At 36.0% G+C, this 144179-nt stretch overlaps 1 protein-coding gene across 1 annotated transcript; it reads left to right on the forward strand.

The window, feature by feature from the left end:
- Window positions 1–119594: 119594 nt before the first annotated feature.
- Window positions 119595–121035, forward strand: BRINP3 (BMP/retinoic acid inducible neural specific 3; the record flags this gene model as incomplete). The annotated part of the gene is made up of 1 exon (XM_022579221.3): window positions 119595–121035. A coding segment is annotated over one exon (1164 nt), but the record flags the coding sequence as incomplete, so codon positions are not given.
- Window positions 121036–144179: the final 23144 nt, after the last annotated feature.

Genomic DNA, 144179 nt, shown 5'->3' on the forward strand with positions numbered 1-144179 from the left:
GGGGTGAAATGTTCTGGTTTACCAGGCCTGTTCTTCAGGCTCAGCCTTTGTGGTGAATAAGGTAACATTTCAGGATTATTCTTAATTTCATTGTACCCCCAGGGATAATGGAATAAGAGAGAAGAAGATGGATATATAACAGGGGCAACGAGATGCCTGTTTGCTAACATACAATTTATAGTTCTGTTGATTATAACAATGGGCCTATTCTAGGCCTGACACTGCTTGTGTTTGTTTGAAAGAGAAATTGTACAGTGAAGAGCATCCTTGACACTTTCCCAGCAGTTAGTTAGACTCCGTTCATGAGATGGCTTCTTTCAATGAGTTAAGCATTGCCCTAGGAAGACTGATGGCTTAAATTTAATTATTGATTCTGAAATTTAATTATTGATTCTGAAATACAAAGTATAAACATTTTCCTGAAAATTCTCCTAAGTGTTAGAAAAGAAATATACAAATGAACAATGAACTACTATTAAATGTTGCCAACCACTGTGGGTACAGAAAGCAATAACAGCTGAAGTACCTAAGTCCCTAATTATGTTTCTCCATAGCTTCATTTTAATAGTTCAATATCAATACCTAGATGTGTGCTTCTCTGTTGAACTTGTGGTTCAGGAAACTGTTATTCTAACTGTTGACTATGGAATACAAATACATGTTTAAACATTTTGGGAGAAAAGATGTACACAAGAGTTACAAGGCCCTATCAAAGCTCATATAAAATATCCAGAAAATGACTAAATCTCACAATAGCTGAATAGCTATCTGGTGTTAGGCAAGCAATTTGACTATTTGATTTATAGCACATAAGAAGGCTAAATCTATATGCCACATTTGGCGTCATACCTGACTAATGATGGAAGGCTGACTTCAGAGGACAGGGTACTATTGGTAGGTGGGCAGAACTGTAGTGGTTTTCAAGGCACAGAATCTACTATTCAGGGAAGCATGACTGAAACTTGGAAGCCAGGGTCAGAATAATATATTAGTGACTGATGGCGATGTCTGCTTTATAGGGTTAGAAACTGTAATGCTTATAATCTTGGTTAGAGAATGGTAACACAAAAGTTGCCAGAGGAGATTTGAAAGCCTCCATAGGATCTAGAGCAGAAAACTCATGCTGACATCTTCTTGGCCACTGTCAACAATAGTTACTTGACATGAAATGTTTTGGACTGAGAACATATGCCAAATACATAGTTATTAGTGTTGTGTAGCTGAACATGAGCTTAAGAATAATTGAGTGGAAAGAAAGTAGAAACAACAAATACATTTTTTTTTCAAGAAATTTGATTATGAGAAGAGGAAGAAACTTGCAGTGGAGGACTGAGGAAAATACAGAGTCTGGTAAATATTTGATTAGAAAAGTCACAAGACCCATATTCACACCAAAGAGAATGAAACAGTGAAAAGGAAATATTAATTAACCAAAGAAAGGGGATTATGAATCATGTTATAAAGGCTCGTGGCCATGGGTAAATACAGGCAAAGATATATATCCTTGCATGAGGCAGGAAAAAAGGAATTCTTCATAAATATAATATGTAGGAAAATTTGAAGTAAAAGGAAAGAAATTTGTCAATTTTTAAATCTCTTTTCAATAAGAGAAAGAAAAATTAGAGTAATTAACAAGGGATATGTAAAACTTTTAAAAGTATTGTAAAATTATAGGGCTAGTATTTTATTTTCTTAATTGATGGAATGATTTCAGATTTTTATCTATAAAATTAAATAAAATTAGATGAAGGATTAGAAAAAATATTTATAAACTCTAAAATGCTATGCAAAAGTTAGTTTCATTTATTCATTGTTGATTGTTATCAACATTGTTATTAGTTTTACATGTTCACTTACCTACATGTGAGGTGTAAGTGAACATCATTTTAACCTCAACAAAATTTACATTGGAGACCTAGATATATTTAATCATGATTGCACATATAATGCTCTTGTATAATGCATGTCATATCTCTGCCTATATTGATTTTAGAGGACTAACACTTAAATGATTAAAACTTGTGTTTTGTTTTGAAACTGCATGTTGAAAGCAAGCTTGGAATGGACATAGAAATTGTTTGTATGCTTAAAGTTTCAAGTAACCTTGTTTTTACCAAAAGAAGTGACTGTAGAGTGATTTTGAATTATTTATGCTAACCATATGTTCCTTGCATATTATATCTTCCAGAACAGACAAATTTCATGGCCTTCAGACTTTAGCTACTACTACTTCTATCTAGAAGCAGCTGTTTTCTTATCAAAAATCCATACTGAAGCTGTTTATCCTAAATTGGTGAATTTCATTAGTATCTCCAGGGCTCTGGCTGAGTTAATCTATTTAAACAGCATCTTCCTTAAAAACAGGTGCTTAAGTGGCTTATCCTAGTTCTATCATTTTAACAATAGTACTTAGAAAAAAAATACTTCACATTTTCTACTAAAACAAAATAATATGATTGCTTTCATTTACTACTGCTTTTTCTTAGGAAAACAGTGCACAGTTGTCAACATGCACATTATGGCATTGCTTTAATTAAAGAGTGGTCTCCATCTAAAATGTTTCGAATGGAATTAACATTTTTACAATAGTTTAATTATTATAATTTTAAGAAGATAGATTTAAACACAGATGATTTCTGATCAACTCTATTAATGTCCTAGGGTCGCTATAACAAATTACCATATTTGGTGGCTTAAAACTACAGAAATTAATTCTCTCACAGTTCTGGAGGCCAGAGGGACAAAATCAAGGTGTCAGTAGGACCACCCTACCTCTGAATGCTCTCGGGGAGAATACCTCCTTGCTTCCCCCAGATTCAGTTTGCTGCCAGCCCTTCTTGACTATGCCTGTGTCACTCCAATCTCTGCACCTGTGGTCCCATTCCTTCTTCTCCTGCTCTACTTTGTGTGTAATCTCCTTCTGCCTCTCCACCAAAATAACACTTATGATGGCGTTTAGAACACACACCAGTAGTCCAGGTTAATCAGCCCATGTTATCAAAGAAAAAAATCGCAACAGACAAATTAAAAAGGCAAGAACAGTTTTCTTCAAAACTATTACAATAGGAGAGAAAGATGGACCTTAATTCTGCTTTTTTGTGTGTGTGTGGTACGCGGGCCTCTCACTGCTGTTGCCTCTCCCGTTGCGGAGCACAGGCTCCGGACGCACAGGCTCAGCGGCCATGGCTCACGGGTCCAGCCGCTCCGCAGCATGTGGGATCTTCCCGGACCGGGGCACGAACCCGTGTCCCCTGCATCGGCAGGCGGACTCTCAACCACTGCGTCACCAGGGAAGCCCCCTTAATTCTGCTTTGACAAAAGGCAGGAGCATTTATAAACACTGGGGTGAGCTGGTGGAAAAGTACTGGAGGACAAGTCAGGGGAGAGGTTAGCAATGTCAAGAGGCCATCTGTGTTTGCTAATTGGTTATAGTTAGGCTTCTACCTTCCCACAGAGAATGAGAGAGAAGGGCTGTATCTTTCTTAATGGCTATATTTTAAAGGGACGGCTCCCAGGTCCTTGAGAAAGACATGCCTGAGTTGTAAAACTGTCCAGAGGCTGGGATAAGATTTACATCTCAAAGGGTCAGAGACAGAATTTACAATTGCAGTTTTTCTAAAGTAAATGTCCTAAGCCACATGAGGTCAGGGCTGCCTTAGTCCATTGGGGCTGCTATAACAAAAATATCATAAGCTGGTGGCTTATGAACAAAAGAAGTTTATTTCTCACAGCTCTGGAGGCTGAGATTCAGTGTTTGGGGAGAGCCTGCTTGCTCATTTTTCCATCTACCAAAATAATCACCAAATAGTAATCACCAAATATAATCACCAAAATAGTAAATAAGATTGCTAACTCTTTTTATAGTCAAGGTTCTTAAAACCTCTTGGTAATATTAAAAGATCCTTGAAAGTGTAAAAGCATTGGGTAAACTTGCCTAACACTTCCTTATATCTTACAAGACTAAATTGCAGAAATTTCTTCTTGGGCCTCAATGCATTACCTCTTGTCTCTTTTCAAATATTCTTTCACTCTTTTTCAAGATACTTTTGTATATTCCCAAGTTTATTTTATGTTATAACCCCTCCCCTTTCCCCCATATTTATAGTTTTCTTTTCTTTTCTTTTTTTTTAAAGAAGATGTTGGGGGTAGGAGTTTATTAATTTATTTTATTTATTTTTGCTGTGTTGGGTCTTCGTTTCTGTGCGAGGGCTTTCTCTAGTTGTGGCAAGCAGGGGCCACTCTTCATCGCGGTGGCTGGGCCTCTCACTATCGTGGCCTATCTTGTTGCAGAGCACAGGCTCCAGACACGCAGGCTCAGTAGTTGTGGCTCACGGGCCTAGTTGCTCCGCGGCATGCGGGATCCTCCCAGACCAGGGCTCGAACCCGTGTCCCCTGCAGTAGCAGGCAGATTCTCAACCACTGCGCCACCAGGGAAGCCCGATAGTTTTCTTTAAAGGAAGCCCATTCAGTCATCTCTTGTCAGTCATAAGTCAGTCCACTCAGCGTTTCCAGGAAGAGTAGAGAGATTCACAAATTCAAACAATTTGAACACAAAGCACATTAATGATGAGAGCTTCGGAGCTGTCATGGACTCATTCATCTTTACTTTCTGTACAAATGTTGTAAAACTGACTTCAGAGTAAAGCAGATATGTTTTGAGGGTCACAAAGGTTGCTTTATCATCACCCAATGAAAATAAATTTTTTTAAATGTAAGCAAAACATGAAGCAACAAACTCCATAATTATAGCAGAACATTGAAAATCTTGGTTTTCAGCTGTTATAATCATCTTGTTTCAGTTCTTCCTCACACAAGCCAAAACCCAGCCTGTTTTAGTCAGAGTGCCTTCTAGAAATGGACATTTATTTATTTTCCTTAAACTACTTCATTTTTTTAAACATTTTATCTTGTAGAAAATCCACTACTGATTCCATTTATCCTTCTTGTCTATAGGTGCATATTTTTGAGTGTCTTACAAAACCTCCTGCAAACTTAATAGTTCTCCCTCTTGAAAGTCTTTCCTTCCTTTTGGAAGATTATGCTAATGCTAATTGGAATCTTCTAGAGCAGGCTTTAACATCCCTTTCTGACAAGGGAAACCGTCCTGCAGACTGATACCAAATGGAACACTTTGGTAGATGCTGATGCAAAGAACACATACCAAATGAAATAACTGTTCACTTTTCAACTAAATCTTATTTAGGAATATCACTTTAATGTTTCTCCTTTAAGTAACAGCATTTTTAATGTTCTTTCATGAGTCAATACACTAATTAACACTATATAGATTTTTTTTAAAGAGCAAGATTGATTTGTTCTTAAACTATTATTTGAAATCAAACATGAAGCTCAGTAGCGTAAGGATTATTTCCATTTAAAATTTACTTTAAAATGTCTTCTAATATGCTGAAGCCTTTTTTAAGCATAAAGAAAAAATGCTTCTTTGTTATCTAAAACCATGCTTTATAAATATTTCCTGTGAAGTTTTGAATAGTAGGTCAGCTAATAAGAGCATTCAGAGACCACATTTCTAAAACACAGGTTCAGCACAGCTCTGTAACAATTGGTTGTAACTTAATTAGTGAAAAATTAAGTCAATTTGAACAACAAAAACTTATTTTTTTAAAAATCTTGAAAATTGATAAACATTGACTGGAACACTTTATTTAACAAAAATGTTACATATATTTATATCTTTAAATCTATTTTGGGAACTTCCCTGGCGGTCCAGTGGTTTAGACTCTGCATTTCCAACACAGAGGCATGGGTTCCCATGGTTGGGGAACTAAGATCCCACATGCTGCATAGTGTGGCCAAAAAATTAGAGAAAAGAAAAATAAAAAAAAATTTTCTTTTACTCTTAAATAGTGTATTTAACACCAATGTAAAGAAACACTGGTTCCCAAACTTTGCTTCATTTACAAGTCATGGGGATTACTAAAAATATGGATACCTGCATTCCATCCCTAGATATATTGCTTTATATCTAGCAATATAGGATGCAACCTGGATTGGGCTTTTAAAAGACCCCATGCGATGCTAATGTGTACCAAAGCTTGAGAAGAGAACCACTGCTGTAGGGAAATATGTTTTCTTTTTGAAATTAAATGATTGATGATTGATAAGTTCAGGGAGGTTGCATCCTAGAAATTAGCATGCCTATGTTATACATGCAGTTAAATATTTTTAGCTCTGATTTCCAATCCAGTAGAACTTAAAAATATCTCCACCATCACTAGTTCATAATGCCTAACAGATCACTAGCTCATAATGCCTAACATTTTTCCTATTTGCATTTAAAAATTATTTTCCACTAAAGATAATACTTGAAAATTTCCATCCTGTTTCTTTTTAGTGAAAAGAACAGCTTTGTGGAGAGCAAAATATATTTTACTGTAATTAGATGGTGACCAAGTTCTTTTATAAATACAGAAATCATGTCATATTGAACACAAAGTTGATTGTGTAGGGTGATTTTTTAAATTCCAGTGAGCTCAATGTAAGAATTATTTTATTAGTGAAAAACCACTCTGTTTTTCCCCATGTTTCCTAATTCTCCGTATACTTCACTTTCTTTCATGATTAAAATGATATTCTGAATTTTGAAAGACAAGTATTTGTATGCTCTCCAATAGAAGAAATATGTAATCATTTGGGTTGGGGGAGAGGTAGATTTTTTTCCTATCAAGGCTTCACCCAGGAGTTTGAAAAGCCTGTGGTTGAAGAACACTGGAATCTGAGTCTTAACACCATCTGTGCTTTTATCAACTGTCTGAGTTGTTGAGTACACAATTTAACACTAATGGATTATCTGTAAAAATGAAGAAACTTACCTAAAAGCCAAAACGGATCAGACCCTACACTAATCTGAGGAGTCCTTCAAAAATACAGAATTCTAGTTCCCTAGACACATTTAAAACATATCTTTTTCTATTACCATACCACTTCACCAAGCACCATTTCTGAATTTAGAGAAATTACACTGCTAATATAATGTGAAATTCTCCCCAGGCATTTTTTTATAAAGTAAACAAGTTGTAATTATGTATTTTATTTGTGGGAATGTGAGGCCCTAAAGATTAAAATATGAAATAAACATAGTTCGTGTTTTTGAAAGGCGCTCAGGATAGTGCTTGTAAAGATAACAGAGTGAATGAATGCTGTGGCAGTACCAAAGAGAGCCATTTATGGTTACTGAACTTTTGGTCCACAGCCCCAGAGATTTTACTATTGAGGAAGATGTGGCCTTCATTATAGTACTTTATACACACATTTTTTTGGCCTGGGTTTGTGAAAAGAATAGGTGCTCCACAAATGTATTTGAAATAATTTTACTTTTAAATATGTTTTAAAAGAATATTTCTTTCACTTATAGACTAGATATTTATGTTATACTCATTGGGTAGCCCTAATTAACCCCATTCCTTGAATGTTTTTTACAGCTACATTTTTGAGTCCAAATCTGAGTATTATAATCTAATAGATGGCATAATATAAATTCAAAATAGTAAGACAAGTGTAGGAGACAGTGATATGTACACTATTTATATTCATTTTGTACTTTTGCAATCTCTTCAATTAAAACCCCGTAGAATCAAGTAGATAAATAAATTGCTGCACCAGCTCAGTCAATTTTCTACCAGTGTGTAATTTTCAAATAAAGTAATATCTCAGAGATTCAGTTTTTTTTTTCTGTAAGTGTGGTTGTGAGACAATTAATAAAGACAAATATAAAAAGGTTTAGCCATACTTTTCTCTCTTCCTCCTGCTAAAACTCAGAATTCAGCTAAAACGCTGGACATTATGTATGAAACAAACATGAGCCTGTAAAAGATGTGTAAAAGATGGCAGACAGGCTGGGGAACACAGGGCATGAGCAAAACACAGCCATAAGTCCTATGTTTTTGTTATTTTTGTTGTTGTTTTCTACTTTCCTTTTCTTTTTCCTTTTCTATGACCTTATATGTCAAAAACCTTGATGATGTAATCTCCAGAAACATGAAAACATCAATGGGTGGGGGGAAAAGGAAACTCCAAGGAAAGGATGTTCTCTTTAGGGAAAAGGACCAGAAAAGGGGCAACCTGGAAAGATAAAAAACTTTTAGACAATAAATACCCTACTCCTGCCAAACGCCCCAGAAAAACCTGCAGCCCTAACCTATCCCTGCCAGCAGAGGCCAAGTTGTGAACCTTGATTTCTGTGATGAAGTTACCCATGCCCCCTCATGAGCTGGTGTCATAAAAGACCAAGTGGGGAGCCTGGACTTTCAATCCTGCTGAGTGATAGTGTTTACCTTCACCCCCATGGTGTCAGAGGATGCCTAGGGAAGAGTCAGGACTTTACCATCAAAGGAGCAAGAAGACCAAAGCCTTGCAGTGTCAGGGGAGATTAAGTGTAGAGCAGTAATGAGGCCCCATTCCCTCATATTAAGACTTTATCAGCAGAGGCATCATGGGAAACCCAAGATGCACCCCCCTTCTAAGAGTAATGGAAAGCCCTTATTTCCAGGGGGTTCAATGTATGACAAGATTGAAACTTGGACTTTCATCTTGACCTGGCATTAATAAAGTGATGCCCTTCTTCCCTGCTTGAGCAGTGTCAGAAGTGACCTTCTAAAACACATTTAAATAAGAGCTGGTGGTCCCCAACATAATACCCAAAAGGCTCGTGTTCAATTGAAACTACTTATAGGAAGTACCAGAAAATCTTAACTTGAATGAGAAAAGACCATTAATAAATACCAATAGCAGGATGATACAGATTTATCTGACAAGGCTTTTAAAGGAGCCATCACAAAATGCTTCAATGAGCAGATATGAACATGCTTCAAACAAATGAAAAAAATACAAAGTCTCAGCATGAACTTAAGCCAACTGCTGAGGTAGAGGCAACACATTTCTCACAAGACTGCTTTAATTTTTGACACCAATTACAAGTCTGAAAGTTTCCCCAAATCACCCTCACTTTTGATAAAGAAGGACTCACAGATTCACTAAAAGCTACTATACTCTTCATTATACTTCATTACAAGAAAAGGATACATTTTAGTCAACCAGGAAATAAGTGCATAGGACAGAGTCCAAGGAATTACCAGACTTGGATCTTCTTTTGCTCTATTCCGGCAGAGTCAGGGTGTTGGTTTTTGATAATATGTATGGTATATTGCCAGCCAGGGGAGCTCATCTGAGCCTCTGTGTTCAGAGTTTTTACTTGGCTCTGCATCACATAGACACAGTTGATTAATTGATTGCCTGTGTAGTTAATCTCAGTCTCCAGGTCAACTGATATTGTGTGACCCAAAGCCCCACAGTACATTACATTGTTTATCTTTCTGGTGTGTCAGCCCCCTCCCTAAATAACTGGTAGACTATATGACACAACCCAAGTCCCCCCAGGCAAGAAAGACACTCCTAACAGGCATGACAGAGATTACCTCACAAGAGCTAAGAGCAGAGACCAGACTTCTTTTATGGCAAGGATAAATTTTTTTTCTGTTGTTGTTGTTGTTGTACACTCTGAAAAGAAATAAAAGTTATTAAGAGAAGACTGCCTGGGAATTCTAGAAATGAAAACCATTATAACTGAAACAAAACAATAGATAGGTTCAATAACTGAATGTAGAAGACAGAGAAAAGAGCCAATGAACTGCAAGATAAAACAATATAAATTACTGAATCTAAACAAGATAGACAAAATAGACTAAAAAAATTAAATTAAAAAAAATAAACAGAGCTCTAGGGAACTGTGGTACTCTAAAAAAAAGATCTAACTTTCGTGTCATTGGGGTCCTGCCAGGAAAGAGAGAAGGAGAGGGTGAAAATTATTCAAAGACGTTATAGCTGAAAATTTCCCTAGTTTGTCAAAGATATAAAGCTACAAGATCAAGAAGTTGAAAAAATTCCCCAAACAGAATGGACATAAAGAAATCCACACCGAGAACATCAGAGTCAACTTCTGAAAACTAAAGGCAAATAAAATATCTTGAAAACAGTAGGAGAGAAATAACACCTTACCTAAGGGGGAATAAGTTGAATGACTTCTATTGAAAACCATGGAGAACAGAGGAAGTGACACATTTTTCAAGTGTTGATAGAAAAGAAATGTTAACCAGGATTCAATAACCAGGAAAAATATCCTTCAGAAACTAAGGAATTTCAAGACATTCTCAGATGAAGGAAAATTAAGATAATTTGTCACCAACATAGCTACCCAAAATGATAACTAAGGAAATTTATCTAAACAAAAAGGAAATAATAAAAGAAGCAATTGGATCATCTAGGAAAAAGAAAGAACAACAGAATAACATTAAAAATATAAGTAAATAGGGCTTCCCTGGTGGCGCAGTGGTTGAGAGTCCGCCTGCCGATGCAGGGGACACGGGTTCGTGCCCTGGTCTGGGAAGATCCCACAGGCCGCGGAGCGGCTGGGCCCGTGAGCCATGGCCACTGAGCCTGCGCGTCCGGAGCCTGTGCTCCACAACGGCAGAGGCCACAGCAGTGAGAGGCCCGCGTACTGCAAAAAAAAATAATAATTATATATATATAAGTAAATATATATTTACTTATATATATATATATATAAGTAAATACAATAGACTTTCCTTTTCCTCTTGAGTTTTCTAAAGTATGTTTGATAGCCAAAAAAATTATAATGCTGTCTGATGTGGTTCTCCATGTATGTAGAGAAAATACATAAGAGAATTATATTGTAAAAGGAGAAGAGTAAAAGGACTTAAAGGGGAGGTAATGTTCTACACTCCATTCAAACTGGCGAGATCTCCATGCTAATACACTGTAATAAGTTATATGTGTAAAATGTAATACCTAATGCAAGTATTTAAAATCAGCCTATACAAAGAGATACTTCCAATTACTATAGCTAAATCAAAATAAAATTCTAAGAAATGTCCAAGCAATGCACAGTAAGACAGAAAAAAAAAAAAGAAGTAAAAACAGGGAACAAAAAAGAAAATAAAATGGCAGGGTCAAGCCTTCACATCTCATCAATAATTTCCTGAAATGTAAATTGTTCAATTCATTTGTATTAGACAAGCTGTAAATAACTATAACGTCCCTCATTAGGTGACTGGTTAAATAAACTGCAGTGCATTCACACCATGGAATTCTACTCACCATTAACAGGGAATGAGCGATCGTATATGTACACATGATAACTTGGCTAGATCCCAAGGGCATTATGCTGAATGAAAAAAAAAGTTTCAATAGATCATATATCTTCTAATTCCATTTGCATAACATTTTCAAAATGACAAAATTCGAATAAAAAATTGGTTAGTGTCTGTCAGGGTTAGGGATGGTCAGAGGAAGAGAAATTAGTTGACTATAAAGGGGCAGAAGCAGGGATATCTTTGCAGTAAGAGAATTGTTCTGTATCCTGATTGTGGTGGTAATTAATATAGCTACTCTTATGAGAAAATAGCATAGAACTCTACACCTGCATTATTCCATGTCAGTGTCCTGGTTTTGATACTGTGCCATCTTGATGTAAAATGTCATCAGTAGGAGACACTGAATAAAAGGTGTCTCTCTGTACAAATTTGTAGCTCCCTATGGATTTTTATTATTTTAAAATAAAAACTTAAAGAAAAGGGGTTTAGTATTAAATGACAGTGTGTTAAAGTTTTTCTCATATTTAAATAATATAAGTAATATATTGACTTCTAAAGTCATCAAAAAATCAGTTAGAGCTAGACTCTTTTTTGCTATTTTTGAGTAGCTAATTATAAGTGATTTATTAAGTAATTTCATCACTAACTCACTTAAACCTCACAAATCCTCTCAGGTGGCTAATTATTTCTTGTGAGAATATATACCTTAGCTGGATTTCTTACCTGTCCTGCAACAATTCTTAGACTCCTAAAGACATGTTCACCTACCATGACGGTTAGATCTGTTTCCCTAATGCAGAAGCTGATTGCTCTGATTTCAAAGGATAATAAAACTTCTTTTATCATTTCAAGAGAGCCAAATAGTCACAACCCATGCTAATTTCCTTGCTTAAGCCCCAAAGGGCTAGGAAGACAGCAGCGACTGTCTCCCTGGGTCTGTACTTTTCAAGGAGGGGTGAAGATCCAGAATTTGGAGACACTCTAGGCTGTGAAACAATTATGTAAAATTTGAAACACAAGAGGTTAGCTGGTTCCTGAAGCTATTTCATTCACATACCAAAGAGCTGAAGTTCAGATTCAATCTCATTTGTTTCCAAGGAGACCTTTAGGTCGGGAAGGGGACAGCTGTCTCCTTTCTCTTTCTAGGTGGAACCAGTTCATTTTTCTTGGCCCCTCATCTATGAGGGTATTGGACTACTTGTGGGGGAAAAAAACTGCATTACCTTTCATCATGTCGCCCCGAAGTAAAGACTGGGGCAAGAGGAACGGACACGTTATTTTGTGTTGTGAAGTATTTCATAAGGTGCCTCTCTCTGAACGGTAACACCTAGTGTTCAGGATAAAATTAATGACAATAAATATTGCAAACCCATTACTCCACTTTATAGAACAGATGTATCACAGAGAAGGTAAATAACCTTCCCCAAGGTCATAGGATTTCTGGAAGACAGTGTGGGAACCAAAGCCTAGATAGCCTGGATTTAGAATCTATTCATTGAGCTCCCAACCTGTAATAGAAAAGGCAGAAATTTAATTTAACGAGATTACAAACTAATATTAGATAAGGTATCCTGAGTCTTTTTCAAGCAGATCTATTTTTCTAGAAAGGTGATTCACTTTATATGCAAAGTAAATTTTATCTTGCTTTCACTGAAAAATTCCTTGGGGAATTTTTAATTAGATGGATGAAAATTTAGTATTCTTTTCAGTAATTTGAAAGGAAATATAGTATTAATAATTACCACATTTTGTCAAGGACAGGACCCGGGTTGAAGAATGTAGACGAAAAGAAATGCCAAAATCTGGGTTGCCAGAGCTATTCAGAGACCTGGGAATATCACATTTAAGATTACAAAAAGTCTCAGGGAGTTCTCAATATAATTATGTTTTCCTTATTATTTTGCGAGGCTGTTAATTGCCTACTAGTAATTAACTTCCCATGTGACTGTCAAGAAATGTAATCAATAGTAAGAGCAGAGGGGCCAGGCTGTCATGGTTTCTGTGACCAGTATCCTCTTCTCACCTCTGGCAAGGTGTTTCTGTTTTAATAAAATGAACAGGTGCAAATGTATAAGGTTACTTCAGAAAGCCACGAGCTAAATCAGTGCCTCTCATAGTTCTGAAATTAAAATATAGCCAATCAGAACTTTGTAATATAATTGCCTCATTTTCAAACTTAAATACATTATGAGCCCCCTGCTAGTGCTGCACCTGTCAAATCTGCTTATTAAAGTGGCGAAGGGAAGACTTTGCTGAGACATTTTAAATACTATGCTGACATTGTAATAAAAGAAAGGTAGGTATGATCTTATTCTACTGATGTCTGCTCTATGTAGTAGGTACTGTTATGCCCGCAAAGCTGGTAACCACATTCTATTCATAGAAATACTTCACATAATTTTGTACAAAGTAAAACCTACTGAATTTAAATATATTACTTCTGTTATAGTGCTTAAATTTCTCTTGACTTTTTTATTACTCAGATATTGTTTTATAGGTTAACTCACCCAATTTGTTTAATATTCCTTTTATAGCAAATCTGTTTTCTTTCATCTCTACAGCAGTTGCCAATACATTTATAGATACTTATGTAAGTAATGGGTGGGAGCTGTGAGAAAGATGAAATTCAATCTCTATCACAGTGCTGGCAAAGCAATCATGGATGGTCTGAGATGTGATTAATCTTCATCAGTAAGCAAGGAAGATACAGAACCAGTGTTCAGATTTTTGGCATCAATATTTTTACCTAGTTCCTTAGATATTTTCTCTACTCTTCCCTACATGCCATAAATTATCACAAAGTATTGGATTTTTGATTGACAAAAATGAGTACTTGCAAAGTGGGATATTAACTTATACAAAAGGCAATTATGCTGAATAAATATCTTTATAACCCAGAGGGTTATAACACTAACAATAATAACAACATACATATCAGAAAGAAAATACATAGTGAATGGGGGAAAGGTCACAAATTTAAATATACTAAAAATGGGAAGACATAATGTGTGTCAAAGTACTATGTACAAGCGGTCACACATGATACCCCATTATTCTACATGATTTAGGAATTACAGGTCCATAGTACCATATGCAAAACATATTTGGGGAATATGTGCTACAGAATTTATAATATTTCACCTTTTAGAATGATAACATGATACAAATACTACATATTACACAACACTCCAAATTGTCTGGGAGTATGTAGTAGCCTCATATCGCTTCAGGAAAGATTTGTTTCCAAGAGAAAGTAGATAAGATCGGGCTTGGTTGTCAAATTAATTATAAATTCTTCTTTGGATTTTAGAGCTTCTTGGATTTTAATATTGTAAACACAGGCATATGGAATTTATTAGCAAAACATTATTTTTCTGATTTTGCAATTATTAGGTAAGTAACTTTTAATTTTTGCATAAGCATTATGCATTAAAGAGGTATAGGATTTTTTTTCAAAAAAAGTAGTTTCACATTGAGTCCCAAAATAATGACAAAGACACACAGATTATGTTATCTCTGGATTTGTTGTCACTGTATAACCTTGTCTTCCCTGACTGCCATGGTAGTTGCATGTTAGTAGTGAGATACTTCCATGAGAAACAAACAAAAACAAAGCAGATATTGGCCAACTGACCAATCAATAGGTAGCAAGAAAAGATGTCTACCCATGTTATGCTTTGGTAATGTTGTCTGCAGTTACTTGCAAGGGAAGCCACTTGCCTCATTCAATTATAGCTCTAGTGAAAGAGGTTAAAGAGCAAAGCCTTCATGGTATGTGTTGATAGCTAATAGCTGTGTTTGGCTGTATGATAAAGAAGCAAATGAGCTCTCTGTGGGACATGAAAGGGAAAAAGTCCAAACATTTCAGGCATTCAGACTTAAAAGAACTAACTGCTTCTTGACTCCAAGCACTAAGAAATTAAGAAAGAGAAAGCCTAAGGGATGCGTGTTCAGTAAAAGATCAGAATAAGGATGTGGCCTCCCTTTAGAATCTTTACAGCTTCCAGGTCATCAGTCCCCTTTAGATCTAAGAGAGAGAGAAAGGCAAAAATGTAATGAGATGTAGCAGATCTAAGAACTATCTCTGGAAAAGAACTGTGGATGCAGTTACTGGTAAAGGGGAATCGTGAAAGGAAGAACCTCCCAGACAGTAAAGCCAGGCCTAATCAAGAAACCCTCTCCTCCCCTAGGGTAAAGAGCCCTTACAGTGTCTGCCTTGGTGGGTTCCAGGATGGCTGCTCACAGCAGCCTCTTTGTGTCTCCTGTTCACATCTTTTACAAATAGTAGCGTTTAGTGTAGTTATTTTTCCCACCATTTATATTAGGTATGGGAGGCAAATAACTCATCTCTTTAATTTGTTGTCCTGTAAACAAATGGGAGCCATATCTGAACTTGATTTACAAACTAGTCCACACCTCTCAGATAACCTGGGCTTTGCCCTTGATACAGTGATGGAATATTTGTGTTATCTTCCCTGGAGGAGAGGAGAGTATGTTCTACACATGGGAAGAACAGAGAAGGATGTTTGATGATTAGGAGGGCAGACTGCAGAGAGAGGAGTACTTACCAGATATTCTACTTACTCCCCTTTTTTTTTTCTAGTCCTCTTGCAGTTACATAGGGCCATATGACAAATTCTGACAAATAAAGAATAAGTGCAAGTAAAAGGTGTCATTTATGGGCTAAGGCAGTAAAAAACAAAAACAAAAACACACGTCACTTTCTCTCTCCTTACTGTGAAGATCAGGGAGGCTTTATGTTCCAGGGTGTGCAGTTCCAGGTAGAGCCTCTGTGAGCCTGGGACCCAGCAGAGCCCACCACTGCTCCATGGTGCATGTGATGTTAACAAGAAATACATTGTTGTTGTTTTAAGCATCTGGGATTTGGGAGCAGTTTGTTATAGCAGCAAAATGTGGCCTTTCCTGAGAATTACAAGACATGTAAGAGATGATAGATAGATGATTGATAGATAGATAGATAGATGATAGATAGATATTGATGATAAATAAATACAGAGATAAGTTTCTGTTTATATGTTTAGTGACCTGTAAAGGTAAAAATTTATAGTAATCTTTTTTTATGTTTCCTTAATATCCAGTAGAGAAAAGAAACCTGTAATTTGTTTGTAATATATAAAGAATTGTTCCTATGCACAACAAATGCACTGAGTGCATTTGTTCATACAGAGAAGCAACAACATTTCTGGCTAAGGTCTAAGGTTTCCATTATTTCCAATACAAAGAATTATTTCTTGAAATTGGGAGTCTAGTTTTTTTAGGATGAGTTAAGTAATGTGTTGTGAACAACTAAAATCCAATGCAACATAAAAATAAATGTACTTTCATTTTAGTTCTTCATTTGAAAGACTGCAAGATATTTTGAAGTCATATATCTTTGGTAAATCACTACCATAATGCTTGCACAATAGTGAAGCATCATTTTACTGAACATTTATTTGAGAGCTTGAAATATTGGTTCTATTATAGATCAATCCCTCTGATAACAAGTTCATTAGCTTTGCAATTTGCTTTTTCAATTTAATATTGCCAGTGGTGTTAGACCTGCTATTATTTTTATTGCTTAGATTACTATTGAAAATATTGTTGTGAGAAAGAAGTAATATTGCCATGATTTTATTATTAGACCACTTGTACATAATGCCAAGCGCCTACAAAAGCATCAGGCTCTCAGGCCGTTTGGTATCATTTATATCTTTTATGACTGTCACTCAGAGTTCTCCACTAAGAATTGTAATGGTGGTTTTCAGAGCTCTGGTCATAGCAGCTCACCACTGCAGCAGACCAAATAAATATGATGCTTCAATATTGAAATCTGGCAGCACATTTCAGGAAAAAATCAAATGATAACTGTTTTCATTCGGTTTCTCTGCCCCATGAAATTCCAAGATAATCTATGATGAAAAAGGTTAAGATTATTGAAAGCATACAGCAGCTGTTAACTTTCAACTAACATATGATTTTTATCTTTGATTATTATGTTTAGATGATTTGAAAAATGAAACACTGTATGTTAAATTCTTGGGAAATAAATATCACAGATTCCCTTTTCTTCAAACAAGAAACATACCATCTTCTGTTGATAAGCACATAAAAGGTGATATTGCCTCTTACTGTGAAATTTATCCTGTTTATTATTATTTCTATTATAGTATTAATGTTTATTACCTGTAAAACTATATAGCTATCTTATATCTTAACTACATGATATATATATATTTGCTACCTAATATATAAACTCTGAATACTGCAGTTTATATTATAATTTTCTTTAGAACAGAGGTTCTCAATGTATCCTCAGGGGAAACCAGGGATACTTTTAGAAGGTCCATGAGATCATGCCCCTTGTTATAATATTTTGAGATTTCATTGCTTTTTTTCCAATTTCATTGTCTCTTGAGTGTACAGTGAAGGTGTCTAGAAATCACAGGGTGTGTGATATGGCAGTAAGTCTAGTGCCGAAGCAGGTATGAGAATCAGGTGTTTTCTCTTAAGCTAGACATTAAAGAAGTTTGCAAAAATGTAAAACAATGCCAATCTCTCCCAAATTATTATTTTTTGTTTTAGAAAATATAGTTAGTTTTATTAAAATATGTTGTTTATATGTAGAGGGTTAATTACTGTTATTTTACAAGAAAAAGTAAATATATTTTGGGGGGTCACACTCCACAACTTGTGGGATCTTTGTTCCCTGACCAGGGATCAAACCCAGGCCCTTGACAGTGAAAGCATGGACTCCTAACCACTGGACTGCCAGGGAATTCCCTAGATATTTAATTTAACATGGTAAATACCTATAAAATACACCACAGAAACAAAAGCTCTTTGGAGTCTTCAGTAATTTCTAAGAATGTAAGGGGCTCTCAAGATAAGACATCAAGGAACTATTGCTTTAAAGATTTGCATTTCCCGCTCTTTCTTTTTCATCCTCAGTTAAAACAATCTGCATATTACAGAAGTGAGGTAGTAAGGCCAGGACTGCTTCAAGGGCTTAAGAAGATGAAGACCAAAATGTCTCCCTTGCCGTTGGCTTTTCCCCCCATGGTTACAATATGGCTGCTGCAGCTTCCGGTCAGCAGTTCACTCAGAAGGATGCAGCAAAGGCTGAGAAAAAAGAGGGCAGTACCTAAATCTGAAAAGCAAAACTTTATCCACACAGAAGTTCCCCCTTGCCCCGCAAAACACACAGACACAGATTGTTGCTTTTGTCACTTTGGCCAGACGTTGTCATATATCCACCAGAGGCTGCAAGGAGTTTTATATTTGGACCCATCGCAGTCAGCACTAAAATCAATGTTCTGTAAGAAGACAATGGATGTAGTAGGAAATCAGCCACAGCTGCCTCACCTGCTTTCTTCCTCTGAGCTTAGGAAAATAAAGCCACAAAAAGTATTATGGGAATAAAGGGGCTTGAAATGGAAAATAGTGTTTTACATGAGGGAGGAACTTGGAAAGTGAAGGAATGAAAGGGGTAGACAGGGAATTAGAGAAACATCTATAATCCACTTAATCTCAAAGCCATGGAATGGATGGAAAAGGCAGAGTCTGTGAACACGTCCAAGAGGCTGCGAGCATCTGGCCACTGTGAAGTGGGAGCCCAGGGAGAGGTATTTGGAAGTTGCTACTTCTGGGCAAGTTGCCACTTCTGTGGAACCTGGTCTAGCTGTAGAAGCCACCATGTCACTGAATTTTGGAAAGAACTGTATGTGACTGTCTCATGTTCATCATCATAAACTTCTGAGAATAATGGCTTCCATTTCATGTCCACCTTCCACACCTCACAAGTTTCTCTCATTGACAGACTCTAACACAGAATTGTCCAAGTACGGAGCTTTAGGGAAAGAGTTCTCAGCCTTGGATTGGTGATGATGGTGCCAGGTTCATGATAAACAACTGAGCACGACTGCCAGCAGTGTGAAAGTGTAAACGCCACAGTCTGAGATGTTTTCATTTGGAATAAATAGACTAAGCATGAACAATTGGAAGCATCACATATTGTCTTTATTCAAAAAGCCAAGTTCCTGACAAATTTGAGTAATATGAAAAATCTATTGGAGGAACACAACACACAGTGTATTTGGTTAATTGAATTCAGAGAAAAAGGCTTTCAACAAGAAATACGAGGAATCAGTTTCAATCATGGCATGATAAAAATAGAGATTATAACATCTCTTAATTCTACATTAAAGCTAATATGTAAATATTTGAGGGTGGAATTAAGGATATTTATCTATATACACACATATATAGGTTTATATAGGTTAGGGATTTATTTGCTACCACAGGTACTGATGCTGTTTTACTGAATATTTTATCAAATTTTTTTCTTCTAGTATATACTTCAATTGTATGTAGGACTTGTGAAAAAGGAAGGAAAAAAAACAGATTTCAGTTGAATATCATGGAGCCAATAACCGCCTGGTTTCCCATCCTGCCTAGCTGTGTGTAGAGACACACCCTGTGGCTGGTGGAGAGGCCTTTTTTCTCTTGATACACTCTCCCTGTCCTTTCTGTGCAGGATCTGGGGTGCTTTTTTCTCAGAGGTTTCACTATTTGAAAGGTGTGTCTACTCTTTGTTAAAGTTCGGTTTTCCAAAGTTCTAAGATAATTTATTAAGATTCCATCAAGCGAGAAGCGACTAAGATAATTTTTCTATAGTGTATTGAGAGTCCTAACTATACTTGGAACTATACCTGGAATAAACCATATAAGAATAACTTAAGATAAAAACCTTAATGCTTGTATTTAATTATAAATTTGCCAATTTGAACATTATAAAAAATCGTGATTTTATTTACATAGTTTTTAAAATTGTCCTGTTTGGAAATAGTTTCTAATAGTTAAACAACATGTGAATTAGTATTATTTAAATACTGATTATATATTTTCATGTAAGTTTATGACATCTAAGATGGTCACATAGTATAAAAGACAGATTATGGGCTAAAGGTCTTAGTTTAAGTATTAATTCAACTTTTCTGTAGACCTGTGTTCATATGGATATCACTAAACTTCTTTGGCCTCCATTTTTCATTATTGATGAAAAATAAAAACTGCTGCAAAAATTGACAATTTGTGTATAAGGGGCAGGGGGTGGTGACTGGCATGCTTTTTCTGTTTCAAGAGAAAAGATATATCCTTTAATATTACTTCCTATTTAGAGAGTATGAGGTAAATTCTATTCTCACCAGCATCACCATGGCTCTGGATTCTCTGATGGTGGGTACAAGGTTTCAGATGGATTTGATCTCATGGCAGATACTGCTTCTGTGTTCAGCAGTTTTTCTCTAGGCATTACTTACAAGGCTTCCCACCTGACAAAATTTACTCAGCATCTCTAAGCCATAGGTATGGTTTTAATACAGTGGATCTAACAGCAATAAGTACTATGTAGAATTAAGAGAATTAAGTGCCTAGAAGAGTGCTTGATACTTAAAAGATACCAGATGTAAAAATCCTTATGTAATCCTGAGTACGTACTTACAGTTTTGTTTATAACTAATGATCACATGTCATTGCAGGATATTTTGATTATTTATCACTACTCTGAAATTCACATACACTGTAACTTTACCATCTGAACCCCATTTGTCAGTTTCTTATCCATAAAACTAAGACATTTATCTATGCCTTTATCTCATAATGTTTCCTTCAACCTGAAATCCTTTTTCCATAGTAATATTAAGGCTTAGAACTGTACTACACATCTTATTTCAACTTTATTTTCCCACATGAGTCACTCATGGCTTCATATTTTATATGACTAAACTCAAACTCTGCTTTTCCAAATGAATTATTCTATACATGTTTATAGTTAGCTGCAACTGTTTCTTTCTGGATCTTGTCAATTGGTTAAGCCACTTAAGAAACATTCTTAATTCATACTATCTGTAATGTGCTGTCTTAGGCTTTTGTAAAGGGAGACTACAAAGAAAAATAAAACATTGTCCTGCCCCTCAGAAAAAATATAAACTGGTCTCTCCTTTTATATTTCTTTGAGTCCATTGTTTTTCTCATTTTTCTCTCACAGTTGACTCTGTGTAATGATCTCTTAATTCAAAATTGTTTCACATCAAGTCTCAATAAAACCTGCCAATCCTATTGCAGGGTTATTATGAGATTGGATGTGATAATATTTGTGAAAAGTCTACCAAAGAAAAGCAGTCTTTAAATATAGGGAATAATAATTTTATTTTTCTGTCAACTCCCAAAAGAGTTTATGTTTATTAAGGCAGGAGCCATACTTTTTTCAGACTTCTTTTGTTCTGGGCTCTAATTAATAACTGTGTCACTTTGAACAATTGGCTGAACCTTACTAAGGCACACATCCTCCTCGGTGAAATGCCGAAATAATAGTACCCATCTCCTAGGACTGCTGGAAGGATTAAATGAGATAATTCTCTTAAAGTGCTCCGCCCAGCACACATAGAATCACGGAATAAATTATAAAAAGAAAAATAATAGCTAGCATTAATTTATCACTAATTGTGTAAAAGGTATTCTGTTACATTTTCATAATTACCTAATTTAATCTGCTAAACCTATGAAGAAAGTACTATTATCATAGCTACAAAAATGATTATTAATGTAGCTTTAGCACTTAACTAGTATAGTGATTGGCACACATTAGACACTCAATAAATATTTGTTATACTCTTGTTGAACTCCAGATTCTAATTACATTTGAGGCCCCCATTAGCTGTATCAGTCAGCATTCTTGTGAGAATAGAATCTGACTGCAGCAGAAAAGGAATTTATGTTCAGACATCGGATTGGATTACTCACAGAATCAGCAGGGGAACTGGAGAGCCTGGCCCCGAGGCTGTGCCAGGAACAATTCCTAAATCACACAGCAAGAGTGATTGCTTGAGGATATAAGGAGCAGCAGAATCTGCAGCTGGCATCTCTGACATCCCGAGACAGATCACTGAAGTCATTGTTGTAAGTAATGCGACCAGATGATTCCTCTGCCACTACTTCCAAGATCTGTACACCTTTGTTATTAAGGGGAGCTGGAGGAATAGTTACTTGTTCTTTGCTTTGGACAAGATATCCACTGGACTCTCAGAAAGTTCACTCAGGCATCAGATGCTTGAGTTTTCACAAAATGTATTTGCAGACCTTGCACACAGCTAAAGTATGGGCCAGCAGCCAGGATACCCGCCACTTGTGTGTTTCACATCTTTTCAGTATGATGTCATTAACAGTATATGCCCCGTGATAGGATGAGACGGTGTGCGTTCCTGTGAAGTAAGTTGTCGCACATAGGCTGCGAAATGATTTGATTCTTGAATACAGTAGGAATGTTTCATTCTCGCAGCTGGCATAGGAAAGAAAATTGCTTCTAGTATTCCCTGTTTACAATGATAGAGAAAAGAGTTTGTACCAGAGAAGAAACTTTATCCCTAGTGTGAGGAGTCCTGCCACCAGTAAGCTACCACATCTGGAATGGCAGTTTTAATTAGAGTTACTCTATGATTGAGCTATCACCAACATGTGAGTTAATTAGAGATGGAATATGATTATTCTCAAAATTTTCAGTGTTGAGCTGATCTCTAATTCCTGCAATGGTGTCAAGCATAAAAAACAAGCAACATCACTTTGAATTTAGTCTTTTCATAGGAGAGGGAAGCTTCATTTTATCTTTCCTTTATAGATTTTACTTAATAGGCTAGGGAGCCGATGCTCATTCTAATTCTTTATTCAGAGACGGGGAAAATAAACACGGCATGGGTTAGCGTCCCACTGGACCTTATTTGAGGATTCAAGGAAAACCCAATTTGCTATCTTATTTCTATAAGGCCACTCTCCGATTCATGGAATATTGTGGCATTTAGGAGCCCAAGGAATTAGTTCACAATGCAAAGGAATTATTTGCTCTACTTAAGCTGTGGTGCAGGAGTTCTGAGTCCTTGAAATTATTCAGGACCAGGGACAGCATTCTTCTCGCTCATGAAAACTCAAAGTCAGGCCTTTGTTGCAGACTTAACTTTTTTTTCTATTATACAAATTAAATAGGACCTCACAGCACTGGTTCCACATTTAAATCCTGAGGGACCATGACCTGATTAGCAAACTCTAAAATTCCTACAGGTTAGACCTTTTCTGAGTAATACACGGGACCTATTACAGTACCCATGTCCACTGTGCCTCTGATTGTTAATAGCTGCTTCTAGGCTTCAGTCACAGAGGGGTAATTGTATCCTAATTAAAACCAGAGATCCCATCTGATTTCACACAGATTTTCACGGTAACTGCTGTTCCCATCCTACAGAATACAATGTTCATCAGAGATGCTGGCAGGTATTCTTTTTACCAATGCGTTTAATGTCCTTTCTCCAATAAAAATCAGCAAGTTCTTGATAACCATTGGAAAATTGGAATATTTTCAGTAAACTCCCCTGGGACATGATGGGTGATGAAAGTGGGACATGATGAACCTTGGCTTCCTAGCGAAGGTCATTCCTTCGATTAAGATCATTACAGTGACTGAAAGCAGGACAGGGTTAGTCCATCAGGCAGGACAGAAGGGGCTATTTCGTGGGGACAAAGAAAGTAAGCATCAATGCTTTGGATTATTCTGAGTTCATCCCAGTCGCCCCCCACATCTACCTTCCAGTTCCCAGGTTCCCACCTCTTCCCAGTGTTCTTTCTAACTTTAACAGATCTGGCAGGAATTTAAATTCAATCTTGGGATAAAAGTTTGTTTTGAAGCCCTATAGCTGCAAGAGATAAAAGATCCCTTTAGCACAGTCCTTGAAAGTCTCCAGTACTCAACCAGTACTCATTCTGTGCTTTGAGGAAAAAAAAAAAAGTATAGGATTTTGAGCTCTTTAAGCAAGCTATCTCTATTTGTAGTAACCAAGTCATGCTCAGTCTTTGAATTTTTTATGTTCCTCATTCAGCTCTATGTAGGCACATAATCCCAAATGCCATTTCTACAACAAACTCTTCATTATAGATGAGCACAGGTGGTACTTCTGTTGTCAAACGTCCACCTTTAATACTGCATGGATTTAAAAAGCGTTTTTTTCCAACTAATCCAGAAAACCAAGCACATACTCTCCTTATTGTCCATGGAGACTCTTCCAAACCACTTCTTATACCAGTACCTCTATCACCCAGATTTTTTGCTGCAAGTAAGAAAAACAGGCTCTAGCTGACCCAACCTGATAAGGAATCTATTAAAGGATATTGGGTAGCATATAGAATCATCAAGAAAGCTAGAGAATGTGCTACATAGTTGGGACCAAGTGAAAAATCTTGCAGAAGGCTTATTTAGTGAGGTCACCATTGCTAAATGCAATGAACAGTGGATCGCTGTCGGGCTGCACCCCGCAGGCCTGAAAGGCTTGTACTTGCCTAGCTTCCAGACTGAAGAAAGAGCCCAGAGTCAGTGACAGAGACCTCAATGGCTTAATGGATGGGGGAGCTTACACGTCTGAAGCAAGGTCCTGGAGTGATACTCAGTCGTGTGCTGCAGGCACCAGGACAGGATAGAGTGGCCATCTTTGCTCCCATAGACAGGGGGAGGTTACCAGTTATAGGGGAATTGACATCAAGTTGGCTTATTGGTTGCCAAGGAAACCAGCAGAGGGTCATCCCCCTTTGATAAGCATAGTGGAGAGTTCTGATCTAAAGCTAGAACAATCACTAGCTGAAGCCTGGGGCAAGTACTTAGGAAGGTCAGTTATGTGAGTGGGGTGTAGGTGAAGCAGGCACTGGTTAAGCAGGGGATGGACAGAGAGCAAGAGAACAGCCATCTTGAGTGGCCTGACCATACAACAGCACTACCATTACTGCTGTAACCACTATCTCCTTAGAGAATTGCTCTAGGCATCCTCTTTGTTATTGCATCAACAGCTTAAGATCTAAACTCTGCGTGGGTACACCTGATTTCTATAGCTTAGATGATGCATCCACTCTGTAGCTGCAAGGCCACTGGAAAAGTGAAGACCTGGGTCTTGCCTGTTCTGTAGTTAGGGTTAGTTAGTTATAGTTAGAGAGATAAACTATAACTACAGAAATAACATAGTTATAATTATAGAGATAAAGCTCTGTTTGGGTAAGTTCTCAAACATTTGAAGAGGGGTTCATAAACAGGGCAATCCAATGAAGGACAGATTCATTGTCTTGCTGTATTGAAGTATTTTAATATAAAAATATGATGTATCTTTCAGAGAAAAAGAAAATGGTCAGGGAAAGCACAACTTATTTCTAGGGAGCTACTAAGGAATTAGGTTCAACTTCTGATTTATGCCCGCTTGAACCCCTTTGTAGCCTCAGAAAATTGGCCAGTTCACAAGCTATTAAACAGGCTTGCCATTTACTTTATGCAGCATTGTGGTATTTTGTCAATTTCAACGTAAACTCTATACCCGTGGCTTATAGAACGGTTTGAATAGACTTGCATTGATATGTGACCACTCAAAGTCGTCTCAGTGATTTACTGTAGAAGTTGACAAAATTCTAAACTGGTACAAGTGATTCAAATAGTCCCTGAGAAATGTTTGGAGGAAATAAAATACTTTGTAAAAGTTAAAAATCAACCAGTTCTAGTCAGGATTATGGAATGGGTCAAAATTTGCCTATTCATTGTACTCCGTCAAAGGTTAGATTGTCATTTCAGCCATTGGTAACTTCTGCCATTCAGGACACCCATTACCTAAATTTTCTCTGTCTTGACTTTTTTTTCCCCATCAGCCCTTCTTCCTACGCACTTTTGCATTTGTTTCTCAGTTTTGTGTCTTACCTACTTAAGGCTTGCATTTCTGGAGCATCAAGGTTCACAACTTATTTGCTAGGCAAATCTTTGTCCTTGAAAATCAGAGGAAGATAGAAGAATCCATACTATCTTCTAGGAAACTGTGATTCTCAATAAACAAGAAACAGCTTTATTTGAAGGGATTCTGGTTGAGCAATAACTTTGAGGTCCGGTGGTAGGTAGTTTGATATTTATTTGTCAGCATTGGAGGTAGTACTCCGTATAGGTATAAACCTACTGCAAGCTAAACAAACTGATAAACAAAAATCCATCCATAGAAACAGACTATATTTGCCATGTGTTCATGTATAGATAAGGCCTCGGTACTGCATTCAGTATAAGGAGATAATGTTTGCTTTTTTAACTTACAGATTACAGAAAATTTATGTTACTAGAATATGTTATTAACATGTATTATTTCAAAAAATCCTGTGTTTACAGACATAAGCAGGAGAGAGGAGTTTGAAGACACTAGACAAGTAGTATCACAAAATGAGAAACGATTATCCTTCCTGCTTAAAAACAAATGTTTGCATGGATTCTTCTTATATTCTGACACACATTTTTTTTTTTTTGCCTATTACATCCTTTCATTTAAAGATTGCTCTGTGTCCATGTTCTTTACATACTTTACTATATACTGTACAATATCTTGTTATTGTAGTAAGACCATTGCTATGCTTTCATAATACTTGTAATTATTATCCATATTGCGTTGTCATTTCTACTGAAAAGGTACTTTGAGTGTACCACTATGTTAATTGATACAGGAAAAAAAACATGGAATGTGAGCCAGTACGCTTTTACTTTTATATTAGCAAGTCACTAAATAATAACATTTTATGTAAATGTATGAAACATAAGATATAAACATAGTGTACTGACAATTTAATAGTATTTTTTGGCTATGTTTTTTACTGATTCACAGTATTTATTTAAATTTTAGTAAAATAACACATTCATATGAAATAATAAATACCATAAAAGCGCAAGTTTCCTCCCTGAGTCCTCCCTACCCATAGTCCTACTTTCTAAAGGAAACAGCTTCTGTTTTAGGTATTTTGGTGGATTTATAACTCAAGAAATTGTCTCTAAATAATACAAAAGTATCTGATTACTTTTCTACACTTTTGAGGAAGTAATTTATATGCTCCCAAAGCTCTAGAAAATTTAGAATGCTTTAGAACACCTTTGAAAATATATTCCAAAGCAGTTCTGATCAGAGGTTCTGAATATGTGAAAATGCATTATCAATACATTGGTCAGTGCTTTTCATGCTCATCAATAAAGGCAGAAACACAAATCAGGCTCTATGTATTATGGCTGGTTCTTTTACACCCTGAAAATGTTCCGTTCTCCACTCTTACCTATTTAATTCAACTGTGAAGCATGAGAATAAAGTGCATAAATATATAAATACATAAGATCAGTATACAAATGCAGTAGCATTAATAAAATATTTTTGCTGACATTGAAGTCATGAAACTAAAAATCGTCGGCATTCTACATACATAACAGCTCCAGTAAAATTTACATGAAGGATTATTGGGGGAACTGAGTTAATATTTAAAGCACTTAAAATTGAGTTCCTACCAAAGTAAGAACTTGTGTTAACAGAGAGAGAGAGAGAATTAGTTTCAAAATTAGCTAATTAGATATCAAATGTTAACTAGAGTTTGCATTAGAGAGGGGAAAAACACCAACAAACCTTGCTCAGCTATTTTAGGAAAAACCTCATTTTTAATGGAGGAATAGTTGTAATCTAGAGAATTAACATGGTGCCTGGCTAGTCTTCTATAATTTATTGGAAAGACGTCACCTACCCTAATTCTCTTCACCTCCACAGAATTCATTAATATCATACAACTACCTTCGTATTATTTTTTGCTTCATGTGAATTAGTTTTGCGAAGACGACTGACTGTAAATTCCTTCCAGCATACAGGATGTTTATTACCACTAGTATTATTGTTGTTGTTGTTTTGTTTCTCTATAGTCCTCAAAACTATGCTGAGCAGAAGTACTCAGTTCATACATACTTAGCAAACGGGGATTTCCAGATTAATCTCTCTCTAGTAATTCAGATATTGAATGTATTTCTCCTGGGCTATTTTTATATGACATTAATTTGTTTTCTTTTATAAATTTATCCCCCCAAAAAGTATGGCTAGTCACTGTTTACTTGCCATGTGAAAAGCAACAGCACTTTATCTCCTACATGGGTTTGGAAATTATTGTAGGGTAAAGTGTTATCTGGTGTCCCCTAATCATTACCTTTTCTCTTTGTAGTTATGTAAATCTCTAGATTTATATAATAATTCTAACGTATCATTCAAATTTCATTTTCATATTCTATAAATAAGAACTTTACTAATTGCCAAAAATAAAAGAAAAGATATCCACAGGAATATTTCTGGAGGTTCTATTGACTTCTAAGTAGAATGAATTTTAGATAAGATGTTATTATAACATTTAAAAATATTTAATATTATTTTTCATTTAAAAAATAAGATGAAAGGTTTATTCATATTCTCACTCATAGACTGAAACATCTGTATGTTTTGTACACAACAGGTGTCCAATAAATGTTTCGGGTGACTGTCAGTGGTGACTCTTAATGACTTCATAATGAAGTAATTATTCAAATGTCATGTTAAAACTGTTTCTTAGAAATTACATAGTGCCAGTTTTCAGCGGACATACACTATTACATACACTTTGGTAAAATTAAATAAATTAACATATTCTTTAACGTGAATGAAATTTACTGATTTAGAAACTTTCATAATACTACTATAACAAACAATGAAAATAACTAAAATATGCATACCCATGAAACAATAAAGCCTTATCAAAAGTGTTCAAGTAAAAGATGACAATGAAATGAATGATTAGTTTTCACAGTAGTGGCATCTGCTCTGTGAATAATCCAAGGAATGCTTTCCAGTTTCCATGCACGAACTCCTTTATTCAAAGGAGAGAGTTTCTCAAAAGAGACATATGGGACCAAACAAAATGTAGGGTACTGTGAAATTGGAATTTTAAAATGTATCTCTTATTTATACCCTGCTTACTTAAAAAAATGATTTGAAGCACATCAAATGGATATATCCTCAAAAATCTTTCCCCATAGATTTTGCAATAAAATGTCCTATTTTTTCCTTTTGTTTTATTTTTCCTTGTTCTTCTGGTAAAGTCTATACCTTTAATGTCCAAAAGATGCCAGAACTTTGTATTTATTTCCTCTAGAAAAAATATCAACCCCAAAATTCATGAATATAATTTTCTGTTAATTGTTTAAAAGTTGCATTTTCCATCACTGATGAAATAGTTTGGATCTGATTATTGAAATAGTCCTGATTTATAAAACTATAAATTAGTTGCTTTAAATATGTATATGTATCAGTGTAGTTTATCTTTTCCCATGTTAATGGCATATTTTTTTAAATGTGGATGATAATTTGGAGGTTTTGAAACACTGCAATTGAGCCATTCTCTACTAATAAGGAATCGGTATTAACATACCTTGTCCAAGTTCAGTTAAACATTAACGCCTGTAACTGGCTATTTGAAAACAACTGTTTTTGAATTGGATATTTAAAACTAACAGTCATTTAAAACAACTGTAACATCATAGAATTTTAAAAGAAAATGAGATTATTATTATCGAAAACTTTCTATCTCATTTACAAAGGAGGAAATTAAGGCACAGAAAGACTGAGGTTTAATGCATGCAATATAACACTTTTATGGGTAGAATAGTAACTAAAATGTGGTTTGTATCACTTACTAAATAAAACATCTTCTGCCACTGAAAACATTTTCCAAATCTTGTCCTGTGCTGGAGTTTATATGCTGAGGAAACCCAGCCACTCCAACATGGAACTGGGGGCAATGTGGTATGCTAAACACAATAAATCCTTTAAAGAAATACTAAAATAAATAAAAAGTTTATGTTTTGAGTCCATGATCATAATATTTAAGAAGAAAAGGAGACATGGGGAGAAGGCTCTACTCTCTTTGTTTCTGTTTTTTTAAATATTTTTGTGGTAAAATGTATATAGCATAAAATTTGCCATTTTAAATGTACAAGTTAGTGACATTAATTACACTCACAATGCTGTGCAACCATCACCACTATCTCTTTTCCAAAAAGTTCTCATCACCCCAAACAGAAATTCTATAGCTATTATGCAAAAACTCCCCATCTGCTCTTCCCCCATCCCCTGGTAAACTCTAATCTATTTTCTGTCTCAATGAACTTGAACATTCTAAATATTTTATATAAGTGGAATCATACAATACTTGTCCTTTGTTCTCAGGCTTATTTCACTTTTAGCATGATATTTTGAAGGTTCATCCATGTTGTAGCATGCATCAGAACTTCATTTTTATGGCTCAGTAATATTCTATTTTAGGTATATACCACACTTGGTAGAGCCATTCATCTATTGATGAATAGTTGGGTTGTTTCTATCTTTTGGCTCTTCTGTGTTGAGATAATTAATAGACCTTTTAAATGATTATTTTATTGTAGTGTCAACTTTTGTTCCTACTGTTAGTTACTTAGACATTTGAAAAGAAAATAATTTAGACATAATAATTATTGACACACACAAAAAGCCAATACTGGAGCTTTAAATTCTTTTTTATTTTTTTCTCTTAAGTATACAGTTAGGTTTTAAACTGTTGTTTTAACAAATTGAAATGTGGTCAGTTACTAAGGGAACAACCAGAGTACATCGTTGAATATTATATTTTACACTATAAAAGTTTCCTCTTTTTCCTTAAACAATATAATAATTTAGTAATGATAATATATATATATATACATACTGATTTAAAGAAATTTTCTGAGAATATTTATTTAATGAACAATACTTGGAACAAATTATTAATACTGTTGCCAAAAATGAAAGCTAGATTAATGACCACTACCTATGGGAAAAACTTCAGTATCATCAAATTCAAATACCATCGAAAGGAGAATGTGGAAAAATTAAGTTCACCTTAAACTTTCTGCCCCCATTATTTGCTGTAGCAGATTATTTTAATTATCTTTTTCTGTGAATGTTCTTTCTTGAGGGGAACAAAAAAAGAAAACAATACTAAAGCATAAAAAAATTTCCTTCTTGCCATTAATTTGCTACACAGAAAATAATAGATTGTATTCTTTTTTAACATTAACATACTAAATGTGTTTTGGGGAAAAGGGAAAATAATTATTTTATTATTAAAGTGTTGAATTTTGACATTTTTTCAGATGAATTCAAGTTCTTTATGAAAAGGCTACCCATGAATTATTTCCTCAACACGTCTACCATAATGCATTTGTGGACAATGGACTCTAATTTTCAGCGCCGCCATGAACAACTGGAGAACAGCATGAAGCAACTTTTCCTAAAGGCACAGAAAATTGTACACAAGCTCTTTAGCCTTAGCAAGAGATGTCATAAACAACCCCTCATCAGCTTGCCAAGACAAAGGTAAGACATGTAGCAATGTAGACAACTGAGGACAGCTCTATTGATTTTCTGAATGTAGATGTAGTAATATATATAGCGCAATGTTATTTATATTATTAGAGATAATCAGAAAACAACATGTAGTCTTAAGTCTCATAATAATTAATTGTAGTTATTTTCCAAAGTAATAGTACAATGAGAGCACATACACTATTTTCTTTTTTTTAACTTTTCTTTTACTATCAGAATCAATAAATTTTTCTAACTTGTTGTGCATGGTAGTCAACTGATAATTGTATCACAGTGAACATAAAAACACAAAGACTTACAGTTACATTGTAAGCCTAGGAAGTAAGCAGGAATAAAAAGTGAAATTTCTTAAGATTTTCAAATAAAAGAATTTAAATTTTTAAATTCTTTAAAAGAATTTTAATTTTTTCTTTGACCTGTGTTCAGAAAACCATAAAACTCATTCTACATGAATCTATGAAAATTGCTGGGAAAGTTTCAAACAATTTATATGAATGTTGACAGACTATTAAAATATTTGTTCCTGTGCTGATCTGGGGAAGCACGAGTTTTAGATTTGCTAGTTTAAGATGTGTTGACCAGTCAGTGCAATAAAAATTTGCATGTATTTAGTAGAAGTCAGGTTGAAAATACATAAAATGAAAAGCTAAGGAAAAATTTAGGACAAAATCATAAGAAAGTATGCATTTGTACCAGTATCTCTATTATAAAATACTTGAAGTTTGACCTGATCCTTAAATCATTAAGAAATCTGTAATTACAGATTTCTTTCACAAAAAAAAAACCAAACAACTGAGTCTACACTTTTTTTTAATTCGATTTCAAAATAAATTATTGGAATTTTTTTACACGTCATTGGATTTTAGCATATTCAAATTTATGCAACCATCACCACAATCTAAGGTGAGAACATTGTCACTGTCCCCAAAAAACCTCAGTCTGTCCCCATACTCCACACCCATCCCTGCTATTTGTCTCTATAGATTTGTCTAATCTACTAACTGTCCTCATAGATCTGCCTATTTTGGACATTTCATACAATATGTGGTCTTTCGTTACTGGCTTCTTTCACTTAGCATAGTGCTTTCTGGTTCACCTATGTTGTAGCATGTATCAGTAATATGTGTATAGCACATTTTACTTATCAGTTAATCGTTTGATGGACACGGGTTGTTTCCACGTTTTGGCTAGTATAAATAATGCTGCTGTCAACATTCATGTGCTTTTTTTTAAATGTGGACATACGTTTTCAATTTTCTTGGATATGTATCTATGAGCAGAATTGACTATTCAGAAGATAATCCTATATTTAACATTTTGAGGAACTGCCAAACTGTTTTCCAAAATGGCCGCACTATTTTATATTTCCACCAACCATGAGTGACAGCTCCCATGACTCCATATTCTCACCAACACTTTTTTTTTTTTTTTTTTTTTGCGGTACGCGGGCCTCTCACTGCTGTGGCCTCTCCCGTTGCGGAGCACAGACTCCGGACACGCAGGCTCAGTGGCCATGGCTCATGGGCCCAGCCACTCCGCAGCATGTGGGATGTTCCCGGACCGGGGCACGAACCCGTGTCCCCTGCATCGGCAGGCGGACTCTCAACCACTGTGCCGCCAGGGAAGCCCACCAACAGTTTTTATTATCTGACCTTTTGATTATAGTCATCCAAGTGGATGTGAAGTGGCATCTTCCTGTGATTTTAATTTATATCTCTCCAGCGACCAAAGATGTTAAACATCTTTTCATGTGTTTGTTGCCCATTGTGTATATTCTTTGGAGAGATATCTATTTGAATTTTCTTCACTCATTTTTTGTTTGTTTTTTATTTGCATTATTAAGTTGTAAGAGTAAGTTATATATTTCGATGCCAGTCCCTTATCAGTAGTATGATATATAAATATCTCCTTCCAGTCTTTTCACTTTCTTATCCATCTCTTCTCCCCACCTGTCTGTCTGTCTGGTCAGTCTAGCCCAAAAGTTTGTCAATTTTGTTTCTTTTCAAAACATTAACTTTTAGTTTTCTTTGTATTCTCTATGATTTTTCTCTTTTTTATTTGATTTTTCCACTGTGATTATTATTATTTCTTTTCTTCTATTTCCTTTGTGTGTACTGTAATTTTCTTTTTCTAGTTTCATAGAGAGAAAATGTGGGTTATGGACTTGAGAGCTTTCATTTCTTTTTTAATATAGGCTTTCACTGCTATAAATTTCTCTCCAAGCACTGGTATTAAGATTTGTTATTTTATGCATCCTGTAAGTTTTCTTATTCCTTCCATGCATAGGATATTTTTTATATATCTGCCTGCATACTTCAAGGAAATATTCCTTAACAGAGAATTTATGGCTGGAGAAAGACACTGTTACTTGATGCTCTGTGTGGGTTAAATAGAGTTTGTAAACCACTGAAATAGATGGTTCTACCCTCAAACATAATAGGAAATACAATAGAATGGGATGGAAGCAAATTGATGAGTTTGCTTATAAACTTGTTGACTTTAAGTGTTCTTTCAATCACATTCAACTGGATCTGGATATGTATGTCTGAAGCTCAGGGGAGATTTGAGAGAGTAAGATGGCAAACATCAGTGCACGTGAAACCATAAGATCTGAATGTAATACCATGGGAAATATGTAGACAGAATCTGAGGATACGTTTAAGGAATGAATGGAGAAATGGAAACTGAAAATGAAACAAATAGTGGGGTAAAATATATTAAAAGAGACATTAATTTCTATTAAAAATTAAATATTCAAATATGTCATTAGAGTGCAAGATTTTTAAGAAAAATATGAAATAATTCAAGTTGGATATTACAGAATAAATAAATAGGCAGCATAAAATAAAGATGCATTATTTGGAACAAAGTTCAGTAAATGATAGAAATAAATATTTGTTTTCCAAAACTTTTGAACTAAATAAATCAAAGATCGCCAAAGGCTTTTCTTGACTTTCTTTTTTAAATTTAGCTTAATTCCTATGTTGGCTATTACTTATCACACACAGTAAAAAAAAAATACAGACTTCTTGCTAGATGAAAGATTTTTATTGAATTTGGATTTTTTTCCCCAGCACGTTTACAGGAATGTGAGATTTTTGTTTCTGTTTTGCTTTTTATTTTCCCCATTTTAATAGAATAATATAAAATTACATTAGGACAACAAAAAAATATGTACTAGAGTTTGTTAGTAGAATACAGTGGAAAAGAGGCTGGAAATTTGTAGGGTGTGTTTTCAGAAATTTTTGAAAGAGAAAGTGGATAAGCAATATCAGTGACTCACTTCTAGCAGAAATTCTGGTTTTTTACCCTGTCTTTATTGAATTTTTTTGGCTATTCTCTTGAATTCATCTAACCCTAAGAGCTGGTTTTCAATATCTGATATTTTAAAATCTGGAAAAATAAACAAAAACAAACTAAAATGAAACCTGCAAAGCACGCCTCCATTAACATTGTTTCTTAACACTTCCTGTATAATGCGGGTCAGTTGAAGTTTTTCTTTATAATGTACAGTGTAATTCTTTCTTTCTGGTAAAGCGTGTGGCCCTCTATCCAAATAGCAAGTCTGCACTGCTACCACTATCCCTCTCATGAATTCGCGTGACATCAAAATCCTTTTTCTTACCGAAGTAAATTCCAAAGCCTGTGATAATCTTGTTTCTTTGAGATAGTCAACTTTTGTTGCTATTCTAAAATTTTTGAGATAAGTAAAAATGACATAGTCATTTCATTAGAGAAAAATATTTGTAACAATTATTGAGAAGTAATTAGGTAGTGTTCCTATAAAGTGCCTCAACTATACTATTTTGTGCTGTCATGTCTTATTCACAGAGCAGCCAAGGGTCCATAGAAATATTACATTTAAAGGTCTGTTGGTAAAGGCTTAACAACAAACTCTTTAGGGGAGAAAAACACCTGATTTATAGAATTTACTAGTTCTTGTAGTATAAATATTTCCACCATGGTCAATTTCAAGCTAGCAATGTGCTGTCACGGCACGTGGAGTTGGGCAGGTCTGCACAGTTGGTTCTCCTGAGGCAGTGCATGTGGCTGCAGTAAACCACTAAAAATTTATTAAAACATTTTTACAAAGTTATCTCTTCTTCCTTAACAATGGAAAGTGAGATAGGATGAAATCACTTCTCTAACGTCACAAAGAAGAATGAGTTTAGGTCTATTTCATTCTTTATCTGAGAGCTATGTCATGTACTTCTTATATATGCTCTATGACAGGAGTTAGAAATTGGCATAAAGGCCAAATCCAGCCCTCACCAGTTTTTGTATCAGCCTGTGAGGCAAGGATGTTTTTTTATATTTTAAATTGTTGAAAAAAATCAAAAGGAGAATAATATTTTTGATTGATGAAGATGTATGGAATTCATATTAAAATGTGCATAAATGAAATAGCCATGCTTATATATTTACATATTGTCTGTGGCCACTTTCACACCCTAATGGCAGTTAGTTGCCACAGACAGCACGGTCCTGAAATGCTACAATATTTGTTACCTGGCTCCAACAGAAAAATTTTGTCAACCTGTGCTCTAATATAATATATATTCTCTGTCTTTAAAAATGTTATCAAGTGTTCTAAAGGTATTTAACTCGTATATCGTTGAAATGTTTTATATTATAAATACATTTTATGTTAAAGAATATTATTACTTTACTCTCCATCATATGGAAACCTTATACAACCAGACTGAATCCTGAATCCCGAGTATTTGTGGAGTAATACTATCTTACTAATAATAACATATATAATTATATATATATAAATACATACACATGTGCATACATTATATTATATATTATATGCATACATTATATATAGATCTATACATTATATATAAACTTTAATATATAATATATATATCAACACATATATATGCATATGTATATGTACTTTAACATAACAACCATAGGAATAGTCTAAAACCCTATATATCAAAATGATTTTAGTTGAAGTGCCATTTCAAGCTGATCTCCAAATGCAGATTTGCATTATTTCATGGAGTCAGACAAATTTCCCATCTCTCTCCTCATGATCTCCTCCAATTCTAGTCCAATTCAAAATGATACTATGATCATGAACTAAGAGGAAGAACAAAGAAAATGAACACTTGAGGAAAAGGAAGTTGAAAGACTGAACAGTATCTGTGGGTAGGGGAGGATAAAGTCTGGGGATGCTGAAGTAAACTATGGGAATATTTAACATGTTTGGGAAGGATTGCCCTGCCCACTGGAACTCTGAAAACATGAGACGCAGGCAGAATTTTAAGACATCTGAATGCTTAGTTATCTGCTAGAGCTCCTAGAGTCAACTCTCACATTCACAGACAGCAAGTGCTCAATACATATTTGATGAGTGCTCTGTGATATTTTTCTTAATACTTTAGTTCAACCTCTGAACACACACAGCAATGAATTATTACTTCATGTAAAATGTTTTCCACTCTACATAAAATGGATCACCTGTTACAATACGCATATCATGTTCTATTTTTTTTTTTTTTTTTTTTGTGGTACGCGGGCCTCTCACTGTTGTGGCCTCTCCCGTTGCGGAGCACAGGCTCCGGACGCGCCAGGCTCAGCGGCCATGGCTCACGGGCCCAGCCGCTCCGCGGCATGTGGGATCTTCCCGGACCGGGGCACGAACCCGTGTCCCCTGCATCGGCAGGCGGACTCTCAACCACTGCGCCACCAGGGAAGCCCCATGTTCTATTTTGTTTCTCCATTAAGCAGGTGAATGCCCTCCCCCATTCCTTCAAATGGACCTGAGACAGTGTCTTTGTCTCTTCAGGCTGCTCTTCACAAAAAATGCCACAGACTGGGTGGCTCACAAACAACAGTTCACAATTCTGAAGATTCAAGTCCAAGATCTAGGTGCCATCGTGGTTGGGTTCTGGTGAAGAACACTAATCTCATTCAAGAGGGCTCCATCCTCATGACCTAAGCACCTCCCAAAGACCCCACCTCCTAATAGCATCATCTTTGGGGGTTAGGATTCCAATACCTAAATTTTGGGGGGACACAGCATTCATATCGTAGCAGACAGGGTTGGTCTCTATTAGTAAGACCTTGAGATGTGAGGGTGAGAAGACTAGCCAGCCATTTCTTTTGTGCAGGCATCCTATCCATGGTGGATGACAGTGAAGCTGGCATGTAGACCCAACATGAGACAGCGAATTCAGGTATCATTCAAACCTCTGCTTTCATTTGACTTCTAGATCCAGTGTACTTCTCTTTCTGAGGTTTTGTTATTCAACTTTTCCTTCTCTAACTCAGGCATGACCCTTTTTGTCCCATATGCATCATCAAGCGGTTACCACTCTATTATGCATACAAGAAAAACAGATATTTTCATGGGGAAAAATCTTTGTGAATGATGTTTCCCAATATCTGACATACAGGAATGATGTATAAAAATCCTTTTAAATCATATTTTTCCCTTAGTTCTTTTTCATCCCTTTTCAGCCTATTTTCTTTCTTCCCGTCCTCCTCTGCTGAATATACAAACATTTTCCCTCTTTATTGACCCTCATTCTCTTCAATATGTCCCCTCTTTACTGAAATCTTTCTATAAACTTTTTTATTTATTTCAGATGATTTAGTGCTCCTGGAATCCCAGTTTACAATTTCTCACTAATCTTCTGCAAAATAGTGCCTCTTCACCTTAGTTAAACTTTCCTTTTTAATGCATTCAAACACATGAGATACTGCATCTGATTATCTTTCCAATAAATTCGTTAATTGGAGTTGGTTTCCTTCACTTGTAAAATCTAACATATAAATAGATATCAATCTAGATGATATGAAAAAGCTAATAAAAATCTGTTTCCATTTTGAATATGTCCTGGAAGCAGTAATAATGAAGTATGAACATGTGATTTTCCTGTGGTAATCAAATATCCTCAACATGGCATAAAACTTACTTGAGACAGAGGAGGACTCTCAAAGTCTAGTACGGTAAATACGTTTGCTTTTTTCTTTGTTTTGATAGTTAATTTTATCGAAGTCTGTGTATTATTAGTGTAAACATAATCATCAAATTCACCATTATTACACAATGTTGAGAGAGGCAATTTGGGAGACTATTGGCCTGGGAATGCGAACAATGAAAAAGCATAAGTTGTTGCCAAGTCTTAATGTACATTATATAAACTAATAAAGAACTATAAATACATAACATTAGGGCTTCCCTGGTGGCACGCAGTGGTTGAGAGTCCGCCTACCGATGCAGGAGACACGGGTTCGTGCCCCGGTCAGGTAGGCTCCCACATGCCGCGGAGCAGCTGGGCCCGTGAGCCATGACCTCTGAGCCTGCGCGTCCGGAGCCTGTGCTCCGCAACGGGAGAGGCCACAGCAGTGAGAGGCTCGCGTACCGCCAAAAAAAAATACATAACATTAAAAGCAACAATATAAGGTAAATATAGCTGTTAAACATTGGAAAAGATCACATTTTATTTGGTACATGAACAAAATGGAAATCTGTGAAGATAAATTATAACTTCCTAATTTATAAACAACAGAAATACAGAAATGAGAAGAATTTTAAGTCATTATCAGGATATTTTTAAGTAGTTTTGAGTATTCAAAAAAGTGATCAGGGTTTATAATTCTTATCTTGTATTTATAAAATATATAATCTCAGCAAACAAAAAATATTAATTTTTTTTCTTTAATAATGAACAGAGATAAACTTTGGTTATATTATACATGGTATTACAGTATTTATTCCTAGAAAGAATGGATTAAACATGCTTTAAAGAGGCATTTATACATAAGAAGCATTTTTTAGGCTACTGCTAGCTTGAGCAAGAATAATTATAGGGTTATAGATATTATTCCCTTACCAAAAAAAAGGAAAGTTTGGGGTGGAGGTGTATTTCAACTCTCCCATTTTAATGACCTTAAATTTCATTCTTTAAGAGTCACTCTACAAAGTGAGTTCAGTGTAGTTTTTTCCTGTTATTTTAACAGCAAATCTTCTAGCTGAAATTCTCCATGATGACCTTGACCAGAAGTTATCAACTGTTTGGTCTCAGGACCTTTTCAAACGCATAAAAATTATTGAGAAACCCAAAGAGCTTTTGTGTATGGAAGCTGTAAATCTATATATGTATGTATGTACATGGAAGTCTATATTTGCCATAGTAAAAATTAAAACTAAGAGCTTTAAAAATATGTACTTATTAATACAATTTAAAGAACAATGAACAAGCTCATTACATATTAACATATAGGACATTTAAACTTTAATGAGTTTTTCACATTTCCTTAATATTTGGCTTAAGAGAAGATAATTGAATTTGCATTGCTGTTTCTGCATGTAATCTGTTGCAAACTGTAGTTTTGTAGCTTCACACAGTTTTATTGGAGAAATGAGAATTGCAGTGCCCTTTTTGAACAATTGTGGATATTATTCTTAGATACTACACCAAAATTCAACAAGTGGGAGATTCTTATAAGCCAGTTGTAATACAGAATCTAAAACCCTGCAATGAACATATTAAAATCTATTACATTAAATTATTTAGTCTGATTTGTACCTCAGATGGATCTTCTACCCATGCATAGAAAATCATGTGTTAGTCATTTGAAAAATACTGGTTCACTCAACTATGAAGATCTCCTAAATGTTGATGCATATCATTATATAATAACAAAAAAAAACCTCATTCCTTAATATCATCATTGGATTCACAAGGAAAGTCTTTATATTTTGGGAAGCTGTTAGTCTCTTAGTGGTAGATACAAGTTTTCCAAGTTTCTAATTTTCACTTGAAAGCTAGAATTTTAACATTGCCCTTAAATATATCAGTTTGTCATGAAGTGAGAGATTTATTTTTTTTCAGTTTTGATAACAGATCTGCCAAATATCCAAGTCTGAATAACCAGAGTTGGTCTGTCATCATACTCTCAAGTAAAAATATTTGCCAGAAAAATATTGGTTACCTCAGGTTGCAACTGAGACAATTGCACGAGTGCTGTTGCTCAAGGCAACCACTGTAGTTCAGGGTGCAGCACAAGTGCACTATTCATGTGCCTATTTGGTTTTGACATGACCTGTGCTGAAAATTGAGATACAATAAACTTGTTTTTACTGCCTCACCAGGAACATTTTAAAACCAAATATACTTTCTTTTTGTCCTACAAGCATGTAGCCAAAAGGAATATATATCTACTAGTACATTCTTGATTTGTGCTAAGTTTCTTGCAGTAGCTTACCCACCATTGGTTTTGACACCATCAATGCAAAAGTCAACAGAATGCAAAAAAAAAAAAATAACATCTTGGTATTTCTGTGCAAATACTTCTTTTCACTTTGTACACACCTTACAGGATCTTACTTTGCTTTCCCACTTCCCACTCACCCACACCAAAGGGCTAGTGGACCATTCTTTGAGAAAGCCACTCTAGGTCAATTTCAACTCCTTATAATGTTACTGAACCAAACTTGGGCCTGCTCTCCAATATGCAGTAGAGCCAATCTACTGACACAGGGTAGTGGTGAAGGAAAGTGCAGCGTTTATTGCAGGGCCAATCAAGGAGAACAGGCGCTCGTGCTCAAAAGACCTGAACTTCCCAATGGCTTTCAGAGAAGAGGTTTTAAAGGCAGTGTGAGGGAGGGAGGGGGCTGCAGGGTGCGTGATCAGCTCATGCACAATTCTATGCTTGGTTGGCATCAAAGTGAAGTTTCTAGCATCATCAACCTTCTGGTTTCAACCAGCCTAGGGTCTATGTTTTGCAGTCAGCAGTTTTCATCTCGTGGGGTTCTGCTTCCTATAAAAACAACTTAGGAATGTGTGTCAGGCCTTTATCCGTATCTTTCAGGGAACTGGGAGTTCAGTGATTCTGCTCTGTGGTGGATTTATAGTCTAGATTGTTACAAGTTTCCTGACTCAACAGCTATTCCTTGTTTCTACATCTTCACATTTCCCAATCATTAACTTTTGAGCCAGCCTTTAGAGACTCAAGGGAGGCCTGGGAGACTAAAGCAAAAGCCTTTCACTTCAAAGGGTAGGGACACAGGAGCCTTGTATATGGTTTCATAAGGACCTAATAGACCTAGAAGACAAATTGTGGGGCTATCATAGAGGTTACATCCCTTCTTCCTTTACTTCTCTTTCTTTCATAATGCAACCCCTGGTTTTAGCAAAGCACATGCTGTACCACCCCTCTCAGTCTCCCTTGAACCCAGGATGGATACCGAATGGATGTAAGTGGAAGGAATGCATGAAACTTCTGAATTGGATCCTTAAAAAAAGAATGCATGCCATCTACACTCTCATCTTCTCCCTGGCTAAAATGCAAATGTGATGGCTAGAACTAAAAATTATGACGTGAAAAAACATATTAAGATATGTAAACCCTGATCTCTTTGAAATTAGCATATCAGTCCATGATTGTTTATGTTTGCACTCTTATTTCAGAGAGGATGAAATTGCAGTTTTTCTGAGCCAATATTATTTGGCTTATGTTACTAGCCAAACTTGCATCCCAACTAATAAAAGTACCTTACTGTATGGCCTCCAAAATCCTTTAATATTGCAGAATTTGTGATTTAATTAAAAATAGCACTTATATGTTAATACAAGTGAATATGCTGAGAGCAATTTTATATGAAACTGTATGGAAAAGTCAGCATATTAATTTTCCTTATATTTCTATATTACAAAGTAATTTTTTATTATTTTTTATGTTTCAACCACTCCAATGACTCACAGGCATATGCTAGGTAATAATGAATCAGTAAATTTAAAAAGTTCAATATAATATTTAGATATCTTCAATGTGTTATTGAGAAATGTAAAAAATAGAGGAACTATAAAGTACCCAGCACATGGAAGGTGCTTAAATAATTATTATTTAATATTTACAAAGTAAAAAACATCGTATTTTTAATCTACAGGTCAATTCTAATGTAGTGAATTTTCTGCAAAATGTGTTTTCATGTGTTTCATAGTCAAAATAAAATTTGTCATAAGGATAATGGCATAAATGCTGTAAGAAACACATTGTTCTTTGTACAGGATAACTCATATGTGACTGGATTCTTATTCAAGGGAACCAGAGAGATGAATTCAAGGAGAGAAAAAAAAGAAAAAAAAATAGTTGGTATGCTCCAATCTCCTGGGTACTGGGCCACTTCCAAACAAATTTCACAATAGGCAGATTTGTTCTTTCTATCATGCTATTTCCTTTCACCTAACTCTTGGAGTGACCTGTGTTTCAGTTCTCATGGCTCTAAAATGTCCTTATCTTGTAACTGTAATGTTTCTATTTGACCTTCAGCCCAGAGCTCATTTCATGATTTTTCGGTTTATTAGATCTTGCTAGGTGTTAGTTGAAAATAATTCTTCTAAAGCAAATTCATACTTATGTATAAAAAGCTATTTGTGATTTTTTAAATCAATTATATACTAGTCATAGAAGTCTTCAGCCTTAGGCAGAGTAAAAAAATAATATTAAAACAAAATAAAAACCTGTGGGATTATTGTGTTGTGCTTGCCCTTCCTTTTTTTTTTTTTTTTCCTCTTGGATAAAAGATTATGTGGAGCAATCAGAGGGCTTGTCACCTTGAAATTTTGCCTAGAGAATGCTGTCTACAACCCACAGTCTATACAGGAAAGTGATCCAAATTCTTTTTAGACAGTTGCTTTCAATAATATTAACAGAATCAAAAGGCTCTGCTCCTTTTGGAAATTCTGTGGACTTACATGTATGTGTTTATTTGTATGTGCAAAATGACAGGTCATCAGTTCATTATACGTTTTAAGTAAAAATCTTATAATGTTGTCTTATCCTTCTTTAAAATTTGTTTATTCTCTGACCTGAGGAACAGAAAGCCAAAAGACAAGGGAAATAGTCTTGAGTATACAGATATTCCAAATAAGAGAGATTTGTTCCTTTTTGTTTTCATGTGGTTTACTGTGTAGATGTCATTTCAATACCTCCTACTCCATCTTCATGGCATTAAAACAGTCTTCCAAGAAAGATTGCATGTCACTCCCAAGCACTTTTCCCCCTGTAACTCAGTGGGGTTGCTGGCTTAAATAGTCAGATTTGAGAACAGTAACAATTTGGACGGCTCCAGAGAACTACCATGACACTTCAGTTAACTTTCTTGAAAGAAAAGTCCTATTCATAGAATCTTGGAAATAAAGTCCATAGTGTACAAGATTAGGATGCCCATTTCCCAGGGCTATTTAGAGTGAGTACCACTTCGTTTAAATAATCAGAATCAGCTCCTTATTTGACATTGCCCACAGGTTCATGCCACAGAGGGTACTTGGAAGCCTCTGCTCTTGGAAGCCTTCATTTTCTCCTCACTAAGCAGCTGACGATAATCCTTCATTGTGTTCCACTAAAAACTTGGCATTTTGTGAGATATTAATGTTTGTTTTCTAAAATAAATACATAACACATACTTTTTTTTAAAGAGCCATGGTCAAGCAAATTCGGAGACTGTAATTACTATAAATTTTGTTGGAAATCTACAATGTATATATGCATACAAGTGCTCTACAATGTCTTACAATTAGAAAAAGAAAGTAGATTTGTTTAAACAACGATTTTTCCAGAACAAACTTTTTGCTTCCTAGAATACCTGTTACCTTCTCGAAGTATACACTTGGAAAACACTGTGCCACCATTTTTAATCCAATATTTACAGCTTCTAGAATTGTCCGCAGTTATAATGCAATCACCTTGATAGCCATAAAATATTTGCAATTACCTTGAGCTGAAGATGATTTTAGAAGAGTTTTGTTTTCTTAGCTTCTTCTTTTTTTTTTTTTTTTTTTTTTTGCGGTACCTGGGCCTCTCACTGCTCCGGCCTCTCCCGTTGCGGAGCACAGGCTCCGGACGCGCAGGCTCAGCGGCCATGGCTCACAGGCCCAGCCGCTCCGCAGCATGTGGGATCTTCCCAGACCGGGGCACGAACCCGTGTCCCCTGCATCGGCAGGCGGACTCTCAACCACTGTGCCACCAGGGAAGCCCTTCTCAGCTTCTTAGATGATTTCTGAGTGCTAGGTACCAATGCTTGGCAAATAATTATTGTAATTACTTTCTCGGAAAGACTTGGAGGTTACACTACCTCATTTCTGTAACGGAATTACTTGATCTGGTACTACAAATTAAATGCTAATTTATTTACTAAAACACACATTTGTCACATTTCTTTTTTATAACCTTGAACTCTGCGATTTTCATCCCCATATTTTGCATGAGATGGAAGGTTACATTAAATAAAAACCTTCCTGTGATGACTAATTAGTACATGAAGTTACATCTCAGAGGAAAAAAAATGTTATGGAGAACAAGGAAATAAACTGAATATTTGTTGACAGCATATTAACTATCAATTATTAACCATATATGGACCACAAAGTGGGAATCAATACAGATTTAAGGACACTAATGTCTCTCCAAATCTTACACTGTTATTGACAATAAAATTCTTAGAAGAGATACACATTCAATTTTTTAAAATATTTAAATCAGTGTTGAGGATCAGTCTCATTTCTACTTGAATCACTTCTAAACAATTTTACTTATTTTATGGAAGAAATGGGTATATCTTTACTTGCCAAAATAAATAGGAATCTGAACATCATCCACTACTGGGATGCTGTGGTGGCTTTATTATCTCAAATACGAAACCCATCTTTTAAATCAGAATTATTATGTTATCCATGAAACTCTCCTCCTGAATATTCCCCCATTAAAATATTGTAGCCAGAAGTAAACATAATGATGTAGGTGTGATCTGACTAACTTAGAGCAGAATAGAATTTCCGAACGTCTTATTCTGTAAAAAATATAATAGTATATGCATAAGAGAGGAATAACACTCAGTTTTCTCATATTATATGAAAGTTGGTTTTTATACAAATAATATTGGAGGCTTCAATGTGTGTAGATAAAATAGGTTATGTCAAAACTGTCACTCGTAAATGTATCAATAAGATAGTATTTGTCCTAAATTCTTTCCCATTAATTTGGTAACACCTTGTAGAGGCAGTGTGCAATCTTTAAACTTATAATCTTCATGCTGAGGACAAAAAACCAAAACAAAACAAAAATCAAATAGCTTTCCTTTCATCATTATTTTGTTCCACGTATTCCTCACATGTATATGTATGTATCTGTGTTTATGTATACACACACAGGTATGCATATATATAGCAAGTAATTGTAATGGTATATAACCAAAACCCGGAGTTCCTTTCCTTGAGCATTAAAGTAAGGTACTATTTTCTAAAAACAAATGGCTTTATGAATCAAGGATGGGAAAACTAAATATTACAAAGCTATATTACCAGCTTAAATCCCTTACACTGGAAAAGAAAACAAAAAACAAACAAATAAACAAAAACTTTGAATCACTTCATTTGAGCAGCCACTACAAGTTATAAAGTGAGTGAATAAACCTCAAAAATCAATGCCAGTTAAAATCAAAATCCCCTATCTCACAATTCAGATGCACTTCAGACAGCGACAAATACAACAACACAAAAGAACGCTGGTGTGACAAAAGAACACAGGAGAAAATGAAGATCAGTTTGTTGTGGTTGTTCTATTAAACCCAGCAGGAAGACTTCATGTAGGTTTCTAAAAGGAAACAAAAAAGATCAAGTCTGAGGTAGTATCTTTTATTGAGCTGAAGTAAAATTAGTTCATATAAGCTGTAAAAAAATCTAAAAGCAAAATAGTAAGAATATAAAAGAAAGCTTACCAATTTTAATATATACATACACACATGTATATATATATCCTCATATTATGCTAAACACACATACAAGTTGACAGTGTATTAAAAGCATAAGGAGGAAAATACATGACTATGAGCTAAATACATGACTTTTGTTTCATAACCTCATCAAAATTCCTATTGAAATGAACAGAATATCACTACTTGAAGTTATGGAATCATTCAATTAATATGGAGAGATTTTTGAAAGATATACTGCAGGAAACAAATAGGAATGAGGTTAAAGCTGATCAATTCACAATATACCACATCCAAGTGAAAGAGTGACCTAAGTAGCAAACAAAGGAGACATAGCCTTTATTGCAGGGCCACAGAAATAGCATGATAAAGGGTGATGATTCCAGGGTTGACTTGCTATTGAGAGCTGTCATAATTAGCTAACATGTATTAAGCACAGATTCCTCGTCAAACTCTTTTAAGTGCTTTACCTGTTTTTGCTCATTTAATACAATGTTACAAGGTAGTTAATGTTATTACCCTAAAATTACAATTGAGTAAAACTGAAGTTTAGATAATCTAAACAATTTGCCTAAGATTGCTCAACTGGTATCAAAAAGATTACTCAACTAGTGATGGCAGAGTTAGGATCCAAACTCAGGCACTTTGGCTACAGAGCTTGGGTTCTTAATACCACCGCCATGGTATTTGGTGCTTCCCAAATTTGCCATGTTTGTTAAAAGAAGGCTCCCAGTTCCTGCTCATCCCTCATTGCTAAGGAATTTGAGAGGATATTAAATCCGTGCAGAAGCATAAAGTCATGAAATGGAATCCTCAGAAAATAAGAAAGGTTTTGAAGGATTAAAAAAAATCATTAAATTGAAGACTAAAACAAAGGCAGTGGACTGTTAGAGAAAACTGAGTTGCTTTATTAGAAGAAAATCTTAAGAAACTAATCCATAACAGCAAATAAAGAATGGAGAGATGTAATTTATGGAGGAAAAGAGAAAAGTACATGAAGAGCATGGAGAATGCATAATAGAATTTCCATAAGGAGAAAACTAATAGCTATTTGAGAAGAAAGAGAGAGAGAGAGAGCTTTTCTTGTAAGACCTGAATCTGGATGAGAAAAGGACAGAGCACCAAGCAAAATTTATAAAGAAGGATGGCACTGTGTTGTGATTTCTGAGTTAACATCAGTCATTTTTAGCTAGTCCATTTCAGTTCTTCTTAGTTCATCAAAGCATTTAAAGATTTGACACATTTTAAAAGCCAGCCTATCGTGTGCATGGACTCAAAAGAAAAGACAGAGGTGTGCACTCAGTCATCTTCATCTCACATGCTGTCTTCAAGGATGACCACCACGGCATCTGTCTATCACAGATCAAGGCTTCTTCATCTCTGGATGGGATACCTGAAGGCAGACACAGCTAGTGACTCTTCCTGGATCAGTTTGGCTTCTTGAATTCCTATCATTCTTGCCCTAGAGAGAACCAGAGGAACAGAGCATCTTGACAGGATTCCATGTAGTTTATGCATATAAAGCCGAATGCAGCAAGCCAATCTGTAACCACGAGAGGGAAGCTGATTCCTAGCTTGTCTTCTTTTTCCAAGACTGTGACAGCAAAAGAGTTTTTATTTTTCTTCACTGAAACTAAGTGTGCATGAAAAAAAATTTTAATATACAGTGCTAAATACTAAAGTATGGAAGATCAATCAATGGTGTTTTGCGAGGAAAAATACTGACTCAAGAATTTTAGGCTTTGTCAAGTGATTTCCTATATAAGAGGAAAACAAAAAGACATTGCATTATGCAGTGCCTCAGATATTATAATCTCTAAATATTTCTTCTGAAAATATTACTTTTTAAGTCAAGATATTAATAGAATAATTAATTTTTAAAAGTACATAAACTTGTTCCTAAAAATAAATTATCCTTATTAGATATAATTATATAAAAATTCTCCTTATTAGATATACTACCAAGAAAAGAATGTCTGCTATTGCTTTTATTACTTACTCTTGTTTAGGAACTTCTGCTAGTAAAATAAAACTTGAATATGTAATTAACAAAAATAGAGATATTAGTATTTAAGAAGGTACGATTATTAGTTGTAGGTGGCATAATTATTTATCTGGAAAGCCTCCAGAGACTCAATTAGAGCAGAAAACAAAACAAAACCTAAACAACCTTAAACAAATTAGTTACAAAATAAGAAAATAAAAAAATCAGTAGCCTACTAAATGAGCAAAACCAGTGACAAAATATAATAGAAAAGAAGACTACATTCACAAGAATGTCAAAGTATATAATATAACTAAGGAAATAAGCTAAAACAAAACTATTTAGGATATTAAGGAAAATTATGAATAAATGGAGAGCTTAGTCATGTTTTTGAATAGGAAAAAATCTTATAAAGATATTTTCTCTTCAAATTAATATTATGTAATTTAATGCATATTAATCAAAATTTATCTGAAAAAAACAAGTAAGGGAAAGTGGTAAATTATATTTTAAAGGGGGATAATGATAGTAGACAAGCATCACTAGATATTAAGATCTATTCTAAAGAAATAAGATAGGTTTGAGCATGGGGCGGGGCCTACATGGGGCAACGTTCAAGCGTGGGGCGGCGTCTTTGCTTAGGACCTGCAAGGAAGTGAGAGGCATCAGGTCGAAAGGAGGGCCTCTGGAGTGTGGAGTTCCGGAGTTTGGAGGTAGGACCCTGGATGGGGGTGTAGGTGCCGGGCTTGGGTTCTGCGCCGCAGGAGGGAGGCTCCGAGGATTAGGCCTGGGAGCCCAACAGTCTCCCCGGTGCCTATGTGGACAGGGAAAGCGCTGGCCGCGTTTCCTTCCGTTCCTCCGCGCCCCTCCCCCACCGTCTCCCCCAGGGTCTCCCCTGTCGCCGCTTGACCCCTAGCCGTGGGTGGATCCCGCTGGGTGTAGGAACTCCTCCCCTCCCCCAGCCACCCCTCAGGGGTCCGGGTCCCGGAGGTCCGGCCTTTACTTTTGCTCGCCCTTCCCTCCCTCCCACTCCCTCAGGACCCGCGCGGCTGGAGAGGGCCTAGGTGGGCAGAGGATCAAGCCTGGGATCTCAGCAGGTTCCTTGGGGCCCAAGTGGTCAGGGGAAACCTGGTCATCCTCCCTTTTGATCCTCTTCCCTCCCAGTGGTTCCCCCATTTGCCCCTTCGGGCGTGGGATCCGTTCCCCTCCCCCAGCCGCCCCTCAGGGGCACAAGCCCTGTCCGCCTCCCCTTCTCCTCCCCCTTCACTCCCCCCACGCCCTACCTGGGGTTCCTGCCATCCCCTTAGGTGTCCGTCATCTCCCACCGGTGCCTGGTAGGTGCCCTAGTTGTGAGGAGACGCGAATTCCACGTCCTCCTAGTCCGCCATCTTGACTCCGCCTGATGGATGACTTTTGACCAAATGAATCAGTGTTGGGGAAGATTGATATTGTTCAATTCAAAAGGTGGCAAAGATGCTGTGCTTTACTTAGGGAATATTTTAGAGCAACTGAGGGTCTGACCAGCTGGAGTCTGACAGCACAAGGGGAAGCTGAGAAGGGAAGAGAGGTGTTCTTAACTCTCCCAGGGCCTCGCGGCAAAGCCCTTCACTGTGTCTGTAAGTGCTTGATGCCATTCCTCATCTTGATTTCAAATTGATTCTTTACTTTGCACCAGTTAGACATTGCGTGTTAGCCGCCCAGCACGATACCAGTTGTCTTCCAGGACTTCCCGGAGGTCATATCTTGGCAGCACTTTCAGCTGACTTGCAATTATCTTCACCTGGCTTTTAAAGAGGCATTTGAGAAGGAAATTCACTGTAAAGAGAAGGAAAGGGTCTCTCCATTTTTTCCCATGACTGATGTCAATAAAAATGGTACCTCAAAGTAACTTCGTCCCGCTTTGCAGCCTCAGTTCAATTCAGTATGCATTTATGGAGGTCATTCTCTGTGTGGAACACTGTGATAGAGACTCAGAATCTCAAAGATAAATGAGTACTAAGCCTTGTCTTCCAGATGGAAACACGGGAGCAGACACTAAGACATGTTGCATAGAAAGAGAACACTGGAGTCTCTACTGTCTAATCACTATCCACAGTTAGATCATGTGAAGTTTCATCACTTTGGCCTTAGACACATATCTTACCATCCTCTCATTTTATATGGGTGTAGCCACAGATAAAAAGGTGAAAGGTAGAGTGGTTTGTGCTATAACTATATGCTAAGTCCTCTGAATCCTGCTGTGGTGGCATGAGAAATCATATTAGTGTTTTAGAATACAAGGTTTGAAATATCAGGAACTGTGAATGATGGAGAGCTACAAACACTTTCATTTTGTAAGGTAGGGGTATCCTGATGTTATCTTAGGTCTAAGGGTGCCGTATCTAGAACTCTTAAAGTTTCCCCCTCTTAAAGGATCTTTCAGATCAGCAAACATTTGTGGAACACCTACTATGGTGCTACCTGTTTAGCTGGGTCCAGGGAGTAGGTACTAAGATAATTAATAGACATTTCCCACCTTGAAGGAGTTTTCAACCTTGTGAGGGGTGCAAAAATGTACAGTTTCAATAACTAATGTTGGGAAGTTAGGCAGAGAAGTACACAGTGCACTATCCTAGCAGGAAAGGGCAGTGCATAGCCCAGGCAGAGGGTTTGAAAGGCTCCCTAAAGAAGCAGCTGCTCTTCTAAGCCTTGAAGTTTGTTCAGGTGAAGAAAGGTTTGAAGGGAAGCCCAGGTAGAGGGAGAAGACAAACCATGGAGGATAGAAGTATGCGGTGTTTGGGGGGAATTCCTAGTTTAGTTTTTTAGAATTAAGTGCAAGTCAGGACATGGTGGATGCCACTGGAAAGGTAGACAGGTCAGGCTTAAAAAGGTTTGGGTACCATGGCAAGAAGTTTACGTCCCCTCATAAGGGAGCTGCACTGAAAGTCACTGGGACTGCAACTTAGGGAACAGGGTTAAATGGAGCAAGGCAGGGGCTGGTAAAATGGGGAGCCCAGTTCAGGAGGCTACAGCTGAGAGATTTTGAAGGTGTGAGCTAGGATGTGACACTAAAGGTGAAGGAAAGGGTAAAATTTCAGAGTTGGAAATTGATTGGGTGTGACTGTTGGGGAAGAAGAAGGAGTCTAATGACTGAAATTTGGTGCTTGGATGACAGGGTGGATGGTGGTATCATTTACAGGCACTGGAAAGAGAAGAGAAGAGAAGATTAGGGCAGGGGAAGAGAAGTCCACATCGGGATATGTGTTGAATTTGAGGCACCTATCAGATGACTGAGGGAGATGCCAAACAGGATATTAGACGTACAAGTCTAAAGTTCAGAGGAGAGACTAGGGCTGGAAATACAAGGAGAAAACTTGTCTTCTAATTCTCCTGTCTTAGATCAGAGCTTGGGAAGTAGTAAGGAAGTAAAAATTACGAATTTAAGGCTGACAGCTGGGGGGCCATAGGGTAGAGCTATTTGCTACAGGAAAGAAGAGTAAAGAAAATCTTTTAAGATTTTCTGTGCCTTAGATTCTGCAGTACAGAAAAAAATACTTTAGACCAGGACAAGAGTTGGCTGTTAATCCCAGCCTGAAAGCACTTTTTTTTTCCACTACCTATTTTTGGTGTCATTCAGTTTATTTTTAGACACCATTGGAATTAACTTTGGAGAATCTTCTCTTGAGGTTTACCCAGGGGAAGGTGACCTGGATAGTGAACTATCTAGAAATCGTTTCGTATGAGAATTGATTTAAATACTTGCAGATATCCAGGAGAAACACACACACGCACAGACACACACACACACAGATATGTGCATACATAATAAGGGCATCCTCCAAATATTTAAAGGGCCATCACATAGAAGAAACAATTGATTTATTGAACATATCTCCAGCACATCAATGAATGGAAGCTACACCCAGGTAGGGTTAACGTTTACTCGGTAAATAATTATTAAGGACCTACATTTAGTAGGCACTGTTTCTAGGTACAGGTACAGGGATCTAATGAGAAACATGGTAGATAAAGTCCCTTTTCTCCTGAAGTCCATATTCTAGTGATAAGGAGACAGATAATCAACAAGATAAATGGCTTTAGATGCAGGTTAAGAACTATGAGGAAAGGAGTACATACAAAGAGAGAGTGTGGCCAAGTGGGGGAGCACACGGTGGGGGACACACTCCTTAGATTGGCTGCTGGGGAAGACCTTCCAAGGAAGTGACATACTGAGATCAGAATGACAAGAAGCCAGTCTTAGAAAGAGCTTTCTGGGCAGGGTGAACATCAAGTGAAAGGCTAAAACTCAGGGTTGAGCCTGGGCTCTTGAGGACAAGAAGGTAGGCCAGTGTGGCTGAAGGAAGGTGAATGGGGAATGGGGTATCAGATGAAGTCAGATAGGTAGATAGAGAAAACCCATACAGAGTCTCTTTGGGTTTTTTTTTTTTTTTTTTTTCCAAGTGTGATGGGAGACTATGTATTGTGTAAGTTTGGGACAGGATTTGTTCAGGAAGTAAAATGATTGAAATTATATTTTAAATGATCACTCTGCCCATTAGGCATAGAATGGAGTGTGGGAGAGTTGATGCTATAGCAGAATTCCAGGGGACAAAAGACAGTAGCTTGAAGCAACGTGTTAATACTGTAGAAAGAGAAAAATGGATGGATTCCAGAAATTTAAAATTTCTGTTTCATTTAAAAGTAGAAATGGCAGGAGCTGCAGATGAATTAAATGTTGGGGGGAGGTGTCAGTGAAGAAAAGGGATAATTAGGATGACTCTTGGGTTTTTTGCTAAAATACTCAGTTGGATGGTACTGCCCTTTATTAAGATGGGGAAATACTGGGAGGAGCAAATTGTGGACAATAAACAGGGTTAAGAGTTATGGTTTGGATATATTCTGTTAAAATCCCAGTTTGATGCTCAAGTGGATATATCATATAGGAAGTTAGATACATGAGTCTGGAGCTCACAAGAGAGGCCATGGCTGGAGAAACAAAGATTGGAAGTCATCATCACATAGGTGGGACTTGAGCCGTGGGACTAGGGATAGAAGGAAATAAAAGAGGCCCCCAAACTGAGCTTTGGGGCCTTTCAATATTTAGAGCTCAGTTAGAGAAGGCAGAGTCAGTAAAAAGGGTGGCTAATGAGATAAGAGACAAACCTGGAGAGGGTAGAATAATGAAAATCAACAGAAGAAATATGTGAAGAAAAAGTCATTCCATTTAAGGAAAATTCCATGAAAATCAGATTTTTCCCTACCATGGAAGGAATCTCACAGTCCCCTGTTGAGACCTTACTGTTCCATCTCTCTCCTCCTCTGGATGATGAAAACAACTTAACTTTACCAGCAGGCAAAGATCACCCATGCCAGGACTGATGCTGAAGAAGGGACAGAGAGACATTTATTGGTCGTTCAAGGCTTGGCCTCTGGGCAGTCTTGTTAGAACATTACTGTGCCCTTGGAGACTCTTCCCTAATGCTGGGTCCCTGCCTTGTTCTTAGGTCTCAGGAATATTTTTCTTGTCTATTTCAGGGCTCTACCGTCCAGGTAGATTCTAATTCTTGCTGTCAGACCTCACCACCAGCACCACCTCTATGATGGTCTCAGTTCTCAAGTCCTTCCACCCATGTGGGAAGTTATAACCATGGTAATAATAACTGTGGTAACTTCCTGTTATAGACCAACTCTCAAACTCACTTCCATGTGTCTTGTAAAACCAGAATCTTAACCTTTGCCCAAAAGCACAGATCTTTCTGGATCCCACCACTGAGTTGCATATGGTCTGGGACAACTGAGAACACCAGAACCTGGTTATAATCATCATGAGTGGCCAAGCTTAGGTGGGATGAAGAACGTGGAAAGGGCCCTGCTCTTAGGAGAACGCTTGCCCCACGTGGGAGTGTGATAGGGTTGGCCTTTGAGGACCCTTCCAACACCCAAGATTCTGTGGTATTTTCAGATGCCATGTAAAATAACAAATCCTGGGTTCATTTTTTAGAGAATCATTTTGAAAGCATTTAATGAAATAAAATTACATTTCTTTTCCCCTAGCACAGGACTATTCTCATTCTGAAATCCTGTTTTTCTGTCTTTCTCATATGTTTTGTTCTGGGTTGAGGAAGCTCTTACTTTGCTGGCAGGGTATTTTGCTTTAGGCTGTCATATTGTTACTTAGGCATAATTCCAAATGACAGAATTATACACTAGCGATTTCAGATCCTTCTGGTCAAAACTGACCTCCTACTATTTGCTTGCACATAGTAGGCATTCAGTAAATATTTAATGAGTTGAACAGAAACCTTTTAAAAAGTGGCTTCCTTACTAAAGAAAATGGCTGGTGTTGATGTTCATTACCAGGACCTGGCAGAGGATGGGAAAAGGAGTTTTGTGAAGCACACTTTCTGTTTCTTTCCTCATCTGTCCTCTTATTAATGTGAAGGTGACGTTTTGATGCTTTCTTATTTGTACTAAGAATGTAGACAAGAAATTATAAATTATAGATTTGGGAAATCCCCAAATATTTCTACACTTACCTAGAAAATGACATTAGCTTAGTACAACTGAATGTGAGGTGGGTTCATGTGACATTGCCTTGTCCCCTGTGCCCATCCCATGGCCACATTCATTTCAGTGTAGGCTTGCAATGTCCAGGGTAGGGGAAGAATTGTATCTAATACCTAACATAAAAGTCATCAGTGAGTGGTCTCCATGTTTAGGTCGTTTGACTGACAGAGGGTTTCTAAAACATTTAGAAGCCATGCATTCTCCAGTCTTCATTCTTCTCCGCTGTGTTGCTCTTGGCCTGCCTCATTCATTTTTGCTACCTTCTAGGGTTGGGATGCTTTTCAATGTGCAAACCTGGTCTAAAACATGATAGAACTGGAAATATGGCAGTGCTTATAAATTGTCATACCCAGGTTTTATTTGGACTGCAAGAGTGTAAACATCACAGAGTTTTAAGATAGAAACAAATATAAACTATTATCAGTTTACTGAACAAGCTGGGGAAGGCAAAAAGCGACTTTATTCTCTCTCTCACCAGTGGCCCCATTTTACACCTTGTGGAATTATTCTTCCCAACCACTGGATGACTCCTGGGCCTATCCTTATTTTTTCCGTCATTCTAAGGCATTAATGAAAAACCTGGCTTATAAAGTATTTAGAAAGTACAGGCAGTCGGATATTGACGCTCCAGTTTCTCACCCAATTGAAGTACCCCACTGCTGGGCCCATATATCGGCTGGAGACTCACTAAGGTACAGAAGCTTAGGACGAAGCAGGCTGAGATTGCTTTCTTCACTCTTTGTCCTCTCCTACTTTATTTTTCTTCTCTGCCTCTTTCCAACTCTCTAAATCCTATTTCTGCCCCCTTCTCAGGCTGGACTCAGGAGAATAGTGATCAGAGAAAAGGCCACAATCTTCCTTTGCTCATGTGTTTGTATCATGGCATGAGGGCTCTCTGTGTGTCAGGAACACACATTTAAATCTTTATCTTAGAGATCACTTTTGTGGGTCATTCACGTATCTCCCCACTGGAGGCTTCTTATCAGTGGGAAATATCCTCTCCAATGGGATTTTTTGTTTGTTTTAAAAATAAATAAAAAAGAAATAAGATAGAGTTTTAGGAGTGTCCTGACTATACTGCTGAATAGCCTTGAGAAATTACTTTACCTCTTTTTGTCTCAGTTTCCTAACTATAATGTGTGGATGATAAGAGTACCTACCTTGTAGAAGTATTACGAAAACTAAACTGGCTTATATATGTAAAGTCTCAGCATTTATTAAACACTCAAAAAAATACCTCTTTGATAATGGCACTGATGGTGATGAAGATGATGTAGATGATGCTACAGTAATTAAATAGCAAAGAAAATACTGTAAAGTCTAGAAGTATACTCAAGTATATGTAACAATTTGGTTTATGATTGCAGCAGTCCAGAGGATGTGTCCAGGAGAGAGCATACAAACCCACTTATTGTTAAATCAATATCTTGATCTTAAAAAGTTTAAAAGGTAGAGACTTACTAGGCCATTTTTAAACCGTAGTCTAATAGGGTTAAATATTTTAACTGAAGTTTCTGAAGTGCAATGTTTTAAATGCAATTCTGACCTGGCTAGAAATTAAGAAATCCATCCCTAGATAACCTTTGTATCAAATAAAATCCAAAGGCGAATTTCAAATTCTAGAGAAAGCATTAAAATGAAGACTTTCATAGCAATACCTATTAGAACATAACAAATTCTGGACTCGGAGTAAAATTCATTGTTTTTTTTGTTTGTTTGGGTGGTTGTTTTTTTTCTTGCGGTACGCGGGCCTCTCACTGTTGTGGCCTCTCCCGTTGCGGAGCACAGGCTCCGACGCGCAGGCTCAGCGGCCATGGCTCACGGGCCCAGCAGCTCTGCGGCATGTGGGATCTTCCCTGTCTGGGGCACGAACCCGTGTCCCCTGCATCGGCAGGCAGACGCTCAACCACTGCGCCACCAGGAAAGCCCTTCATTATTTTAAATGCCTTAAATATTAAAGAAAAAATTTTTAATTAATATTACTTAGATCTTGTAACCATTTATTTGTCCATTCAACAAATCTTTAATGTCATTTATAGGCACAGAAGGTGCATCAGCCTACAAAATAAAATGTATTTACTTATTTCCAGGAAACTTGGAGTTAATGTTTTAGTGGGTGAGGAAGAAAATGAACAGGCAAATTATATATTGATTTAGAAGGTGATGAAGGCTATGGAGAAAAATAAACCAGAGAGGAAGATAGAGAGTCTCAAGGATGGTGCATGCTTGCCTGTGTGTGTGTGTGTGTGTGTGTGTGTGTGTGTGTGTGTGTGTGTGTGAGTGTGTACAATTTTAAATTGAATTGACAGCAAAGACTTAAAGGGGGTGAGAGAACAGTAAGCCATATGTATATCTGGGGGAGAAAATTATAGGCAGAGTGAACACGTACTCAGGCAAATACAGCGCCCTGAGCGGCAGTGGAGCCCAGGTTGCCTAATGAATTTTATGAAGCCCCAGTGGCCAGAATAGAGTGAGCCAGAGATACTAATAGGAAATGTGGTCAGAGGTAATCGGGTGGGGTGAGGTGGCAGATATTAGGGAAAGGTGATAAAATAGCCAGTTTGAAAAGTATCAAGATGAGTTATGTTCACAGACAAGATTTCTCCAGCCTTTAAAGGTTAGGAATATTATTTGCTTTTTCCAGGCTACAGGAAGCTCTGGAAGGCAATTTGTTTTATAAAGACAACACAACTTCTTTTTCTTTATTTTTTATTGAAGTGTAGTTGAATTACAATGTTATGTTAATTACTGCTGTACAGCAAAGTGACTCAGTCACACATATATACACATTCTTTTTCACGTTCTTTTCCATTATGGTTCATCACAGGATATTGGATATAGTTCCCTGTGCTATACAGTAGGACCTTGTTGGTTATCCATTCTATATATACCAGTTTGCATCTGCTAATCCCAAACTCCCACTCCTACCCTCTCCCAGGCCCCTCCCCCTTGGCAAACACCAGTCTCTTCTCTAAGTCCCTGATTCTGTTTCTGTTTCGTAAATAGGTTCATTTGTGTCATATTTTAGATTCCCTATATAAGTCATACGATATTGTCTTTGTCTGACTTCACTTAGTATGATACACAACTTTAATGTGAAAAAAAAAAGTAACACAAAAGTGGAAACTATAGATGAATATGCTTAAATGTATAATTTAATTAGATAAAAGATAAAATATCCTACTGGAAATAAAATGACCACCTACAGGAAAGGCTACATAATATTGCATTGCAATTTCCTGAGGGTACCAATTTCTCTGATGGTATCACAGTTGATCACATTATCCTTTCACAGTATTCCAGGCCCAGCCTGTATTTTCATGCCCCAAACTTGAAATTAGCTACTCTCCAAGGACCTTTGCTTTGTTTTAGGACCTTTGCTTTTGTTTGACATCAAAGATGAAATATGGGTGCTACAGATGCCATGTATTCTTTTATATGAGCACAGGGAACAGATACTAGCATGAGCCACTTTAGTGACAGAGGGAGAAAAAAAAAGATCTTGTGTTTCAAAAAGGTGTTGATTCATACTGAAATTTCCTGGGATATACTTGATGCTTCTTCATGGCTTCTGTGGCTGTAAATTAATTGGTGTTTATAGAATCCCATACAATGAATGGGATTCTAAAACCGTCCTATTCATTTTCATGGACAGTTGACACCCAGACCAACCAGACGTCATTTTTCTTGCATGAACTTATGAGGCTCTAAGGCCTTTTGATTCACTCCTAATATCCTTTGGTAAAGTTATAAATGGTTACACCTATATGATTCTCAAGAAATTAACTGTTTCCAATAAGCTATCTGTATAGAGACTGTTAATTCTAAATTTTTGTAGCCCAGTTACCACTTGTTACAGGGATATTCCTTAGCTACCACCTTGACTTTTGACTAAAAGGACTTAAAATAGTCACAAGTATACCTCAGTACTGATACTCAGATACAGCCAGAACACGATGGCATAGTAACTGATTTCCATTATTAGCTGTTGGGGGTTTATTCTGAATGGTTAGTATCCATGCAATGCTCTTCATTAAATATTTCAAATTCAGCCCTAGTACATCTATAAAAGTATGCATTGATCAGGTAGAGAACTTTCTCAGTGTTAGGGAGGTTCCTTGTTGAAGCACCACTCAGGATATTCTACTGTCATTTCCATAACCACAAAGGGCTGCTGGTCCTACAGAGATAAACAGTCAAGAATGCTCCCTCAAGCTACCTTGGGAAAAGAGTTATCTGTTTTCTTATTTTCAGCTGCAAGGCTTGACTAGCCTTCTTCCTTCATTCCTTCATATCTTCCTCCCTCCCTCTCTTCCTGCCTTTCTTCTTTTTTATTAAGGTATAATTGACAAATAAAATTGTAATATATTGGAAGTATACAGTATGATCATTTGATATACATTGGGAAAAGATTCCCATGATCTTTAACATATACTTCCCCTCATACATTTGCCATTTTGTTCCCTTTTTTGGTGAGAACACTTAAATTCTACGCTCTCAGCAAATTTCAATTATACAACACTGTATTACCAACTATGGTCGCCATGTTACACATTAGATCTTTAGACCTTTTTCATCTTATAACTGAAAGTTTGTACCCTTTTTCTAACCTCTTTTTATTTCCCCCTTGCCCTAGTCCATGGCAACCACCATTCCACTCTCTGATACTATGAGTTTTTTATATTATTTATATATATATATATATATATATATATATATACACACACACACACACACACACACACAGAGTAGATTTCACATAAAAGTGGTACCATACAGTATTTGTCTTTCTCTGGCTTATTTCACTTAGTATAATACTCTCCAGGTGCATCCATGTTGCAAATGACAGTATTTCCTTCTTTTTTAAGGCTGAATAATATTCTACTACATATATACATAAATTTTTCTTTATATATTCATTTGTCAACAGACACATGAGTTGTTTCCATAACTTGGCTATTGTGAGTAACGTGGCAGTGAACACTGGAGTACAGATATCTTTGTAGAATGATTTCATTTCTTTTGGCAATATACTCAGAAATGGAATTGCTGGATCAAATGGTAGTTCTCTTTTTAATTTCTTGAGGAACCGCCATACTGTTCACCATAGTGGCTGTACCAGTTTACATTCCCACCAACAGTGTACAAGGGTTCCCTTTTGTCATATCCTTGCCACTATTTGTTGTCTCTGGTCTTTTTGGTAATAGATATCCTGACAAGTGTGAGATGTAGCTCTTTGTGGTTTTGATATGCATTTTCCAGATGATTAGTTATGTAGAGTACCTTTTCATGTACCTGTTAGTCATTTGAGTATTTTCTTTGGTTAAATGTCTATTCAGGTTCTTTGCCCATTTTCCAATTGAGTTATTTATTTTTTGGCTATTGAGGTTGAAGTGTTTCTTGTGTATTTTGAAAATTAACTCCTTATTACACATACTATTTGCAAATATTTCCTCCCATTCCATATGTTACCTTTAATTTTGTTGATGGTTTCCTTTGCTATACAGAAGCTTTTTAGTCAATAGAGTCACACTTGTTTGATTTACTTTTTTTGCCTTTATTTTTGGTGTCAAATCCAAAAATCATTGCCAAGACCAATGTCAAGGAGCCTAATCCCTATGTTATCTTCTAGGAGTTTTAGGGTTTCAGGTCTTACAATCAAGTCCTTAATCTATTTTGAGTTAATTTTTGTGAGTAGTGTAAGTTAGGGCTCCAGTTTCAGTCGTCATTTTGCATGTGGATATCCAGTTTTCCCATTGCCATTAATTGAAAAGGCTTTTTTCTTTCCCAACTGGGTGTTCCTGGTGCTCTTATCAATGCTCAGTTGAATGTAGATGAGTAGATTTATTTCTGGAGTTTCTATTCTGTTCCATTGATCTATGTGTCTGTTTGTTTTGTGCCAATACCATACTATCTTGATTACATAGCTTTGTATACATTTAACCCTTGGACAACGTAGCGGTTAGGAGGGCCAACCATCCACACAGTCGAATACTTTACAGTCAGTTCTCTGTTCCATGGTTCCCCATCCATGGATTAAAGCAACTATGGATCACGTAGTGCGCTTTTAGTGAAAAAGATCAGCATGTAAGTGGACTCATGCTGTCCCAACCTGTGTATTTCAAGGATCAACTATAGTTTGAGATCAGGAAATGTGATGCCTCCAGCATTGTTCATCATTCCCAAGATTGTTTTTTGACTATTCAGGTCTTTTATTGTTCCATAAACATTTTAGGATTTTTTTTCTTTTTCTGTAAAAAATGCCATTGGAATTTTAATAAGGACTGCATTGCATCTGTAGATCACTTTGGGTGGTATAGACATTTTAACAATATTAATTTTTCTGATCTGTGAACATGGAATATCTTTACATTTATTTGTGTCTAATTTATTTTATCAATGTTTTATAGTTTTCAGTGTACATATCTTTCACCTCCTTGGTGAAATTTATTCCTAAGTATTTTATTCTTTTTGATGCTTTTGTAAATAGGATTGTTCTCTCCATATCTCTCTCCAATAGTATGTTGTTAGTGTACAGAAGTGAAACATATTGAATTAATTTGTTAGTTCCAACAGGGTTTTTTTTCTGTATATAATGTAATGGCATCTGCAAATAGAGAATATTTTGCTTCTTCCTTTCCAATTTAGTAGCCTTCCATTTCTTTTTCTTACCTAATTGTTCTGACTAGGACTTCTGGTACTGTGCTGAATAAAAGGGGCAAGAGGTGAGATTATTGTTTTGTTCCTTATCTTAGAGGAAAAGATTTCAGTTTTTCACCATTGAGTGTGATGCTATGTTTGGACTTGTCATATATGGTCTTTATTATGTTGAACTACACTCCTTTTATACTGAATTTGTTTAGTTCTACCATGAAAGGATGTTGAATTTTGTCAATTTTTTTATCCATTGGAATAATCACATGATTTTTATATATGAAAATATATACCCTCCCAAAGGGGAGGGTAGCAGTCAGCATCCAGATGCATGTAAATTAGAAGCCAGACCCTCAGGCAGTGGCTGTAAAATATACAATCAAACCCCTTCTAGGAAAGCCTGGGAGGTGGGTGTTTCTACCTGTTCCCTCTGCACTGAGCCCTGGGGACATAGCTGCAGTGAGTGCTTGCACACCCGTTAGCAGCTGCTTCTTTCTTTGCTATGGTCCTGTGGAACTCATAAAGCAAGCCCTGTTGCTTTTCAGAGCTAGGTGATTTGGGAGCCCATCCCTCAGCGGCTGAAAGATTTGACTTCTGAGTAGGCCATTGGTGAGCCAGTTTCCCTTTTTTTCGATGTTGGGGAGCGTCACATTTTCTTCATCTGGCTTCCTTTGTTTTATTACCTGTCATGGCTTAATTAAATTGAACTGAGTGGATGTAAGGTCTAGAGGGACAGCAATCCCAGGGTGCTAGATGTAGTCTGACATGGAGCTGAGAGTCTTGCTGTGCTCCAAGAGCCAACCATCTCTATAAAGATAACCAGATGAACCTATAGACTCACAGTCTTTCATCTTCTTCCGCTCCATGCTGATTATAATTCTGTGAGATTTTCAGATTTGAAAATATTTTCAATTTTTTATTAAAAATTATTTGCAAATCACCTTTATTTTAAACAATAGAATGGATTTCTAGCCTCTTTTCCCTTCTATTCTTTGCTCAGAAACCATAGATCTCTCAAGCAAAAACTCTAAATCTCCAGAAGGAAAAATAAAATTACTTCCAGACTTTGAGGAAATCTTTTTTCATAATAATTATTCAGATATATTTCCAGTCTTTCCTTTTATCTCAGGTCTCTTCAGTACACCATGGTCATTCTTTTTTTATTTTTTCTAATAAAATTTATTCCTGAAATAAGTGAGCTTTTTAATAAATCGTCTCAAGAATACTTCAATTCCATATTATAAAATTTCCATTTGTAAGTTGCATTTTCCTAAGTACAAAAATATTTTTGAGAGGCTGTTAAACACTGTTAAAACAAAAACCAAAACCCACTGAAATTTGCATTCAAGATCATTGTAGTTTTTCAGATGGCATATTCCATGAAAACAAAAAACAGTAAGATGAATTCTATCATTTCTTTCCCAAAGCCAACTATATAAAAATTAAAATATTCTTAGCTCTGTTCTTAGCTACAGCCATGTTTAAATTATCAGTTTTCTTGTTTCTGACTGGAATGCTACCAAATATTTTCTTTCCCCATAACAAATTATGTTAAGTATAATTTCAGATGCTTATTGACTAGTCATATCATGTTCTGTGAAATGTTTGTTCAAATATTTTGTTCATTTTTATCAAGCATTTTATTTTCTATTATTGAATTATAATAGTTCTTTGTATATTCTGATATGTTTTTTCTCATATATAGGAATCACAAATATAGTCACCCAGTATGTGTCTTGCCATTTCATTTTCTTAATGCTGTCCTTTGAAGAGTAGATTTTTAAAATTTTGTTGAAATCTAACTTATCAATTATTTTCTTCTATGGTTAGCACTTTCAAGTCGTAAGAAAGCTTTGTTAAACAAAGGTTGAAAAAATTTTCTCCAAAGTTTTCTTCTGGGAAAAGGGTCTTTTATATTTTATATTTGATTTTCCCTTTTTATATTTGCTTTTTATATTTATTTCTTACATTTTTTAAACTTTATGTACATTTTTCAAGACTGATACTATATTCAGTCCTCCCATTAGCTCTTTGAAATGTACAAGGCTGGATTTATTATTCTGTCTTACAAATAGTGAAAATGAAGATTAAAATATTAAATAATATTCAAAAGATTGTACAGTTAGAAAATTGTGGTGATAGGTCTAGAATAGCCTTAGTCTAGTGCAATTTCCTCCAGATTTCAGACAATCATCTGCAAATTCCAGCCTCAACCAAAAAGGTGTGTATTTAAATTCCAGGCATAAAATTATCTATATTACGGGAAAATAACCAAGAGGTATAGCCATTTAGTATAGATAAAGAAATGGGATTTTTATGTAAGAAACATTAAACCTATAAAATATATTAATCTCTTGATAGCAAAATTTGCACAGGAAACACAAACCAATTGACGTTTGATATTTTCATTAGTAAAATAAGTTAGATACAGTATGGAAGAGTTGATGCATTTAAATTAAGAGACCTGGGAAAAGCTGGCCTCATTTAAAGCGACATGGCATTAAAATGCTAAAGCGAAGGGATCCTTTCAAGAATATTTATAAGAGAGCCAGTGTATCATTCTGCACCTGTTGTTAAGAGGAGGTACAAGTGCTCAAGTTCCAGATTGAATTGGCTTCAAAGATTTTGAAGAATAGCCTCTCTGTTAGTTAATTTTCCCCTCTTGTGAATAGAGATTTGTCTTTTGCAAGGGGGGAGTGGCAGACTACAGGGGCATTCTCCACAGCAGGCACCTGTGAAACTTGGCAGACTTAAGGGTTCTAAGCTGCTGGTATGAATAGCTTTACAGTATGTGGGGAAAGAGGCAACCAGGACTTTCTGATGAATGAATCCATGGAATGCTAATTTTGTGATCCCTGAATTGTGTGACTAACTTGACGTTGAGTGTTGTTTTGAAATACAGTTCACCTCACAAAGTTTGAAAACATACCCTTAGGCTTTAATATCAGCATTTCATTTTGTAAAAGGTTTGTTGTGATGTTGAGAAAATATCAAAATTAAATTAGGTCTGGCCCTAAAGTTTGTCGTTTTAGTAAATAAAATGAACTCCTTTTTTAATCTAAAATTAACTTTTATGTGTGTGATAAGGTCAATAGTTAATAATAGGATTTTAAGCCTAAATATATTCCTGTTCTGGCACATTCTTATACAATGTGGTTAAGTAAACAGGCATCCCACAGAAATTAATTTTTCATGGCAGATTACCCCATGGCCAACAATAAACATACAATATTGATGACAGTATGATATATAGGAGTAGATTTTGTAACTTTTAATCTATATGAGTCTTTATTTTAGACTGATACAGGCGTGTTTTAAAGTACAGATCAATATGGTTTTGAACATTAGTGAAAATGTGTATATAGGGTTACATCAATACAAACAACATTTGAGAGAAATAAAGTTTAAGTGGAGAAATGCTTATGGCCATGTAGAACAAACTACAAAAAACTCAAGTTATCGCACCTTGGATGTTCTCTTGTTAATATGTTTACTCTATTTCTTCTCCTTATTTGCTTGGTAAATTTCTTCATATCTTTCAAGACTCAGTTGAAATATTACTCCTTTCCTGAAAACTTTTCTTAACCACCTTTCTCGCCAAAATGTTAAGAATTGCCTTTCTGTGTTCTCCATTCCTCAGTTAAACTTATGGCATTTTTATTGTATATATTTGCTTCTGTGCCTGTCTTTCCAGTAGACAGTAAGCCCCTCAGAGACAAGGATTGTGTTTTATTTATTGTGTAGCCCTTGTTTAACATAATGAACACTGAATATGCAGTTACAATAGATATAATACTGGGTATAAAAGAGAGATAGATAACGTTATGTGTTCATTGCCTGGAGAAAACCTTAACTGCATGTATTTATTTCACGTACTACGTGGTTGCAGACCTGGCTTAGCTGAACTCTAGGTATCACTTAGCAATTAATTAGCATTTTCTCTCATTTTTTACAGTGATTTGAAAATGTTTACTGTTTCCTCTAGTCATCTACCCACCTTGCCTTCTAATGCTCTTTCCTATGAGAAGATTTGGTATGATTTGCTTCATATTTAAAATATAAATAAGACACAGCATGACTTTGATAGCCACACCCTCAGTTGTGAAAAAAAGGGTATCATTTTTTCCTCTGATGCAGTCTTTTGACATTGATCCATCTCTTTTATTCAATGCAGAAATTTCACCTAAGCATGTATTTTCTTCCTAAATCTAATGGCCAAATCTGGTCTATATTTTCATTGCATTCAATTATAAGATCATCTCTTTAGAATTTTTTTCCCCTCTTTCACCCTTGGGTTGACTCTAAACCTAACAAGGGTTTGCTAAGTCCCACTCTGATGTGAATGTCCTCTTTGTGGAACTCCAGCTTTGTCTATCGCTGTTGCTCCTTTGGAGGTGTATATGATTCAGACTTAGGCTGTGGTTGACAAGTGTACACATTCCCCTCTGCATCTTCCCCTCTGCATCTTTACGTTCAGGTCGTTCAGATATTTTTTCCTCCCTCTGCACCTCTGGACCCAAGGAAGGAATTGGGTATTCCGCCCATCTTTCTCTCTGTTGCTGCTGTTTCCGCAAGGCTGCACATAGCTGCAGTTCTGCAAATATGCAGGTGGACTGCTGGCTCCCTTTGCACTGATCCCTAAGCTTAACAAGGGTCCCATTACAGGCCCCCCACCAATGCCACCCCTTCTCAGGCTCAACGTAGCGGACAGAGCACAGAAAGTGACCAATATCTAACCTATGGGTTTCTCTCCAATTTTCTTCTCTGGGATGGGCTACCAAATCATTTTCTGACTCACACATACAACCTGATAATTCATGTTCAACGTTTGAACTGAAAATTCAAGAATTTGATGCTTTGCTTCTTAATTTCTGCAGTAACTTCTTCTTTGCCTTATTAGTATGGTTAGCTGCCTTCATTGGGAGAGGGATCTCAAAATGCTAATTGGGGAAGAGTAATACCTGCTCATCTAGATATTGTGAGGGTTTAGAATAGCTTAATTTTATTGAGTATTTATTTTATCTCAGTCACTTGTAAGCATTTTTATATAAATATATATTTAATTTATTTGGAGTCAACTTAATGATTTTTAAATGAAAGTGTTTAATAAATGCCTGATGTATAGTAAGTGCTCAGTAATCGATGACCATGATTATCCCATACACACTTCTTTCACTGTTCTAGTCTTAAATCCCATACTAGTGTTTTGGACTAGTCTTTTTAAATTTACTTATCAGTAAAAGTTGAGATAGGAATAATTATTCCTCTCAAATTACAGGACTCATGTAGATTATATGAAAAATGTATATGTATATAAAAATGAATTGGATGATGGAACAGAGCAAAATTAGTAAATATACTGAAATTGTAAGCTCATGTTGATTAAAGTTTCAGTGATGACGATAATGATTGAAGCATTATTTCATGGAGTTAAACATTTTGATGAATGAGATTGTTCAAAGAGGGAAGGCAGGAAGAAGTATTAGAAGCGTATCCCAATAACATGTTAGATAAAGACTGTACCTAGCGCATTGCCAATGGGAAAGAGAAAAGGACTCCATCTGACATGGACTGAGCTGACAAGTTATGGTGGCTGAATATATTTTCAAAAATGGTGATTTTTGTTAAACTATGTATGTTAGACCTTTGAGTACATTGCTAACTAAGTCAACTTTTTCAAAACTCCTCTTGAGTCAGATAAATTGAATTGCATTTTTTAATTTAAACAAAAGCTAGAGGAAATGAAAAAGATGATCATAATATAATATTCTGGAGATTTCAGATAATAATATGATTTTAATAAGATTACACTATACTAGGGTCTCTGTCTTAGAATATATATATATATTTTTTTACCATTAAAAAGACAGGAACCTAAGGCACATGCCTCTTATTGTAATTGAGTGAATAGAAGATGTTCACACAGGCACACATGCACGTGTGTGCATGTGTGTCTTGTCTTATTATTTCCAGACTTAATTTTTAGTACATTCCATGGTAATTTTGTTCTGCAAGAAGTTAGCTATTATAGTAGTGTAGGTATTATTTTATACATTTATAAATTGGTATAGAGATAATAGAATTAGAGAAATATACAGACATTTTAACAAAATAGGCTGCAATGGCATATACTGCTTTTTATCTTACCTTTTTCCACTTACAATATATTGTAAACATTCTACGATATTCAAATGAAATAAAGAATATAAACTAAGGCAGAAACAGTTATTCATTTATTCATACTTTATAACCTGTTCCTTTCTAAAATCATGATTTGAGGTGAATGCATTGATGCTCTTGTTTATCCTGGGGCCATAATCTAAAATCAAAGTGTTAGATGCAAATGTCACCAGTCATTATATTAAATGCAAACATATTTGTAATTGGCATGGCAATTGCTACCTCCACGGAATATGAAGCATATATACTTACGATTTCTGGTTACTCCTTCAATATTACCTTAATTCCCCAAAGTGGGTTCTGTTGCCCATGCATGTATCAATACGTGTACACCACAATAAAGTACAAGCACCGCGTTGAAAATAACATATTTCCAAAAACTTTGAAAGTGTCATCCCCACTGTATTAAAACTAAAGAACTCCAAATTCTACCAACAAATGAAAAAAGCGTCAAAGCATGATTGAAACAGGGAACATTCCCAGAAGCATTTCCATAAATGTATTTTATGGAGAGCCTTAAACAAAATATATATCATTAAAGACATTTTATTTAAATATTTTATAATGGCAACATTACTGATTCTCAATTTAGATTGAGAATTTTTCATAGCAGTTGTTAAGGATTAATTCCCAGATGCATTTCTAATGACAAATGCTATAATGCCTTATGGAGATCAATTCCAGAAAGGCCATGTCAGTCTCTTAGAAAGATTTAAATTTGAACAAGGCCAGAGTAGGCCTTGGCAACCACTTTTCATGCTAATTAAAGTATATTCAGATGTCACATCTTCCCTGAATTCCACGTGGATTAAAGCAGGTGATCCATGTCACTAAACTTGTAGTAAAGAGGAGCTGGGACATATCCCACGTCTGGCTTTTTCATAGCTTCCTCCAGAGAATTGTTGTCCTGCCCTAAAGGCTCATGCTCCAGCTCTCCAGGACCAGTTATCCTAAAGGCTGGCACTTCATCGTTTCTCATTTATGTAATTTGTGAGCATTATGCAAATTAAATACCCGTCCCAAAAAGCAGGGGCTAAGATATATGTTATAATTGTATAAATCAGATCATGTGATTCCATTCCCACCCATTTGCTCTGGGATAACAGGGAGGTCTCCCATCTGGCCAGCTTGGTTTGTATAATCCCTGCCTGTGTCTGGAGCCTCCTCCTGACCACACTGCTCCAGCCCCACAGCAGCCCCGCCTTCCTGGGAGGCTCCTGCCCTACCCTGAGCCTTTGCACAGGCTGTTCCTTAGGCCCATTCATGCCCCTTCCCCTCCTCTGCCCACATAACACAATCTACCTGTACTTTTTGCACCTTTCGCAAAGGCCATGTCATATTGAGTTATGTGATTATTTGATTAACATCTTTCTTTCTTGTTAGATAATAGTGTCCAAATGGTGAGAACCATTCATTATTTGACTCAATATTTGTCCTCAAAGTTTAGCATGCTTTCTGGAACAGAGAAAATGAACATTATCCCAATTTCACCTAGGAAAATAGATCTTTCAGGAAAGGGAAAATAACCTATTTAGTTTTTATGTGTTGTTTCTGAGAGGTACATTACTGAGGAATTTCTGTGTACCAAGCACTGTGTAAAGTTCTTTTCATGCCTCAGCTTGTGTAATCCTCACGGGTAATGTACTTATTATTATCCCCATTGACAGGTGAGGAAATAGAGTCAAAGAGAGGTAATTGCCTTATATACAAGATCTAATAAGAGGCAGAGATGGTGATAACCCAGGGTTTGTAATATTCAAGTTTATAATCTCAAATCCTACATATTGTAACTCTGGGAGGGAGTTGGAGGGATGTCTAACTCTTATAAATGTATTGAGAACTCTATTCAGGTAAACAAAAGAAACTTTTAAGTTATGTTCATTTTACACTTTTTCTTTTTACAGTTAATTCTCAATTATGTTCATGCTTCAGTGTCTGATTTAAGATAAGTGACTCAATAGTCAAAAGGTTAGTTTAAACCCATTATTTACGTAAGACATATTACCAATCTGTACTGCAGTGTCCCCATCCACTTAGTCACTCAAATAAAAAACATAGGAGTCGGACTTCCCTGGTGGCACAGTGGTTGAGAGTCCGCCTGCCGATGCAGGGGACACGGGTTCGTGCCCCGGTCCGGGAAGATCCCACATGCTGCGGAGCAGCTGGGCCCGTGAGCCATGGCCGCTGAGCCTGCGCGTCCAGAGCCTGTGCTCCGCAATGGGAGAGGCCACAACAGTGAGAGGCCCGCGTGCCGCATAAAAAACAAAAAAAAACGTAGGTTTCTCTCTCTCCTTCATACTACAGACACCATCCAGCAATAAGTCTTGTTAGCTTTCTTCTAAACATTTATAATCCATTTATCTAGGTCTTTCTAGCCTTACTTCTCTCACCAATGCCTAAGCGACCATCACGTCTTCCTGAATTACAGCGACAGCTGTGGTATCATAACCGGTCTGCCTCATCACACTTCTGCTTTCATCTTTCTTTAAATTCACTCTCCACATAGCAGTCAGGTTGCTTTTCATTGTAAAACTTGTTTTTCCCTTGCTTCCTTTCTATTCCACCCTAAGGCTGTAATCCAAATCTGCCTCCTAAGATTAACAACGTAATCCTACTTGTTCTGGTCCCTGTTTTATCACTCTGCTAACTCATTAGGTGGCAGCCACAATGATCTTTGTTATCCCTTTCATGCCAAGCCAAAGCATCTGCACTCTGCCTGGAATACGTATCCTTTGCTCAGCTTTGCAAAGATAGCAAATTCTAAACATTCAGCTCTTCAGCTCTCCGTTCAAATATCACCTCCACAGAGAGGCTTTTGCAGGGCTCTCTTCCCGCAGTAGCCCTTGTGCCTTTAACAGGTGGTTAACTTTTCATAGAGCTTATGCTTATTTAATATTTCCTGCTTTTGTTTATTGTTTCACTTATTTATTGAGAATTAAATCCACAATGAGGTAATGTCTCTTTTTCACTATTGTATTCTTAAGCCCCAAATACAAGAAATGGTGTAGGTGGTTTTTGTTTTATCGGTTTAGTTTGTTTTTTATGGAACTTAGGTACAGAGATTTGAGTTAATCATACATACAGGTCATAGTTACAATTTTTGTTCTCTGCTAGGACCTTGTCTCACTTTACTTAGACATGGATTGTATGTTTATTCTTTAATCTCCACTTCCATCCTGATGGTTGCCCCTTCCACTGGGCTTGATATATGTCTTTAAATGTGGAATGTCATTGTAAAATATGTAGAGATGATATTCAGGTATGCATATTTAATTTTCATGAATTGCATTATGCATTTTGTTTCTTACTTTTTTTCATAAAACATTTTTAAGATCCATGCATCTTCCTTTACCTATATTTTGTGACTTCAAATTGTTGCACAGTATTTCATAATTGGCATCCACCATACTTTCCATACATTCCTGAGTGACTTGCACCCAAGCAATTCCTAACCCCTGCCACCATATACTATGCCACAGGGAACATGCAGCTTCATGTTCTGCCTCTGATCTGTGGAGAATTCCTCTGTGATGTATACCCAGCAGTGGGATTGCTGAGCCGTATATTCTTTTTTTCAATAAGACACAGTAATTTTTCTTTTAGTAAACACTTGTAGACTTACTTTTTTTGGCCCTGTGTAGTAAAATGTCTTATCAATACATTATATTTTTGTCATGTGAATACATATAAGCCCCCCACATAAATAAACTGTCACAAGTTCTTGCAGAATACGTTTATTGTCTTACTATAAACTAGAAAATATTAATTATCTATGACTGCATAACAAATCACTCTAAGATTTAGCAGGTTAAATAGTAGATGCTTATATCATAGTTTCAGTGAGTTATAATTTTGGGAGTATCTTAGTTGGATGTTTCTTTCTCAGTCTCTCTTGAAATTGAAGGGGAAGCTGTAGTCATCCGAAGACTTGACTGCAGCCGGAGGAGGTACATTCAAGATGGCTCACAGACCTGCCTGTTGGAAGGAGTTCCTAGTTCCCTGACAGGTGGTGCTGTCAAAGTAACATATCACTGTATGTCCTCCCGATATGCTGGCTTGCTTCCCCCAGAGTTCATGATCCAAGAGAGCAAGAAGGAAACACAAAGCTTTTTATAACTTATTCTCAGAAGCTAAAATCACTTTCTTCATTTTCTATCTGTTATATTCAAATCTAGCCCACAGTCAAGGAGAAGAGAATTCAGCTCCACTTGCTGAAAAAAGGAGTGTCAAAGAACTTGTAGATATCTCAAAAATACCACAACACCAGTAGGTCATAATGGAGCCCTATATCTTGTAAACTCTGAGTAAATATATTTTTATTATGTTCTGGCTTTGATTCTGTAAATATCTAGTTGGTGCTAAACATTTTGTTAAGAAATGGGAAGGCTAAGATTTGTTAAGTCAGGGTTTGTGCTACAATTGGATAAAAGAAAATATGATACAAATGACTTAAAATACAATCCAATGCAGGTGGATTGCATCGAAACACATTCCACTACAACCCAATATGATATAATTTAAATATCTGAGGCCACACAGTGTTATATGACACAATATGATACAATTCTTTGTGTAACAGAAGGGTACTGTTAACATAGGTGAAATTAACCAAATAAAATTTTCACAGTGAAGTTATAATTTGAGTTAAGATGTAAAGAGTGATTGATTAGGCAGCTGCCAGATAAATCACCCATCTTTAGGTGGTTCTAGTCAGAAAGAGCATCATGTACAATGTACAGAAGTGTGGACACTGCAAGTGTGTTCAGAAATCTGTGAGTATTAGCCATTGGCATATTTAATATGTAGATCCTGAGTACTTCTTGAAGTTCACATTAGAGAATGCCGCCATTTAACATGGACAGTTGACAGGCATTCTTTTTAGGCAGGTAATTTGCTTTTAACACATTAGTTGTGATGAGCAGTTCAAACCTTTGTTGAGCATTTTGCATACTTTTGTAGTCATCTCAACAACTCTATGTGTAGGTACCATTACATCTATTAAAAATAACTAACATCTCCAAAGACAATTGTAAATGACCGATACAGAATACTCAATCCAATAGTGCCGAGATATACTGTAGTTTAGAGTTGCCAACTCATACAATTCAAAGGGAAGAAAGAGGGTAAATGAAAATGAACTTGTAGATGGGGCAAGATCATAGACAGCTTTTTAAGCCCACAATGTGGAGCCATTTATTATTTGAGCAGGGCGATGGGACTACCAGATTTGCTTGTTAAATAGTTCACTTTGGTAGTAGTATGAAAGATAGATAAAAGAGATTGACATTAGAGTCGGGATATCCAGACCAAAAGCGACAAAGATTTTCACAGAATAAGGGAATAAACAGGAGACACATTTAAGAAATAGAATAGACAGACCTTGGTGATAGAACAGTTGTTGTGGGGATGTGGGAATTGGAAGCAATTAGGAAGATGTGAGCTGCTAGCTTGGTATCTGGGTTAAAGATACATGATTTACTGACTTAGAATAGTTACAGTAGTTGAAATGGATGGTGTCTTCTGTTTTATTATTATTCCAGGGGTTTTCAGTGAGAAGATCATACTCATTTTCAATCATTAGATTATTTCTAGCTAATCTCAAAATCTGATCTCATAAATCTCCAGTATAGGTTACAGTCAACACAATTCATATCCATTTCACTGTGAGTAAAGGCATTTTGCACAGCTTTTGGTAGCAAAATTTTGGATTTAGACACCTCCCACCTGTTTACTTTGTAAACTTTGGCAAGTAATCTAATATCTTTTGGTCTCATTTTTATCACCTATAAAGTGGGACTAATAATATCCATCTTTATTAGTTAGGGCAAGCTTACTAATAGACCAAATAGACACAAATGTATAATCAAACACAATAGAGATTTGTTGCCCCTCGTTGAAAGAACCCAAGATGGTTCTGGGTTGGTAGGGGATAGAGTGCAGGGTTGTACTGGTGTCGGAAAGTGTGACTTCACAAAGTTCTTCAGGGATCCTGATTTATGGAGGCTTTGCATTTTCTATGAGTGGCTTCCAAGTTTACCCGGGACATCAACATCCAGCCGGTAAAAGGGACTGCAGTGTGTGGAGAAGCACCATTTGCTTCTTAAGGTCCTACATCAGTACTTAAATCTTCCATTCCTACTTCATATCAAGAACCTGTCACATGGTCACAGCATAGCTGGATGCAAACCTGACTGGGAAATATAATCCCAGGCTGTGCAGCCCCTTCCTGGTGACACCTGAAAAATGCCAGGCTAACTTTAGAGTTGTTGAGGAAATTAAGATAATACATGTGGCTCTCTTCAAACAGGATCTCAAATGTAGTAGGTGCTCAACAAATATGAGGTTGAGAGGAAGTTTGTGGGCAGCAATTCTCCTCTTCCTGCTTTGCTCAGAACCTTCACAGAACCTTTTTCCTCTCTTGAGATGATTACAATAATGCTTAGGATAAATGAAAGCAGCTAACAAGGTTTGAGACCACTAGTTAATTAATTAATTACTTTACAAGAAGGAGTCAAAAATGTTTTGATGAAAGATGTAGATTAAGTAAAACAAACTAACAAACCAAAAAGAGAGCAAAGAGTCTGGCCGGTTTAGACTCCTGATTGCTCAAATGGATAGAAAGCTTGATGGCAGCAGTCAAATTGATATCTGGACAAGCTTTCAGAATTCTTTGCTGAAGATATGCTTTGCTACTGCACTATTTCCCTTGCTTGACAACTCCTATTGGTGAGCACAATCACATTGAGATTTTTACTCAGAAATTCAGAAGATAAATCCATGTCTCCAAAATAGATATGTAATTATTTGTAAAGGATTTTTCTCTAAAAGGAATTTTGTGCACCATTTTATTTTTTTCTTTTAGAAGACTTTTATTAGATCATAAATGTACAACAGCATCTTAACTCTATACACGCACTTCAGTTTCTTAAAGGAATATGGTTATGTTTCATTCCACTATGATCCTGGCTAATAGCTTTTCAATACTTTGAGAGAAAAATCTTGAAAAAGGTTTAACAGGTCACCCAATAATTACAAATTTAACATTATCAAAGAAGGAATGCTTCTATACTCTTACAAAGACCACTAGAAAGAAACAATTAAAAAGCTAAGAGGGGCTTCCCTGGTGGCGCAGTGGTTGAGAGTCCGCCTGCCGATGCAGGGGACACGGGTTCGTGCCCCGGTCCGGGAAGATCCCACATGCCGCAGAGCTGCTGGGCCCGTGAGTCATGGCCGCTGAGCCTGCGCGTCCGGAGGCTGTGCTCCGAAACGGGAGAGGCTACAACAGTGAGAGGCCCGCGTACCGGAAAAAAAAAAAAAAAAAAAGCTAAGAGAACTGACTGATTCACATTCTTACTATCATCATTTACCTCTTATTCCTTATTGATTTGAGAAGTATAATGTGCAAGTAGTGTTCTCTATGCTATACATTACAGCATATGGAGTTAATGTAACCACTTCGCTATAAATCCTCTGTGACTTTTGGGACAAAATGCTAGAAGAATGAGACTGCTAACTAGGCAGCTAAAAACAACCTTTTATTTGCTAACATTATCTTCAGTTTAAAAGTCTTCATCATGTCAATTGCATTCTCATTCTTCACATTAGGCATGCTGCTCTAAACACAGATTGGCTTATTGTCCTTACTGTTCAGAAACTGCACCTGTTCTTTTTTAATGGTATTTAAAAGAACATAATGCCCTAATTATCTACTGCACAAATTACAAGTATCCCCAGAACTGATAAATAATATAGCACGACAAACTATAATTATAGTTCAATGCTTATTTGCATGTAGATGACCAAAAATATGTCGCTGAGCACACTACATCTAGGAGACAAAAAAAAAAAAATTACTATCATTTCACTTCCAAAAGATACTTCTGTTTTTAATTATTGGCTGAGCTGGATAAATTTTAGAATTGGTTTCTATAGAGGAGATGATCAGTAAGAATAAAAAGAACGAAGGAGTAGCGTTTGTTTGTTATTAACCTTCTCACAATTCTGTCCCTTATCTTGATCCTTACCTAACAGACAGTAATAGAGTGGTTTTGTGCAGAGGAGAGTATCAAATAAAATTGAATCTGATTTATTTTTGTTTTGACAGAAATTGAAATATGTATAAATGAAAGCCTAGTAAAAATTATATTTGACAGTCCTGTATAAACATGGTAGACTTACCCAATCAAATCAGAACTTTGAAGTGTTTGTTCTTATGAAATAGTAATCAGACACATTTAAAAGATTTTAAAAGTATTTTGTATTTTTATACTTTTTATTGTCTAATTGGTATTGACATAAAGGCCTTCTTCGATCTAGTGCAAGTCAAGCCTTGATAAATAAATGAATTCAGCAAGGACTTGCTAAACACAGGCTGTACGTAAATGTTTTATTCACTATCCATCTTCCCCAAGTATATCAGAAAATTGGTTTGCATAGTTTATTCTTTGTCCTGATTATCCGCTACTTGGGGCATAGGTAAAGCCATTCCAATATTCATTTGTTAAACTGGTAAGCCATGGCAAATGTCAAATGAGAGTTAATGCTGGGAACCTATCTTTTTTTTTTTTTTGCGGTACGCGGGCCTCTCACTGTTGCGGCCTCTCCCGTTTCGGAGCACAGCCTCCGGACATGCAGGCTCAGCGGCCATGGCTCACGGGCCCAGCCGCTCCACGGCATGTGGGATCTTCCCGGACCGGGGCACGAACCCGTGTCCCCTGCATCGGCAGGCGGACTCTCAACCACTGCGCCACCAGGGAAGCCCCTGAGAACCTATCTTATTAACAAATAATGTGTGTTAAGTGTGGCATTGTATCCTGCTTTGGCAGATCTCAGGCAGAATTCTCTTTTAAGAAATTTAATTTTGGGGAATTCCCAGGTGGTCCAGTGGTTAGGATTCAGCACTTTCACTACCAGGCCCCAGGTTCGATCCCTGATCGGGGAACTAAGGTCCTACCACAAGCTGTGTGGCAGGGCCAAAAGAAAAAAAACAGTTTAATTCTGGACCAAGTTGGTATTTAAGTTCTATGAAATGAGTAGATAATGATAACCTTTATCCATTAACCAAGTCTTGTCCATTTGATGTAGATAAATTGATTTATCAATTAGAAGCTTCAAAAAATAGTCTGTGGCAGATAGAATTGAATTGTCAGTTATGTAACACATACTAGTCCCTTGATAACTATTTGCAGGATAAACAAATTGTTACTAAATTACAAAATAATATGGTTAAAAGCCATTTTAAAGTCTAGGAAAGCAGGTAACTACTTTCTGGGGACTACCATGTGATTATCTTTTACATATGTCATCTAATCTAGGCCACTGTGATGGTTACTTTTATGTGTCAGCTTGGCTATGCTGTAGTACCTAGTTATTCAATCAAACAATTTTGGGAGAAACAAAAACAAGATTGTATAGTTTTGAGAGACTCTTTGCAGAGTTTTATAAAGAAAGAAGACAGGATGAAAACCAAATGTGTGTTAGTAGAACATTTGATTACATAACTTAGAAAAAGACTGATCTTATATTTTACAAAATGTTTTATATAACCCAATCTTTTGCATTTTATATGAATGAAAAACTAAAGGTATTTTAAAATATTTTAATACTTCAGATTAAATTATTGACCACATGTATTTTTATTGGGTATTATTTAGGCAGATAAACATAAAATGAATTAATGTTATGCAGTTTCAAAAACAAAATTTGGAATAGCTATTCAGATATATTGTTACCCCTTTAGGTGAGAAAAGAAAAATAAACTCATGTAAAAGGTAAAAAATGTATCAATTTAGATTCCAGTTTATTTGAAAAGACTCATCATACTGCAATTTACTGATTTATGCACATTTGCAGTTTTATTCCATATTGTGTACAATGCTGAGATTCAGTGAGTTTTGATTCATACTTTTAAGAGTTAAATGGGTTCTGTTTCTGATTAAATTCAATACTTTGTTTTCATATGAGCCACATCACCTTCTTCATGATCACCTTAGTCATTATTTGTTCAGTGTTTGTTTTCTTGACTGTACTGTAAATCCAGTGAAGGTAGGAAATGTGTCTATGTTCGTGTTTGCTGAATCCCAGCATTCCTCTTAAGTAAGATGCATCTAGAAGACTGCAAGGAGGCAGACAGGTAATAAATAACTGGCAAATAAATACATAAGATAATTTCAGATAAGATTAAAATCTGTGGAGGAAATAGATGGATTGATATGGTTGATTGTGAAGGAGAGAGCCATTTTGCATAGAAGAGCCTCTGAACAAGTAAAATTTGAGCGAAGGTATGAGGATGAGAAAGAGTTTGGCCAGATAAATCTGGGAAAAGGAAATAACAAATGCAAAGACACTGAATCTGTAAGCTGAGAGTTGAAAGATCTATAATGAGGTATCCTGCCTTCAATGGAGATTAAAGATAAATAAATAAACAATTATAATACCAGGTGGTAAGTCCTACGGTAGAGGTATATTTATGGGATCTACCTCTGGGTTATCCAGAAAAGCACAGAGGAGAGGCAGTCAAAGCAGACTATGGTAGAAGGGGGAATGTGGAATTGACTTCCTTTTATTACAGCAGCTATTCCTCTAAATTCAGGGCGAGCTTATGGAATGTGCAGAAATGCAATTTAATAAAATTATTCTTTTTTTTTAAATCAGTATTTGTTCAATGAATCATTAAATGGTTGATTATATTTTCAAATTCTTCTTAGGATGAAAGAATGCTGTCAGCGTGATATCAGGCAAAGGCCCATTTTTTAAATCTAATTTTGTCTAATATTCTGCACATAAAATTGTCTATTAATGTAAACTTTTAAATTCCCCAGCCAAATGAATCCTGTTTGTATGAGGTCAGATGTAGGATAAGCTGCTGTGAAAGGAAGACTCGAATGATAGTTTACATGGGCTTGAAGTGTCTTTCTCTCTTATGTAAGGAACTGCATAGGACTTTTAGGGCTGGTGTCACGGCTTCACAGTGTTAGAGACCCGGGTTCCTTCCAGCTGTTTGCCATCTTCGACACTCAGCTCTGATCTTAGGGTACAGATGACTGCTTCATCTGTCACCATAGTGACTCCATTCCAGTGACTGTGAGGGAGAAATGGAAAAGAGACCACACTTCTTTCCTTTGAAGGCATGACCCAAAAGTTGAATGTATCATCTCAATTGCAACCCAGAGACCAGAACTTACTCTTAGATCACTTAAGCTTCAAGAAAGGTTAGGAAAGGTGGCCTTTGGCTCAGCTCAGCTAAAAAGTTGATTGCTATGCAAAGAAAGGAAGGATGAATATTAAGAAACAAGTTGTAGTCTCTGCCATACCATCCCATTGTGATTTTAATTTTCAAGTGTTAGATTCATTTCTGGAAATGTAGCAGATTCTTAAGATATAATCAAATGAACTGTGCAGAAAAGCAATTACGTTTCCAGCATAGCTATCTCGTTCACACTGCTTACGCCTTTATCATTATCAACAAAGACCTCATGTGAATAATTGTTAAGATGAAATGTGCAACATATACTTTAAGAAGAACAAGTATATACTTAAGTTTTTTAAAAAGAGGACAGAGGGTCTTCCCTGGTGGCGCAGTGGTTGAGAGTCCACCTGCCGAGGCAGGGGACACGGGTTCGTGCCCCGGTCTGGGAAGATCCCACATGCCACGGAGCGGCTGGGCCTGTGAGCCATGGCCGCTGAGCCTGCACGTCTGGAGGCTGTGCTCCGCAACGAGAGAGGCCACAACAGTGAGAGGCCCACGTACTGCAAAAAAAAAAGGACAGAGACATATGTGCATATCTACGTATCTTTCTATAACATTTTATATTATATATATATTCACTTTTAATCTTTTAGAATGTGCTTGATTGTGGAGCTCTTTATTCTATTTTTAAATGCTTTGGAACAGCATGACCTTTATTCAGTTGAAAGGACCCTAGTTAGGAGTTTGAATACTTATGTTCAAGGTCTTGTTCTGCTACTAATTATCTGTGCGACCTTGGGAAATTATCCTTACCAATATAGTTTCAATTTCCTCATCTGCCAAATGAAGGTGTTGGACAAGGTGATCTCCAAGGTGCTATTCTGCTCTAATTTCCATGATTCTCTGACTCATGGTACACTGTGAATGCTGATCTAATTCATTTTCTTAGTCACCTTCACGACATTCAGTGAAATATATTTGCTCATGATGTTCAAGAGGTTGATTTGTATATCCGTAAAGATTTCAGTTAAATATAAACACTAATTTTGGCTTTCCTGAAAGGCACAGAGTTGAATTTATGGTAATGCACACTAATTGCATGGGACAACTCTTCTCTCCCCTCTTTGTTCTTCTTCTTACATTAATTTTGCACATCTCTGTCTCCTCTGATAAGCTATGACATGGGGTCAAGTTCATTTTTATACCAACAGTGTTGCATGCAATTCTTCATGTTCAAAACTATTTCTTAAATACATAGCATAAACAAATGAGACTTCTAAGTTTTAAACTGTTTAGTTTAGAATGGTTTCTTTAAATCCTATCATGTATCCTTTTCATGTACCATGTTGTTATTTTCATTATAAATAATTATTTCCTGAGAAGCTTCTATAGGTTGTACATTTTGCTGGACTCCAAGAACAAAAACATAAGATATTGCTATTAGCCCCAAAAGCTGAGCACCATTTAGGGGCTCAGTTAGGGCACAGATGGTATGTAAGTATAGAAATCCTTTAAATGACTTCAGAATCACCAAGGGGACAGGAACTGAAGACAGTTTAGAGAATATCTACTGGGTTTGTCATTAATATAAGAGCAGGGCTTAAGCCAAGTTTGATGCAGTCATCTAAACAAAGGAAATAATTTAAGCAAAGGTGTGGAAGTAAGCCTATTTAGCTAATAATTTGAAGGAAAGGCTCAGCGATGGATAGTAAAATACAAATTTCAGGCACTGCATGTGAACAGATGCAAGAGCCCACAATGCTGCATTGGGAGCTTTGCAATGGGGACTCAATTGTTTTTCTCTCCTGCTGAGTGATATGCATGTTCATTTAGAAAATAGTTTAAAAAATGTTTTTAATAATCTAATAGATTTGGTGGCATTATGAGTAGGGCTAAGAGACACTGAAAATGATGAAACAATAACATTTAGTAAATAACTGGATAGTAAGGAAGTGTCAAGAAATGTTCATGATTCTGAGAATTTACCCTACTTGCGAGCTAATCTGTGAGCGTGTTACCTTTCATGGATGTTGACAAAAGACACAAGACTCCTGACTCAGAGACAAAGGACCTTATTGGTCACCACATAGCAAAGCAGTGAACAAAACTGCATATTTTGTATCAGTTCCCTTTGCCTCCAGTGCACACAGGGATGAAGTGATGGGGCCAGGTAGATGCTTTATATATGGTGGGATTTCATCACAGCTGAGAAACCCAGCACCAAGGGCCCAACACCTTTTGAGCAAAAAACTAGTATTATAGTAATCAGTAAACAAGCTAGTTGCCCACCCCTGGGAGGTGCATAGTTACACCGAACTCACCATCAGGCTGAGATTGCCTTGACCTACTTAGCTACCTGTGTGATGAGCTACAGAAACTGCCCAGTATCGGGACAGATAAGGCTTGCCATCTGGCACACTCGGCAAGAATGTGCTGCGAAGCTCAGGGCTCGTGGTGACTCTGTTCCAGCAAAAGGAGACTTCAGAATTGATTCCCATATTTTCTGCACTAGACTCTTAGCTTCTGAAGAGCATGGGATCAAATTTAACTCATCTTCAAAATCTCAGTGGCTGGCACAGTGAAGCCCTATTTACCAATATCTCTACCTATATCAGTATTAGTTCCCTAGAGCTTCTGTAACAAATGACCACAAACTGGGTGGCTTAAAAACAAACAAACAGGCATTTATTCTTATAACATTCAGGAGGCTAGAAATGCAAAATGAAGGTACTGACAGAGCTGACCTCCCTCTGAAAACTCTGGGGGAAGAATCCTTCCTTGCACCTCACTAGCTTCTGGTGATTGCCAACAATTCTTGGTGTTCTTTGGCTTGTAGCTGCATCCCTCCATGATCACATGCCCTTCTTCCCTCTTTGAGTCTGTGCCACTTCCTCTTTTTATAAGGACACTAGTATTTGGATACAGAGGCTACCCTAATCCAACTTGAACTCATGTAAGCTTAACTAATTACGTCTACCAAGACCTTATTTCCACATAAGGTCACATTGTGAGGTTTTGAGTGGACATGAATTGCGGGGGGGGGGGGGACTATGTAGCCCAGTATAATCTCTATATCTATATCTAGCCAGGGATTATGTGAATGAATCAGTATGTGAATTAACAAATAAATAAATCAATGAATTCAAGACCATGTAATGTCTTGACTATATGAATGAACAATGGATCCAAAGGCAGAAAAATAATACTAAAAAATGGAAGAATTCAATATTAGACATGCTGAATTTAAGTTGATAATGAGACTAAAGGTGAAAAAAACCCAGAGGGAGTTGGAAAAAAGTTGGGTGTTGACACTCCATTGCTTACTATGCTATGTAACGTATTATTCTCCACAATAATATCGCTCTAGTGTCTCCCTCCACTTACCCATATTATATTCATTCTGTAATCCTTGGTTGACATGATACCTCCTTTTTGTCTTTTTCTGTCCCCATGGTTTGTATTTTTATAACGTCTACCACACTTATTAGCATAACCCATAACTTGCTTTCGTGTTTACATTATATATTTATTACATATGTTTATGCATTTCTAGTGTAATAGGCATTTGGAATTCACAAAGAAAATCTATTTAATTTTTAATCCTCCCCTTCCCACTTTCCTCATATAATATAATCTAAAATGATGCTAGATACATAAACAGAACTTAAGTACTTACTGGCTATACTTTCACATTTATGCTTATGCAAGTTTTCCATAAGTAAACTAATTCAGATTTTCATCTGCATTTTAGCCTATTTCAAAGAAGGGTAATAAGGTAATTAAAATTTTAGCATTGGCTTATAGAAATATTATCCCCTTTTGTAAATAAATGTATACAAAGACACGTTTCAATAGCATTATCTGTACAAATTGGTTTTAAGCAGCATTGGGTATTCACCCAGCTCTGCTTTTTGACACTCCATATTCTCTTTGCTTTCACGTTCCCTTAATGTGTGCTTTACCCTTTTAATTGTACAACTTTCCTTGTTCTGTGCCTTTGGTTCTACAGTGCTGTAGTTCACTTTTGTTTTATTTCAGTTTTTATCTCTAATATTAATATACCATTTTCATTCTCTTCATATCCCCAAGTAATGAAACACATTTTGTCATATTGTTGGAGATTATACTAGTCACAATCTTCCTCTAACAAAACAAACTACAGTTCCAGCCCAGGACATTGTGTGCCAGATTCAGTAGGAGGTTGTCTTTCAAGACTTTTTTTTTAGATTTGCAAATTTGTCTGATCTATTCATCATTCAGTAGTTTTATTTCATGGCATTTTCATCTTGGTTGACAACATGTTGTGTTATACTAAATGGCCTCTTGTTTGCATTTTCCCTAGTTTAATTTTAATTCCATATGTTATCTCATAGTTTAATTTTGTTTTTTTTGTTTATTTTTTGGTCTACAGACCTAGAAATGCCTTATCTATGGGCAGTGTAGGTACATAATTCAAATGTTATTTTAAAAAGGTATTTTCAGGGCTTCCCTGGTGGCGCAGTGGTTGAGAGTCCGCCTGCCGATGCAGGGGACACGGGTTCGTGCCCCGGTCCGGGAAGATCCCACGTGCCGTGGAGCGGCTGGGCCCGTGAGCCATGGCCGCTGAGTCTGTGCATCCAGAGCCTGTGCTCCGCAACGAGAGAGTCCACAACAGTGACAGGCCCGCGTACCGCAAAAAAAAAAAAGAAAAAAAAAGGTATTTTCTTTTGTGTACAGCCAGTTTTAGGCAAATTCTGCACTTAATAAAACCTAGATTTGTAAAATTTTATTTATATGCTTGCCATTATAAGGAAACATTAGTTATAATGACAATATGTGTCCTAGTTGATAAATCTACCAAGTGTTTTCCTTTTTTATATGTTGTATTTTCTAATACAGATATCCCATATAACAAAATATTTTCTAGTCCCTTTTCATGCAGTGGTCAAATTAAATTGTATTATCAAATACTTCATCGTGTATTGACTGCAATGCAATAAGGTTACAGCAAAGGAAAGATCATCCTAAAGGGAGAAAAGGAAGAACTGGGCTTTTCAGGATCCTGTATTGTTAGAATTCAGAACCACTAGCTTCTTATCACTCGCCTTTGCGTTTTTTTAAACATGACTTTTGTAATGACCAGAGAAAGCAGTTAACCTCCTTTCCCTAAAAGATAAAATAAACTAAAAAATAAAAATATCTCTGATCTAGCAATTTGAAGGAAAGTGATAAGGAAATGCAGCAATGAGATGTTTACGGAAGAAATTTTCCTCTACCCTTCTAAGTTCTTCCGGCTGGTCTGAGAATTATAGGAGAAAAGCAAACAAAATTTAATAACATGTATACACAGGAGAGACCCAGGAAAACTGATAACTTGCAAGAATGACTGAGAACCTCATCTTAAATACCAGCTTCAGCTAAAGACAAAAGAGAATGTTGGGGAGAGTGGTTTGGGACCTCAAAGGGGAGGAGGGCAATTGACCTGAAGATAAAAAAGCAAATGTTTGGTAAATAAATGTTTGCTAGGCCATAAAGAGACAATGGGACACAGATTGGACGGATCTCAGGTCTTGTCCAGTTTTCCCCACCACACCTAGTCAATATTCTTTGCAGATACCTCTGGTAATAGCTCTATTCTGGGAACAGGCCCACTATGTAAATTCTTTTAAGCAGTTAGGTTGAAAAACCAGTGTTTCTTTTTGCATCTTTGGGGCCTTGATTATTTTCAGCTCAAAATAATCTGCACGCCAAAGAAACACTTTGGGTACCAAATTGTGCTCTACTACACTGGAGTCACAAATTGACTCGTTAGTTTATCACAAAATGAGAAGGCAGACAGCACGCTCTGAGGATCAGTAGACCCTGAGTATGATGACACTGGTCCTGCCCACCCCAGTACTGAGGAGTGACCTGCAGGCAGCCCCCACTTGAGTAGTCCACAAGCAGCACAACTGTCCTCCGCCTCGAATGCTATTAATTCCAGATGCTGGGGCTTCCATCTAGAAAATTTTATTACACAAAAAGATGTATGTAAGGCGTTAATAAACTAGTTAAATCTCCTCATTGCTGCTCTCCCTGTCCCTCACATAATTTTACACAGTAAAATGCCTTAATAAAGCACAAGCTAGTTATCTGAAATATATAGACATCTGCATTCAGTATAAGTGAACATTTTGGATAATAAATGGTTAAAAAAAATAGAGAAGATAAAAAATGTTTAGTCTAAAGTAACACCTGAAAATTTACAAACCATCAAGACGTACTGACATGTAAAAGATGTAAACGTTTATATTAATTTTCATAATGGTAGCACAGAAATGAGTCTAACTGAATTTTATATTTTCTGTTTAGCTACAAACCAGAAAATCAGAGAAATATAAATAGCAATTATCCTTTGTTTCTCTTCTTATGTCAAACATGATTTCAACAGATTCTAAAAGTCCAGATTTTAACTGTTATTATTAATGTAGAAACACAGGTAAGCAAACCAGAAAGAACATGAGATGGGCTGTTGGAAGAAGCTTCGAATTGATGAATATGCCAGAAATTTAAAAAAAAAATCTCAGCTCAATAAGTGTTTCTTGAATGAACAAATGAGTAAATAATTTAGGTTTTCTCTACTTCCTAAAAAATTTCCTCTCCAACAGTATGGAGGTTCCTTAAAAAACTAAAAATAGAACTACCATACAACCCAGCAATCCCACTACTGGGCATATACCTGGAGAAAACCGTAATTCAAAAAGAGTCATGTACCACAATTTTCATTGCAGCACTATTTACAATAGCCAGGGCATGGAAGCAACCTAAGTGTCCATCAACAGATGAATGGATAAAGAAGATGTGGCACATATATACAGTGGAATATTACTCAGCCATAAAAAGAAATGAAATTGAGTTATTTGTAGTGAGGTGCATGGACCTAGAGTCTGTCATACAGAATGAAGTAAGTCAGAAAGAGAAAAACAAACACTGTATGCTAACACATATATATGGAATCTACAAAAAAAAATAGTTCTGAAGAACATAGGGGCAGGACAGGAATAAAGATGCAGATGTAGAGAATGGACTTGAGAACACGGGGAGGGGGAAGGGTAAGCTGGGATGAAGTGAGAGAGTGGCATGGACATATATACACTACCAAATGTAAAATAAATAGCTAGTGGGAAGCAGCCACATAGCACAGGGAGATCAGCTCAGTGCTTTGTGACCACCTAGAGGGGTGGGATAGGGAGGATGGGAGGGAGACGTAAGAGGGAGGGGTTATGGGGATATATGTATACGTATAGCTGATTCACTTTGTTATGTACAGCAGAAACTAACACACCATTGTAAAGCAATTATACTCCAATAAAGATGTTAAAAAAAGTTTCCTCTCTATTCCTTCTTCTACACTTACCTCTTAGATAGGTCTTTTATTGTAGAATTGATTGATGTTTTAATTACCTGAAGAGAGTGCCATTCCCTTTTACTGTGCCTTTATAAAGAAGCTAGTTTTATGGAAATGTAGGATTAAGTAGTGCATAAGAGTACCATATTGCCTGTTTGAATCCCAGCTCAGCCATTTCAGTGTTCATGTTCAAAATTACTTCACTCTTTACTGTAATTCACGTTCCTCATCTGCAAAATGGAGACATTAGTACCCATCTCAGGTTCACATGAGTCTTAAATAAGTTAATAAAGGTAAGATGTTCAGAAAAGTATCTGGAACATGGAAGGCAGTCAATATTAACACTATGGCAAAATTAAGTCCTCACTAAAACACTTAACTATTACAAAATTATAAACACTAGTTCATAATAATAATCAATAACCTTGTTTATGCACAAAGTAATTATTTTAAGGCTAAAATTGAAAGGAAAACTTAGCATTAGTCTGTAGCTAAGCTGGGTCTATAACCAAGTACTTTCTATTACAATGTGTAGTCTTGGTGCCATATTTTCATAATTACCTCCTTTGAAGTATAAGCTTTTTTTGTGGATGCAGGGGAATCTATTTTATAATAAAAGATTATAAGCTGTGGAAGAGTCCATTTTGGACAGGGGTTTCTCCTATAATTGTAGCCATCAGTGTATACTTCTGAGGTTGTGCTAGGGAGTAGAAAGGCCTTTGCTTAATCCCTCAGTTGCTGCTTACTCATTACCTATATGACCTTAGAAAAGTTACTCAGCCTGAGTCTCAGTAATCTGCCCTGTAAGAAAATAGTATCAATAACATTTACCTTAGAGTAGTGAGAATTATATGAATGTGTTAGGTAAAGTGCCTGAAACAGCTGCTTAATAAATGTCCCATCCCTTTATCTTCTTACTTAGAGACCTTGTGAAGGCCCTCTGTGAAGGGCTGTGTCTATTATAAACCCATTGCTTTTGTTGTTGTTGTTGTTTGGGGGGGGGTTTTGTTTGTTTTTTAAATGCCAAACAATGTATTTATTTAGTAAGCAGATTCTTTAAGGATTATCCAACTTAGACTTCCCAATGATTTGAGAAAAACATTAGGCTAATGAGTTTATTCAGCAGCTTTAATGGTAATAAAGCCAATTTTATACCCCATACAATCCCTCAGTGGAGTTTTAAAAAAAATTAGATTTTGCTTTTTTAAAAATAGAAAAAAACAAATACTAGATAAGTTGTAAACACATTTCTTAACCTAGTTTCTGTTGTATTTTTTACTATGCAGTGTTTCAGTTTTATTTGCACAGGAGAAAATAGAAGTCTAGGGTTAGATGGAATGACCTGTTTTTTGGCTTAATTACACTATATAGGCCGTTTTTTATGAAATTTTCTTAGTCACACAGCTTGAAAGCTAAGCTGTTTATACTGTGTGTGTGTATGAATGTGTGTGTGTATGCGTGTGTGTGTGCTTATGATTGGAGGGCAGAAAATTAATTTAAATATAAAAATAGTAAAATACCAGCAACACTTATGAAATTCTTTTGTACCCTCTGCCCCAAAACACAATGCACTTGGATCTAATAACATTTTGGCCGCCAACTTTTGCCTACAGGTAATTAATTAGGGATAAGGGAGCAAGTCAAATAGCCCCAGGAGGAATTAATCACTCAAATCCATAGAGTGTGGGATATTTTATAAAACTTAGTCTTATTTCCAAAACACCAATGGCATGGGGAGAAACAAAGAAGAAAATATTGAAAAAGATTTAGGGGACATAACTCCCTAATGAAATCGTAGAACCCTTTTGGATCTTGATTTGTAAGAATTAAAAAGAATTATTTTTAGGCTTTCAGGCAAATTGGAATATGGCTTGGATATTAGTCACTGTCAATGAATTATGGTTAATTTTGTTACGTGATAATGGCAATTGTGATTATGTAAGTTAATATCCTTATAACATTTTAGTTTTTGAGATGCATATATTGATAGAATCGCACACACATGAGGTGGAAGATTTGCTCTGAAACCTTCCAGACCACTCCAACCCCACCAAAAAGTGGAGAGGGAGTAGATAAAATGTGTAAAACAAAATGTTGGTAGTTGCTGAGGCCGGCTAATGAGTACCTGAAACCTCAGGGAAAATTGCTACTGTTTTTGTGTGTTTGAAAATTGCATACTAAACAAGCTGTTAAAAATTAATAGATATTGAATGTAAGCTTAATATTAGCTCTTATGTCTTTTAGGGTTTTAAACAATTATTTGTAGAGCAGGAACTTAAATAAGTATTAAATTGTATGTATTGTTATGTGCACATTTTAGTTTATACTAACAGAAGTCTTTTGTAGAAATTTGTTAAGCAAAACTGTTTAAAGATTGATACTACAACTATAAAACCTTTAACAAGATGTTTCTTCTTAGATTAATTTATCCTGAATGATACTGAGACAGTTACCTCTAACATGGAACAATTGGATTGCAAAAGAATTTAGTCCTTTTTAGTTCCCTATTCTGCAAAGGCATTATGTTGCGAAGGGTCAAGTATATTTTGTGTGGAGTAGCAGTTTAAATACCAAATAGTGGCAATTGCTCCCTTTCATCAACCATAACTTGATTTAAAGAAGTAATAATCTTTTCAAGTTGGAGAATAACTGTGAGGATTATGGTGTCCTATACCCAAAACATTGTTTTTTACAGTCATGTAGAAAAACAGGAAGCTGTGTATAGGAATGTCAAGAAACACAAAACACTCAAATTCATTGGGCAGTAGGAGAACATGATAGAATCAAAAGTGTTTCAAATGCAAATAACCAAATAATTTTATAGCTTCAAATCATCCCTTCAATTTCTCTTCAGGTAACTACTCCATAAACAAATATATATATTTATCTCACTCAATTTTTGAATCAGAAAATCTATTCAGAAAGGGAATGGAAATGTGTCTATTTGAAATTGTTTAGTCCCTTTAGAATGTTAACACCAACCAGTGACCTTGCAAGAACACTTGAGGACACTAACCCTGGGGTGGGTATCCAGTTATATTGTAGTCATGCTACTCTGAATTTAATTTGTCAAACAAATAACAGAAAGGACAGCAGGTGCTTTTGTCTAACACCACTGGTTGTGATTAGAGATATTACAAAACTATGAAAATTAATGTTGACATACCACTTTGAAAGCTAATTTTCTTGTGTGGGGGATATGCCAGAGCATATCTGAAAGGTGTGTATTCCCACTTTCCAGAATAACACATTACTTGTTGAAGTCTTTGGTTCTAAAAGCAGTTGTTGTCTACTTCAATCAATATTCAGCTATTAATGGTAGCATTTAACTATATTTGTGAAAGGCAGAGACATTCAATTAGTATTTTTCAGGAGCAACATGACATTTACTCTGAGGAGAAATTTAAGGCTGCCAGGATCTATTGTAACATAGCATCATGTAGATAAAAATTACCAGTAAAAGCAATTCTGTATGTAGCTTTAGAGAACAACTTCGTTTTTCCTCTGATTTTTATACTCTGTAGGAGACAATGAATGATGATTACCCTTTGTGGTATAGAACGAAAAGAAGAGCAGTAGAGTGAATAGATTAGCAAGGTTAAGATGGACCACAGAACTCCATAATGACCTTTCTTTCTCATAAAGTTGCTTTCTTTCTCAGAGGATTCCTCAGAGAAATATATATATTTACTTGAAATCTAATTTTCCTATTAATATGTAAGAAAACCAAATAGAAAGCTATGTAGAGCATGTTCAGAAAATCAATTTCATCCACCATGTTTTATGTGTAATCAGAGCCATTAAAATAGTCTTAAGTTAAATGTTAAAGCTACAAGAAGAACTTATCTGTCACCTTTGCTTTTCCACAGTTGTCACTGACTATGACCATTCAGGGCCTCTCAGTCTCAGAGATTGTCCCCATCTCTGTCCAAAAAGCACTGAGCATGAGGGCTGGGGATTCCTAAGTTTTATTGTTTTAATTGTTTGACCTTGATTTCTATTGTTAAAATCATGTAAAAGCATAGAAGTTCCTTTCCCATGGTCTTGTTTTTAAGAAACTGTGGAAAATAATGAACTCCAATACTGATGATAGAGCAAGAGGTCTTTCAGTATTGGATGGGAGTGACATTCATTTACTTTTCAGGGGAAAGGCAGCTGGATGCTATTCAGAGCATGTTATGAGAAGCTGGGATCTAGAAATATTTGTCAATGTATAAGGGACAAAGATCTTCAAGGATTGATCCTTCTCTTTGCTCTTCACATTTGCTGTATTCTAAAAATTTCCCCTAACTAAAAATTTTTATTCCAAATATCCCAGTGCTTGATAAAAGAAAATGAAATGGAGTGGAGCTTTGATGGTTGAAATACAAACCCTAAAGGGAGCTAAAGGGAGAAGTAATGGTTAATAATTTTCAAGTAAATGTATTTCTAATTTGCTGAGAAGTATACTATAGGTAAGAGAACCTTCTGTAAATTTAACATAGGCAAATTGAACAGACTTTACTTGTGTCTACTAAATATGCCTCTGCCTTTATAAATTGTTGAAAATGAATTCATTCGTTCTTCAACATAATTTATTGAATGCATACCATGAGCCAGATCGTGTTTCTGGGAAATACAACCATAAGGAAGTGAGATAAAAATTCCTACCTTTCACTAAAGTTAACATTCTGGTGAAGAGAAACGTTTAAAACAATATGAAATATTAGAGCTATAAGAAAGTAAAGCAGAGAAGGGTCTAGGGAAGGCTGAGGTGGCCAGCAATTTTAAATAGGATATCTATGAAAAGACTCAATGAAGAAAATAATGAGTTTACAGATCTGAAAGAGATGAAGCAGGAAACCATACAGACGTTATTATCAAGGGAGTTCTAGGAATAGGAATCAGCAAATGAAAATACCCAGAGGCGGAAGCAAAGTGTGTGTCTGGAATGAGAGAGTGGGAAAGAAGTCCTGGGGAGGGTAGAGAGTAGTGGGGGGTATGATTAGGGTCTTAGAAGTCCCTCTAAGGATTTCCACCTTTATTTTAAATGAGATAACTAGGAGGTTTTGATCTGAGAAGCAATACGACCCTACTTAACTGTTAATGGAATCACAGTGAGTTCAGAAGAGACCAATGTGAGCATAAATACATACAAACACAATGTGACAAACTATTTCTAAAATACTTGTAGAGAACAGAAGATGGTTGCCTTCCTTTGGATAGTACTACTCAGCTCTTATTAACAGACTTTTTATAGGTACTACAGCTTTATGTATAGGTACTAAATTTTTTAGAGTATTATATAAGTATTGTTAGTGAAAATACAGAATTATTGAGTCTTCAGATAGAAAGCACAATGTTCATGCTGGAGCAAAACTTAAAAATAGTCTAGTACAACCTAGTTTGTGTTGTAAACCAAAAAAAAAAAGATTCACAGAGAGGTTAATGATATCCTCAAGTCACGTAGCTTTTAAGTCACCACACCAGGGCTTGGACAGGTCCCATTCCAGATTTCAAATCCAGCCATTGCTGTTCTATTATATTAGCAATATGATAGAGAAATGCACACAATTATATATATATATATATATATATATATATATATATATGTATATGTATATATACACTCTTTATAAATGAGAAAGTGGTTCTACTTGATTCTGATTGATTCTTACCCAACTTTATTTTTCTGGAATTCCAGATGTCTGAAAATGAATTAATGTATAAAAACTTACTAAATGTGTATCCTTAAAAGTAAAATATTTGGTTGACTTAATTAGCACAATTCTGTGAGGCAGATTTTATTTATTTCCTTTGTTTTCCACATATATTTTAAATGGGCTGACTTTTTGGCAATGGAATTGATCCGTTGATTTGGAAATTTATGTTCATGAGCACAGCTTGTGCCCCCTCAACCTATATCCTCTCTAGATAAAAATAAGGTAATCCAAGGTGTTTGCGTAAGTGTTTAAAGATGTTTTAAGAAAAAGAAGAAGTGAGGGGGGAATAAAAGGATGAGCAGGAATGGGAGAGTAGAAGGATTTGACACAGTTTTTTTTAATACTTTTATGAATAAAACATACTCTGTTATTTTCATTTTACATTGAAAAACTATGCTTTGAATACTGAAATGAAAGTTGTAGGTTTGATTTACTCCTAGGTTCTTTCCTGGGAAATGTAATGCTTCAGTACAATTCTCACTAAAACAATTTAAGGCGTTGATATATGGTGACATGTTTCTTTCAATTTAGAGGAATAGGAAGAGGTTGTACTTCAGATCCTTTACAGGAGTGATATATGTGGGAATAAGCTGAAGTAAAAAATAAAACATTTCTTATAAGATCCCAAATACTTGTTAGGAAGACACTAAAAAGACTTTTGGTTCACTGGAGGAGGAAAAGCATACATTGGTTTAAAAAATTCAGTATGTATTCATTGGCCTACTGACTTTGTTTCACAATCTAAAACTGTGAATGGATTCTCTAAAGTTTTCAGTGCAAAACGAAAAAAGCATTGTGAAGTATTTAGATACAGTATTCTACTTGGGTTCTGTGGTGCCATATTCAAGTAATTCATAATATGCTAATACATTGAAATACTCAGTGATTTCAATATCAGCTAAGTTAATGATGTATTATTATTTGAAATTTGAATAAACCCTCATGAACCAAGAAAACAGCATATAATTTCAACATTAGTTTGACTTTGTTTAGAAACAAATGCATTATAGGGTTACAGCTAACTGAGGCTAAAAACACTTAATTTTTAAAAAGGCTTTTATTTTAAACAAGAATTAAAAAGCTTTCAGGCCTATCCAATAATGCTTGAAGACGCCACATTCTTTCCCAAGTTGTTAATACCTTTGTTGATTGTTGTGTTAGGTGTTTTCAGGCTGTGTTCAGTGACATAAAATCACCTGTAGGTGGAACCAATAGACTCAGTTTTCTGTTTCAGGTTGTCAATCTTTACACATTTTAATTCTGCAATTGTTCCAAGGATTTGGCCTGCTTGGCTTTCTTTTTAGAGTTCCTGAAAACAAGTATGGGGTATTTCCTTCGAAAAGCCTTCACAGCTAGGATGCAGATTATTTCAAGTTGCTCCACCTGAGATATCTATCTCTCAGTATCCAAGCACAGCAGGTTTCTTGATGTCTCAGGAGCAAGATCAAGGGACTATTTATCTGTTTTCAAATTTCAAACACTTATCAGAAACTTTAAATGGTTCCTAGTAATCAATATTCTACTACAGGTAAGTGAAAACTTGATTAATTGAAGCCTAAAAACATAAGGATTTTTCTTTTTCAAAGAAAAAAAATTCCGTGGAAAGTAACTTGGCAATGATTCTGCAACTTGATGATTTCAGGACCTGTTATCTCTATTTTTTGGTTTTTTTGTTTTTGCCTTTCCCTCAACATACCTTACATGCTTTTGGGGGGTTTTTCCTCTTGAAATCACAAGATGGCTCCTGTAGCTTCAAGACACCACAGCCATTTTCAGTGTGTTACTGAATGCAAGTCCTTGTGCCCAAAGCACAGTGAGGCCAAACAAACCGCAAGTTGGAGTTTGGAGCAGAGAAAGGTTTATTGCAGGGCCAAGCAAGGAGATGGGTGGCTCATGCCCCCGAGAACCCCAAACTCTCCGAAGGGTTTCAGCAAAGCACTTTTAAAGCAAGGTGAGGGAGGGGGTGAGGCTGGTTGTTACAAACTTCTCGGTGACAGAATCCTTTGTTCTTGCAGCTGCCCCTGTAGGTCAGCTCAGATGTTCCTTTAAGTCTCCAACAAAACAAATGTTTCTGCAACTTTTTGTCTCTACACGAAGGGACTCTTAAAGGTCAGAGCCCTGAGAATAGGCTATCCTGTATATTTCAGGCTATAAGCAACATTCTTTTACAAAAGGTGCAGAGCCAGCATGCCTCAGCCCAGGCAACAGAGCACAAAGGGTAAAGTAAAAGGAACAGATCTAATATGGAGTCAGATTTGTTCTTCTCTATTACATAAGTAGCAAGAAGAGGTGCAGCAAGCCATGGCCTTTGACTTCTTTCAGGAGAAAAAAGCTATCATAGACTCTCCCACAATAGAACTGTGCCATGTAGCCACCTGTAACTTCAATGGAAACTGAGAAAGTGGTTTAATTTGAGCACCTTGCGTTGAACAAAACCAAGGTTCTGTTAGTAGGAATAAGGGACCTGTGGATATTGGAGAGGAAATTAACAGCAAATAAGACACCCATTTTTTTTCTTTAACGTCTTTATTATCCTGAATATAAAAGACAGAAGTCCTTTTAAGATATTAACAGAGCTCTTTATGTAAAACATTTTTTTACAAGTGAAAAAATAAATACCTCTTGGAATAAAGGCTTATATGCTAATATGTGCCATAAAAAGTAGAGCTTTAATATCTGAGAAAATGTCTGTGCAAAGAAATAAATGCATAAATACATTACTGCTACATTAAGGCAATATGAAAAGTATACTCAGAAATGTCAGTAAAGTGACAGTGTAGGTTTCTAGCTTTAACTTAGCTAGTATTGTACCCAGTAAAGTCATCTAGGTCCAAGACATCCTAGAAAACCCACAAGCTGACCAGCGTCCAAAATGCCCAAGTAGGAGTGGAAAACATGATTAAGAATATAGAAAAAAAAAAACCGAAACCCCTCTAAAATATATAGAGGGGCAACAAAAAGTTAATACTTAAGCATTTACTACCCCCCAAAAAAAAAAGAAAAAAGCTTACAATATCTAGGATATCTATGATAAGTCTGTAAAAGGCATGATGGCTCAAGCAAAAGCAACCCCACCAGGTGAAGCTGGAGCAGGGTGCATCGGAGAACTCACGAACTACCCCAGCTTTGCACACCACGAAGCCTCATCTCAGCGAGCAATGCTCTTCCTTCCAAGGAACATGTGCTCCCTTTTCAATCTTAAAATATTCCACCAACTCAAGAGGCCCAAGGAGTGCCGACTACTCCACAGAAATCGTCTAACCAAACTGGTAGCATTTTATAATTGAAAGGCTTCGGGACGGGGTAAGGAGAAGGGGAGGGAGAAAGAATAGGAAACTATCCACGTGGAGTGATCTGTTTTCCACTGGTCAGACTGGTTTAAATCTGACAACTTTGTGTCTACTCTAAAAAAGTCCCAGAATAGATTTTTAAATATGTTTGCCTCCCAGTCTTTCTTGAACAAGTTAGAAAAACAGAAATGACATTAAAATGACGACTATGTCTTTAAGAAAAATTTTCCTATTAAAAATGTCCGGAGCTCCGTGACCCGTACAAAAAGAACCAAGTAAATCCTTAAAACGAATTCTTACAAAATTGGCTGCAAGTAGGAAACTTACCTTGGGATATGTAAAGGAGACTTAAACATCAGTTTCTAAAAGGTACCCACTTTGGGGCTATGCTGCCACTTAACTGACGTCAAAGATCTTCCTGATTTCTTTACTTGATCATAAAAAGTAGAAAAGTCCAAGGAATGTGTCTGGGTCTCAGAGCTCTTCCTGGTCGCCACCTGGGAGGTGCTGATCTACGCATGGTACGTTTTCGTGGTGAGGAGTAGTAGTAGTCTTTCTATTCTTCCTTTTTTGTTTTTTTCTTTCCTTCCCTAAACGTTGCATGGCAGATGGGCATTGGAGGATTTATTCTGTCCACAATCTATCATGTTTATAGTTTACACTAGTGCAGTTCATGGAGACGTGGCATGTCCAGTAAGTGCACAGTGGATCAGATCACAGGTTGAGAAGACTGGTGTGGGTCGGCATGTAGACTTGCTGGACGTGGTCCACCCGCGACCTTCAGACAGGACCCGACTGGAGCTGGGCGGCACAGCCATTGCAGCGCACAGTGTGGCCTCGGGCGGAAGGTTGAGTTGACCTCACCCTCGCAGCATAGAACGCACAGCATGGCCTCCTTGAGCTTGCGCAGCTTCTCCTGGAGGGCCCGGGTCTGCTGGCAGCTGCCGCAGCTCATGCTGCTCTCCGAGGACTTCAGGGGAGAGTTCGGGGGGCTGGGGTCGCTACTCAGCACAAGATCCACCACACCCGCATTGTACAGAGCCCTCCTGGCATGGTCATACTCGTCCTTGGAGATTCTTTTAATATCGAAGACATACTTCTTACCCAGGTTGATGTTTTCGTTCAGAAACAGAACCCAAGTGGTGCTTCTGGTCTCTGCTGTACTGCATCATGAGGGCACTGGTCACCAGAGACACCCATTTTTAACTGACAAATCATATTGTTGTTTCTCATTTACCTCCTCAGCTTCCCTTGGCCCTCACACAACCAGATACTATAACACTCTGATGTATGTTAAGATGACCTCATAAGTAAAAAGAGAATGGGAAGAAGTCTTGAATAAACTACTGCATTTAGAGAAGTATGTGATTATCATAATGTCCAAGCTAATTCCCTTTCCTAGGTTAAACATTTAATGAAACAGTTTATTCCAATTCATGATTATTTTCAGACAGATTTGTCCTATTCTAGAAGAATCAGGAAACGTGATTAAAAGTGCTTGTCCAACCCAAGTTCATGTGCCTGATGCACAGTGAGGCCAAATAAAATGAAACATTAGAGTTTGGAGCACAGAAAGGTTTATTGTGAGGGTCAAGCAAGGAGAATGGACAGCTCAGCTCAAAAGACCCAAACTCCCTGATGGTTTTGGGGGAAGAGCTTTTAATAGGCAAAATTTGTGGGGAGGCCTGCTGGGTGTGTGATCTTCCTCTAACTGGTTGGCGGTGAGGTAACAGAGTGGTGTTCCAGGAATCTCAAAATTCAGCCTTCTCAGGACTTGCCTTGTGGTCCAGTTATTAAGACTCCACACTTCCACTGGAGGGGGCACAGGTTCGATTCCTAGTGTGGGAACTGGGATCCCACATGCCATGTTGCAAGGCAAAAAAAAAAAAAATTCAGCCTTCCGGTTCCAACCAGTCTGGGGTCCACATGCTTGTGCTTAGCCTAAAGTTACCATGCTCAACTTGGGTGAGAGCTTAGTTCCTGCAGAAGACCTCAGAGATATGTATCCGATTGCTATGCATGTCCCTGGATGAGGAACCAGGGCCTTGCCCCATCACTGCACTGTTGTTTCTTGACTGCCTTTCCTTTGTTTCTGCATTCTCTCCTTTCTCTAATTAGTAACTGTTTGAATCTGCCCTTTGGAACTCAGGGAAGGTCTAGGAGGCTGAAAGCCTTTTTCCTACAAACAAGAAAGGAGGAGCACAGAAAGGCTTTTGTGGAGGACTCCACAAAGTCCTGCTCAGTTTCATGTTTACATAATAATAACTTAACTTCCAGAATCAAAGGCAAATTGGTTTTAGCCCTGTAACCACTTAGTTTTTGTTGTTGTTTCTCTTACATGGAAGATCCACGTGACCTAAAAATGTCTTCATTATAGTTGCAAACAGAAGAGGAAGTGGGTTCACTCCTTCTTTGCTTACGTGGATAAAATGATTCTGGGACACTCTGTCCCAAGTCACTTCAGAATTTCATTTATACTGCATGATTCTCACTGTCTCCTGCCTCTAACATGATGTATCAAATATGGGTTTTATTAGAGCACCCTTGGCTAAAGAGTAGAAAGATTATTAAATACCATGATGATAGTAAGATGCCAGCGTGAGTCACATTCTCATCTCACTTTGTGTTGGTTAACCCAGAAACAGGATAGTACTTCACATTTTTTTCCAAAGCTAATCTGGGCTGCCAAAACATTTTAGACAACTGTCACCTTAGAAGGTAGACTGAAATTATAGTTATCTAGAAAAATGTCCTTTCTCAACATTTATTTACTTTGTATGTATTTCTTGGGCCAGTAGTACCATAGATCATACAGAAGGGTGGTAAAGAGCATGGGCTTTGGCTCATTTTAGAGTCTGTGCTGTCACTTAAGGGGCACCCTGTGTACCTTAGTTCCTTCCTCACCTAGAAGTGTGAATAATGATAGTACTCACCTCACAGAGTTGTTACAAGGACTGTTAATATATGTAAAATGTTTAAATAGTCCCTGGCACATAGTAAGTGCTCTTTATGTATTTGTGATTATTACACAATGGCACACCTGAGGACTGGAGAGAATGTGGTTTTGACCTCTAGTACCTACATTCTAATGGATCTGATGAACTATGTCTGGAATGGCCTTTGTTAATCCTTGACTTGCAAATGGCATATGATTTTATTAAGTCAAACCATTTTTATTAGAATAGGTACTTACTTTATGTATCATATGTAAACACATGAAAGAAATTAATCATATCTTTTTACACCATGGTCTCAGCAGTTTTTTTTGTTTTTTTTTAATGTGTCTTTTTCCTTTTATTCCCAAGGAATCATTTTATTATCAAAAGGTGATAAATGACAAAGGTAATAAATTAATAGAAAAGCAAAGTTAATTTAAAGTAAATCTGTAACTAAAAAGTTAATAATGTCTCACTTTCAAATGATTTGAAAGTGGATTTACTGTCCAAAATTAAATTAAGGCTAAACTGGCAACACTAAGGAATGAATTTAGGGATTTTTCCCCTGCCAACAGAACAGATTAAGTTCTTAAAGTGACACAAGTTTCTGTCTTTCTTCCACTTGATAAGAGGCTCCCATTTGTATTGTCGTGGTTCACCCTGCAAATAAAAGAGAACAGTACATTTCGAATACCCATTTGATTTGTGTCACTGCTGATATCATCTGGAGTGACTCATTTTTTTTCTCAATCAGGTACATTATGGTTAATGGAACATCTTGTGCACTGAAAAAAAGGGATGTTCTACATTTCATGTCTGCCTGAGAACCCGCAGATTAAAGTGCTTCCTCTATTATTTGTTTTCTGAATAGATGTGGGACTGTCATTTAAACTAATTCATCATTTTCTGTAGTCTCATCTAGAAAATAATGAGGCCAAAGACTAGACATGCTGGATTGCTTCCGTTTGCTAAAAAAAGAAAAAAATTAGAAGATAATACTTGTCTTAGTATGGGATGCTATACCATAAATACCATAGATTGAGTGGCTCAAATCACGCACATCTATTTCTCACAGTTCTGGAGGCTGGAAGACTGAGATCAAGGCACTGGAAGACTCAGTGTCTGGTAAGAAATCTCTTTCTGGGTCGTAGATAGCCATCTTTTCACTAAGTCTTTGTGTCTGGTAAGAAATCTCTTTCTGGGTCCTAGATAGCCATCTTTTCACTAAGTCTTTGTGTCTGGTAAGAAAACTCTTTCTGGGTCCTAGATAGCCATCTTTTCACTAAGTCTTTGCATGGTGGAAAGATAGAGCTAGCTCTGTAGAAACTTTTATAAGGACACTAATCCCATTCATGAGAGCTTCACCTGCATTATCTAATTACCTCCCAAAGACCTTAACTCCCAATACGGTAGTATACATTGGAGATTAGGATTTTAACATGAATTTTGAGTGAATACAAACATTCCATCTATTGCAATACCTATATTTTTTTTCATCCTGATGAACAATATCATGTGAAATAGGGTCAAAGGTGTTAGCACGCTAAGCAAGCCAACTTTTAGAGATGTAAATTGTCATTCCTTAAAACTTTGTATAAATTTTGCAACATTTAACACATACACAACCACAGTACTTGCTTATTTCCATAAAAGGTGACGTGTAAAGACCATGGACACCCATTCATTTTTTGGTGATACCATGGTGTAACCATTAACCACATTTATAATTCAGAGCACAGGGCCTTGTAGCCAGCACAAGCAGTGTTCATATAGAGCCATTGCATTGAGGGTATGACTTTTGAGATATTTTGATGAACGTTACCTAAGCAGGACCCCTGGAAGATGATGTTTCCCTGGTGTTTTTTTCAATGGTCCAGTTTCTGAAACTATAAAACTCTAGGATCTCCATCCACATTAGGTCCTTAAGGATGACCAATTTAAGGATCATAGCCCAGGCAGTCAAGTTCCTGAAGAAGAATATATAGTTCATATTGTTATTTGGTGACAGAGTTGTCACGTGACTTATAATACTTATATAATTTGGTCAGTCAGATTTATTCTTATAGGAAACTTACATGGGAAACCAAATTATTATCATAAACTTTACATATCATAGAATAAGAGAGAATTTTAATTGGCTTTCATTTGTTAGGGAAGAAGAAATTTTTCTCTACCCTTCTAAGTTCTTCCGGCTGATATAGGAATTAAACTGACATGAGACAGATTAACAGGAGAAAGTCAAACAGAAGTTGAATAATATATATATATATATGGGAGAGACGAAGAAAAGCTGAGTAACTGGCCAAAATGGCCAAAAACCTCACCTAAAATACCATCTTCAGCTAAAGACAAAAGAGGATGTTGGGGGTAGTGGTTTGGGGCTTCAAAGGGGAGCAAGACAGTTCTCATGGAGATAGAAAACTAAATATTTTGTAAACAGATATTTGCTGGGCCATGTAGAAACAATTTTACACAGAGTTGACTCTGCTCTCTCTGATGAAAGCTCTATTCTGGGAACAGTCACTTTATCTAAGTTCTTTAGGCAGCTAAGAACTAAAAAGAAAAACTTCCTGAGTCTTTTGGGCCTTGATTGTTTTCAGCTCAAAATAATCGACATTCCAAAGAGACATTTTGGTGTGTCAAATTTTGCTCCCCTACACATTCCTAATAACATTACGTTTGGATATCTGGATACATTCACAGACACACATATCACTTGCCAAGAGGTCTGAGCCCACTCATCATTTTGTAAGTACAACTTCATCCCTGGATGATGCTAGATAAACATTGCCAAATATCACTTCACTGAATCCCCACTTTTCTTTGTTCTCATGTTACCATTCCCTTTATTTAGATAGTTTTAAATACTTGTTAATACCATTGACTAGTCTGACATTATATTCTTTTGTTCCAGTTTCTGAATTGGCAGATACTTTGTTTTTTTTTTTCAGAATGACATCACATATGTCTTGTCTATAAAGATTAATGATTAAATCAGCACTCTGAGTGCTCCTGTGTACTATCACACTCATAATTCACAAGGTCAATAAAATTACTGCAATTTTCTGGTTAGTGTAGAGCACTGGTATTCTTATTATAGAATAAACATCATTTCTATATTACCCATAGTTCAATAATTTGAATGACAAAATATTCTACATCATACTGATGCTTTATAAATTATAATTTGCACATTTTTAGATTTCCTTGTGTGGCACATAAAAGCATGATTTTACCAGTTTCTTGTCATTTACTATCAAGATAATTTTTTGTTAATATCTAACCTGTGCCAAGTGCTGTACTAGGCACAAATCTTATCTTGAAGAACCTCATTCTCCTAAAGGAGGGCACAAGGTAAACAGATAATCATAATAAATTATGTTATATACAGAGCTTAGAGCAAATACAGGGTACTATGTGTTAACTGAAAAAAAAAAAAGCACAATGTAAGAGCTATGAGTTGAATTTTATTTGTTGTCTTACTGAGGACTCTAGTTTGGGAGACAGTCTCGCAGATAAATCTTGAGGAACTGCTCCAAAGAGGTAGGAGGAATGGCCAGTATATATGATTTTGGCTAGGGAATACATGCAGTCAAGCATACATCTCAATAAAAGGTTACTGCTAGTTGCAAGGATCAGATAGCTCAGTTAATGATTTTAATGCTTTTCTATGTATGGGAAGATGCAAGAATCTAAGTTTGTTGATTTTTTTTCCCTGAAATATCTCCAACTGTCTAAGGGGCCTGTTTTTCTAAAGCACAGAGTACGTTATTCTGTTTTTGTCCTGAGTTTCTTTCAGGGTGTACTGTCAGTCAGTGACTGCAGTGGCTAATGACTTGATCCTTGTAGAACTAGATGGTGGGCAACAGTCTTTGTTTTACAATCCCCCCACTTTTGGTCATTAATTCAACCAAGCTTTGGGAAGCATTTCATGACCAATTTGTTCCACAGTGGTAGGAAGGCTTTTTCCTAGGTCAGGAAAAGTTTTTAATAGGCCACTCAGTGTGCTGTTATTGGTCTGTCCTGTTATTGTTAGCCATAAATGCCTCTGGACCACCTGTCTTACTAGTCTGTTATGCTCTAGGAAATGATTCTCTCTGTGGCTTCTTCCCAAATGTGGAGTTACACTATTACAATCATTTTAATCTTGTATAAAACTGTATATTTAGTCAATGATTTCCAGTTCCTTAGTCATCATTATTTTTGTCAGAGCCTCAGTTATATACTGGGTAATAAAAGAAAGAACAATCTTATAGAATAGGCAGAATTTAAGTAATATAGCTAGTGGCATTAATAAAGCCATAAGTAAGAAATTAAGCCAAGAACTTCCATTAGGTGCAGCCCAGTATATCCCCCGTCATCTGACCCAGTCTCTTCCATACCAATTGCTACCTTTAAGGGCCATGATATATTGGCATTTTTCATAAGGCACTCAGCCCAGTTTCCTAGTGTCATTATGCTGATTACTCTTAGCATGATTCAGTTGTTCCCAGTATAAGGGGAGTTTTAAACTTAAGTGACTGAAGCCTGCTATTACCCATATAAATCTATCCTGTAACTGAGGAAGGGTCCCTCCTAATAAATGAGGCAGTTATGGGTTTTGACTGAAATTTAGCCAATTGCTCTGATTGAGCTTAACTAACTTTTAAAGAAAATTCATCCTTATGGCCATAATCAGAGCAAGTATGATTATTGGCCAAGTGAGGGGACCCACCTAGTAGTATCAATAATGGCTCAGACAGAAGTATAACTTCTTTTTTTTAGAATAAATTTCCTAGGGGTCATCCAATCAGAACCTAGGAGAGGGGAAATTCACCAAGGTAACCAGAAGTACTGGACATAGGTAATTGACCATAAACCCAAGAATTTGAGTTTTAAACTCTGTACAGGATTGTGCACATGATAGAAAAACATTTGATTTATATGCAAAAGGTCTAAGAAATCAAGAAAATGCTATAAATAATCATATGGGTCAGGTTCAGCATCTTGGGATAGCTGTCTACTTCTGATGTCATCATCTTCTTGTCCTGATGTGATTTTTCCTCTGTTTGAGCATTGTTTTTAAGTGAGTTTGAGGTGGTCCTCTCTGTAGACCAGGCTGATGCAGGGGCCTTTTTTAAGTGGGAAATATGAATCCAAAAATCAATTCCCTTCAGTTTTGCTATATATGAACTAGTTAAGAGGACCTGATAAGGGTCCTTCCATCTAGGTAGGAAAATGTCCTTTAAATGATGTATTTCCAGTATGCATAACCTCCTGGTTACAGGTCATGGAGTATCTGATCTTTGTCCAAAGACAGATTATTGTGATAAGCTTCAGAAACAAGCGTAGAGTATCCTTTTAATGATTCAATTAAACCTTACAATAATGCAACATAGTAACAAGGAGCCATCTTGGAAGTGAGTCTTATGCAGTAAATACAGAATCCCAAATAATATTAATGATACTAGAACTTAATATCCACTTAAACATATTTTTTATTTCTAAAGTTACCCTCATTTCTACAAAATATAGCCAAATTTTCTACCAAAATATAGCTTAATTTGCTTGCAAAATGAATCTTGTTTCAGTAAATATGGCCTGATTATTTACATAAGTAGTTGATCACATATGTTATTTTAAATTGCCTTTACTGGAGCTTTTCATAAGGAATCTCAGGTTGAACTTTTAAAAGGCTTCTCAAGGACAGAAAAGCCATGCCAAGGAATTGCCATTGGATTCTGCCTGCAATACCTACAGATTTGGATGGATTCCTCTCTTCTCGAGGTCTGCAAAATATGTTGGGGTTCCTGCACCTGCCAGGAAGTGTCTTTCCTTATTTAGCTGATAAGGCTTCTGGGAACCCTGTGAGCAAAGTACCAGGTTGATTTTCTAAGGGGCTTTATGGCTCCACAAAGTCCATCTTAGTTCTTTAAAGCTGTCTGGTCATATTTGATTCTATACATATTCTCAAATATGACATTGTAGTCAAACTCATGCTAATATAATCAGTGTTTGCAAATTCTGGAGGGATCAGGTAGAGAGAAAAGGTAAATGTTTCAATTCTGTTTACAAAGGTATAATTTATCAAGTTGCTGTAAGTCATAATTAGCTTAAAGGGAAAGGTTTCCTTATATCTGGGAGAAAAAAGATTAAAGCCAGTAATATTTCAGACAAAAAGCAATAAAAATTATTATTCAGCCATATGTAACTAATTATTGTTGACCTATATCTTCTGTTAACAGGTTCATGAAACCATCAGATTTTCCATTAGAATTCTTTGATTTATTATCCAGTTCAGTCTTAGGACCTGAAAGTTATCAGAAACTTATACTTGTCAAAAAGTGGTTTCTGGGGCTTCCCTGGTGGCGCAGTGGTTGAGAGTCTGCCTGCCGATGCAGGGGACACAGGTTCGTGCCCCGGTCCGGGAAGATCCCACATGCCGCGGAGCGGCTGGGCCCGTGAGCCATGGTCGCTGAGCCTGCGCGTCCGGAGGCTGTGCTCCGCCGCAACGGGAGAGACCACAACAGTGAGAGACCCGCGTACCGCAAAAAAAAAAAAAGTGGTTTCTGTGAATCTTCTAGAAGATGAAGCATTTTTGCAAAAGCATCAGGGTAAAACAATAACTATCTGTAAGTGACAAGACTTAACATGGAATGGTTGAATATCTGATTACAATGCAATTGTCAAAGAAATTTGGTTATTTCTGTGACATATAACCTCTTAAAATAATAACTAGAATTATGACTGATAACATTATACCAGGGCATATCCAAATTTTAGAAATTTCAAATAGTTTCTAGAACATTCATATTAGTAACATTTATCCATATAATATAACCTAAGAAGGTTTATTACCACTCATTTGACAATGCTTTCCATCTAATTTAACATGCCAAATGAGGCTACTTAATTTAATATCTCTCTTTGAGATGTTTCAGGGGCCCTGAAACATCCCAGAGTTAGATAGAGGTCAGAAGAACTTTATTTAGAATTTGATTTGGGAAGTTAGTCAAAGATATCAAAAGGTTTTAAAACACTTGGTCAAATAGGATTATAGATCACTGTGAAACAATACTTAGTTATTCACTTAATCAAAATGACAATAAATTATTTCAAAGGCAAATACAGGAAGTTATAACAGATTACTTAAACAGTGAAGAAATTTACAATCTGTTATCAAAAGCAGATAAAGAAGTCTTGTCCTCTTAACAGAGAGAAAACCAAATTCTACTTTTGCACCACCTTACCTTTAATATTAAAATTTATTTACTCAAATTTATTCTAAATTAGCCAGTCCTGACCACACATTAAACTCTTTTCCCATCGTCTCCTTTCCACAAACCTTCTATAACTTCCTTTTTCACCTTCAGATTGTCTCTTTTTGTCATTTTAGCCTCTTTTTAGGACAAAATTTCTTTCTTTTCACTTTACAAAATGCATTTCCATTCCTTATACCTACTTTATTCCTTGCATACAAAGATGTTTTACTTTTTAATTTTTAGTGGTTTTAATTAAATGTTTTAATTAGAAATATTAAGCTCTAAAAGCTTAATATTAAGCTTTTAGAAATATTAGAAATATTAAGCTCTAGTGAAAACTAAGAAGTAAGCAATTATAAACTGTCTTTTACATTAGCATTCTGTAGAATGACAAACTTATAAATACTATTCATAATTTCAAAAACGTACTTTCTTATAGAAAATGACTCAGTGTGGTACCAAACATATTCATTAATAGTCATAAATAACTTTAGTTTCTTTGTAAGAGCCTATGCTCAGTAATTAATGTTTCAGTATCTTATTTTATTTGGGAATCTAGATATTCTATAAACTTCCATCATTTAACTTAATTTAGAAAAACTCTAGTTTCAGGTTACTAAAAGTCTGGAGAAACTATTTTTAAGTAGACGCACCATAAAACATAATTATTCTTAAAGAGCTCACCTAAAAGCTCTTACTCCATTTATGTCTATTTAATTCACTTGTTCCCAACAATTATACTTAGATTACCCATGAAAACTTCATGAGACATTGGACCAAGCCAGCCACCATCCCCCAATTTTTTGCTAACGAATTTTGTAATAGAGATAATGTGAACTTATTTGAGTTTTAGTAAACCTACGTACAATAAAAGTACTATACTTACTGTTGATGACTCTAAAGACATGTCTATATGAATTAAACCAACAAACTTAAACTAACTTTAATACCAAATATTAATTTAATACTGAATAATTCCCAGATCACATGAACCTGAAATTCATTTGGGTTAGTTTCTGTTATGTTTCTGAGAATTTATATAAGCACTTATTTTCTCTTAAGTTATTAAATAGAACTCATTTACAATTAATTTTGGCAATACCACCCAAAGGTAGAAACATATAATATATTGATACATACACAGACATACATACATCCAGATAGACACAAAGAGAGATCTCATAGTTTCCATTTTTAAAACTTAGTTATGAATCAGGTATTACAATATAAAACTCACGAGTTTATGAGTAACAATTAGAATAATTGTTTTCCCTTTTTTGTTTTAACTTAGTCTCAGGAATTGGAGATGGTCTAGGTCAGAGTTCAATGACCTGTACAACATTTACATCTCAAAGGCACAGTGAGGGAAATGCAAGCCTCCTAGAAGGACTTCTGTTCCCTTAGGGTCAGAATTTTGAAAAGATGTTTTATCAAGCTGGCTTTCTTTAACTGCATACACAAAAGCCAGTTTTGGAATGCTAAAAGAGCTCCATCTTGGCCATTTCAAGGCAAAATATTCTTAGTTCCCAATAAACTGAGAACTTGCAAGAATAAGCTCCATACGTATTGTGTTAGTTTGTGATTGGCTATCTGACTTCCCTCTGTCTTGTTCAGAAATCTTTATTCCTCATTTTAAAGTTGGTTTGTCAGGATAAAATTAGTATTGAAAACTGTGTGGTAGGCAGTTGTGCTGTTTGTGAGCTTAACTCCTGTACGTATTACCCTCAAATTGAGTTATTTCAGCAATTTTATGTCTCAGTTTCTGGTTTCTCCCTCTGGCAGTCTAAAACCATCGTGGGTGCTCGGAACAATGGATGGGAAATCCTTATGTGTGCATCCCTAGACAAGAGAGTTTTTTTAAATTAATGAGTGGCTTTCCCTATAAGGGTGCTGCATGGTATGAGGACTTGCCTCCACCACTCCCATAAATTTCTCAGTTGCTTGAGAAAGCTGTACCGACTGGGAAGAGGTGTGGCCCTTATCTTTGGAGCTGAAAGCTCTCATATGGTATCTTCAATTTATTCCAACTAACCCTGTTTAAAATAGCCAGCTCTAACAAAGGCATCAGATCAGCCTCCTACCTAATAACCCAGTCCAAACCTCCTCATTGTCTTTCAACTGAGCAAAATATTGTCAGTGTCTTTCAACTGGGAAATCCTGATACCCCTTCTTGAACTGAAGTCCAAGGGAAACCTTGGCCTTATATCAAGGAGTTTAGCAACCACTGAATAAAGCCCAGGATTGTCAGCCAAGATGGGAGATCCGAGACCAGGAGAGACTCACCCAATTCATCTGGATTCACCAAGGAGGTGGATGGGCATAAGGGGCCCTTGTTGGTACCAAGGATCCAGATCTTTGTAGAGTTCACGTGAAGGATAGCAGTCTGCTCTGTGTCCTTCATGGTTGTCAAAACTGTTGACTGAAAAAAATATAATAAACCACACACACAATAAGAGCTATGAGTTGAGTTTTATTTAGGGTCTTACTGAGGAATATAACCCAGGAGACTGACTCTCAGATAGCCCTGAGGAACTGCTCCAAAGAGATAAGAAGTGGCCAGATATATGCGATTTGGGCTAGGGAAAACAGGCAGTCAAACACACATCTCAATAAAAGGTTACTGCTTGTCATGAAGATTAGATATCTCCATTAATAATTTTAGTGTTTTTCTGTGAATGGAAAGATGCAGGAATCTGCGTTCATTTTTACTTTTCTGAGAGAACTCTAATTATCTAAGGGACCTGTTTTTCCAAAGCACAGAATGCCTTATCCGGTTTTTTGTCCTGAATAATTAGAGGTTTAGGTTTTATTTTAATAGGTAAAATTGCAATTTGAATAAACCCATCTTTGCTGGAGAAATATCTGGCAGTTTCTTTGTTTCAGGTCAACATTTGTCTGTAAATACCGATGATGTAGGCTGTCTCAGGATCTGTTTCCATCAACAGCTTTGTCTCCTTGCTATGAATGACATTTGCTTGCTTGTTCACAATTCTCATAACTACACATTTTTATTGGGTATTGTAGATGATAGTATATATTGACTCTGAAGTATGTTTTTTATTGGAATAATGTTGATTTTTAACTTGGCAGGCAGTTTTATTATTTGTTGACTACATTGTCTTTGCAGATATTCGGTTTAACATTTTATTACAGTGAGTCTGTCCTAGTTCAACACTTAGTTTAGGGCTAATCTTTAGTCTTGTGATGGTCTTAACTACAAAGGCATGGCTTTTCTGGCATTTGAATGTGTTTACCAAACCACTCTACTTTGGAGATATCCAAACTGCGAACACTGTCTCATCTGTGATAGGCAAGAAATACAGCCTTTATTAAACACTGCAGATCTTTCAGCTTTTGCTTTCTGATTGGCTCCTCCAAGTTTGTCTCACAATTGTAGAGTTTAGGAGTCAGTCATGGATTTGAGGGGAATTTGTTCAGGGTTTTCTCTCTCCTTTGCTTCTTTCAGAATTTTTTTCCTCAAGTTACATCTTCTCTGGCAACTCCCCATTTCCATTCTGCACACGTTAAGCCTTTAAGAATGTCGTTTCTGACTGAGTTTCATCCTCCCCGTGTTGCCCAGATTGGGGAGTGTCCTTAGGGCAAAACTAGAGGACTGCAACTCTCAGTTTCTCCATTCATGCTGCTCCCTTCCTTTAGGCTTAAAACTCATTTAGCTTTTGACTGTTTTGGACTTTCTATAACTCCTTTAACTAGTGGTTCTTTCTGTTTTGCTCAAATTTTATAAATTATTATTGGGAGGGTTAATTGAAGACAAACTACTCTAGTATTAACTGATTTTCAACTAAAAAAAAAGATGAAGGAATTTTTATTGGAGTTGCATTAGATATAGAAATACATTTGTGGAGAATTGATATCTTTCCTAACGAGGCTTTCTATTTGTGAATATTGTGAATGCAACTGCATTGATTTACTTATGCTTCAATGTCTTTTAAATTTTTTTTAATACTTTTATGTTTTGTTACCTCTAATTTTTGTTATTTATAACAAAAGTTTGTTACATATAACAAGAACTACATGTTAAGTATGGTATGAATAGGTATGTATTTCTATTTATTTAACTTTCTTGGAATTTTTTGTGCATCATGAATCTCAAGATTTATGTATTTCATCGATTTTGAAGAATTCTCACTTACTATAATTTTATATAGAATCTCCCCTATTTTCTCTGTTTGCTGCCTCTGGAATTCTGATTAGGTATTCGTCAGTTTTTGTAACATAATACTCTAGATATGTTTTATATTTTCAATCTCTTTTCCTCTCTGTGGTGTATATTCTCAGTATTATTATTTCATTTATCTTTAATTCACCAATTTTGTGCTCAGCTTAGCTAATCTGTTTTACATTTTAATAAGGTTTAAATTAAGATCATCATCATTATCATCATGTTAGTTCCTTTTTTTTTTTCAGATTTGTTTTGATAACCCCTGATGCCTCTCTCATATTTTACTTTACCTTGAAATTATTTAAATATGTTCCTGATAATTGACTTTAATATCACATAATTCCAATTTCTGTAGTCTGTGGTGTTAAGATTATGCCTTTTGCACATTTTTAATCTTGGGACCCTGATTCATCTTTCTTTTTTTTTTTTTTTTCTACTATGAGTTCATGGTCAAAATAATTTCATCTGTATTGATTCTTCAAGTCCTTCATAAAATGTAAAGGATGTGCATTCTTTTAGAAAGTATATATTTCATTTTGCCACAATAAAACAATTTGGAGCACTTTAAAATAAGTTATGATTTTCATTGGTGTTTTTGAATTTTTAGATTATGTACTCTGCAAAAAACTTTGAATTTGTAGATTATGTATTTTCTACTAACAGTGAGGTCAGGGCAGGCCCTCATTTTGCTCTCTTCCTTTTCTAGGCCTTTTTGTTTGTTTACTTGTTTGTTTGTTTTGTTTTTAAGCTGACTCTTTCTTTAAGTGCATAGTCTCAGTCTTCCCAGCTTCTTAGAGCAGGTCTCCAATTCAACTTCTTGCCCTTCAGGTGTCCTGGACTTTGTTTCCTATACCCAACACAGCCACCAAAACCTCTAGATCAGGTACACCCACATCTTCCTACATATATATTCTTTTAGTTCAATTTCAGCCTCTGAAATTTACTCCATATTTTTTTCTGCATCATAAATGCATTTAAAAATTTTTTGCCAGAATTATTTGGCATTTTGTGTTGAGTTTTTAAAAGCATTTCCTCTGACATTTTTCCATAAACATAAATCCATAATTCAATTTTGCTTTAGCAATTTGGTTTAGCAGGGTTGCATGGGAAGAAATTTTGCTAGTCTCTAGGGATTCCAATGAAACGACATTCATTTTCTTCTTTCTGAGGAGCCTATATTCCAACTATGAAAACTAACATGTAAAAATTATAGTTATTATAATGAATGGTATACTTTAGTTGAAATAATGAAATAAGAATCTATTAAACAGTAATATATGGCTGTACGTGGCTTAATTACAAATACAGTAATATAGATAAATAATATACTCATTCAAAGAATTAAGTTGTTGTAAGTAGGATTATTAAGAAAAACTATTTACAGTAGAAATGATTCAATTTGCATTGAAGCGGAGGAGAAAGGACATTAAACTCTGTAACAAGAAAATTCATTGTGGTTGAAATTGATCTGGCGTATTTAGGGAGGGGAACAGGGAGAGCCTAAATGGAAAACATACTTTATAGAGTACTGAAAGCTAAGTGTTGTCTGATTGTAAAGGGTTTTAAAAGTTAGGCAAAATATATATTTTATATGAAGGATATTGGGTGCCATGCAATAAGAAATAAATCAATTTTAGGAAGATTAGCTTGGAGGTACACAAATGTAATAAAATGACAAAAAGAGCAGGTACAGGACCTCCAGAAACTAAGTTTTACTTTAGTTGAGACAGGAAGGGATGAGTTAATATCTATCATTGTAGATAACAATCATGGTTGTATTAGGAGAGAAGAAAATGAGTTCAGAGACATTCAATTTGGAGAGATGCTTATCACACAAATGCAGGCATAACATAGACAGTTCATACCATAATTGTGTTCATGGTTATATGACTAGAGGGACACTGAATTTGGACAAATTATATTTTCTTTATTTAATTGAAATATATACTTTAGATATAAATAGGATCACTTTTAGAAACATATTAAAATTTGATTAAATTACTTAAATGATAGTTTAATTTGTTTTCAAGTTTTCAGTGCCCAACAAGAACATTTTATTGTTTTTTTCTAAATTGATGAGAAATTGGTCATGAAATATACTTTAAAGAAAAACAGAAATTATGTAAATGAGACAATTTTTGAAAATGTTTATCACTCACTGGATATCAAGAAAATCATATGAAATACTAAAAATAATAAATACAGCCAAGGAATTAACAATTTAGCCTTGAAGTTGCTTCTTTAGTTTCTCTTTTTTGTTCATTAATTTATTCATTCATGTCAAATTTATATTTAGCTTGAAATATTAGGGTCAGAGATGAACAGATCTGTGAAAGATAAAATGGTCTTTTCATAAATTTTATTTTAACGTATTCTATTTATATTGTTTAGATTTTCAGATTTGGATTCATCATAACATATTTTAAGACTAATAGGTTCAAAAGGTTGTAATAGGAAAACTTAAGCATAAACACTGTAAACTGATTTAGGTATGTTATGATAATAAAATGGTGAAGTAAACAAATATATCTTTTCCCTCACAGCATGTATAATGTAATGAGGGATACAGATGATTGGGTAATAATGACTTGGTATAATGAATATTATGGTGGGTGAAAATCAGGATGTTATAAAAGCACACAGGAGAGACCCGAGTTACTCATATTTGCAGAGTAATTGCATTTGTGTCAATATTCCTCAATTACAATACTTAATAGACTGAACTTGCACATAATAAATACTTTTCAAGTCTTTTTAACTTAACATCTAATGTGATTTAGTGGGCAAAATATTTTGATTTTTGGTAATCTTTGGAGGAAAATTAGACGTGGACTCTATTTTTTTTTTTTGATGATATATTCCCTTTATGTCCAGTAAAGTAATTGTGTTCTTCGTGTGCCTCACATTTCATACCCTGAATGTTGACTTTTTCTTTTCATATTTTATGTTATAAGTAGAAGGAAGACATATCTATTGATTTTTCTTGAACTATAGCATTAAATGCAGCACAGATGTGGACAAAGTGTTTCAGTAGCTCTCTAAGAAGTAAGCAGATTTTTCTGTGTACACCATTCAACCAAATGAATTACAGATTAGTTGGACCGAAGCTTTTTGGTTTGATATAGTTCCACTTATTACTTTTTTGCTCTTATCTTTTGTGCTTTTGGTGTCATACCCCCCAAATTGTTGGGAGTAATAAAGACCAGGATACACTTTCAGTTCTACCACTTACCAGCTATTTGACCTTCTATAAGTTCTAATTATCTAAGCTTTTTACAACTCATGTCCTTAAATATCGATTGGGATAACAAGGGTCCTTACTTCAAGGAGTAGTGAGAATTGGGAGAATTAAATGAAATAATGCCTGTAAAAAGACTGTGCACGTGACAAAACCTTAATGAATGTTACCTTGGCTAATACTATCTTTAAAATACGACCTACATCTTCAACTGCTTCACTCACTTTTTCATTGTCTCCCTGCAAGCCAAAAGTTTTAGTAGATACTTGAACTCAAGTTTATAAAAATAAAATGTGTATGTATATATGCATCTATAGGTTTATAGATGTGTATCTATATACACATGTGATACATATACATACATATGCTTCCTTGGGAGACTCATAACCAAGGGACCTTTGACAATGATATTCTTTTTCTTGGGATGTGATACAGTCTTGGTGGTGTTATCAATAACTAGGTCTATTTGATAAAAGTGAATTGCAGAGATAAAGAGTAAGATTATGCATGTAATACACAAATTGTTGAAGATAAAATGAAAATCTCCATTTCCTGGAAGAAAATAGCATTTGTAATAAAGAAAGTACATATGATGCTATTTCTTTAAAAGATAACAATAGTAATAACAGTGATTATAAGAATAAGCATTTCCATTTATTTACCATTTATTCTGTGCACAGGCATTCTTTAAGGGCTTTTCCAGCAATTGTGCTTTAATTCTTACAACAACCTATATTTTATTCCCATTTTCCATGAGTTAAGAAACAATATTCAAAGTTGATAGTTTAGCTCCCAAAAGTGGATTGAAGCCAATATGGTGGGCCGTCACTCAAGTGCCTAATTTTATTTAATAATTAAGAGTTATTTTACCTTTGATGCTGTCCAGCATGGAAATATTTTTTTCCTAAAGTCATTTGTTAAGCATTTTTCCTCACTATTCAACACACATTATAAAAAAAATAGACTTGCTTCTCTGAGTCTGTCTTCATTGTAATACTTAATAGATACATAACCGAGAAAGTCATTGAAACTCTGAGCCTCAGTATTTTTCAAATTTTAAAATGGGTTTAAGTTTTACAAGTTACTGTGAAGAATTAAAAATAACAAGTACAAAGTGGGTGGCCCATGATATGAGAGAAATTCACTAAATAGCTAATTATTATTACTGTAACACAGTAGAATTTATTAAAGTAGGCTTTAGTGTTTGGTTTATTCTTCTGTGTATGTGTATGCCAAAAATTTCTATTGCAGGGTTTGCAAATTTAGCATACACAGTGGCCACAAGGCCCCAAATGCATGTTAATTCAAAGCCATCTGCTGCTGCCCTCTTCTCTACAGAAATTTTAACTTTTCCCTACCTTCTTCTGGACATATTCTTACAGCTTGAGAGCTAATTGGTATTTAAAGAGCCCCTAATAGTTGTTTTGGTTGTTAATTTTCATACATAGGAAACTTACAGCTTCTGTGTACAAAACATTTCTCCAGGACTGCTTATTTTATTTTATTATTTTATTTTATTTTAGCCCTGAAAAAAAAACATTTTATTAAAAGTACATCAGCTTTACCTGATATTTAAAATACTATTGGTATAATAAAAGGAGAAAGATGGTTGCTAAATTTAATACAATCGACTTCTGGCTAAATCTCTTTACCACTCTTTACTGCACATAGAATAAATTTAAAACCTAAACAGTACTCTGCCTGATCTGGCCACTACTTACTGCACAGTCTAATATTGCACTGATATTCTCTTCACTCCAGCTGTACTGGCTCTCATTTAGTTCCTTAAAACAAAACCTTTCCTAACCTCAAGTCCTTTGCAAATATAGTTCTCTTAGTGCAATGCTCTTTGCTTTGCCAAGACTGGTTTTATCTGTAGGACTGCATATTTTAAAAAGAGCTTCCTGAGCCCTACTCCTAGGGGTTCTTATAGTATGTCTGGGGTGGGGTCCAGGAATCTGTTTTGCCAATCCCATTTAACATTGTCGACTGAAAAAAATGCACAATCTGAGAGCTGTGAATTAAGTTTTATTGGGGGCAAAATGAGGACTGTAGCCTGGGAGACAGCATATCAGATGGCTCTGAGAAATGGCTCTGAAGAGATAGGGGGGAAGGTCAGTGTTCTATATGATTTTAGTGAAGGGGGGGTACATGCAGTCAAGCACACATTGTGGCAGACGCTGTCTGCTAGTCACGAGGAGCAGACGTCACCATGAAGGATTTTAGTGCTTTTCTGGATATGAGGAGATACAAGAATTGGGCTCATAAATTCTTCTCCTGACAGTATCTATCTGAACGCCTTTTCTGCCAGTTTTTCCCAGAGCACAGAGTGCCTCATTCCCGATCTCCACCTTGAACTCCTTTCGGAGGGTGTTGAAGGACAGCAGCTGCAGTGGCTAGTGACTTAATCCTGGTAGAACCAGATGGCAAGTGCCATCTGGGATGGGATTTGTTACATCACCTCATCCTGACAACAGATCAACAGGTGAACTCAGGGTGAGCCATTGAGGTTCAGAAAGCTGTACACATTCCCCAGGGTCATGCAGAATCAAAATCTGAGCCAATGTTTCTTGGAATTCTAAAACTTTCACTCAAAGTTAAAGAGGCTAAGTGACTTGTCCCAGGTCACCAGGTGAAGTCTGACCTAGAAATCCAGTGTTCATTCTCCCAGTCTCGTGCTCTTTTGACACTCACATAACATGTGTCCTGTAGAGAAGAGCAGATTTTAACTACATAGAGAATATTACAGATTAAACAGAGACAACTGAACTTAATGCACGTCTAATCTTCTCAACTTAGTTTGCTACCTGACTTTTCAAATAAAAACAGGCTATCGGCTTTTTAGCTAATTATATTTTTTCCAAAAGTTTAACTTAACTCTGGAAGGTATTTTCCTTTCTGTAACACTATCATCTTAAAGCTTTTTAGAAATTATTTTCAAGTGCACACTTACTTCCTGATGGAAAAGGAGTTCCTATATCCCTTGAATTGTTCCATATCATTGTCATTCTCAAGTCAATGGCTTTAAATACTGTCTTCCCCTAGTTTCTTTCTTCTGTTCTTCTATAATATGTGTAGTTCCTTCACTTTAATTTCTTTCTCTCTCTCTCCCTCCTTCTTCTCTCCGTCCTTTTTCCTTCTTTTCTTATTTCCTTTGTTTAATAAATATTAATTGAAGTGTTATTAAGTAGATGTCAGGGACAAGACCACATGTTTGATTAAAAAGAAACAAACCTACCTGCCTGCCAGGAGCTCATCTCTCAACATTGCATCCTCTGTCCTAGCCCTAGTAGATCCTAAATAGTTTATGTGAATAAAAGTTATATATGAGAATAGAAGATGTAGCATTACTTTGTTTTAATACTTAGGTATAAAAGGAAAGAGTTTGGGCTTTCCTGGTGGCGCAGTGGTTGAGAGTCCGCCTGCCGATGCAGGGGACACGCGTTCGTGCCCCGGTCCGGGAAGATCCCACATGCCGCGGAGCGGCTGGGCCCGTGAGCCATGGCCGCTGAGTCTGCGCGTCCGGAGCCTGTGCTCCACAACGGGAGAGGCCACAACAGTGAGAGGCCTGCGTACCGAAAAAAAAAAAAAAAAAAGGAAAGAGTTAAAAAAAAATACTTGCTACCACCTAATTTTAATGTTGAAGACATTTCTCTTCAAAACAAAATGTTTACATTTAAAAAGAAAAACAGTTAAATTTTACTTTGTCAGGGGGAAAAAAAAGTGATCTTTTGGGTGAGTGAAAAATCCATGTACAGTCCTGAAATTTGCTGTTTTCTATTTTTGACCACTGCCTTCACCAAGATTTTACAAGGAGTAAAGACTAATTATCGAAATTTGTTCCTTTAAAAATCTATTCCCTACTTGCAAAATGCACTAAAACAGTCAAAAGGTAGGTAATGGGGGGAAGGACAAGAAGCAGCAAGGAAGAAAATCCACGTGCTAGCTCTTCTGTCTCAGGGAACAGGAGCTTTGACAGCACACCAAGTTATCAATATTCATACATGACAAACTGAAACCCATGAAGCTGGGACACATTCCTTCAGTAATGCATCTGTGGGAACGTGAAAAGGATTGGAAAAGACTGAAAGCTAGAAAAGCCATTGCTTTTCTAAAGTGTCCAAATGAGTCTTTCTATGGTGCCCTAGTTTTGTGAGCTCTGCCTTCAGTCCTAGGTCTATTATTTTTTTGTTTGTCCTTACGATTTGGAAACATGATGAGAGCTTACAGTGAGAGATGAATTGACTCAGGGAATTTATGCTTTGGTTCCAAGGAAGAAAATATAATTTTCAATCCAATAGCATATATATTTTATATTCCTTATAGTAGATAGATACAAATAGAACTACAGAAAGAGAGAAAGAGGAGAAAAAGGGAGAGAGAAGAGAAAGAAAAAGCAAGCAAGAAAGGAAAGAAGGAAGAAAAAAATGGAAAGAAACGGAGGGAGGAATGAGAAGGAGAAAGAGAAGGAGAGAAAGAGAGAAAGAAGGTAAGAGGGAGAGAGATTAATTCATTGAGAACGTATTGATGAAATAAATATATCAGTAACTGCAGAAGGAACAAGTCAGCAATAATTTCTATATTCTGAGACTGAATACAGAAATAATGAATTAGGCTCTTTCCTCAACCAGAAAAAGGAAACTTTTTGCACATTTATTCTGCATCAAGAAAACAAGGAACAAGAGGAGAGGAGAAGAGATACTCATATAGAGATGTATGGCTCACAAAGTGCCAATCATTCCTATTTCACAACCCCGGGCATCCTCCTGGGAGAGTTTTCCTGAGAACTTATTTTTAAAGTATCTTGAGAAAGTTAGAAATGAATTTTGTAGATGTAGTTTCCCAGTCAGTGTTTTTCAGTGTAAGAAATAATTAAGAGGAAAATGTTTCATGTTTTGGTTGGGTTTGATTTGGTTTTACCTTTTATTCTGGGTCTACAGAAAACAGTTCCATTTAGGGAATCTGGAAAAGAAAGGTTTTTTAAAATATATGTTTACTAAGATTTTTTTATAGATTTAATTGTGTGCAAATGTCAAAGTGTATGTTGTGAAACTGCAAGTTGGGAGTTAGGTCTTTAAAAGTGTATTAAATATGCAGTTTAGGGCTTTAAATTTCACTTAAAAATATGCTTATTGAGAAAATGTTCCTTTAATTCATCTATGCCTTTGATGTAATATTCATTAAGTATGAGAGGCATTCTGCTAGGCATGGGATATAAAGCTATGAGCAAAGCATATATGATTCTGGCAAGCTGAATATTATATTTAATGGGATAAATGGAGTATAAACAAGTAAGTACACAATATAACATTTTAAGTGGAAAAAGGCACTATGAATAAAAATAAGTAAATGTTATGAGAGGGAATTAAGGAGTTATTTAATTTATTTGGAAAAACAGGGAGGAGCTTACTTAAAAAGTGTTATATTGCAAAGGGGAGGGAGCAGAGACCAAAAATGAATGTACAAAAATGAATATCTAGCCCATATGTTGTTCTGAATGTGATAAAAAATTTTTATTGATTATTTACACAGATTAATACCTGTATTTTACCAGCATGTACAAATTCTTTAAAATGGCAGCAGTGTAATAAGTCTAAAGGATTGAGTACAATATATACAATTTGTAGAAAACCTCATATGTACTGAATAATGAACACTGGAAAGGCATAAGAATACCAAAAAGAGATGCAATTTTTAGTGTCTACTGTGACACATGCTCTATACAATCGTCTAAAGACATGCATCCAGTCTGAGCCTATTTCTCACAAGAACTCAATATGGAAGATATCACTAACTTAGGCCATTCAACTTTTCCATGATCATACAGCTAGTATGAGAAAGCAGCAAGATAAAAACAAAGAATTATCTGATTACACGACCACACGCTTTTCCTTCATTATTTTACTGAGATTTTAAACACACTAAAAGAGTTTGAATAATGTGGGAAAACAGGAAAAGTAAGATCTTAAATTTGCATCATGATTAGCCTGATTTCTGGATATAAATAATGATCCAAATCAAACACATTCAACTAACACACTTAACCCTTATTAAGAGAACTTGTAGTTAGTTTTAATGAGATATTTTCAACAATTTTCTTGAGCAGACCATAAGGATAAAAATCAAACATGTTTTAATAATATTTTCCCTCTCAGTGGGTACTTGTTCTTTCAATGTTGATGAAACCCTAGGATTTAAATCCATTGATTGACAATTTAAAGTTTCTTGTTTTTCTCTCATTTTTATTTCACTTTCTATTTAGGCTTCCTGCAGCATTAGTGCTCTGTGAAACTAAGAGTGAATGAATGAACAATCGTCATTCATACACTCTAATTCTACTCTAGATCTTTGATGATAAAACCATTTTTACTTCCCGTTGTTGGATATCATTTCAAAACTATAACCAAGGGCTTCCCTGGTTGCGCAGTGGTTGAGAGTCCGCCTGCCGATTCAGGGGACGCGGGTTCGTGCCCCGGTCCGAGAAGACCCCACATGCCGCGGAGCAGCTGGGCCCGTGAGCCATGGCCGCTGAGCCTGCGTGTCTGGAGCCTGTGCTCCACAGCGGGAGAGGCCACAACAGTGAGAGACCCGTGTACCGCAAAAAAAAAAGAAGAAAAACAAAACTATAACCAACCCAATTATAGTCACAGTCAGCTTCCAAGTACACTAGTGAGATGCCATGCAATGTCTTCAGAAGGTATTTCATGTAGTTTTCCAGTTCAAATCAAGTGTATCCATCGTTAATGTTGTACAATGATGAATGAAAACATATATACATAATTTAAATATACATAATACTTAAATATATGAATATTATATGTGTATATATCTTTTCAATTATGTTTTTTTTTTTTAATATCACAGTTAAATAACTGGGAAGGACCTAAGAACGTGATAGTGAAGGTTTCAAACCTAAGGTAACTTGATTGCAGGACACATAAACACAAACGCCTTTGCATTTATACAGATTCCTTTTGTTTTCTATTCTTAGAACCTCAACCTACTGGCTCACTCGCATCCAGTCTTTTCTCTACTGCAATGAGAATGGGCTCCTGGGCAGTTTTTCAGAAGAGACGCACTCGTGCACGTGTCCCAACGACCAGGTGGTCTGCACGGCCTTCCTGCCCTGCACGGTGGGCGACGCGTCCGCCTGCCTCACCTGTGCCCCTGACAACCGCACCCGCTGCGGCGCCTGCAACATGGGCTACATGCTCAGCCAGGGGCTCTGCAAGCCCGAGGTCGCCGAGTCCACCGATCATTACATTGGCTTCGAGACCGACCTGCAAGATCTCGAGATGAAGTACCTGTTGCAGAAAACGGACAGGCGACTAGAGGTCCATGCCATCTTCATCAGCAACGACATGCGCCTCAACAGCTGGTTCGACCCCTCCTGGCGGAAGCGGATGCTCCTCACTTTGAAGAGCAACAAGTACAAGTCGAGCCTGGTCCACATGATCCTGGGTCTCTCTTTACAGATTTGCTTAACTAAAAACAGCACCCTGGAGCCGGTGTTGGCTGTTTACGTCAATCCCTTCGGAGGCAGCCACTCTGAGAGCTGGTTTATGCCTGTGGATGAAAACAGCTTCCCCGACTGGGAGCGGACTAAGCTGGACCTCCCCCTGCAGTGTTACAACTGGTCGCTGACTCTGGGGAACAAGTGGAAGACATTTTTTGAGACAGTGCACATCTACCTGAGGAGTCGCATCAAGTCAAATGGCCCCAACGGCAACGAGAGCATTTACTACGAACCTCTGGAGTTCATCGACCCTTCCCGGAACCTGGGTTATATGAAAATCAATAACATTCAAGTGTTTGGCTACAGCATGCACTTTGACCCGGAAGCAATTCGGGACCTGATTCTGCAGCTGGACTACCCCTATACTCAGGGATCCCAGGACTCAGCACTTTTGCAACTTCTAGAGATAAGAGACCGTGTAAATAAACTCTCCCCACCCGGTCAGCGTCGTCTAGATCTTTTCTCTTGCTTGCTTCGTCATAGACTCAAGCTGTCTACAAGTGAGGTGGTGAGGATCCAATCTGCTCTGCAGGCGTTTAATGCCAAATTGCCAAACACAGTGGATTATGACACGACCAAATTATGTAGTTAACCATAAATGTCAAGCACAACCCAAAATCTTGAAGGAGTTTTTACAGTGCTTTTGTGGAACGGTTTATGTTTGGAAGAGTAAATTTAAATTGTCTTTTCAATATCTGTCTTATATCAGTCAATAACATTGGATGGCAATTTACACACATGAACTTGCTGACAATGAATATATTATACTGCAGTTTTGGTTTCTGAATGAAATAAATACTGATGCCAGTCTAGAAGACATTCTACTTTTTACAATAAATTTCATTTGTAATTTTATATGTTCCGTGGCAATGCTTTTGTGCATTACATCCTCTAGAGGGAACATAAAAAGATACCAATAAAATTTTGTAGCTGAACAGTTATTAAAAAGAAGTGCTGTGGGATTCCTTTTTTCCATGAAATGAGTTCTATTTTGATATAGCTTGTTAGAACCTGGGGAAAATTCCCCAAGATATTTTAATTGAAACACTTGAAGGTCCCTTTCAACAGACTGTAGGGAAAACTCAACTAGGTAGAATGCTTAGCATTCAGTTGTATTTTTATGGTTAACAGCATAATGGCAGTGCTTTATTATCTATACTTGTAAACCATTCCTAGAGACACCATCATTATTAAAATAAACAGATAAACTTATTTCGCAGCTGAATATCAGAACATTTTGGCAAACATACAGAAAAGTCAGTGCTTATAAGCACATCGTGGAGAAAGTAAACCCTTAATTTCCTTAGCAACTTGCTTTGTCATTCTCTTTCTACGTTCTAACAACCAACACTCAGCATACTCTGCACAATCATTTTCATTTCAAGTGCTGAAAACCTAGTTATTCCAACACTGTACCAATGTCAATAAGATAACATTTCTAGAATTCACAAATTGTAATGTGTTGGTGTAAAATAAATGATCAAGTAACTAATTCAAGTGTAAATAGACATTTTCTTTCCTCTCAGAGAAACTAGTATTACTAAAGTATATTTTGAATAGCAAACTCTTTCAATACAAACCAGTTTTTGTCCAAATTTTTGGTTTGAAATTCCCATATTACCCATAGTGTAATATCGGATAATATAATTCATACTTTTTTATCTGTGAATTTAAATTGCATTTTTGTTTAGATATATGGATGTATCTGTGAAGTGTGGTTATGATATTTATTCCTCAGCTCTTGTTTAAATATTTCATAAACATTTCTTGTAATGTAAACAAATGCACCGTCCAGCCCAGCTTTCCTGTTGCAGTCATGAAGTCATTCCTCAAGGCACAGAGTAGGGAACCTATGACATGAATGAAAAGAGTAAGACTGATGATGAAAACATCAACCCACATTCTGTATTCTTAAGCTGTTTGTTTTATTTTAAGATTTATTTATTTATTTGTTTATTTTTGGCTGCTTTGGGTCTTTGTTGCTTCGTGCGGGCTTTCTCTAGCTGCAGCGAGCGGGGGCTACTCTTCGTTGTGGTGCGCGGGCTTCTCATTGCGGTGGCTTCTCTTGTTGCAGAGCATGGGCTCCAGGTGTGCCAGCTCAGTAGTTGTGGCTCACGGGCTCTAGAGCACAGGCTCAGTAGTTGTGGCTCACGGGCTTCAGTAGTTGTGGCTCACGGGCATAACTGCTCCGAGGCATGTGGGAGCTTCCCAGATCAGGCTCGAACCCGCGTCCCCTGCACTGGCAGGCAGATTCTTAACCACTGTGCCACCAGGGAAGTCCCTTAAGCTGCTTGTTTTAGATTCCAAAGCATTTTAAGAGAAGTTAGTTCAGACAACAAATACTTATTCAATCTACCATATGTACAGCATAGTTCTTACACCCAGTATCTGGACAGCTGCTTTTCTTTCTTTATTCACCTGCTTTTTTTTTTTCTTTTTTTTACTTTTGCTATTATAGGTAATCCAGTTGAAAATATACACGATTATTTAACACCATCTTTCTGATATCATAATAAATATTCTTTTCATTTAATTCTGACAACACTAGGCTATAGATTATTATTCCCATGTTCTTGGTGGGAAAAAAACAAAGAAACAGAGGCTCAGAGTGGTTTGTCAAATTCCCCAAGATCACAAACCAAGTTAAAAGACCAGGATTCCAACACAAACTTTTCTGCAACGAATCTGTCTTCTTTTCACTGTGCCACTGAGTTTTAAATGAACCATCCTATTTCTGTATTTAATCTCATTACATGCAAAGGTTTATGGCGAATAAGAATCTCTTATGAAATTGAGGTCTAAATCATTATAAAACACATACTTTCACAGTACATTGGAGTAGTTAAATAAACCAGAATGTATCATCCAAAATCAATCACCCACAAAATGACCAAGCTTATGAAATATAGATCATACATTTAAAAAGACATTTGCTGTAAAAGTCAGAATTGCCACTAAAACTTTTTCCAGAAACATCTTGGAGGCCCAGATGTCCAGAAACACTGATCCCAGAAACCACCTGAGCAACATGTGTGGTCACCAGTGGACTCCAAACAGCAATCATTCCCTGGAACTTAAGGAAAATGTCAGCAATGCTACTTCTTCTATTGCTCAGCTTGCTCTGCCCTGACTGACTTATGAGAGAGAAGCTCCTACAGCCACAGGTAAGGAAGCACATGACTACGGGTCTATCCTGAGCCTTCTTGTGCCTGGCGTGTGTTGGCACAAAAGTCCAACTGGATAGGATCAAATTATCTTCATTCTAACTGTCTTGGTAACAGTGTCAGTCAATGAGTCCTTTGTATCTCTGAGTCTGCTTTTCCCCTAAAAGTGGAAAGTAATAAGAATGTCTTTCTCTGAATGCCAGGTGTCAGATAACATGAATACAATATAAATAAACCTACTAACCAAATTCTAAAGTCCTGTACAGATTTAAAGGGTAAGGGATCAACATCTTTTTGTATTTTTATTTTTCATATGTTAACCAGTAGTGTCCAACAAGCAATAGACAATATAATCTAGTTTAATTCAGCATTTGTTTGCCAACATATGGGAAAAAATGCAGTCTGTGAACATTTCATTTTTCCTGAATTTGCCTATATGCAAACATTTTTGCTCATTATTGCTTTAGGAATTTGAAGATTTTTAATAAAAATAACTTTACTCAAAATGTTATTTCGAGCAAAAGTTGAAATATATATATGTAAAATCATATTTTAAAAGACAGGGTATTTGATTTCTTTTTTGATATTTCTAATGTAGGTCTCTAAATTAGGGATTAATTGAACTTAATAAATTCAATGAAACTTGAAATTCTGAAAATTCACAATTTATTGAGTATATGATTTTCCAGGAACATCTCTTATTCCTCTAGCTATTTTGATGATTATCATAAGTTTGATTTGCCTTCCTGTCCCTGGAACCTCAAGTTGATTTTTAGCAAGTTAAATCAGTATTCAAATGATCATTGTCAGCTCAAAAAAAAAAAAAACAAAATGCTGAAATAGCTGGTGGCCTTCTCTGATTTAAATAATGAAAAGTAATTTCCCTCCCGCCTCCCTTTTTTTTGTGACTCTTATCACGATATGAATGTTAGGCAGGGAGTTAGCCATGAGCAACGAAAGGTGCCCCGTGGGCTGAACGTCCAATAGCCGCCTGATCCCGCCAAGTTATATGCTAACCCCGCCCCAAACATGCCCCCATCAGTACTCCAAAATAGGGCAGTGGAAAAATCCCCCACTGGCCGACTGAGGGACTTTCCCCACTCTGGCACATGCGCACACCTCACGCCATCATGTCCTTAGATAACCTTTGGCGGCCACTGGGCTCATTAAATGTTCATAAATATTCTATGAATACATACATCTAATTATAACAGGCAGACTGAATTATGGGAAGTACATGAGCAGCAGAGCCTCTTATATAACCGGCAGCTGTCAATTAAGACTGTCAATAAACGACCTCCTAGATTATGCAAAAACTTGCTTGAAAACTCTACACCCCAGCCTTCCGGGGCCATTGCCTTCCTTGGCCTGGCCCACCTCTCTCTTGAGGTGTTCTCTCCTTATCTTCAATAAACTCTCTTGCAACGGGTAAGACCTCAGATTCTTCTTTGCGTCCTTACCAAGAACCGAGGCCCACGCGAGGGGGTGTCTCCAGACCCTCTTCCTCTAACATGAAGAACTATTTTGGAAGGAACCAGGACCATGCCCCGCCCTCTAATCAGATATGTCCCCTTTTTGTAAATGAGTCTCCTTCTTTTGTTATGGAGGATATTTAAGATATCTTCAGGTTGAACAGACCTAGAAAATAAATAATTTGAAACAATTTGAGAACAAAATAACACTATATATATTTGTGAAGTGGGAGTTACAGAATACAGGAATTCAACTGGAAGAAAAGTTGAAAGTTTTGGAACCCTAGTAGAAAATACAACTTTTAAATAACTAACTGGGCCTAAGATTTTTAAGAAGCTACATATAGGTCTCCCAAATCAATGTGACAATTGAAAAGAACATACCAAATAAGTCAACCTTAGAGAAACTAACATAACAACCTCATTCTGCTTTGGTGCCCAGATCATTTAACTGGAGTGATAAACCTTTAGGAAAAATGCATCTTCCCTCTGGCCATAAATAAGGCATTTATAATTTGAAAACTCAGAGTCACGGATGTTAAGCATGTGGTATTCTTTGGCAATAATAGTGCAATCATCTGAAATTTTAAAACCTGAGACTTTACATTTTGCCATGCCCGTTCACCGGACTACTTTTCTACAACGATCGATGTTCTACTTTCCTCCCCTCTCCATCTATGTCCTCAGAGTTATAGTTCTATCTCCAGGCTTTCCCAGAGATAGAAAGACAAATTATAATTCAATCACCCCCATAATATTCTAATATTTGGAAAATATGCCTTAGCTGAACATTTTTACAGGCATCTCCATTTCTTTTACATGAAGGCAACATTAGCCGTTTTAATGAACTATCAATGGCTGATGAATGAGAATATCCACGTCAGATCATTTGATATTGAGGTCATGCAGCCAAGTGTGGTAAATTAGTACATATAAATGAAATTCAATCCAAAGCAAAAATTCCACACTTGAAATTAATCTCATGTGCTGGCAATCAGACTAACCATTTAATGACTGAAGTACTGTTTCGTTCTATGATTCTACAGTACAACTATCACATAATAACCATACTGCATAACACTTGATTAATTAAATGTCTCTGCAGTATGTACAATAAGTAAAGCACTGTTCAGAGGGTGTAGTGAATTCAAGGATTTCGAGGTAACATAGTGACATAACCACGAGTGTCTAACTTGTCTATGCCTCCAGTCACCACTATTATGGGCATTAAGCAGTCCTGAAAGGGTTTTCAAAAGTGCAAGAATAAATAAATAGGAAAAAATGAGCCCATAAAAAGGATTTGTAGCAAAAAAACAGGCTACGACACTCTAAGTGCCAGCAGTAATACATTTTAAAATTAACTATATACTACAAAAAAACTGAAATCAATTTAATCATTTTACACAGAACTATTTAAAGAGGTATCTCCCACCTTGCTGATTTTGAAATGTAGCTTTTTTTGCTCTTTTACAGTAACGTGGGCAGGTCCTTTAAAATATATCCATTCCAATCATTACAATGAGAGAAAAAATTTCTCTGTAGAGTGATTATACTCTACACTTATGTAGGTTATATACTTAGTATTTAAGAGATCCAGCATAATTAACATAAAAACTATTATAAAAATAACAATAATAAGTGTTTTAAATGCTTCTAGATAAACCACCAATGATGAGTTTGTAATGGGAACCAAAAAACGCCTCAGTTTTTATAGCAAAGAATAAGCCATTAAACTCTTATTTCTAATGTAGTTGGATATTTCTCTCACCATAAGCTGACAAAGTCTTTAATGAAGAAACTATAATGTAAAAGACAGGGGCTTAACTAGAGAAATATAAGAAATAAAATTATTGCAAAGAAAAAATACCAAACTAAACTGACAGTTTGGAAAATGCATATATGCTTTCAGAAATTAGATCAATAGTGTAAAAGATGTAAACTCTTATCTCAAAGTAATTTTTAAGTTTACTTCCAATTAAATAAGATCTTAACAGAATCTCATTATTTTAAACATAACATAATAATTAAAAATATGTTTGGGGAAACAAATGGTTGTGAACAAACCAATCAATTTGAAAATGAGACTAGTTAGTGGGAACTTGCATCAACAGACATTAAAATGTATAAATGGTGGAAAAAATAAAATATCCAGAAACATAGTGTAATAGTTGTGAAAATGGCATTTATAGCAAAATTCTCATTTTAAATGATTAAGAGGAAGATGGTTCATACAGGCTGGATCATTTGATTTTCTATTTGGAAAAGGATATTCAATAATTAAATTTATATCTTAAAGCAAAAGCAAAGAAGAAATTAAATTCTAGTTGCTTAGGGAGTTAACACTATCACCAAAAAATAATACAGTGACTAGCCAGAGAGATCCCTTGTGTTAAAAAATTATTCCCCAGGACAGAGCAGTCCAATAGAAAGATAATTCAAGCCACACATGCAAGCATGTATGTAATTTAAAATTTTCCTGTAGCCATATTTTTTTAAAAAGGAGAAATAAATTTGAACATATTTTAATTAAACCAGTGTATTGAAAATATTATCATTTAAAATGTAATCAGTAAGAAACATTGTTAATAAAGGAATATTTTATATTACTGTTTGGTACCAAGTTTTGGAAATCGGGTATATATTTTACATTTACACCCATCTCAGTTTGGACCAGCCACATTTCTAGGGGTCAAGATCACACGTTGCCAATGGATACACTTTTGACAGTGCAGCCCCAAGCTGTGACACTTTCCTACTTCTTATTTTGCCTGAGAGCTTCACCTCTAAAGTGATGTTTTCTAGGTGAGAGACTATCCTGCCATCTTGATTCAACTTTGTTACCTGCACGTTGAAAGTTTTTCTTTATACATTTTCAAGGTCTGTCCTGATGTTCGTACACTGTGGTTAAAATCTGAACTAATTGCTTAGCAAGACTCCAGTTGCTCCCCCTCTGCCATCACCAACCTCCCCACGCTTCCTCCGTTATCCCAAGGTTGACAGCAGCCTCTGCTTTTCCATTTCTGCTTAACTTGGGCTCTGACAATTTCTCTTGCTTTCTTGCTAGCTCTGCTTAAAAGGATAGTTGAATAGTTATTTAATTTGTCAGTTTTAAGTGTTTACTAGGGAGCTTTTTATTTTCATATTGCTGAGTGTGCTGTATTCATGGAAGCCCACAGTACATGTTCTTCACTATTGGTCTCCATACTTTTTCAGACTTCCACCCAGTCACCAGAGTGAACTCTTAAATTATAAATTTTTTAAAATGAAAATGTTAGACATCTCTCTACAGAATAGGGTTATAATTACCCTTTATTTGGCATGTAATTCCGTTCTTAATCCAGTCCTTGACTATTTCTTTGTCTTCCTCTTCAAAAGCATTTATTTCACACGGAACTATAAGCTACCTGTATAAGCATGCTTTCAGTGCAAAGGTGACATGCTTTTTCAGGACTACAGACTTTTTCTTATGCAGCACTCTCCATTCAGCCTGTGACATTCTTTCATCCTCTAGCCTTTGATTGCCTTCTAAAAAATAATAACAGTAATTCTCATTCATGAGTCAGATGAAAAATTCTCATATTTGAATTTATTCTTCATCTTCCCATTAGCAAAAGGAACCATTACCTTTTATACCCTAACTGCAACAAGGTAAAAATGCTAAAAAACATTTTTGATATTTTACTGAACTTAATTTTTTATATATCTAATGGATTGTACATTCCAAAAGGCAGAATACATACATATTCATATTCTTTTTAATAAACCTTTAATATGTGCAGTTAGTGACAAGCCTGAAATCAAAGTTTCCAGTACATAACACATTGTATAAGCCCAATAACTGATTGGTTCAGTGAATGAATAATGTGAAAGGTGGTTCTAAATTTAAAGATTCTTTAAAATAAAAAGCTCCTATTTGTAATTATTTGAACCTCATGCAGTCCATTTTGGTTAGTATTTCCTGAGGGGGGAATAACTTCCAGAGCTGTTAATTTTGTACTGTTGTTGTGTTGGTGTATTTTTTTTTTTTTTTTTTGCGGTACGCGGTCCTCTCACGGCTGGGGCCCCTCCCGTTGCGGAGCACAGGCTCCGGACGCCAGTGGCCATGGCTCACGGTCCCAGCCACTCCGCGGCATGTGGGATCTTCCTGGACCGGGGCACGAACCCGTGTCTCCTGCATCAGCAGGCGGACTCTCAACCACTGTGCCACCAGGGAAACCCGTGTTGGTGTATTTTTAAACTGTGTGTTAACTGCAATAAATTATATCAACTGAGAAAGAATATATAGTTGACATATAACATTAGGTTAGTTTCAGGTGTACTGCATAGGGATTGGACATTTGCATATATAATGAAATGATTACTTCCATAACCTCCCATACAAAGTTTTGTTTTGTTTGGTTTGGTTTGGCTGCATCGGGTCTTTTGTTGTGGCATGAGGGATCTTCATCGTGGCATGTGGGATCTTTCTGTTGCGGCGCATGGTCTCTTCGTTGCGGCACACGGGCTTCTCTCTAGTTGTGGCGTGAGCTCCAGGGCGCATGGGCTCTGTAGTTTGTAGCATGCAGCCTCTCTAGTTGAGGTGCACTGGCTCAGTAGTTGTGGTACGTGGACATAGTTGCTCCACAGCATATGGGATCTTAATTCCCTGACTGGGGATCGAACCCACTTCCCATGCATTGGAAGGCAGATTCTTTACCAGTGGACAACAGGGAAGTCCCCATACAATGTTATTGCAATATTATTGACCATTTTTCTTATGCTGTATATTACATCCCCATGGCTTATTTATTTTATAACTAGACGTTTGTACCTCTTAAACTGCTTTAGCTATTACACCTTCCCTACCCTCCTTCCTTCCAGCAACTACCCATTTTTTCTCTGTATCTATGAGTCTTTTAATTTTGTTTTGTTGGTTGGTTTTTTAGATTCCACATATAAGTGAGATCATATGGTATTTGTCTTTCTCTGTCTGACTTATTTCACTTAACATAATACCCTCTTTATATATATAAATTTATTTATATATATATATATATACACACACACACACACACACACACACATATATCACATCTTCTCTTCTATATTCATTCATCTATCCATGAACACTTAGGTTCAGCCTTACATTTAGGTCTTTAATCCATTTTGAGCTTATTTTTGTGTATGGTGTTAGGGAGTGTTCTAATTTCATTCTTTTACATTTAGTTGTCCAATTTTCCCAGCATCACTTATTGAAGACACTTTGTTTTCTCCACTGTATATTCTTGCCTCCTTTGTCATAGTTAAGGTGGCCATAGATGTGTGGGTTTATCTGAATTCCCCCTACTTGGAAATCCACGAGTGGGTGCCAGGACCCAGTCTGCTGTCCTGGGCACATGCAGGTAGCTGTTAATACTAGGAAATCCACTGTGCCCATTTCTTAAATTGAGTTTTTTTGTTTTTTTTTATGTTGAGTTGTATGTTTCCTTTGTATACTTTTGGCGGTTCTGTTGGTTTTCTTTTTTGTTTTCTTTTTTAAATTATTTGTATATTTTGGATATTAAACCCTTTTAGAATATAGTTAACCCTCGAATGATGCAAGGTTTACAGACACTGACCCTGTGTGAAGTAAAATATCTGTGTATAACTTTACAGTTGGTCCTCTGTATCCCTGGTTCCACATCCTCTGGTTCAACCAATGCCCGATTGTGTAGTACTGTAGTACAAATTTAGTGAAAAAAATCCATGTGGACCCATAGAGTTTAAACTCATGTTTTTCAAGGGTCAACGGTATATCATTTGCAGATATCTTCTCCCATTCATTAGGTTGCCTTTCTGTCTTCTTTATAGTTTCCTTCACTCTATAAAAGCTTTTTAGTTTGATGTAGTCACATTTTTTTTCCCTTGCCAGAAGAGACATATCCAAAAAAAATATTGCTAAGACTGATGTCAAAGACTGTATTGCCTATGTCTTCTTCTAGAATTTTTATGGTTTCAGGCCTTATATTTAAGTCTTTAATCATTTCTGAGCTCTCTATTCTGTTTCATTGATCTATGTGTCTGATTTTGTGGGAATATCATACTGTTTTGATTACTTTAGCTTTGTAGTATAGTTTAAAATCAGGGAGTGTGATACCTCCAGCTTTGTTTTTCTTTCTCAAGATTGTTTTGGTTTCTGCATTGTTTAAATTATAGTAAATTTGAAATCATCACAGCTAAAAGTTAACACTATATGAGTGATAGCCCTCATTTTTCTTCTAAATTTGAACATCATCATTCAATCCTTTCAATAGTATTCACTGGTCATTATATCAGCAACATATGGCTGTTTCCACTGCTACATCTCAGTATCATTCATCTGAGACACTACATCTTTTAATATTTAATAAAAATTGATAATTTAAACATTCATTTTAAATATAAACTTATATGTCCTTCTCTTAAAGAGCCACCCATACTACCCAACCTAAAATGGAAGAAGATGGGAAATGAAATAACTTTCCCAAGAAATTTATTCCCTTGCATTTCATACAAGAAAGCTAATGTATTTAATTTTTTAAATAAAGTATTTTTGGTGGAAAAGCACAGTTACTGGAACCGTTGTGTTATTTTTTAAATTTATTTATTTATTTATTTATTTATTTATTTTTGGCTGCATTGGGTCTTCGTTGCTGCGTGCGGGCTTTCTCTAGTTCCAGTGAGTGGGGACTACTCTTCATTGTGGTGCACGGGCTTCTCATTACAGTGGCTTTTCTTGTTGTGGAGCATAGGCTCTAGGTTCATGGGCTTCAGTAGCTGTGGCACGTGGACTTCAGTAGTTGTGGCTCATGGGTTTTAGAGCTCAGGCTCAGTAGTTGTGGTGCACAGGCTTCATTGCTTCACAGCTTGTGGGAGCTTCCCAGCCCAGGGCTTGAACCCATGTTCCCTGCATTGGCAGGCAGATTCTTAACCACTGCACCACCACCAGGGAAGCCCATGGAACCATTGTGTTATTATTAAGCACTACTTTATAAATCTTTTCAAGTAAGTGGTTGCTATATGCCATTTCCTGTAGTGAACAGCCCTCCTCCACTTTGAGGCTACTAAGGTAAAATACAGGCTGGCAGCATCAATATTTTAAAAAGCATAATAACACTTATGTACTTTTTAAAATAAAATTTAGCCATGCCAAATAATTTTCTGGCTTTTCAGGCTCTATAATGTTTATATAATAATTATACACAGCTTCAATAAATATAAAAGCATATCTTTCTTTAAAAGAAAACTTCTAAACATTAAAACTAATGGAAAAATATTATATTAAATCTTTTAAATGCAGATTATAGTTGTAAAATGCATGAGATAAAATACTTAAAAGGAGTTTTACTTATTAGGTATAAGGAAGTATTGAGTGTGTTAAATGTGTTGTTTCAATAATATTTATGAAAATTCCGCTATGACCTTCTTGAGTTAAGGAACTCTACACTCTAGTGTGTTAGATTGTCTTGTTTAATTTGGCCAGAAAATTTCTAATAAGTAATAAGATAATTAATAAAATACATCATTTTTATGTTCTCTGTCTCCACAAAACAACTTTACCGGTAGGCTCTTATCACCTATACTAAATTCACGGTTAATAAATACCTCTTTCTAACAAAAATATTCTCATCAAGTTACATTATATGTAACTGCTATTTTCTTTTGAAATAGCAAAAATCTAAATCAGGTATACTAATCACAAATACATTCAGTTTCACCAGGAAATTAAAACATATAAGGCAAAATAATAGCAAGGAGGGAATTGTAGAGTGCTGCCCCACTAAAGGAATTCAAATATTGTTTTGTTATTTTTGTCGTTATTAATCAATATTGGACTGGTTAAAAAAAAAGAGAAATAAGGGGAAAAAAACACACAAGTTTCTACTATCCAGCTTACCACATTACCATCTGTGATGTATTTTCCTAGAAAGACTTTTACAAATTTTAATAGCCTATATTTAGTCTAAAATGATAAAATACTCACTTGCTGTTAACTTAGAAATTCTAACATGTACTTTTTATTCAAAATTTAATTGAATTACTTAAAATTAATTTAGATAAATATAGAGTGTCAAGGCCTTGATCATTCACTTTCCAGTTTACTGCTTACTATTTTTTTGCATTTGATTCACTTCATATGTTATCAGTATTTATTAAATCACTTATTGATTTATCATAATTATTTGTTAATATATGTCAGAGACTGTGTTAGGTGTTGAGCATACAAAGAATTTTTAATCTTATCACTGCTCTTTAGTGTCTCAGTATGGTAAAAAAAAAAAAAAAAAAAGAACAGAAAGGGTTGGGTAGAAGGGGCCTTTACTCTTAGTTTTGTATCTGTAATGAGAGGGTTAGTGGAATTATACAAATAAAATTTGACCATAATTCATAAATTTTATTTTCTATGCTTTGCTTCCATCCTGTTTACTTTATATAATTTAACATTAGCTGTACTAACCATGTAATTTCATACAGAAAGCTGATGGAGTCTTCTAAACTCTTAAAAATGAAATCATGCAATATCCTCTCAATCAAATATGATCATAATTAAATTTTATATGTTAAATTCATAGGAAAATAATATGCAGTAAAATAATAATGCATTAAGTATATAAAATAAAACCTCATAATTTGACTTCCAGATTCAATGTTAACATATTAAGAGCTTGGAAATCATCACTTCTCTCCACAGAGTAAGAAAAAAATGGATCTAACTTAAAATAAGTGACTTTCATTGACTCTATTACTGAACTGTGTTTGCAGAACAAACCTCAACCCTCATATCTAGAGAAACAAGTGCATCTAGAGAATAAAAGCCAAGATATTCTTTTCTGGAACAGAAGCTGCTGTAATCAAACCAGTGGGAAGATCTAAATAGTAATTTTGATGAATTACTGGAAGCTGAGTTTAGTCCAGCACAATGTTAAGAATCTCCTGGGGGCATTCTTAGCTTGCCTTCCATTTTTGTAAATTTTACCTTTTGGAACCTCAACTGGTCCTCATAGTGAAGATCAAAAAGGATAACCACCCACGTCTGACAGAGAATGGGGAAGAGAAGTCATCGTGAAATATGCCCAGAGCTTTCTCCAGGTGAAAAGCTTTTACCAGAGCTTATCCCATCTGATGGAAGGGGATTCTGCTTATTCTAGTCCCCAGTAGACTTCTTTTCTTGTGTAAGTGGTGGCAGGAAAGCTATACCACTAAAGAAAAACACTTGTTCACAACCAGATCCAGAGATCCACTAAAAGACTAACGTTTAATCAAAAGATTATAGGAGACTTCCCTGGTTGCGAGGTGTTAAGAATCCACCTGCCACTGCAGGGGACACGAGTTCGAGCCCTGGTCTGTGAAGATCCCACATGCTGCGGAACAACAAAGGCCGAGTGCCCCAGCTACTGAAGCCCGCGCGCCTAGAGCCTGTGCTCTGCAACAAGAGAAGCCACGGCAATGAGAAGCCTGCGCACCGCAACGAAGACCCAACACAGCAAAAAAAAAAAAAATTATAGAATACTTCTGCTCTTTCTCCCATACTTACCATCACACCAACAGGGCTCCAATATAATAAAAGTGAGTCAAGCTGAAATAGCTGCAAGTTGCAGACTCTCTCTGAGAGGAAATACTAAGGGAACAAAGTGAAAAGGGGAGACGAAAACAAGGGAAATAGAGGAATTTGAAGCCTCTGGCGTCTACAGCTCCAGCAAACATTAAACAGCCCAACCGGCAGGTTGACGTTGCCAGTTTTCACTAAGGCATACTCACCTCAGTGTCTATTACCCAATACAACATGTCTACATTTCAACAAAAAATTACAATGCGGGCCAAAGAGAGAAAAAAAAGAGATATTAGAATTTTCTGACTGGGAATTTAAAATAACGATAATTAATACGTTAAAGCTTCTAATGGAAAATGTAGACAGCCTGCAAAAACATATTAGTAATATAAGCAGAGAGAAAAACATTCTAATAAAGTATCAAGGGGAAATGGTTGAAAACAAAAACACCCTGACAGAAATGAGAAATGCCATCGATAAATTTATTAGTAGATTGTACCAGTTGAAAAAAAAAATCAAAGAATCTATGTGCTTAAAGTTAGGTCAATAAAAATTTCCCTAACTAGAAATCAAAGAGGAAAAGAATGAAAACAATAGCACAACAGAATATCCAAGAACTGTTGTTATGGGCTGAATTGTGTACCCCAAAACCACCAGTACCTCAGAAAGTGACTGTATTTGGAGACAGGAACTTTAAAGAGGTAATTAAATTACAATAAAATGAGAATCATTTTATTCAGTAACTGAGCAGTAACTAAATAGTTTTTTTATATGAAATGCAAACTTTACACTCCGCTTATTTCCTCACTGTAATTTTGCTGCAATTTTGCTATAATTCTTTGAGGAAACTTTTTCTAAATTTCACATACAAGTACGCTAAGTAATCAAAATGACCGTTAGCTACCTTATACTATTGTAATAGCATATAAAACATAGCGATTATTTTGGCACATAAAATTCTTTTGCTCTATACTGACCTTATATTGCTATAATTTTTGTGTTTGATTTTTATGAGCATCACCCTACATTTGGGTACCTAGCATCACGTAGCAATTGTTCTAAACTTCTTATTTATTTATTTATTTATATTTACTTTTTACTTTGTCAAGAGCAAGTATATTTGAAATTTTTAAAAAATTCTCTTCTTTATATAAAACCATGTCTGTGCTTTATTAATCCTCTAATGGGGCTTCACATGTAAAATATAAAGGTATTTTTCTCCTATCTCCTACTTGCCAGCCAAATGCTATACTGTCCAAAACAACAGTCACTAGGTCATGTTAACCCTCTTTTTAAAAAACATATTTCTCTTAGTTAAGGTGGTTATAAAGAGGAAGTTAGGACATCCAAATGTGTCTGAATTAAGACTTCTTTTTCCAGGAGGGATAGAACATACTGAGTGATTAGAGAACATGAAGTTTTAAACCTCTGTAACATATGGTTTGATCAAACATGATTTATACTTATAAAACTAGAACTCCACAGGACTACTACTTATCTACTTTTGCTTATCATGAGCCAAAATTTTGGAAGTATTTTCTAATCTTTGGAAATGTTTACCTGATATATTAATATTATTAGATTGGACCAGTCTCATTTTCTTAATGGCCTTGATGGCATGCATGCATTTACCTAAAATTGAAAGGTTTAAGTTTGTTTCTGTTCTGTCGATTCAGTTATTGATCCACATGTTCATTTATTCAACAACAACACAATGCCAAGCACCAACCATATGCCTGTCCTATTGCTATGTTCTGGGAATGAAAAAGGAAAATGCAGACAGTGTGGTTGAATTCACTAGATATAAGTAATATTCATCCTTTCCTTTTTAAATTATAGTTGATTTACAATATTGTATTAGTTTCAGGTGTACAGCAGTGATTCGGTTATACATATATATGCATATGTTTATATTCTTTTTTGCTTCTTTTCCACTATAGTTTATTACAAGATATTGAATATAGTTCCCTGTGCTAGACAGTAAATGCTTGTGGTTTATCTATTTTATATATAGTAGTGTGAACCTGTTAATTCCATACTCCCAATTTACCTCTCCCCTCCTTCCCCTTTGGTAACCATAGTTTGTTTTCTATGCCTGTGAGTCTGTATCTGCTTGGTAAATAAGTTCATTTGTACTATTTTTTAGATTCCACATATAAGTGATATCATATAATATTTGCCTTTTCTCTGTCTGACTTACTTCACTTAGTATGATAATCTAGCCAGAAAAGACAAAAGCTCTAATTCAAAAAGACATGTGGACCCGGATGTTCATTTCAGCACTTATTTACAATAGCCAAGACATGGAAGCAACCTAAGTGTCCATCAACAGATGAAAGGAGAAAGATGATGTGGTAAATATATATACAATGGAATATTACACAATCATAAAAAAGAATGAAATAATGCCATTTGCAGCAATATTCTTTGCTTCTTTTAATATTAGAACTCCTGAGATTTAGCAGGCATTGGCTGCCAGCAAGATAGTACGTTCCTTAGCATTTCTTGGGACTAGTTGTCATGTGATCAAATTCTGGCAAATAAGAGATGAAAAGAAGTAATGTGTATGGGTCAATCTAACAAGGACAGCTACAAATTTTCAGGGTTCAATGCAAAAGTGAAAATGTGGGGGCCTTTTAAAAAATTAATAATTTCAAGATCATGACAATAGAGCATTAACTCAAGCATGAGGCTCTTCTAAGTCTGGGGTCCTTGGAATCTAACTCGGTGGCACATCCCTGAAGCTGACCCTGCATTTTCTTAAAAGAAACATGGTTGAACAGTTTTTTGTACATTTATCCCTTTCTTACTTGCTGGGATACAAAAATTATGTCAGGACCTGGAAGAGCCATGGATCCAAAGATAAAAACCACGTAATGAGAAATGAAACAGCTACCCATTATTGCTGGGCTAACTATGTATTCCTTCAATATTATGTGAGATAGAAATAGAAATTTTATATCAGCTATTATAAGTTTTAATCCCTTCATTATAGACAGATGACAAAGTTACATGCAAACATTTTCAAAAGGCCATCTTATAAATTTGACTCTGTTATTTCAATACCCACAGAGTTAATTTTTCATTATCATTATGTTTAATTTCTAGAGTTATAATTTAAAGCTGAATAGATAGATAGAATGTTATTTATTAAGGTGATCTTAAACTGCCTTTAATATAGTTGAGCATATGCATATTGTACTCTGCTTTATAAGACATGTTTCTCTGATATTTGATTTCATTTAATGAATCATTAATTTCATTAATTAATGTTGACGTCAGTTATGTCAAATGTTGATACATATAAAATTTACATACTGTTTCAACTTCAGCTGATTTCATTACTCTTATTATCATCAATATCAGAAATTATACTGAATACATAGTTTATTCTAGGCAGTTGTGAATCAACTGGGTAGGTGGGAGATGATATAAGGCATTGTCATTCCCTTTGAAGACAGTAACATTAAAATCATGTGACAGGAAATATACATTGTTTCTTATCTACTCATACAGATAGATGGATGGATGAACGGATATATAAATGATAGCTAGACAGCAACACAAAGGAAAAAGTACATGGAAATGAGCAAAATTTCAATGTAGCAGTTTATTTTTTAACAATAAGAGCATTTCTTCTAACTAAAACTCATGTAAACAATACAAATTAAAATGATCCTTGCACTCTAGTTTGAAGTATCATGTGGGAAACTAAGCCTTGGTCATTCAACAACACCATTGACCTCTTCAGCAGCACCTGACTGATTTTCATGGACCCCTAAAAACACAAATATACAATATAAAAACTACTATTTTAATAATAAATAGCAGCCAGGAACTCTAATTTTGTGTGTGTGTACGCTAAGCATTTTGTTGCAGTGGGGAAGCCACTTAACTCCTCTGGGACCTGGATTTCTCCCATATAAAGTTACGTCTACTTGTGCTTTAAGTTCTTTTTCAACTTTAAAATTTTTATGACCTCATGTGCAAAATGATTCAAATAATAAAGCTCTATTTGGGTGAAAGCTGTTGGAAAATATTGATTGTGATGATGGCTTCTAGCTGAGCGTTGAAATAAGAGTAGGATCTTAATAAATTAAGAGGGTTTGAGAGGACATTCCAGATAAAGCAAATGACGTATAATTTAGGAATGAAAATGCATGTGCTGGTAACAAGAAATATATGTGTTTATCATTGCTTGAAAGTTTAATTTTCACCCTTGATCCAAACACTTTGATTTTAGAAGAGTAAAAAATACTTTAAACATTGCTGAAGACAATGATATACTCATTGTTCAGAGAGATTTAAAAATTAATGCCACTTTCCCCGGCAAAAGTTCCTATACACAATCAGATATATTTGGCACTTGCTATAACAAAGCCACAATTAAGTTTCCCAATACAGCAGTTGCTAAAATCATAATGTCTATTGTCCCATGATGACTGAAGGGTGAGATTGAATAGAAAGAATATACAATGAATGATTTATTAGGTTAACTCACTTTCTACAGTAAATTAAATTCCTGAAAATTTATGTTAGTCATGTTGATTCAAGAGGTTACAGAAAAGTATCCCTAAAATTTAGAGACACGCTACCTTTCCAAAAGATGAATTGTTAAAATCAGCACATAAGAGATTTACCTGTCTATTCAGAAATGTTAATTAAAAAAAACTTTGAAAATAAATCAGTGTAAAAGATGGCTATGACATTTTCAATCGAATTGCCATTTACAAAGGAAGAATATCTCAACAAAAGTAAAGTTGCCTACATGGATTCTAAAGAAAGAAGAGTCCAAGGTCACGATTCATCTATAGTTCTCCAATACCATCCTGAGGCATGCATGCCCTGATCAGGCTATTTCCTGTTTTCAATATTTGTTTTCTATGTTAACATTTCTGAAACAAGTTACTCCTAATGCATAGAATTAATATGGGAGTATTATTTTATTTTTCTTTTAGTTTTCCAAAACTAGCAGCTTTTTATTGCTATTGATTGAATGCTTGTGTTCCACCAAATTCTTTTGTTGAAACCCAATCAACAAAGTGATGGTATTTGGAGGTGTGCCCTTTGGGAGGTGATTAGGTCTTGAGGGTGGAGACCTCATGAATGGGATTAGTGCCCTGATAAAAGGGGCCCCAAAGGGCTCCCTCACACCTTCTATCATGTGATGAAATAGGGAGAAGACAGTCTTCTGTGCACAAGTATGCAGACTCTCATCAGACTGAAATTGCCTGTGCTTTGATCTTGGACTTCCCAGCCTCCAGATCTGTGAGAAATAAATGTTTGTTATTTAAGCCATGCAGTCTGTGATATTTTTGTTATAAGAGAACAGACTAAGACTTTTATAAAATTGGTAAAACTTCTTAAAATCACCAGTGTGTCTTAAAAATCATAAATTTAGGTTGTGCCCTGAGTGGTAATGGAGTACTTTAGTCTCTCTTGTTTATTTATTAACAGGCATTTTTACAGAACTAAATGCCTGGCATAGTTCTAAGTATTATACAAATATCAACCTACTTAATTCACAGAGAACCCAGTGAAGTCTACTTTTATCACTAGTTTACAGATTGAATAAACCAAGGCACAGAAAGGTGAAGTAATTTACCCAAGTTCACACAGCTGGTAAATAATAGAACTGGGATTTAGACAGAGGAATTTTAGTACCAGACTCTCTGCTCTTAAGGACTATACTTTTTATCTCTTTTAAAAATTACAATATGATATATGGTATGTGCTTATATATATATCCTTTTTAGCAACTTCATTCATGGTCTCTATTTTAAGAAAACCTTGGAGACTGTAAGTGACTCATGCTGTTAGATTCATAGCAATAATTTTAGCAACTTTTTAAACTGTATTAATAATTATCCATTCACTTCAATTACTTCACTTGTTGTTCTTATGCTTTTTAAAATGATAATTGAGCATTTACACATGACAATATGAAAACCCTGGAAAGTAATTTTCCTTTAGCCAAACGCAAATTACTGCATACTTAATACTATAACCAAATTACTTTCTCAGATACTAACCATATCCCTTGGGCTCTTAGTTCTTAATTTCTTTCTTTCTTAGCTCTTTTTGACTCAGTCTGTATCATTTATTTTTATGGGTTTTACTTGTTTGTTTGCATTCAAAGCATGACTCATATACCTATGAAGTTAGCAGCTGTATTATTTTCCTGTAGCTTCTGAAACAAATTACCACAGACTGGGTAAGCTTAAAACATTTTAAATTTATTTTCTCACATTTCTGGAGGCCAGAAGTAAGAAATCAGTGTTACTGGGCTAAAATCAAAATGCCAGTAGGGCCACACTCCCTACAGAAGCTCGCGGGAAGGATCCATGCCTTGTCTCTTTGAGCTTTTGGTTGCTGCCGGCATTTTTAGCTCCTGGGGACATCACTCTTTTCTGACTTCATATTGTCTTCTCTGTGCGTGCTGTCAGATCTCCTTCTGAACCTTTTCTGAGACGGACACTCATGATTCCATTTAAGGTTCACCAGGCTAAACTAGGATAATCTCATCATCTCAAAATTCTTAATGTAATCACATCTTCGAAATCCCATTTTCAAAGTAGGGTAACATTTAAAGGAATTAGGACTTGACATTTTTGTAAGCTATTATTTAGCTTACTATAATAACGAAGGGAAAGTTGTTAGAAAATTAATCCATGGTTTTCTTATAAAGTGAAAAGGGGATTTATGAACATAGGCCTGGTACCTAAGCATCTCTTACACTTATTCCAAATTAAAGTGTTCAAATAAGGTCAGGATTATGGCTTCTAGGCTGACTTCTATATGTCTAGACAGATAAAATATATGTGTAGATATGAGTGTCTTCTATGTTTAAGCATTTAGTTCTAAATTATCCAGTTATTCATTTATTAATTTTTTATTGTGGTAAAATACATATAACATTAAATTTACACTCTTAACTATTTTCAAGTGTATAGTTCAATATTGTTAAGTATATCCACATTGTTGTGCAACACATCTCTGGAAGTTTTTCACCTTGCAAAACTAAAACTATACTAATTAAACATTAATTCCCCCTCTCCCCCTACCACCAGCCCTTTCTCTTTCTATGATTTGACTACATTAGTTTCTTCATATGAGTGGAATTATACTGTATTTGTCCCTTTGTAACTGGCTTATCTCACTTAGCATAATGCCCATGGATATCTGGTCAAAGTGGATATCATCCACTTTGTGGACATCATCAACAGGATGGGCAATATGGCAGTAAAAGCAAACTTGGCAAAAAGGATAAGGAGTTTAATTTTAGGCATATTGAAGTTAAACTTTGAGGAAACTTTCAGGTGAAATTATCTAAGGGATATCTTGATGTATACATTTTTAGCTCAACCTGAGTTGGAAATATATATTAGATGTCACACATATATCAGTAGTATAGAGCCAGAGGCATGGACAAAATATTATAGAACAAGTATGAATCATCAGAAATGTATCACAGATGGAACTCTAAACAAATAAATATAAGAAGAGAAGCTGACAGAGGAAACAAAGAAGTGGTAACAAATAATTTAAAAAAATAGAAAAACCTGGTTTCTTCCTACAAGCCAATAGGTAAAAGGAGAGGATGCTCAGTAGAGTCACAGACTGTGGGTAGCAGCTAGGACAAAGATTGTCATTCTTAATCATCTTAGCTATAGAAAGTCGATGAAATCATCTGATGGAACTCTTCATTATTGAAGGAGAGGATGGATGATGAGAAAGTAAAGGTCAGAAAGCATAATATCTTTTTAAAAAGTTTGGTTATGTTATCTGAGCTAAGGGTCAGTCTATATTGGCCTTCTAATATCTTTACATATTTTGTCAGAGGTATTCAATAACATCTGCAGATATTTTGAAATACATTCCTGCAGAACTGGAGCAAGACATGGAATAAAACATATATGAGTATCTGCACATCTTCCAACATAAGTCAACTCCTATTACTGCTACCTCCACTTTGTACCAATGTTATAATGTCTTTCCTGGTTTTTGGCTTCCTTGGTACATCCCCCCGCCTCTCAGCCTTTTGGGAAAACACTGAGAGTAGAGTACAAAGAGGAAAGTTTAGCTCCTAAGAGCTCCTTAGGAAGCAGTGGAATGGATCCCATATGTCGAAGAGGAGTCATGGTAAAATTGCTATTGTAAAGTTGTACTTTAGACTGGAAAGCACACAGTCACATGCATATACCAAGATAAGGAACTAGTTGGAAGAATGAAGGTACATGAAGGAAAGGACATCAAGAGAATTATGGTTATGAGACGGTAAACACAAACATTGTTGGTTTAACTACATACAGTAACAAGCTTTTGAAATCAAAAATAGTAAAAATAAGAGCCTCAAGGGAATCACTACAATATAAGTGGGCATATATGGGTACATGAGTGATCCCGAGGAGGATGAAAGTGTTGATCCAGAATCAATGTTATTAAAAGGCAGGGTTGGCCCCAATGCATTGGGAGATTGGGATTGACATATATAGACTACTATATATAAAATAGATAACTAATAAAAACCTACTGTATAGCACAGGGAGCTCTACTCAGTACTCTGTAATGACCTATAGGGGGTAGAATCTAAAAAAAGTGGGTATATGTATATGTATAACTGATTCACTTTGCTGTACAGCAGAAACTAACACAACATTGTAAATCAACTATACTCCTATAAAAATTAATTTTTAAAAAGGCAGGGTTGGATTTGGGAGAATCATATTATTATTAAAGTGTATTTTAGGTGATTCTTGACTTAGCTATGAATGTAAAAAGCTTCAGGCCATTCTTTCTCATTGACATGAACAAACATTGTAAGAGAGAAAAGTTACAAGGAAACAAAAAGAATTTTAAAAGGGTTTGAATCATATTTCTCCCTAGTCAAAATTTTATAGAGTACACATCAATAATTTGGTGCAATATCAGTATGGGCAAGAATTTCTAAATGAATAAAACTTTCATGACAGTATATTTTCAAAAGAATTGATCCAAAAGGCTTGAATTTGTTTTCAGATCATATAGATAGATAGATAGATATAGTGCCTCTGTCTTCACAAAATCTAGTGAAAACCGGAAATTCTCAACTAGGATTGTATGTCATATTTAAATGAGATGTGGAAATAAAAAACATTTTATGTTACTTGCTTAGGAAGTTTTCTGTGTTTCCTAAGTTCACTTTTCTAAATTCCTATTAAATAACTCGACTGTAAAAGGGAACCACGGAAAGTAGATTGCCCATTTTCATTTGATATATATTGCTTATTATTTCTTAAGCCTAGCAAAATGTTATACCATCAAGTGAATGGACATCTATTGACAATTTTGAATTGATTTTTAAATAAACCAATAAGACCAAAACATATTCATAATTCTAACTACAGCTATAAAAGAATTCCTCTTGTTATCTATTTATCATCTTCTAATAGTCAATAATTAATATAAAAGCTTGAAACATTGTATGAGGAAGCTACTTTTTGAACACATTGTGTTAAAAAAATATTTAAAGGTTCAGTGTAGAGAGCGGTATTATTTTATTTGCAGATTTTTAGCAGCTATTGAATGTTCAAACTTGCTAGAAGGCAAGCTAATAAATCACCTTTTTCAAGCTAATGAAACTCTGTTTCACAGCCTGTTGTACTGACATCTGAAACACTACTGGCTACATAGAGGCCAAAACCTGGGTCTGCATTTCAATGGCCAGGAAGCTTCAAAGGAAATTCTAATAGGAATAAGAGGAAAACAGAGTTAGGGTAAATTAAGTGGCAATTGATACTGGTTGAAGTAATGAAACAATGAAGTAGAATTAAATTCCAAGTTGTGGGCAG

This window comes from Delphinapterus leucas, chromosome 1 (assembly GCF_059928025.1).
Source record: "Delphinapterus leucas isolate spDelLeu-1000000601 "Yukka" chromosome 1, BTC_Dleu_Yukka2, whole genome shotgun sequence".
NCBI classification, from domain to species: Eukaryota; Metazoa; Chordata; class Mammalia; order Artiodactyla; family Monodontidae; genus Delphinapterus; species Delphinapterus leucas.